Source organism: Neolamprologus multifasciatus, chromosome 12, assembly GCF_963576455.1.
Source record: "Neolamprologus multifasciatus chromosome 12, fNeoMul1.2, whole genome shotgun sequence".
In the NCBI taxonomy this organism is placed as follows: Eukaryota; Metazoa; Chordata; class Actinopteri; order Cichliformes; family Cichlidae; genus Neolamprologus; species Neolamprologus multifasciatus.
This window is the reverse complement of record NC_140450.1, coordinates 21,423,805-21,567,983: the sequence shown is the minus strand read 5'-3', so window position 1 is coordinate 21,567,983 and position 144,179 is coordinate 21,423,805. Positions and strand designations below refer to the sequence as shown.

Here is a 144,179-nt window from a genome sequence, read left to right as displayed (position 1 = left end):
GTCCCGAAGGATCAACAAACACAACCTGGAAAGCATCATGGAACTCTGAAATGGATGGCTACAGAGAAAAGATACGGGGGGGTTGGTTGAATCACAGTTCCAGAGTAAATGAAAGTGTGAATAAAGTACATGCACACAATTAGTGTTTTAAATTTGATTTGGATAACTCACAGCTGAAGAGTCAGGATCTTTGGCCAGGCTGATTCCATTCACTGTCAGATCTGTAGATGCTGGGGAAGAAGGTGCACGGCATTCAAAGCAGATAAGCAAGTTACCTTTCAATTACCAAAATTTTAAAAAAGGACACAGGAGGACATCCATTAAAACTAAAATTACCCAAGAAGTTCAAGGTGTTTCGAAGAAGCTGATATGCCGTCATGCTGTTACTGATTCTATGAGTGATCAGTAGATACGCCAACAGCATTGAAGCTAGGAAGCCATTAAAACAACCAGTGCCCTATAAGACATTGAGAACAATAAAGATATAAGGTAAGACAATACATACACCTTAAAGTAGAACATTTTTTAGCTTTAGCTTTAATTCAGAGTTTTCAGTGTTGTGAAAATAGCTGTCCCTCTACCTGGCTAGATTTTAATGGTGACTTGTGCTAAAACCATGATGTGGACCAGGCAAGGATCAGAATTTCAGATTAAAAGTATCTGGAAAGTTACAGCACTTCCAATAGTACGTGTTGCATTACTAGTGCAATATTTATTGATGATTATTAGTTGCAATATTAATCGATGATGCAGAATGTGTATAAATGTTTTCATGTTTGACTCTAATCTCCTTCCAAATCTTACGCTGCTGGAACCTCAGCTACTAGAATACAGATCTGAAAATTCATCAGATGTAGTTGTAGGCTATTGATCACAAAGAATAATTATTTAATCAATAATATATATTGATCTGGAGATAAACTAAAGTGATTTCCACATCTCCTTTATTAGGTTACGAGAACTTTTAATGTTTAAATAAATCAAAAGTTGCAGCACTTCAATATGATCCAGTCAAGAATAAAGTTGATTATAACCATTGTTGTAATCATTATCTCTGACTGGGGTTTTCAGTTTTGTCAAGCCATATAATGCAAATTGCTATGCTGAACCCCTCTGAACTCTATGCAACAAGTGTGAGAACCAATGAGAGCTTCCTACCTGATCAAGCTCTCTTTGACGAAGCCAGACTTTAAGTAAAGCCACACCATCAGTAAAAGCTGAGCACTGAGAGCTGACAGCAGAGAGGAACTGGAGGTGAGCCCTCGGCAATAAATCTCCCAGAACAGAGCTGTTATAATGTGGAGTCGGAGGTTCAGAGCTCTCTGTGACAAAATAAGTAAAAAAAAAAGATAATTTAATTAAGGAGCTGCTGACTAATAACATGGCTATGAATATACAATACAATGAAAACTGTCTGTTGAAAATCCAGACACAGTTTGTTCAAAGACTCAAGCTGCATCGGAAGGCCCAAAAAAAGGTAACAACTTTGAGATCTCCTTTGCATACTCCTTTGATGTTCCTGCTTTGCTTCTCATTCCATCAGAAATATCCAGGTCCTTTTTTAAGCCTGTTTAATGTTTTTCTAGTTCATGACAGGCTACTTCTACTTCTTTAGTTGGAGGGTTAGTATTTAACTAAATTTAACATACAACTGTAAAATCATTGTCTGAGACAGTTTACTGGAGGGGATTTAAATACTGGGATGAACAATAACAATCTTACCAGACTGGGAAGTCTGCAAACCAGTGTACCACTCTGTCCTGATGTTATTCCTCTGGGGATGAAAACGGCTGGGCTTGAAGAACCCGGGAGCTGGGCAGGCATGAACACGGAGGGTGAAGCTGGAAGAGTCTTTACCTGGAATACAGAACACTTTTTATCTTAAAGTCACAACCAGAAAAAAAAGCCTTTTAACATAGATGTTAAAATCCATATAATGTAAACGTAATGTCATTGAATAATGTTTAAAATGTATGCAATATGAAATTAATTAAAACTTGAATACCTGGAGGGGTCAGCAGCAGAACAGGTCGAAGTCGATTCCCATGGAGACAGGAATACTGCATGGTCCCGATGTCAGAAGAGGAAGTGAGATGCTGGGCCAGGCCTGCCAGGTAGAGAGCCCTTTTCCTCGGATACCTCTGGTTCAGGACATCTTTTGGATGGAGGACATCCTAACAACAGACAGAATAGCAGACTGAAGGCTACGGAAACACGGCATACCACTGATTTTTTTGTAAAATACAAAAGCAGTTAGGAGGACTTACATTTGGAATTGTGACAGCCAGGTCCACCATGACATTTGGTTTGGTGCAGGTACCCAAGGGGTAGCTCCCGATCAGATCAATGGAAGAAGGAGGCGCCATGTGGAATTTCCCCTTTGTTGTTTTAGGCACCAAGAGAAATGGGACCTTCACTGCACCAGACAGCCAGGACAGGTCACTTACCTGAGACAAAAATCATGTGTGAATTTGTGTGGAGTTGACCATCTATTGCCAATCACAAAGCTTTGGTTACAACTGAAGCACAACATACCTCAACTTCTGGTGAGTCTGGCACAGTCTGGATTAACTTGGTGACTGTCAGAATGAATGAATCTATTTGGCGTTTCCTGCGTTCACTCAATGCAACTTCTTTCAACAGCTCCTGCATCTATTATTGATGACAGATCACTATCAGTTTGTGTGGTCAGTGGTTACATACGACAACAGGGTTAAGAGATATGATCACACTTTTGTCATTATCTTTTATGGTTATGTCACTAAGTCTGGCGTCTCACCTGCATTTTGAGCAGACTGCAATGAAACAGGCTTTCTGCCTCTTTCAGTTGGTTGAGCTCCTCTGCTGTAGGAGGTCGATACAGATCATTTCGAGATAGCTTCACCGGGTGATAGACAACCTCCCCCCCTGCGTGATCAGCTTTGCTTCTTTTTGCTTTAACTGGAGCCTCATTTTCCTCGTCCTCTTCCTGACGAGAGGAATCTGAGGGATTCATCTGTAAACAACAAATTATACATGTTGCACTGTAATACGTGTTATCAATATTCCCCCAGCACAGAATGTATGAAACATGTAAGTTCGCTAAGCGATTCCAGTGCGACGTAAATAGCAAACTGTAGGCATGCGAGCAGCACTCGTGCATCACTGAGCAGGACTGCTCTTTTCTGAGCGATCGGGAAGCCAAACTTTACTAAATTTTCAAGTCTTACCTCTGCTGCTTCCTCTGGAACGGACTGCTTCTTCTTCATTTCTAAATTGTTTTCGACAAGATACAATTTCAGTTATTTAGGAACGTTTCAACAACAGCGCTTTCCCTTCATTCCGCTTTCACATGTGCCAAGGGTTAGTGAAACTTGCTACCCTACAAAATATTTCCCTGATTGGGTTAGAAAAGGTGAGGGAGCTCGATGATTGGCTCGCTTCTCTCTCTGGGCGGGTCCAATCGTCTTTCCCAAGATAGGTTGCATAAACAATCTTCTGATTGGTGCTCCGGAGCCGCTCATGCGCAGACACATGCCTATAATAATTTCGACACAGGTAAAATAAATAAATAAATAACATACCCACTTTTGATATGGTAATATTGATCTGCTTTAAATTTCTGTTAATATTTTTTGTCAAATCAATACAAATGTACAGAAAACGCAGATCCGCTATTTATAAGCAATTAATTGCTAAATATAGTAGATACAATTCTGTTATTTTGCCTCCAGGGAAGAACACAATTAAACAAACACCTATCAGCATAATGTACAATACATTCAACAGCCCCACAAACTACAGCCTCTAAAGAATTATGATGCTATTACATCTTCCAAATGGTGAAAAACGGAACATTATATCCTTTATAAGTGTATGTGAGAGTATAATAAACAGCTTTTCACTCATTTTAAGTCCAGTCTTTGTACCTGACCATTTTCATAGGAACATTTCTTTGCTTGGTTAGCTGCTTAATAATGGTCTATCATTCAAGCATAAAAATGCACCTAACTCAGAGGAGGAACCAGTGTTCTATCTACACAACGACAACATAGGAAAGAACTAATGTTGTTACAAGTGCTCTGTCACAAAAACACATACGCTGTTCTCATTTCTTTAGCAGAATTAATGAAAAATGCTATAGATCAGACAGTTTGAATAGCATAAAATAGTATTTTGCCCCAGCGAAGGGATTCCCAAAGAGTTATTAAACTTGGTACATTTCAATATGGTGTGCATGTAATCTTAAAAATTTGAGGAAAAAGGACAAATGATGAACAAAAGAAGAAGAGGCTTAAAAATCCATCTACAGCATATGAACGGTGTCTAAAAGTCTTGACTTTAGGAAATGAAAAAAAATCCAGCAAAGAAATGATACAGGAACAGAAAAACCCCCCTAGCTCTTCAACTGATCCTTCTACTGTATACTGCAGCTCCATCAGAAATGGTTTCAATTAAGGATGGCTGTCAAGAAGTCACGCTACTATCCACTACCATCCACCATACAGTACCATCTGGAAGGCGGGTGATTGGCATCAGCTTCATTTTTCAGCTTGGCAATGATCCTAAACACACTGCCAATGCAGTAAAAGCATACTTCTGCCTCCCCAGAGCCCAGACCTTAACATTATTGAATGTGTCGGATCATCTTGAAAGAACAAAAGGCAGCCAACATTCAAAGAAGAGCTCTGAGTGCCTTGCAATAAGCCTGGTGAAGTATTGCTAAAGACTACTTAAATAAATGACAAGAGTCTAACATTTGAGAGAGATCAGTTGATATGTAAAGTATATTTCACGAGATACGTAAATAATAAGGTCTCAGTGTTTATTTTTGCACACAGTATAAAAAGACTCTAATGCTTATAATGTATTACGAATAAAACGCTCAAGTGCAATGTCGTTCCTGGGACAACTCACCTTTATCATGTGTTATTTTATATAGCAACATTTTTTTAGATTAGAAATACTGTATTTCATTTCTGTATTTCAAATGCAGAGTAGCTAAAATCACATGGTGGGAAACTGGAGTTTTTAAAAAAAAGACAGACTTGTACAATTATAGTAGTTTTTTTCAAATTTATTGTGTTAATGTGTGGCTCAACCACAGACATTGTTACGTCTTCTAATCAGCTGTCACAGATCTTGGGCTGAAGCAGTGGGGTGACCTGTGGTGGACCTCGTGCAACCTGATCAACAGAAAACAGCACAGGCGCATCTGTCATGGTTTGAGGCAAACCACATGAAGTTAGAGGAGTGGACCGAAATGCAGACAATGGAGATGAATGTGGATGGTAACAGAAAACGAGCCTATATTTAGGGCTGAACAGATGTTAAAAATAAATGGCAAGGACAACTAGAAAAGAACAAACAAAACCTATACTGGCAAAGCTAACTTGAAACATAACTAGAAAACCTGAGACGGAAGCAATGACACACAGGAGAAAACGCAGGAGTAACGCAGACGATCCAACAAGGAGCTAAGGACAACACACAGGGAACGAGGAAACAAACGGGGGGAGACACAGCTAAACCTCATTAAACATGCCGAGGCAAGGGGAGCCAAACTAGACACACCGACATAGCACACGAGACTATCAGAGTAAAAGAGGAAATATGGCACGTACATACAGTCACAGACTCAGAGGCACAAGCTTAATGTTACGACATAACTGACACCTTACAGCGGGAACATAGAGACAGGGAGACTAGACATGAGATGTGGGACCAGGACAAGCAAAGAGAGAAAACATTGGGACAGAGACAGAACGGAGAACAGAGACTGTTGAAATAAAACAGGAAGCACACGACAGGTACAGAGACATAGACTGATACTGAACAGAGGGAACACGAAGTACAGGGACAAGAGTGACATGAGACACGACTGACTAGGGAACAAGAGAATAAACACGAGGACAGAACTAAACCTACACTAAACATGAGGGGCACAGGAACCAAAACCTAAGAACTCGAAATCACAAACCAAGAACAACTAGAGAGCAAGAAATACAAAACATAAACCAAAACATTGGTCGTCATAAACCATGATGAAATCAAAGATCAATAATTATAATACAAAAATCAAAACACTGAGTCTTCGACCCAGGAACATGATAGCATCGCTCTCTATCGGCTTTAAACTGGTAGACTGGGAAGGCTGGTTAATTTGGACTTGTTTCTTTTTTAACTCGCTTTGAGGAGCTTTTTATTTGGACCTCAACATTCATTGCTGGCTGACTCGTGCCTCTCTCTGTGCTGGAACCTGGTCAATGTCAGCCTTCTGTTACAAAGGAACATAGCAATATAGATATAGTGTAGATGTGAATACAAATAACTTAATGGTGGCATTTGAATAGAAAACAAATAGAAGAGACTGATAAGAGTACCTCCTGTGCAGCAAGATGTTGTTGATGGATAAGAACAGGCACACATCCTTGAGCCCAGGCATCGGAAATTGGTGGCACAGGTTCAGAATCTTCTGTTTTTGATCTTTCGCCTGGTCCTTCTCCCTCATCTAGGCACAAGATTTGATGCTCTACAATCTGTGTGAGGTACCTCTTGGCCCAAGATGCGGAGAAAGGTGGTAGCTTATTGCCAAAGACAGACAATATCACAGATGTGAAATGCAATATATATTATTTATGGATAAAATCAAGACAAAGTATTTGCTTAATGATTGTAGGTATTATAACATTAATGTCGAACTGATTGTAAAAGAAAAAAAAAACAAAAAGCTGATAAGCTTCTCAGTTTTACCTGGCTCTCAGTATACACATCAAGACATCCTTTCATGACCTTCCTCAGCAGTTCATCTAAGATTTCCCCCACTGCCTCATCTGCATCCTGAAGCAACATATTCGTCCACTGGGTCCGGGTCAAGTGACCTGGGATTATATCTTCCCCTTTCTGCTCTGCTGCAGGTGAGATCACCTGTACAGATGACCTACGTCTGTGCTTGTCAGTTTGAGGCTTGGGTGCAGAGCGTGGCATTTTTGCTCAGAGGCTGGTGTGAAATATAAATTGCAAAAAGTCAGATCATGGAAAACTAAAAAAAAACTGGCATCATCACAAACCCAAATTCTATTTAATGATGAAGATCTTGGTGAGCTCACTTGGTTAAAAAAATAATCAAGAAACAGTCCTGAAACCTTTTGATTGACCTTTTGACCTTATGATTTGGTGACACTGTAGACATTTAAAGGTTGCAATAAGGGAAAGTCACACTTTTAGGGTTTTATTAGGAGGAGAGTAAATGCATGGGCATTATTTTGTGTTTTTATCTATAGAGTAAAAGGCATGTTAGATAACAGCATGCCAGATAGCTATCATTTTTCAAGCAATTTATTTTCTTTGGTCAATGAAAAAGTTTATTTTATTTTTTATCTGTGTTATGGTCGTGTAAAGGTCAGTTGCAGACAGGGCATTCAAAAGCTCAGTTAGTGCATCAATCAGGAAGTTTGTGGCTTTAATTCCGTTAGATGATCAAATCGCAAAAGACGAGCCCAAAAGTCACAATTCTACGTTAACAGACACAATTTTTACGTGATCCCCACACTGGAGTTAAGAATACAAACAATGACCTGTATATTTAAAAAAACAAAACAAACACATTTTAATATGATTTTGTCCCGCTGCAAATGTCATTTCTACACAGGCAGCCAACTGGCTGCTCGTTCGGGGTGCAGAGAAGTTATCTTTTTTATTTTTACTCCTGTTATTATCTTAATAATTATGAGTAGTTTGCACATAGAGTAGGTGTTTTAAAACACTCTTCACAGTTTCAAATATCAACCCTAAAATCACTGTTATCAAAACGAATGCTCCGTTATCCGGATACACGTTACAGACATACACGAAGCACACAAACAGGGGAGATAGGCACCTTATCAGCGACGCCTTTACTTTAAGGTAGCTAATCACACTGCAACTAAAAGCGCTAAATTTATATATCGCAACACAATCGGCGTTAGGTTTCTTTTTAATAAACAATGTTGTCATGCCAAAACTGGAACATTTTACCTTTATCCTGAAATTCGTACTATTCACGGTTGCCCAGCAACCTAGCACGCATGGTTGACGTAGTACGTAGAGTTACGTCGTCTCTATGGCTGCAGAGGACGCATAGGTAATCCTGTTGCTAGCAAAAGCCAGAGAAGCCCTTCGTTTACATTAACTTAATTTGGAATAATCGATTGAGGCAACAGCTATGGGGGAGGGGAATTTTTTTTAAACTTTGTTTTACACATGTCCAATATATAAGGCTGTCCGGTTGTATTTATTATCTCGCTAAGATACTTAGCTTGCTGCTAATGTTAAGTGGTTAGCGTTTAATTTGCTATGAATTAACGGCAGCCTAGTGGTTAGGGCATGTTTTTGAAGAGATTACTTGCTATTTAATTATGGTATCTTTATTTTCTGTCTTCTTTCTTTTCTTTTTTTAGTCCGCCATCAGATTAGATTACACATTGTTCGATCAACTGTGCCCTACAAAGAAGACTCAATGTATCACAAGGAAAAGAGTATCCAGATAAAAAACAGCGCATCAGCGTTGTACAACAATCTCAGCGTGCTGCGCATCGCACCGAGGCGCCTCACCCACTTCACCGTGGTCCATGCTAACATGGTCAACATGGTCAGCGCGTCCTGGGACGGCCTAAACTACACCCACCGTCAGCTGCAGTCCAAGGAGCCAAATGTTGCTACAAGTACTTCGCTTATCATGCAGGTTAGGTCACGGTGCAACTTCTTCTGCTCCCTATTTTACCTTATCATACTCACTGAGAACAGCTAAAAGATTGACTTCAGCAAAACGTCAGTATTGACTTCAGTATTTTCAGTCGTATTCTTTCTAAATGTACACGAAATGAATGCACTTGGTATACGTTGGCGAGTCCAAGGCAAAAATAATCCCCCCCTCAACAAATGTCATTTATTTCCAGTATATTATAAATAATTTGAAACAACCAACTTAAAAGTCCTACAAAACGAATGTTAAAGCATTACTCTAGAAATGTTGGAAGCATCCTTAATTTGGTAACAATGCCCAAGACCAAGTTGGCTGGTTATGAAGTGTTAAGACTGTTAACTGTCAACTGATGGTTTCCTGACTATATATATATATATATATATAAATGGTGTGTGTGTGTGTGTGTGTGTGCGTGTGTGTGCGTGCCTGTGTCTTGCTTGTTTGCGTGCCATATTAAAGGCATTCTCTTGTATACCTAAGACAGCTCATTTTCAGACAGCTACTTTTTCCCTCAATGTGTGAAAATGGCTTAACACTTTCTTCAGTTACATTACATTACATACATTACAATGTGTAATGCATATATAAATATTACAATTAATCACATACTCATACAGTACATTTATAGTCCTGTGATGTGGAATGCAGAGCTACAAAAGTAACACAAAAAACAATTAAGCTTAAAAATAATACATGTTTTTTTGTAACAGGCTGCGTTTTGTGTGCTCCCCTCTCGTGATCTCCTTGTGGTGACGTCTCAAAAGGGCATCCAGGTAGATGTTGTTATTTTCTCAGTTTTGATGTCAATAGCAGGACATGTATGAGGATAGTAACACAGTGGTGAGGTGTGCAGCAGGACTGACAGATGGGTTCAAGGTGTGGGTGGGATCGTCACAGAGCCCTTTCTTGTTTGCAATGGTGATGGACAGGTTGACAGAAGAGATGAGGATGAGTTAAAGGGAAACTTTACAAGATGGTACTGAGACCTGCTAAAACGCATGATTTGAAGACAGAGGCACTGACAAAAAGACAGGAGGCAGAGCTGGCAGCTATATAATTGAAGACGATTACATTTTTGCTGGGTACGATCAGACGGAACAGTATTAGAAATGAGTACATCAGAGGGACAGCTCAGGTCAAGCAGTTTGGAGATGAAGTTAGAGAGACAAGGCTGATATGGTTTGGACATGTGCAGAGAGGTATAGTGGGTATACTGGACAAAGGATGTTAAACATGGAGCTGCCGGTGAAGAAGGACATGCATGTCCCTACTGATAATCCTCTGCATGTAGGGAGAAAGTAAGATGGAGGCAGATGATCTGCTGTGGTGATCACCAACAGAAAAGGAGGCACTGCTATGTCTTTTCATTTTATACTTATAGTGGCTATAATCACACATTATGAAACAGTAGTATTACATTAAGTTAAATTTAATCTGTCATAGAGTACCGCAAGCAATAAATATTGTTTTGTAGCTTTTTACTTCTCTTATAAGTCTTATTTACTTATAAGTGTGTTCCTTTAGATGTATGAATCTGATGGCTCCATCATGGTGTACTGGCATGCACTGGATACTCCAGAAACACCTACAGGTAAATGTGCAACATTTAGTTGTAACTATTCTACTACACATGTAGGGACTCACTAATAGAAGAACTTTTTTTACTTATTAATGTGAAACCATAGTGTGCAGTGTGTTGCGATATAATGAGTTACAGTGAATCACTTAATTGTTCCTGAAGAGGATTTAGATCAATTGATCCATCCCCATAACATCAACACCCGTGGGATGTCTTCATTATTTAGTGATTTTTTTTTTTCAAAGATTTACACCAGTATTATGACATCACTATGGCAATATAGACGTTTTCAGATTTTCTTATGCTTGCTGATAAATATTGTTATCTGTGACTGATGTATTCAGCTTCATAACTTTCATACTCATCACATATTTGCACGTGAGACAGAAAATTATTAACCCTGAGTTCTTTATTAGATTTGGTGCATTCACAGACCTAATTTCTGTCCCAGCACAGGCAGTGTTTGCCCGAGGGATAGCAGCAGTGTACGAGAATTATATATGTGTGGGTAAGTGCTGGGTGGAATTTTTGTCTTTTCAGTTTTTGCGTGGTCAAAAGAGCACAGGTCTACAGTCTACTTGTCTCTTTCTCATTCTATAGGAGTTTCATCTGGTGCAATTTTAGTATTTGATGTGCCCAGTAAAGGAAGTAATATTACCTTGTCTGAAGTCCTGGAGGAGCACAAAGAATCCATCACTGACATGGCCTCAGAGTGCTCTGGCAGCCAGGTAAGGCACATATGTGTGTTTTGCAATCTGTCACAGTCTTTGTTTGTACATGACAGTGTACGCCTCTTGCATGAATCATAGATTAAATGAATAAATACCTTATGTAATAATTATAACAACTATGATCGTTCTATGAACTACAATATCATTTTCTCTGTTCCTTTAGGAGTGCATAGCTAATCTTGTCACTGCAGATGATGGGGGAAACCTATGTGTGTGGAAGTCTGGGGAGGAGTTTCAGCTGCTCAACAAAATCCCTGGTTTTGAGTAAGTTCACTGAAGTAATTTTCTACAGTGTTGTCTTGAGCCACACCTTTCTTCATACTGCTTCCAAGGACCCATTGGTCTTGAACAGTAGTTCTCTGGGTTTTCTGAAGTTATTCAAAAGTTTTTGTTTGGACACTAGCTGCTTTTTCAGTCATTTTCAGTTCAGTCCTTATACCCGACCATTTTCAGAAGAATGTTTTTTGTTTGCTAAACCACTGAACACTGACCCATTAATTATTCAAGCATGAAATTCTACCTAACCATTGTTGTGTTTAATAATAAACAACTGAGCTTAGAAGAAATTTTTAAATGGTGTCTTTAGCCTCTTTGTTACCAGGAGCCTGTTACAAAAATATGTAGTGTGTTCTCATTTCTTTAGTTTTTCAATGAAAAATGCTTAAGATAACACAGTTTGACAGAAATAAAATAATATTTTTCAACAAGATGCTTCTCAAAGAGCTGATGCCAGAAAACCTGGGATATCTTGGCATGGTGTGCTGTGGATCCTTAAAAACTTTGAGGATACAGAACAAGCGGAAGAGAAAATAAGAAGTGGCATAAAAATAAATTTTACAACAGATTAATGCTATCTTAAAGGCATATCATTAAGAAATAAGGGGGAAAAATCCAGCAAAGACTTGACTCAGGACTTGAAAGATGCTGTCTGTTCTGACCGAAGGTATTTTTTACACTGACTTATTTATGTGTTTTATTTCCTGTCATTCTCTAATCTAATATAAAATATGGTTTCTGTTGGTTCCCTGATGGCATTGGTCCTCAATGTTCTCAGTATGAGCTGCTCATCTGTCAAGTTGTGGAAGGGCACAGCGGTGGCAGGTTACGGCACAGGCCAGATTCGACTCTACGAGGCAGTTACGGGAATTTTGCATGCTGAGATCAACGCTCACGCTCGCTGGATATACTCAGTAGACATTGCTCCTTTTTCTGGATTGGTGAGTTGTATCAAAAAGATGTATATTAATGCCTTTTTTATTTAGCTTTTTCACAGCTGAAAGTATCAGATTCATCTTTGTCAGTTAGACAATAATTAGTGAAAATTTGAAGTATATTTACATTTAAACATATTTTTAGTAGTAATATTAATAGTTTACCTCAAATCACCTGAAAGATGACCATCTCCTTCTCTACGCTAGCTTTTATCTGCTGCTGAGGACTCTCTTGTCAGAGTGTGGCACATGACTATCACCCCAGAGACCAACAGTGTGGAGGTAAGTGGTCCCAAGACAGACTACAAAGCACATTTCCTGAATACATTTAAAAAAGAGGGACAGTTCATCGCAGTCTCCCCCAGTCATCCTACACACCTGGATGACTGACACAAGATGACTTATGTCTTACTCTCAAACAGAACCTGACTGTGTGTTTTTCTCATTTCCTCTTAGGTTGCGCATTTGCATAACGAGTGTGTGACAGATACACAAATCTGTGGCGCCAAGTTCTGTGATGGCGATGGCTATGCCTTTGCAGTGACAGGTTATGATCTGAGTGAGATTATCTGCTACATCCAGTCATAGGACTCTAACGTCATTATGGCTAAGTGTATTCATTGGTTTGTTTGGTATATGGAACAGTCTTTTGGAGGTATTTTGGTATTTGTTTGTACACCTGCAGGCCTGTATCCACAAAAAGCTGGTAAACTGTGTAAAATGTATTTTTTAAAATCATTTCAGTAAGTAGTAGTTATTTGAAAAATAGCACAAAGACACAATATCAACTGTTGAAACTTTAAAAAATGATATATATTTTTTAGAAGCATATATGCTGATTTTAAATCTGGTGTACGCAGAACATTTCAGAAATGTTGTAACAGGGCAAATAAACGATTGCAAAAGCTGTGTAAAGACGAAAGTCATATTTAAAATAAATTCCAGAAATACCCGGGACCTTCTCTGAGTTTCAACTAATTTAAGATTAACTGAGGTGAAGCGTAAAGCTTATTTTGAGTCAAACCACTGCATCTGCCCAGCTAAGGAGGAAAAGAACCATCCTGCCTGTTATCAGCACAGAGTTCAAAAATCAGCATCTGTAATAGTGTCAGAGTGCTGTAGTGCACACAGCATTGCTCTTTACATTTTTTTTTTTTCACTTATTTTCAGTGCGATCCTTGTTGCTGACAATTTCCAGGGGAATGTTTTTTTTTTTTTGTTAAGCTGCTTAACACTGACCTGTAAATCATTCAAGCATGAAAAAGCCCTTAACTGGTGTTGTGTCAACAGACAACTTAGCAAACAAGCTGTTTTAAATAGTATTTTTAGCCCTGTTGGAGGTGGTGGAGTGGTGGTTAGCACTGTTGCCTCACAGCAAGGTTGAATTCCGCCATCTCCCTCGAGCCTTTTTGTATGGAGTTTGCTCTCTGTGTCAGTTTGGGTTCTCTGCAGGTCCTTCCACAATCCAAAGACATGCATCCAAATATTCACTTTCAAGCTCTTTAGAACTGTACAGACTTTGTGTTTGTCTTACATACTGTATTTGTACTTATATTTGTAGATGTTTCAGTGCATCATTTAACCTATTTCCTATTTTCTCAGCATAATATAAATAAATAATGAATAGTTAATTACTTACAATGCAGTAAAGTAAGTGCTGAATTGTTGAAAAGTTCCCCTGTTATGCAAGAGAAGGAAAATAATTTGCTTGAATACTGTGAAAAGAAAAAGGGATTCGTAACAGTGGTAAACACCTCTCCCAGTGTTTTATTATTAGCTTTGGGTTTTTGTTTTTCAATTCAGTGTTTCGTTTAAATCATTAGTAATACAATTCATATTTTAAGTATTTAACAAAACTTTTTGAAAGGTTTGGTACAGTGGTTTTAAAATTGTTGCACAGGAAACTATTGTGAATGTGTTTGAAGAAGAAATTTATGTGACTGTATCTTTAAAACATTATTCTTTTCATGCATAATGTGTAAAATAATGACACCAGTAAACACTTTATAAGGAAAGCTGTCCTTGACTTTTTATTTTGTAATTCCAAAATGCAACAGGAGATGGGGTTGTGGGCTAATATTTTTAGCAAGAGGCTGCAGGACATGTAGAGAGCAGTATGGAGTTGGGTTATTTTAGTTTAGTTTCTTCAGGGTTATTGACAGTCAGACTCTTTCAAAAAGGCCAAATTATGGTTGGATACTGTGTGCAGACTGCTGGACACGGGCATTTTATATTGCTAAGTATACACGCACATATTACAGATGGAGGTCAACCTTTTTATTAAAGTGGCTAATTGCTGAGATGGGTTCATTCATATCCCATGTCTAGTCTAACATCTGTCAGATTTCAGAATGTTAGTTGGTCAAAGTTTTTTTTTACAGTCAATTTTGCTATCAGTTTAGATGGCATATACAATGCATTTATTGCCTTTTTAATTATTATTATGATTTTTCCTCCACCAGTGCGGGACCTGAAGCTGAAGCTGTGGTAGTTTTCAGTCTAGCTGTTTGTTTGTCAGTTGGCAATATTGTGAAAAAAACACCAGGGCAAATTTCATGGAACCTGGAAAGCTGCAAGTTTCCTGGTTAAAACCAGTTGTCCTTGTTAGAGGAGTTAACACACGTTTATACTGGATAAAAGAATGTCTCAGTGTAGTTTACTGTTTGCACGAACTTTAATGAAAACACATACAATCTGCTTCTTTATTTTACCCAATGCTGTAGATTTGCTTTGCAAATAATGCAAGAGAATCATTACAAAGTACAACAGAGATAACGTTTTCTAGGATTTTCTTTTTTATTGAAATGACCTTAACTGAAAACTAAACTTGCCATTGTCTTGTCCTATACTACTCATTTTATGACAGGTCATATGATCCTCTTTGTTTTTCTGTTTTTTTTTATTAAGTTCATATCGGGCAAACAGGTATCATAATTCCACCTTATCATGACAAGATAAGAAGAATCAGGTCAGCGAGGAATCGTGTGCTATTTGTCAGGCTAGAGCTAAGCATGTATTAAATCCCAGGGTTCTAGTCTTTTCTGGTTTGCAGTCAACACCGGTCACGTAACATCAGCTGACAGGACTGTTTTGAACTCACACACGGCAACTTATGTAACTTAAATTTGGTTGGTGCCAACTTACAGCCATGTCAGTGATCTGGTTGCATCAAAATGTGAATCATATACGTGTGCGACAGTGTCATAAACACGCAGTCTTTATGGGATCAATAACTTTGGCTGTGTAATATTGTGTCATGCTCCCTAGCTGCCTGGAGTGAAGTGGATAACTAAACTGGCAGGAGAGGGATGGTGACGGACTAAACTGTCAATATGAGGTCCCAAATGACATAGATACTGAGATTACATAACTAACTGGAACAGTACACACAGAGAGATGCCAAGGTTGGTCAAAAGTGACACATGAAAGAAGCAACAAATTAACAGAAAACAAAAAGAACTGAAGGCCTGTAGGTAGAAAATGAGAATAAGACGTGAAACACGTGAAGACAAACAGCTGCAGTGATATATTCCTTGTTAACTGAGCCAATAGTGCTGCTCGGTTCTCCAGCCCTGTACACAGCCGCAGGGCCACTCATGCTGTGTACTGCCACAATACTTGTCAATAGTTGGCTTTTAGGTGTAACACACAGCTGAGCACACAATGTCGGGGAGATAAGACCTAAGCATGAACTATTCTATGATATAAATGTGGATGTATGTTAGTGCATGTGTGCCAAGTAATAACAGTATTGAAGCAATGTTCTCCTCCCTGGTAGACTGTCTGAAATCTTTTATTAATGAGAGTGACAAGACAAAAATAGATTCAACCAGACCCTCAATGAAAGGCCCTGATGTGTCACTTCAATAAAGTCACAGAGGAAATGCTGATGACAACACGAGTATGACTTTTCCCTTCTGAAAAGTAATTGTGGAACAATCACAGTACCGGCCTTTTGTCTAGTTATCTCAGCATTTAAGGCACGTTTGAGTGTCACATTTCTATTTCTACAACTGAAAAAACAAATAACCAACAAAACAAGTTCGTTTGGTGCTCTGCCCAAACTGCTGATGGGTTTCGACCGAGCCCGGATGGTTTAAAAACCATGCTGCAATACAAGTTCATCCATCAAGGCCGGTTGAGGCATTATGAATTAGCAGGTGTGGTAAATACCACACCATGTATAACAACATCAGTATCTTTGAATCTATTTGCTTTTTCTTCTTCATTATTGTTGTGGAGAAAGGCTATTTATTCCTTACCAATCCAACCTTGTGGAAGCTGCCTAGGACTTTGTCCCTAAGCCTGCTGGGATAGAGGCTCACCAGGGGGGATGAAGATCCTAAAGCCCCTCCAGCTTGCTGCCACAAACAGACCAGCTCTCTGACGAAGCAATCAGAAAACCAGCTCCTAAAGACAGGCTGCATAAATAGATCTTCCATTTTAAACACACTGAAATACGAAGGAGGGGCACACCACAAACTGACGGAGCTGAAAAGAACTGCCATTGCTGACTGATGGACGTGCAGATAGAGTGTGGCCTTAAAGCAGACAAGCAAAGACAAAGCAGAACTAGTTCAAAATATATATGTAAGTGATTAACAAATGCCAGTTTTTATGTTGTATCTCCATAGATGTCTTCAGGATGGTTAGGTTCTTATCCAGGGAATTGAATCAGTTTTCAAAGCCATAGTTATAAAGACCTATGTTCAGCTAGAAGAAGACCAAGGAGACACATACCAGATGACCCCTATAAAGTCTTGATCTTAACATTCAGGCAGTGTGGGCAGTGGCATTGAGACAAGCCTAAATCCACAAAAGAATTCATCCAAAATGGTGTTTTGGGATAGTGATTGTGGTATGGTGGACCTATATGGCTCTAATAAGAACAATCCACTGTTAAACTGATCATGTAGTTTATATCCCAACTTATAGCTGGGTGTCAAAGTACTCTCTGCGAAAAAGCACCAAAAGCAGACACTGAACGATATTAATATTCCAAATGATGCTTGTTTATTCTGTATGAGATATTTTTCATTTAAACATTCAAAAATGGATTGAAGACAGTTGGGAGGAGCACACATCATCACCTTTCAAATTGATATGGAAAGCTGTTAGCAAACAGCTCCTTATTACCAGCAGTTATGGGACAACATTAATATTAATTTAAAGTCTTGTTTCCATCTTTCTTTTTCCATTCAAGGCAACAGTACAAGACGTTGCTAGCTGCTACATCAGTTTTTTCTTTTTGCTTAAACAAACTGTGTGCAGTCACTAAATACACCACTCTGGTCAAAATGAGCCGTAAAGTGCAGATGCTATTCAGGTGTAAATACTCTGTAGCGTTTTGATTATGAGCCATTCATCTCCACACTCAGACTCACAAACATAATTCATGCAGGTGTATGTACTGATAAATGTATTAAGCATCATCTAAAACAGTCAAACCACTCCAGAACTGCAAAGTGATAAAAAAAAAAAAATTACTTACACTCTGAACTGTAAATTGCTGAAATAAGCTTTATTGCAGTCATCTTTTCATATTTGGAGCAATTATAGTTGTATATATTAAGTAATTTATTTCAAACGGACTTTACGTGCTTGATGTGTTCAAATTATTTGCCTAAACAGTTTGCAGAAAAAAATTCAAGTGCTTCAAAACAGGTGAAACAGGCTGAGTAGTAGAAAGGTAGTAGAAAGTAGGGTGTGTAAACTGTAGTAGATGATTATGATAATTGGAATGCAGACGGACTGGAGGCTCCATCCAGCCTGCAAACAAAAATATACCACTGACACAAATGGGTGGATATAAACTGCAGTAGGATAGATCTGTTCTATTGCAACAAACTAGATTATAGTTAAGCCGGGATAACCCATTCACCTCTGTAGCCACAGCTTCCGTGCATCACCAGACTGAGACTGAAAGCTACACCCACACATGTCCAAACCAAGGCAAGCCACCTTTCCTGTCTGTGTGGGCCTCTAATTTGGGGAAAATGACTAAACATCCAGTAAAAACTGACTCACTATATCCCAAATGTTCTCTAAAAATCACGAGAAGTTGAGGTTTCATGCGTAAAATAAAGACACGGGTACATTAAACTTTGTCATTTTTTTTTCTGTCATTATTTTTGATTGTAGGCTTCCAAAACGTTTTGTTATGTTAATAATATTCTTTGATCCAGTTTCTTTGAACTTAAACCCATATATGATAAAATCCAAGTGAAATTATTTACTTATGTTCTATCTTTCATAATTTAAATTAAAAGTCATAGAACATTTTAACAAGCTTAGCTCTGTAAAGAAACTTCTTATACATCTTTCAGTTATGTGGTAAAGATAATTACTACTCTTTTGCCACTCACAAGTGACTGTGTCGCATTCTAACTGTTTGGTTAATCATTAAACACTAAAATAAACTTTTAATTCTTTTCTATGATGCAACTCGGTACTGGCCCTGCCTTTCCACAACTTGCAAACTTGCCAGAATGATCTTCCTCATTTCACTATTTAGCTTATTGAAAAATAGAAATTGAACACATAGTCATGCAGACGCTGACCATTTAAGTATAGTCCATTATCTAATCACTATTAGTAGGATGGCCCTGACCTCAACACACAGACACTTTCTCTTTCAAACGCGCACACACAAACACACCACTTGCATATCCCCAGTAACGTCAGTTTGATTGCATGGGTAGGCAATGGGACTTAAAAGCATTAGATTAAAGTAAAATAAACATGATCAGACCCTGCCATCTGCACTGGGATGGCATGGTTGCCTAGCAGTGGGCATTGTTTGGCTTGTCTGACGCTGATGTGCTGACGCTGGTGTGTGAGTGCGCGTGTGTTTATGTGTATGTGTCCATATGTGCAGATGGCACCTTTCAAATGATGATGGATTTATTTTCTAAACAGTGTTTCAAATAAAATCAGTCTTGTCTCAAATTCGGCACGCAACCTTTGAGCATACTTTAAATGTGCTTAATACAAGGTTTCATTATGGCAAATAGTTTGTTCTCAGAATAAGACAGCTGGTGACAGCTGAATGTTTTTTTCGTTTTCTTACCTCTTTTAAATCACACAGTTCAAAACAGATTTTATCATAAAGATAACTCATTTGATTGTGAGACTAAGCTACGATGGTACTGCGATATGCCACACCTTCAAAGCTGGTATGATTTAGACCTTTGCTTTATGAAACAGATCAAAATTTGGTCATTTGTAATCCCTAAACACCTCTCACCCTCCTCTCATTACCAGCGTGTGGGTGAGAGAGTTATTGAGTCTCAAAATAGAGTCGCAGCAATAATAACAGCGATATCCTGGCAACCCTTATCATTGTGCTCTGTCAGTGAGACTGCTAATAGGGTTAATATGAGAGAGATGAATGGACATCTTCAGGGCACAAACTAAATTCAAAACACATCAACATTTCCATCAGCTGTCATCATACGTTTGTTCATTATCTCTCTGGATCTATAATAGCCATGTGTATATTTTATTTGGATTGCTCGTGTTGCAGGGACACAAATTTGGTTTCACAGTCACATTTTTTTGCAAAACAAAACACAAGTTGGGTTTAGGTTAGGTTTAGGGTGAAGGAAGTAACGGTTACATATACATAAGGAATTGAAAATAGATCAGTATCATGTTATCTGAAGTGGTACTGACACAAAACTGTTGGGTGGTATGTGCAAGCTAAGCCCCAAAAGTGAAAATGCACCATCCAATGGTTATGTAGTATGCTAACTGAAAACCTAACGTTAAACTAAATCAAATCAGTTCACCAAAGGGTTCAAAAAGGAGCATTATAGCAGGCCCTTCCTCTCAGCAGTGGTTAGACTTTATAACCATGTATAATGTGTAATTAATTCATGTGTAAACTAAAAAGATTTAAGTGTTAAAATTCAGATGTTGCTCTTGTGTATGCAAGTGCCAATGCTACCTCACATAGTGTAGTCTCGTAGGTTCTCCTGTTTCACAGCCCAAACCGGTCAAGGATCTTCTGTTCCGCTCTTGTGTGAATTTTCTGTGTATGCAAGTGTCAAATATATTTGGGCAGTTCTTTCCTGACAAGTTAAACAAAGCTCAGTCTATCTAGGGTGAGAACATTTAGCGAAACCAATATTGCAACTTTAAAAAATTCTTTAGACACTGTATCAGCTTCTTCCCCATGGTAAGCTACTTTCTACATCAGGGTTATAGTAAAGTTTCCAGCAATTTGCTGCCATTGGGGTCATCTTTACTGTTGCATACTGTTGGACTATCTAAACCATTTTCTTTCTTTTTGTCTTGGGTGTGTTGGCTATATGACGTACTGACCATATTTACCCTTCCTGTTCTGTATGTCAATATAAATGCTGCGGAGCAACAGCTGTATACACATTAAAATCTCACTAGATACAATATAGTGCATATCCACATCTTCAAAACCTTAAACAGCTTGTGTCAGGTTGATTTAAATTCTAACTGTCTGGTTTTATGTCAGCGTAATATCAGCCTTGCTTTTGGTTAACTCACTAGAAACTTGAGCCTCTGTGACTCTAATGTAAAAGACTACTCACTTAAGTAAGTCCCACAATATCATATATCAATCTGCTCACAGTATGTGGGGGAGAGCGAGTCTGAGAAACAGACGAATCTTTGGTTTAGAGAGAAATGCTGAGTTCTTGTACTCTGTTTTACCGGCAGCAATGGCTAAGAAAAAGAAGAAGAAATTAAACATTAAAAAAAACAGCTGTCATTGTTTATATATGAATTGACCCAGTGGCAGCTTTCAAAAAGTCTGAAAGCTGCCACTGGTTTCATAGATATTCTCTGCAGACTTAAAAAGAGCACTTACAGCAAAGGATACAACTTCCCAGTAACTCCTGTCTTCGGTGATAACCCAGTACCTGTCCCTACTACCAAGCCAGCCTTTTGTCCTTCTGGCCAGTACGCAGTAAATGATATGTGATTAAACACAAAGTGGCAAATGAAGCGGAAGTACAAACACTGCAATCTGCTCATTTCTCCTGAGAAAACAGTTGTCCCTCAGTGAAAAATGCAGTGACCCACACACCCTTTCATTAAGGTGGTCACCTTCACAGCGCATGCTAAAGAGGAAACAAGAGAGAGGATGACACCATACTTTCCTGTAATCCTACTATTAATTTAGAGCCACAAGGATAAAAATCACCCAGGTTTTAAAACTTGGTGACTATAACGCCCTCTGGTAGAATCTCAAACCTCCAGTTCCCTGTTGAGCGTCATAAGTAAACAAATAGATGGAGCGGGATATAGTTATTATTTTTTTAAGAGGAGGTGAGAAAACAAAGACAGGAAGAGAAAGAGAAAGAATAAGAAATTGCGGTTTGTCTGTAAAATGCAGCCAATGAATGTTAGGGCAGGGGTAGCTGTGCTCATCCCTGTTTCCATGGTGACCTGAATGTGCTGTCGGTGCAGTGACGCCAGTCTGGAGCATTGCGTTGCATGAGCCACACGTGCCAATGCCCAGCTGACAGCAGCGAGCATACGCCTGTATCTATTCATAGCACCCAAGTGATGCTCTGAAGGGACACGGGCAGCCTGGAGTTCTGGCCAAAGAGGCCAGGTGTCCAAACCTGGATGAATACAGACCCAGACCGAATGCTACCCTTCATCCTTGATGGAGGGGCTTGGAGAGAACGTGGGAAGAACAGATAGCGGGAGTTCTGTCATTGCCTCTTTGATCTTTGTCCTCACTAGCAAATTGACCCCTGACCCCTTTTTTTGAGGTTTCTAAACAGATGACACAGGTACAGCATGCATATGTGCATGTCCAAAAACACAAAATCAAAAAGAGGAAAAGAAAAATATTTACAAACTCGATGGGGTAATGAACATTTGTTTGAGGTACACTTATTCAGTTTTCAAAGTCACCTTTATTTTCTCTTAAACTGACTGTTCACATACTGGTAATATACAAACACACTGTGATTACCCACCATATAACAACTTGGTGAAAACAAACAAACAAACCCTCATCCCTGAAAAATGCGCAACAAGTCCAGTTGTGAATTTCCCTCACTGCCAAATATTCCACAGTCAACGGTTAGTGGTATTATAACAAAGTGGAACCGATTGGGAACAAAAGTAACTCAGCCATGAAATCAAAAGCAAGGTCACTGGATGCTGAGGTGCATAGTGCATAGTTCGCCAACTTTCTGCAGAGTCAGTTGCTACAGATGTCCAAACGTCATGTGGCTGAAAAATTGAATTATATATATTTTTGTAAATGTAGATATTGAAAATATGCTGCAAACTTGCTCTGCAACTCTGCATCCCCTCCACTGATGTTAAAGCAGACCGCTGCTGTCCATGTAAAACATTTGAGAAGTATTCTACTGAGAAGATATTAAAAAAATAATCCTATAATCATCTAGAATTTAAGCAGTAAGTCTCTTCTGAAATCCCCTGGATTTAAATATTTTACGAGTAGAAAACAATAACTGCAGCCCATAGTCAAACAGTTAGAATTTGCCATCACAACACATGGTCTAGAATGTGATATCTTTAGCAACAGTGCTTGAAACACCAAGTCAGTGCCCCTTTTGTGAGCAATTGTTCAGGCTCAATTGGTATTTCTCTAACACCACTTTGTCGCGAGATCAAGCAGAAAAAAAGCAGAGGCTCTGTGGCAACGAGAAGCCCATTGTGGTCCGTCAGCCTAAAGTTAGCTTTCAGTGTGATGTCTGGTGTCAAAGGCCATTGTGGTTCCTGACATACTACAGTGAAGGCACAGAGCTGCTGAGTGCAAATGATCTGTGCAGGACTTTTTTGTGAGTGTGTAGCTAGTTGTGTATTGTATTGTTAAGGCATATTTTTATGTATTGGAGGTGCAACACATAGGCAAAATGTTTTTGTTTGTTGTATATAGCTGACATAGGACTTTCAGACCTTTGGGGTCAGCAGTTTCCCCCCTTTAGGAAAGGGACAGAGTGAGAGATGAACCATGTGGATCCCCTATTATGCCCCTATTGTGCCCATGCAGCTGCATAAATAGTGCTATTGCAGAGGCCTCTGGCAATTCAAAAGTGCTGTACAAGACACTTTGAGATAAAGGTTTGGTAGACCCGTCTACACCATTAGGAAGAGAAAAGAAGTTTTGCCCAATTTAAGCAGAGATGTTGACAGATTCAATACACTTACAGTCTCATGACCTTCAGTGTGGCATGTATTTGTATCTATAGCCATCTTTATTTCTATCTGCAGTCTAGTAGAAAAAGAAAGTTTACCCTCTTTCAATTGTAAGGGTTTTTGTATCAGGACATTAACAAAAAACTATCTGGACTTTACCAGGTTTTAAAGGTGGGTAAACACAACTGCACATGACAAATTAGACTGTGTCTTTATTTATTTAATAAAAAGTAAGCTGAAAACTAAATACACCCTTACTGCTTAAGAATGTACACCAATTAGGCATAACATTACAACCACTGACAGATGAGGTGAATAACATTATCTCGTTGTACCTCTCACCTGACCTCCTCTGTACATATTAACAATGATTTTAAACCAGATATTTCAAATTTGGATTCATCTTTCCATAAAGCCTGTTGCCACTGATTTTCAGTCCAGTTCTTGTGTAATTGGGCCTATTCCCCCTTTCCCCTTTCTTAAGAATGGCTTCTTGGTAGCAAAACCCTTCTACTGACACTATTTCTGGTGAGGTTTCAGTGAACACTAGATGGATCAACTGACGTGTGTCAGGTCTTTGCTGGATTTTTTTTCCTGTTTCTTAAAGATATGACTTTCCAACATTGTTTATTTGCTGTAGTCGCTCAAGCCTGTCACTCTTTCCTTTGTTCTTCACCAGTCCAGTTTCTGCAAATTTCACGCCAAGCCAAAATGTGTCTAGTTTTTGGCTAATAGTTCTTTGGGAATCACCTTGTTGGTAAAATTATTATTTTATGCCTTGATAACTGTTTAACATTGGCAAACTATTGAAATGGGTACAAAGTCTGCGTTTTTGTGAAGGGCTGCTAGTAACAAGAGCTATAGATACAATTTAAAATAGATTCCCTGATAAGCGGTCTGTTATGTGTAGACACAACACTGATTCATCCCTTGGGTTAGATGTCTTTTTATGCTTGAATGGTTCATAGGTCAAACATTTCTTTGAAAATGGTCAGGTACAGGGGCTAGAGTGAAAATAAGTGACTTTGTGTACGCGTATTATAGTTCAGAGAAGTTGTAGCGTGTGTTTACAGATATGTGTTGTATGTATGTGCATGTGTTGTGTTTGTGTTATAATTCACAGTAGTGGTTCTTCCCAAGTGTACTAAGAGTGCGGCTACAGCATGATGTGACAACACCCGCCTGCACATATGTGAGCATCTGCTGGCCATAGCTTGAGGACGGTTGCTTAGGACTTGCATGCATGCTGAGGTAGGAGCAAGCCTGGGCAAGTTCCTTTCCCTTCACAAGACAATAGCAGCTCAGATGCCTGTCTGAGAAGGAGTTTTAGGGAATCTGTGAGAGACACGGGCCTCTCACACTCACTCAATTTCCTGACATTTATGCTTTTGCCAAAAAGAGAATATACAGAGAAAAGACCTCTATTTACAGAAATGCTGATGAAAGGTGGGGGTCAAATACTTCACTGACAATTCAAAAAAACAAGTTTATGGTGAAGAATAAATTGAAGTGATAATTTTTTCCTGTTGTGTTATATTGTACATTACCTTTCACACAAAGGTGTATTTTTCTAAACACATGTAATATTTTCCAATTTTATTTGATTTGTTTTGATGAAAGTGCAAGTACAAGTTGTAAGCTAGGACTGATACCATTTTATTTCATTTTATTTAACTTTTTGCAGCTATTCATATTATTATCATTGGAATTGTGTACCCTTTTGACTTTTATCCTTTTATGCAGTTTGTAATAAAAGCTCCCAATTTTAAGCATTTCACACAACTATGTTTAAACACAGTGGCAGTGAAAATACTGAATCTTAAATCCTGAAGGTTACACAAACTGACCCAAATGACGTGTTGCTTTGCTTATTTAGCCTCACATCTTCATGGTTGTTCAGAGAAGGTGAATTGTTCCTAGAAGACTGTTGGCTCACCTTGTTGCTAAAATAAAAAAAATACAACTAGGTGTGAAAAAAATAAATGAGTTGAGTAATGTTGGTAAAAAAAATGTAGACCATATATATATACAGTCTTTAATTTTTGCTTGTGCTAATGGTTAGATTTGTCAATACAAGAAGAATGAAGAGATATTTGGTGCATATGTTTACTGAGACTTGGGCGTTCATTGAGATTATGAGTCTGCTGCCTTAACAACAGGTTTGGTTTTGTATCGTAATACTTGTCCTTAACTTTTTAACTATTGCCCCCATAAATACACCATACAGTGGTGATAATACTAATAACACTATCCCAAACACTAGTAAAAAAACAAACAAACTACTGTACCTTGTGCTAAAATTAATTCTTAAAATAAAATGTCTATCTGACAGAACCAAGTGCTAAATGGGCAACTGAAGTGTCTGAATAACAAAGACGGAGTGCACTAATGGCAACTGATTGACTAGTGATGAATTGTTTCTACTTAGAAAAAACTTCACCCTGTATTTGTGGAACAATGGCTCTGTAGCCAACATCCTCTCCAAAGAGTGACTATACAAGACCTTACAATAGTGTTTTGTTACGCCAAAACATCCACCCAAATAGTTTTGAACTTGGGTGAGTAGTGGAAAGAATAAAAACAAAGGTGTAAACAGTTTCAGCCATATTATGAACTACATGAACTTCCACACACAGACTTGTTCAGGTGCATATGCTGAAGTCAGCTGTGTTACTATCTATCTATCTATCTATCTATCTATCTATCTATCTATCTATCTATCTATCTATCTATCTATCTATCTATCTATCTATCTATCTATCTATCTATCTATCTATCTATCTATCTATCTATCTATCAAAATATTTCAATAAGTGGCAAGAGGGGGTGGGATAAATCCAACTGCAACACCCATTATAGAAAATATTTTATAAAGCTGTCAAGGATAATCTATGAGGAGTTACAAATACATTAAAATGTTGAAAGACTGTGTGATACGGTGTAAAGTTGAAAGCAACCTTGAACTCTTTAGTGCCCTTCACTCTATGTTCACGAATCAAACAAAACACCCAACTTTGAACTTGACCTTCATTTTGATCCCGGATACATACTTGTTAAGTTCGTGACTCTGCATCTTACGTGTCAGATTATTAGTGTTTAAAATGATTTTTTATTTATTTATTTAGGTGTTACCATTTTAATTATACTAGAATACATAAACAGTACTAAGCAAAAGACGTAAACTCACACATCCTATAGTCACTATGAAGACCACGATGCTTGCGTAGTGCTGACGTTTTTCCCCAACCATCACGGTTTACTATGGTAAAACACTCATCACTTCATACTCACAAGGTGAAATCTATTTTATTTAAATGGCTACAAATTCATAATTCAGCACCTCAGACACAGAGATATAAGGCATGACTTTCTAATATTATAGCCATTTTCCCCTTAAGGTGCACTGTGGTTGTTTTACTACCTCCTCACACAGCGAGCAGTCTGGTCTGGAGGCTGGCACTCGCTTTGCTTTATGAATGGATGGGTGTGGCGCTTGTGACAAGCAGTGATGCAGTCATCACTGTGCTCGTTGATAAGCGCTGGCGTGCTGTCCATGCAGGATGGTTTGGAGTGAAGCACAACTGGGTTCTGCCACCGCCTGGGAAAGACAACGCGGGAAGGAAAGGGGAGGAGAAGAGAGAGAGAGCGATAGCGGCGACAGTCTACTCCCCAGCAAGGACCAAACTTCTGGCCAGGGATTCGGTGAGACGGGGGACTAAAAGATAAAAGTGCGGGTGAGATAGAACAAAGGGCAAATGCACTTTTATTTGGGGATATGCTGTTTAGTTATAGGCGGATTACAAATAAATAAAAATGGAACAAATATAAATCAACACAGAAAAGATTAAACGAAACGGGGCTGATGCCACGAGGATGAAATGTATGCCAGAGACGCTCGTACGTCTGCGACGTAAAGTGTAATATTTTAAGAAACAACCAAAAAAAAATAAAATAAAATAAAATAAAATAAAATAAAATAAAATAATAATAATAATAATAATAATTAAAAAAAAAGAAATAGAGTAGTTCAGCCTTGATTCTGCTGTGTGAAAACAGTCAGACAAAAGAAAGTAGGGGCAAGGTTCCCCTCCTCCGTGTGTTCCCTCCTTGTAGGTGTGACAGAAACAACAAAGGGACGTGGAAAAACTCGCATCAGGACCACAGGCTCACAACTACCCAGACAGATCCCGGAGCACAATAGCAGGGGTCTGCAAACAAGAGCATGTCTGCAGGTTTTGCAATATGCAGCAGTCTCCGTGTAATTGCATTTCTCCTGGCGTCTCTCGGCTACAACAGTCGGGAGTATTTTTCTTCTGTCAGCTCTGGCAGATCTTTACAAGAAACGAAAGCGATGATTTGAGGAATTTCAAGTGCTGAACCGGAGGAGCAAGTGTTAAAGCATGTGAGTTATGATTAGATGTTGTCATCCCGAGGAATGCTATTAAGTGATCGCAATTGTTTGTGCCTTGCAGTTTAATGGAGAGAAGCGAGAGACGAGCGCTGCCCAGAATAAAGCGAATGGAGTAGAGCAGCGGAGAGGTGTGAACTTAAAGTGGACGTCGAAAGGGGGAAATAAAAGAGCCCTGAACTGATTGCAGAAGCGTATGTGTTAAAAAAGGTAGGAGATTACGGGGATTGTTGCACATGCTACGTGTATTGTCATGCCATTTAATCTGTATGCTCGCTACAGAGCAGTTCACAGTGCAAGACCACATGTGGACAGACAGCAAAGGGTTGCATAACGGTTCAGTTAGTTTGGGCTGTTCAGTGTATTGCGTTTATCGACATATCGCAGGCTGAACTAGAATAGCCTTCGTTTTAAACTTCTCCGAAAGCTTTTTGGGAGGTTACATAAGTTATCTTAGAGGGGGTGTACTTAACAAACACTTGAAAACTAATTGAAATTTTACTTTATCTTTTTATTTGTAGATCTTCCTATAGAAAAAAAAACCATACATACACACAAAAACATTGATTTGCACAGCACTGATAAAACTTTGTGACCTACCTAAAAGGCCAGTTTGGGTTTTTGTTTTTGGCAAGTGGAAGTTCTACCTCATACTCTTCCCACTTTTCTTTTTGTGGTAAAAGGGAGGAAAAACGGCACAGATCCTCTTGTTTAGCTGTGTGACCTACCTAAAAGGCCAGTTTCTTCGGCCATATGGTGATGTTCCCTGCAACTGCTAGTTTGCCTAGCTTGGTTAAATACAGAATTAGATGTGCTCACCACCTGCAGAAGTCTGGATACATGAGTCAAGCTTAAAGGAATAGCTGCAGAATGGAGTCACTTAGTGTCTACAGAGCCAAACAGTGATTCGCTACAGTTACTGGCCAAAGCATGGAAAGAAAACTGGTTTCTCTGACAACAGTCGAAACACCCCCCCTTCATCAACCACAATAGAAGCATGGTGAAAATGTGGTGGGTGTAGGGATGGTGTGACAAAAGTTGACATCAGTTCCTCCACTTTTCCCTCGCTGTTCAGTGTTTTTTCTATCAGCTGTGGAATTTGAACCGTTCTTCCTTTTGGGGTGAGGCCCTTCCCTGCGTCTGCTCAGAGGAGTAGGATGTCTCAGTAGATGTGGTGCATATGTGTTTGTGAGTGTGTGTTTAAGTAAGTGTGTGTGGGTAACTGGGGCTTTCCAGTAGAGTTGCACACCAAACATTCTTGGCTGTCGAATGGCCGACTAGCGCGCCAAGTCCACACAGCTGGGAATCGTATAAGAAGAAGTGTCTTTGTGTGATCTGGGCAATACGACGCACATGCACAGTCACATGCGCGCACATGCTCATGCACAGAACTAAAACACACAAATAGTCTGCTTTAAGCCTGCACCTCGGCTCAAGAACAATTTGAATAGTTGGTGTCTGTGAGGTGCATGTGTGTGTGTGGTAGGTGTATTAGATGTAACTAGTAATAAACTTGACGCTCATGCACACACTGGTGGAATTCAACATAACTCTTCACACACACAGAATGGAGAAAATATAACAGAGACTCAGTCATCCTGCAACAGTGTCTTCTTTTTCCAGCACCACATGATGTTTGTCCTCTTTAGTAAGTTTTGGACAGAGAAAACATGGTGGTGGTGGTGGTGGGATGGAGAGGGAGGGTGGGATGGAGAGGGAGGGTGGGAGGGCAAAAGAGAATAAGAGAAGGGATTGTGCTGGCGATGCCAATTGTACAGTTTGTTTCTTATTGGCTGCTTCTCTGGTTGTTGTTGTTGTTGTTGTTTTAAACGGGGTGTCAGTGAGCAAAGAATGTGTATGCAAGAGCAGAATGCAGAGTGAGAAAGAACATAGGCCTTTGTCTGCTGGGAGAAGAGAAGAGAAGAGAAGAGAAGAGAAGAGAAGAGAAGAGAAGAGAAGAGAAGAGAAGAGAAGAGAAGCAGATTGTATCAAATTAATATAGGAGAAATTGAGCTGTAGAGGGAAGAAAAAGGAGAGGAGATCAAAGAAGAGGGACACGAAGAGGTTTCGGCTGTGGAGGAAAGAGTAAAGCAGGCTGAGGGAGTGAGAATGAGAAATTCTGACAGAGTCCTATTCCATATTATTGTAAACATGATCAATCAAAAGGCAGAACCCTTCTTTTTCTCAGATCTGGCCTGTTTTCTGTTTGAACCAAGAAGCTGATAAAGGAACGATTTCATTAGAAGAAATGAAAAGAAAAAAGAAAATAAAACAGATAAGTTAACAACTTATCTTCATCACAATCTGTTCAAAAAACAAACAAAACATCCCTTTAGAAATGATCTCTTTCCACATGTTGAACATTTGCCTTATGATAATCAGCTGCACCGTGTCCCTAGCACTCGCTGATTTCTTTGTACTTGCGAGTGTGGCTTGGTGCGATTACTTTACAGATTTAAACTGCTCATCTGGACAAAGTTCTTTTTGTACAAAAAACTGAATGTCTACATTATATGATGCATACGGGAAGCAAAACACACATTTGCAAGGCCAGAGAGTCGGTGCGTGAGGGAATATGTTTTAGTAGTGAGAGACTTGGATAAGAAGGTGTTGTATCATCAACAAGGATGGACCGGGGTGGGACAGGACCACACAATCAAACGAGAGGAGATAAGAGAGCTGGCTGAATTCAGAGAGAGTGTCTTTGTCCATTTGTGGTTCCTCAGATAGCTCCAGGCTGGATTGAGGCCAGGGGCTGACAGGGGTTGTTTCTAGAGATCTGAGATTGCTGCACTGATAGGAAGGCATATTACACAACTGAAAGAATACGATTAAGGTTTTCGGTTTCAAAGGTTTTATGCTGCAAAAGTCATTTTGTTTGTGGTATTTTAACTTTTAGATTTTGGCCTTTCCAGATGTGCCTTGGATTTAGTGCTCGTCATGCAGGAAACGCTGCCTGCCACTGCATTGTGTGGCTGCAAAATGACAGATTACCAGAGAGCTGAGGTAGGTTAGGGCCACCTAAAATTATAGCTGAAAAGAAACTTCCAAAAAAAAAAAAAAGACTAGTGGACTGATATTTGAAATGGCCTTGAGCTAACAGTGGCTCTGACAGTCTGGCATGCAGAGACACATATAGATTGTTCTGCTTTTACACTCCTCAACCCATGCTATAGTTTCTCCATTTCTCTATTTAATCCCTTCTCTTGCTCTTTGTAACCTGTTGTCCTGTTTCTATTTTGCTGTGTGGAAACTTGGGCGCGTGTGTGTCTGCATGTGCATCCAGGAAAGGATGGCAAGATATTCTCCAGAGACCAAGTGGCATCATTTGGTGGCTTGGCTGTACTGCGTCTCTATTTATGTTCATGCTTGTGTTGTGATTGTGTCCTGGTCGTACGGCTCTATCACTGTGACGACTACATCTTCCTGTGCAACTGTGCATGATTATGCATGCATAGTTCTGCATGTGTGCAAGGCTGTATGCAATTTGACCCCTGGAAATCTTTCTTTAGCATCTGCTCCTCTCATTTGTGGCAGAAAGCCGATCCCTTTTGGTGAACTGGCTCCAGCATCATATGACTGACCAAATGGCGATGATGTTTTGGAGTGCGCGTGTTCTGCAGTACAAAATGACATTGCATATCATAACAGGTTGCCTTTTGGCTATTGATGTATATGTGTGGAGTTGTGTGGGTGTGGCTGTCTCCTTGCATCGCCTACAGGACGCTCTAAGCACCTCCCAGGCCCGAATAGGCCCGCGCAGCTCTATAAATCTAGCTCGTGTCGCTCACACAGCAGTAATCTCTAGCGTCTTTTATTTTCGATGCCTGCAAGCCTGGAACTCTGTCTCCTTATCTTCCTGTTTGTTTTCACATCTTTCCTTTCCTGCCTGTCTATTCATTCATAACAGCAATTTGGCTTTCATTAACTAATGAAGCCCCCCCCCCACTAACTAATGGGGGGGGGGGGGGGGACCAAAACCAATTAGCTCTCCTTGGGTTACAGAAAGTGACATAAAGAAGAGGAGAGTTTCTCTGAAGTTTCGCACACATATTTGCTCATTCTAGCGTTGTCCTCCACTCATTTTCTGTCCCCGCTTGTTTTAAAGAGGACACTTGACTTTAAAGAGGACACTGCACTTTTTCAGTTATTTCTTTAGTCACTCTAGCAGCTTTCCCATCACAGGGATGCATCCAAAAAATCTTTTAACGCAGTCAAACACAAGACCCACAAACATAGAAACTATGACTCACACAGTGAAGCTTTTAAACTCCAAAAACCAACATTTCCAAACCACACTGTATAGACATAAACAGACTGACACATACATACAGTATCTGTCTCGTCTAGTAATAGCCAAAGGCAGATTTTCAGAGAGCAGAACACCCAAGGGTGCCGTTCCTGCTAATCCAGGTCAGACCAGCTTCAGTCTTGGCTGAACCACCCATGAAACCACAGGATTTTTAATCTGTAATTTTGCCTGTGCTTGTGCGGTTGGCTCTATTTAAGGTGTTTCCTTGCACGTCTGCTTTGACACGTACACATTGTTGCCCCGTGATCGCCCACCGCGTGGCATTTATTCGAGGGCTGCCCAATTTTTTTGCTGTTTCAGAATGATGCAGCATGTCTGACTGATGCTCTCTCGACTCTCTGTCTGTCTCGCTTTCTCACACAGTCAAGGACACACACACACTCCAGAATAAATTAATCAGATATGATAACTGATGGTAGCAAACTCGATGTATGCAGGACTGCAGTGTCTGTGGTTTGTTTCCTCATGAAAATTGGAAATTGACTCATCACATATTATGTGGTGTGGCTAGACATTTTAAGCCATGTTCTATTTTTAGTTATTGCAATACACGGATCTTTTCCTTCATTTAAATCTATTGAGGGGAAAGAACAATAAAACACTGAGTCATGTAGGTTGAGGTCAGACACAGCGGATCACAAAATATAATTTAAGGGTTAGACAGTAAAATGTGGTTTATCACCTGTGGTCTTCTTAAAGCAGACAGTTTGGAAATTGTTGCACTGACTGGCAATGAAATATTCTCGGTCTTTGTTTCTGTCTCTCTCTGTCCCACTGGAATACATCACCAGAGTTAGCATAAATATTTAATCATTTTATTATCTTCATTCCTGTTTAATGGCCCAACATACTTAATAGCAATGCACTCAACAACATCAGAGGCCAGGTTATACAAAAATATTGACTTCTTGAGTCTTGTTAAGCTCCATTATGGTTTTCTGGTCAGCTGTCTTTTAGTTTCATCTTTGAAAGAGAATATCTTTGTGCTTCATCTTAACATTTATTTGGTTGAAATGACCCGTGCCCACAAGTGGCTAGGATTAGCTGGTATCATTGATGGTGCAGCATCCAAAAGAGCCTAACCCCACGCCCTTAATCAAACGATTAAAACGTGTGTGGCCGTGCTATGGCTTAGCAAATTAATGACATGTGGTCACAGTGCGTGGTGATAATTGCACGCTGGTTCTATCATCAGGCCATGGCACAGCGGTGTGGAAATAAATAAAAAGGAACTGCTAGTATAGATTTTTCCATCACTATTTTGGGATGCCTCTGTACACGGGATATCAGCTTTGTTTCTGCGCGCACATTTGCTGTCTTGTGTAATGACATTCCTGCATTTGGAGATTGCATGATGACCTCCTTTGCGATACAGCCGAGCAGCGTGTGTAGAATACTCCAATTTAGTGCTTTTAGGTGAAAATCATATCTCTTCATTTGATGATATTTTTTTTCTTTTTTTGAGATTTCAGGCCAGCTGACGGATTACATGCCTCCTGCACTGCCTGAGAAAATGCTTTGACCACTCGGGATTATAAAACCCACTCAATGGGCTGAACTGAATAAAATTTAAAAAGCATTGCTATCGAGGTAAATGCTTTATCTGTGAGATGCAAGGGTTTTACCTAACAACTTGTTTGTTTTTGTTTTGTTTTCTCAATTCTAATACAATGTGAGGAACTCTGCAGAGCAGCGCAACTAGATAAATGATATGCAGGTTATTTGAAGTAAACACAACAAAGGGCCTTCCTGTTATGCCATGGTGCTCTGTAATGTGGCCATCTAACTATTTCTGAGTCTCCCTGTGATTTTTTTTTGTTGCTGTTTACACTTATGCTCTTCCCCTCCCCTCTATCTTCATATCTGTTTCTTTATGTAAGCAAGTGTCTTTTAAATAGAAGCAGATGGATACTGAATTAGGCTGATAGCAATATGGATATTGCAAGAAAAATGGAAGCGAGGATGAAAATGTGCATTATATCAAACATAGAAATGTTACATTAACACGCTCATTTACAATATTTGACAAGGATCTTTCAGTTTTCAAAAGAGAACACACAAAGTTATATGTTTTTACAATTTAACAAATTAAATGCCACACATAGCAGTTGCCATATTTTTGATTATTAAAAGAAAATAATGAAAACTCATAATCCAGCCGACATGTTTGACCTGTTGTATGGGCTTTCATAGGTAGAATTTCCTTAGCTGTGGTGTTTGCAAGCCAAATAGATTAGGAATCTCTGATACACAGTATTTTGCAGAGTGAGCAGGGTTGATGTACTGACTTTGTAGAGTGTGATCTCGGCGGGCCTACAGTTCTGCTTTTCTGTGCCAGACCGAAGTCCAGAGGTGTTTGTCTTGGCTTCGTTCTCTGTTTGATCAGGCTGTTTTGAGAATACTGACTGACCTGTGCTGAGGCCAAATACATCTCTCTCCTCACAACTTTAGCATTTCCTTTGCCTCTGTCCCTTCTCTGTCCTATTGTCTCACAAGTTTAGAACTTTGAAACATTAAATTTAATGTTCATTTTCAAAATATTCTTAAACCTAGCAGATTGAATTTGACCTTTTTTTCTTTTTGTACAAGATAAAGAACAAAATAAAAAAAAAATATTTTTTTTTTCTTTTTGTTCATGCAGTTTTCAGGAAGGCCCAGTTTCCTTCTTCTTCCCCTTTTCTTGTTAGTTGTCTGAGCTTAACCTCAGTCCAAAGTTTAGTCTTATATGTGGTTCAGAGAGGTCACTAATACTTCTAACCTCACCATGGGTAGTAGGGAAAATGTCAAGACCCACATATAGATTGCATGTATTGCGAAAGAGACTCCATCCTTTGATCTGCAGTAAAGTGCTGGTCAATAAAACTCTTAAATGCCCGGTGTAGTGCATAGCACTCTGCACAACATAAATATCTGCATTCACATGCATTTTGGCTGAGCGAGTTAAGGCTGAGAGAGCCTAAATATTTCCCATAAAACTATTACAAAGCACTAAATACTTTCACAGCAGATTCCTTTTTGCAATGCATCATTAATTTCTAGTGTTTGGTGGCATTTTCTCTCATTCCTGCCAATAGATTTCTCAAATAATGTTATTACTGCAGTGACTATCAACAAGGCAACCATGGTGAACCACAGTTACCTACGCAATAAATACAAATATTTAGTCCATTTGATAAAGGATAAAGAAAGGTTTCTCTTGGACTTGTAATCTCACACTAATGTTCAGCAGTTGTTGAGAAAGAAAAAAAAGAATCTCTTTAAGTAAATGTGCCAACGGATCACTGAGAAGTGCTACGCCTGCAGCACCATGCCTGTTTAATGGGTGGCGTTTCCTCTTTTATAAAGGATATAAAAATGTAATTCTAACAACCGATCTGCTTACTCTTCCCCTGCCATCACAATATTATTAAAATTAAGTAACACAGTATCCTATATAAGACACTTTCCAAGTAATTCCTGATAAGATCATCACTGATCCCTGCTGATGGATTTACTAAAGGGCATACTAAGAGAGTATATCAAAAGGATTATATCAATTTCAAGCTGACAATGAAAATTTTTTATGGATTATACACTAAACTTGTTCAAGGCAGGAAGGAGAATAAAAATCAGTCATATCAACCATGGTGTACTAAACCTGGGCCTGTTCTCTATTCTTAAGTGTATTTTTTAATTATATGACATGCTAAATATGTTGCTTTTCTTAAAGGAGTCAATCTCCTTCAAGGCTAAAGCCTCCTGACACTGGTTTCCTGTGCTAACCTAAATTCTGCCCTCAGCTTCTGAAGTTACTCCAGCTCTGGTCCTACTTCCTTCCCAGTCTCCATCCCCATTTCCATATCTGTCTCTGTGTCGTTCCTTAACCTGAATCTCACACCCCAGCTTCACATAATTTCCTGCTGCCCCCCTGACCTAAGTACCTAACTCATCTCCACTAGTGTAATACCCTGATACCTGCACAGCCTATGAATCCTTAGGGTCCTAATCGGCTTAGCCATCACCTGTCATGGTAACTAAAGTAATCAATTTTTTTACTGGAGCATAATATATGCTCCATTTATCACAAATTAGTAAAATGGACTCTTTATGTATCAACCTGTGCTCAGGTTTTCTGGGAGATGCCTTATATAAAAAGCTGCCAGCCCTGGTAAAATGAAAAAACACCCAGGTTGTAAAGATATGTTTAGGTTAGAAATAGAGCTAAGTTTCCACCAAACTGAACTATCACTTTAAGAGTTCAGACCAACGGCTGAAGAGAGCCTTAATAAGATTAGCCCTGGCACTTGACAGCTACAGCTTAAGAGGCACCTCCGTTGACCCGTGTGTCTCTGTCCAGCAGAGAGTGTACATGTGTATTTCCTTGCATTCATATATGATCTTAAGGTTGCCTTTTTAGAGCATCAGGGAGGCTGTTTGTCTGTCCGTGCACATACTCCTGTAAACCTGAATTGAACCAAAAGCCAACTTTTTTTTGTAAATCTTTATCTGTTACTGCATGCACTGGAGCTCAGCAAGCCATGCCTGTGCAACCTCAATCCCCCAAAGTCAGAATGCAGGAAGTGCATAACTTCAAAGGCAGATGCATAGTCTGTCGTTATCACAGAAGGTTTGTGCCACTCAAGAATTTACCTTTTCACTCTTCTGCATGTCAAAACCCCATATCCATCTTGGCTATCACTCACTGCTGTTTTGTCTCAGGCTGTGATTTTGGATAAAACAGGCTTACAAGCAAGGAATTTCAAACAAGAAAACGATTCAGCAAACACAAAGCCGATGGAATCACTGGAATTTGCCACTTAAGTGTTTTTACTTAGAACTGAGTACTGGGTACTTGAGGCTGTGCCAAAGACACTATATCCACAGAGAGACTTGAGTAACTTGACTTGAATATGATCTGCTGGTGGTTGCGATGGGATATGGGGTTGTGGTTGGGTGCGCTAGATGCCGCATTGCTCTAACTGGGTCGTTTTGGCACTCTAGGGCTGCTAGTTGAGGACAGGGAGGAATATACAGCCCCGTGTTCTTTTTCACTCCAGGCACTTCATTGCGAAAGCCAGGCACCACACTGTGAAACATTTAAGTTGGCATTAATATCATAATCAGAGGTCTGTTTATTCTCAGACAGACAGCAGGCAGTTAAACAAAGAGACCTTCCCCTCTCTCCCCACAATAAACCCTCAGTGGTGCTGCCCTCCTCCTCTTTCCTTTTCCCAGCCTCTCGCCCTGTCCTAAAGACACTTCACATTCCCAACATATTCAACCATCATGGCCCACCAGCATCAACAGCACAAACTTGACCTGGAAATATATCTGTATTAAAGTCGTTGAACATTTATCTGCAGCCAAGCAGTCAGACTCAACAAGCTGCCGGCCCACATGTTATGACACTGGGGGAATAATAGCTGCAGACAAGTATGTCAACAGAAAGTTTTACCTCTTATATTGGGTCTGCTGCAGAACTTGAACTTTAGCAATTTAGCAGCTCAAACACATTAGTCTATATTTATTCCTTCCAGAGACTGAGGGGGTGGTCTAGTGTGCATGTAAAAGAAAAAAAAAAAAAAAAAACGGTCTCAAAAATGCAAACGTGTCTGAATCAAGCAACATGGTGTGTGTTTGTGTGTGTGTGTGTGTGTGTGTTTAAATATAGCTGTTATTTTTTAGTTTTTGTTTTACAAGGCATAAAAGATAACTAAGTATGTCTCCCTAACACAAAACACCATTTAAGCATTTTAATAGTCTATAATATATTCTGACCAATCAATTGTCGCTTTCTTTAAAGGTTTCACTCGTTCGGTCACAAGCAGTGCAGTGACTTGTCTTCATTAGCGTGTAATAAAGCAATGACCACTGGTCCCACACATGTAGTTTTCCAGCTGGCTCATGATAAGGCATATTACTGATAACTTCGCAAGTAAACAATTCCTTCAGCCTCTCTCCCTCACTTCCTCTTTTGCGCCCTTGCCTGTCTGCCTCATTTTATACTTTGTCTCAGGCCTTATCTAGCGTTAAATGTTTTTCACGTAAACTCACACTGTGCCATCGCCCATCGCCAAATAGGCCGGCTGTTACAAAACACACTCTATTTCATGCCAGGGTGCCAGCTCTGGCAACACTCAGCCACTTCTCCATGCCACTCTGTGTATGTGTGTGTATGTGTGAGGGAGAGAGAGAAAAAAAAGAGACAGAGCTTAACAGTGGGGATAAAAAAAACTGACATATTTGAATTTATGAGCTTTTTTTTTCAATATTTTCCCACCATCAATCATGTACTGTAGAAATGCCAGTTTCCCACAAGCTCGTTTCACTAACGTTCACTTACTCCAGGTTCACCTTTGACCTTTCATATCTGAATTTTCTTCCCAGAGAAGCAAATGCCACATTTTTCTTGTCCCTCACCTCTAAAACAAAACTGTATGACAAAATCATCCCGCTAGACACACAAGTGAATGCTCTCATCCTGTAGATCCACATCATATGGAGTGTAATGTTTGCTGGTGTGTGTGCTTTGATATGTGTGTGTGAGTCAGTGCTGAAGGTAGAATTTAATCTTTGATATCGTTATCAGTTCCAGGGTGATGGTGGACTGTTTGCAAGACCCACTGGAGCTCTGACCTACTTGTGTCAGTGAATAGGTTGCATAGGCTGTTTTTTTTGTTAAGAGTGTGTGTGTTTGTTAGAGTTTTGGGAGGGTGTGCACTTAAAGCGAACTCTGTGTGGACACAGGGAGTGTGAGAAGCTGGGTGTTTTGACAGCTTTAGAACAGTTCCAGCACAGTGTTGGGGCAGGGGGTGAGCCGGCCTGTTGGATATATGAGTGTGCGGCGAGGGTGAGAATAGGGTCAGCGGAGGAGTGGATAGGAGGGGATGAGATAAACGCAAGAAAACACTACCAAAAAATGCTCGTTTTGAATATCTTTATAATGAGTAAACATCTGAAATGAATTGATTTGAAAATGTATTGTTTGTTATCCTTTAGCAATACATCTGAAGAGCAAACCTTACCTCTTACTTGCAGTTAAAATAAAACAGATATTAGTCTTGAACTTTACTAAGCTTAAACAAAATGAATTATATCTAAATAAATGCATTTCAACATGCCATTCCTTCCTTTGGTTAAACCAGAGGAGCACTAAATATACTGCAGACAAAACTGAGCATTTGTCCAAGCAGCAAGACGCCTCTTTGCCGAAGCATTCCTGCCAAAAGAGTGATCTCAACCCATTCTCCCAACTTTAATCTCACCAAAGTGTAAAAGCTACGGGACTAAACTTCCCACACAGTTAATAAAAGACCCATGAAGCTTGTTTAACAAAACACAGTCCTTTTTGTTTTACTGTAGCTGAATGGGGCCAGACATCACCTCAGAATTGTGCTGCTTAAGAGTTCTCTCACAAGTACACCTCTCCCCCCCAAAAAAACAGGGGGGGGGGGTGTCTCTCCACATTTTCTAAGCCCTCTCTGTGCCAGTGGTGTTGAACCCCTGCTTTCTCCAATGGCATTCCAGCCCATCTTTCATGCTGTTTCATTGTGGCCATGCCAGCCAGGTCAGGGGGCAGTATTTTCTCAGGGCTTGAAGACAGCATTGGAAAAATAGATATAAGACGTACAGTTTGACTATTTGTGCACTGAATTCCTGTATGATTCCTGCTTGTTGTTGTTGTGTCTGCATGTGTGCGTGATGTGCAAGAATCTACATGAACACAAACATTTTAAGTATGTTTTCTGCACTTAGGTCAAATAACACACTGACCTTCTCTTTAAAATGCTTAATATAGCTCAGTATGTTGCGACACCCATGGCTAACCTGCGATATAGAATCTGTCTCAAAGATGTAAGCTGCCTCTTTTGGGGTGGCTCCGAGTGACAGCACTGACTTGATGTCGCCTAAGAGCCTGCGCCGCCTTTGTTTTAGAGATTACAGTACCAAACTCTGCCAGTAGATGTCCGTCTTCAGTCTTGCACAGCCTCCAAACAAAGTTGGCAGACTGGCTTTCAAAGATGTTCACATGATTAAATTGGTGACTGTATCAGTATCCTAAGTGTGTGAAATAAGCGAAAGATAAAATGATGCTGAATGTTAAAGAAATCCCACATTTTATCTTGAGCTATACCCATGACTATAGTGAGTGGCAGATGGACTCGTAAAAGCTCCTGCCTTGAAAGCAAACCTGCTAAAGTTTAAATTAAACAGTTTTGCTTGAAGAAAACTGGAGGTATTTTGCTGACATGGCAAAGCTCAGCATTCCAGCAGTAAATTCTTAGACACTGAGATCTTGGAAAATATGATAGCAAACGCTATGTATTCTCCTTGGTCCAGTCTAAAGCCTCTTTTACTGGCTTTAGTAGCAGTAGGCTACAGTTGCAACGTGGTAGTTGCTATGCCTGAAAACCCGGAGTAACCTTAGGAGAAAATTTCTCTCCATTGCCCATGAGTAATAATAACAGTCTTGCATTATTTACCTGGATAGAGCGTGTTTGCAAGGGTTAAAGGGGAAACGTAGTTAAATTCCACTGACATGCAGACAGTTGCGTGGATAACATAAAAAAACAAACAAAACAAAAAATACCCCGTGCTTACCTATGATTGATTATTAGGTAGTGATTAAAGGCAGTGCAAAGTAGATGCAAGCGCTCTATCTAGGCAGCACGCTTTGTGGGCCGTTCTGAGTTAATAGGATGAAAAGAGCATAGTTTCTGGGCGGGGATACGATCATATATACAGGACATGATTGGCCCGCGTGTTCTAATCGCTGAGGAGGCCTTAAGTGTTCCTCTTAAGCCTCGAGATTTAGGCTATTAAAGTATTACAGTAATAAAGTTAGTGCGTTTAAATTGTGTTTTAAATTCCTCAGCCACTGTTGCATGGTAATGGTCATCCCGGAGCTGTTTGACAGTTGTTCTTATTCACAGAAATCACACAGCGCAGTAAATAAACAACGCTAATTGCAGAATTTCATATTTTAATCAATAGACAGCTCAAAAGTTCGACTTTTAGTCATCAGTGACGTCTTCCGTATTCTCAAGTCTTCTTCCAAAAATGTCAGTTTGCGGGATATCGAGCTGTGTGTCTAAATCCTCAGAAAGATGGAGTGCAAACGTCTAATTTTCCAACGGATATTGAACGCAGCACAGGAGAAGTTGGAAGACTTGTGTCGTGACGCGCAGTCGTGGAGGCGTGCCTCTGATGAAATCAGCCGGGGAAACAACAACAGAAAGGGGGTGGCTCAGACCAGAAGACTCTTTCAGCCAGTTATGATTGCATTTCATCCTCCAAAGTGTCAGTTTGAAGATAACACAGCATTATATTAAGTCTGCCGCAGCGAGCTGGTTCTTGTTGAGTTCTGTGAGGCGCTGGATTAAGGAGGCAGCGACGGGAAGTAGACTAAAGAGGAGGATGTGATAGGGCAAAGGTCCTGTCTGCAGTTATTTGTGCTCTTTGGCAAACAACGGGATCGCAGCGATCGCATCTTCCCTCTCCGTGCGTCTTTGTCCGGTTTCAGTGACCGGCTAAACCACCAGCAGAGTGGCATGTGGGTCAATTCCGGAACCGTCGGAAGGTAGGGACCCCTCCTGCAGGAATACTCGGTCACATGCTCTTCTTGCGATTCTGGCTGTGCACAAAGCAATCCGCACAAAGCCCCCAACATCTTTTTTTTCTCCTCCCTTTTACACTCCAGAGATTCATTAACAGCTGTTTTCTGTTCATAATGTTTCAATCACCTCTTCCATCTCTGTAACATCATCGTAATTATAACGGAGCCTGTTTTATTTCAACGTGTTATAGTAATATTTCAGACAGAGATGTTACAATATCACAAGGCGGGGTTATTTAAAAAACACCTGCAGACTTATGTTACTTTTACTTTTTCCTTTTTTTTTCTTCCTTTGACATTATGATTCTGTGTTGTAGTGAAGCGGTTGGGCTTGGCACATTACGCCAGACTTATCAGTGCATCATTTGGCATGTAGGATTGTACCTGCCCTTTTTTATAACATCGTTATGTGAGAGACAGCAGCACAGTGAATATTGACTCATGCCTTTTATCTTTATAGACTCTGATGACAAAACACAAGACTGACTGATTTGTTGAATCGGTCTCTATGAGAAACTATGAATGAGCCAGGTGGTTATGAATGGCTGCGGGGAGATGGAACACACGAGGTTTTTTCATTGATGACTGTAGGGATCCTACACCGCAGTATTTACAGGGACAGCGTGCAGATCGAAGCAGGGACAAAAGATAACGTGCAGCATGAGAAGATGAATGTGACCTTGTAGGACCGTAGACCCACATGCACGCACGCACACACACACACACACACACACACACACACACACACACACACACACACACACACACACACACACACACACACACATATATATATGTATGTGTGTGTGTGTGTGTGTGTGTGTGTGTGTGTGTGTGTGTGTGTGTGTGTATAAGAGCGTGTGGGCCATGACGTCATCTGAGGGACAGTGCTTCGCAGGTAGCTACGTGTCTGATGAAGAACCTTCTCACTCCTACTTCGAAATAAATAAATGATATTCTGGGAGTTTCTTTTTTATCTCACTTCGTTTTCATTTCCAGTCATTAGCAATTAATCATATCTAGTTGCATAAACATTTTGGCATGCACATGATATTGTGCAATCCTTGTCTTTTGGCCAGCATCATTTTTTTCCCTCCTCAAGTGATGTCTAATAATGCTCACTGTGTGACTGTGGCTGAGCCATTTGTGGAAACACCAACTGTATCGGATCTTCTGTTCTGTGCGTCTCTCTACCAGCGTCCTACCAGTCATCCGCCCTTAACACACTGGCGATGAGATGTGTTTTTGTAGGCCATTAAGAATTTTGTTCTAAAATCTTATGGCAGTACTGTAGGTAATGAATCAAAGATCAAGGCTGTCGTTATGTATACTCAAATGGCTTAACCTATTGTCCTGATTAGGCACTGTGCCCAAACATTCGACTGTGTCAACAGCTTTCAGATAACATTCTGCAGCGCTGATAAACCCACATGGAAGAATGAGCCAGCATTATATGGCAGGCTTGAATGTCCTGATCCCTGTAACAAGCTGTAGTGGGAGATATACAGAGGTAAATAGTGCTTAGAATTGCTCAGATGCTTTATGGTTTGCTTTTATATGTAACATAGTGCTTTGGTGCGGAAAAGATAAAGTATGTTGCATTTTTAAACAAGATTAGTACTGCTGGACTACTTTCCTCCCACCCTAATTATCTTTGGATCAATAGAAACTCTTAATATGATTGTGACACGTCAAATGACACGCACCATAAGTATTAAGTTGAAAAGTTTTAGAATTCAAAGATGGCAAAGAGTCCTAAGCATATGATTCATGAGAGCTGGGGTTGGGTCACTAGCCACAAAAAAGTTTGAGAGCCCCTGCTTTACATCATGCTTTAAACCACAGTTGCATTCCCACAGGAATGGCCTGGACTATTTTCTCCCAGACAAACCTAATCCATCTCTACATCAGTAAAGTTGTAGTAATATCTAGGTCACCAAGTCCTTTGTTTTAAAGTTACAGTACTTGCTTTGTCTCAGGTACATAGAAAAATCACAATCACATTGTGAGTTTTTTTTCCAGAAAAACAAACCATGTACAAAAAAGACAACGTATCATGTTTCAATTTATTTGAAATATCAGTCTCAAATGAGCTGGCTAAAGATAAGCAGTATGCAGTTGTATGCAATGATAAGGTAATAGATTTATGCTAATAACAAGTGTATTTTGTATGTAGTGTTTGGATTCTTTATGCAATTAAAAGTCATCAGATGGCACTTTGAAGATCAGTGGAAAATGACAATTAAATCGCCAGCTTACCTGTTTGTTCAATCAGAATAGTCTTAAAAAGAAAATTGTGAGAATGGGTGACGAAGCATGAGAGATGAGAGAGACGTGAATGACAGACATGCTTGGAGAGACTGTATGTAAAAGTGTCCTGTATATGGAGTGGATACTGAAAGGTACAAGGGTGTGAACTAGAAATTGGAAGAAAACGAGCAAGAAGGACAGCAAGATAGATGAGAGAGGAAAGAAGTGGTGGGAAGTATAGATGAAGAAGAGTAGAAGGAAGACTGGCAGGGATGAATAGGAGAACTCAGAGACACAAGGGTTGGCCTGTCTGTGTTTAAAAAGCTTTACTGCAGCAGAGAGAGAGAGAGGAGCAAAGGCTTTTTCAACTAAGCTGGCGTGCGGCTGGCTCCCAAACAGCCTTTAAATCATTAGGCTAGATGCATACATAGCATCGCCTGCCGTGGGTCGTGCATTAATACCAGTACCATCTGCAAAGGGTAAGACAGTACGTGCAGGCATGCATGTATGTATGCATGACTCTGCGAGTTTGTGAGTGAGTCTGAGGTCTACTGTCAGCCATCCTGGGAGCCTAGCAGAGGCTACAGACCAGGTTATGTAACCAGTCTATGGCAGCTGTGCCTGTGGCTGTCAGTGTCTCAAACACCCACAAAACACACAAATGTAACTCACACACACACAGATGCACAAGTGCACAAACCTAAAACGCATACACAAGAATGAACGAGTAAGCATTTTTTTTTCTTGCAATAGAGCAAACTTTTGACAAAAAAAAACTGTTATTAAAAGGAAGCTTACATGGTTGCACATGTTTGAATAGTTTCTGCAGACGATTACACACGAGCACTTTGTGTATGCAGCCAAGCCTGTGATAGTGTAAGCCCCATAGCTCTGTGTGAGTGGCCAAGTGTTGACCCATGCATTAAATGGGTGGTTTTTGGGGTCACTCTTTTTTCACTTCTTTTTTTTTTTTGCATGAGTGGTTGAAGAGAGCACAGTGGCAGCCGGCTTCAATGCTGGCATCAGGGTGAATTCTAGCCCCAAGGAAGAAGAGGCAGATGGGGGGTGGGGTGTTAAGGTTTTGGGATAACTGGTTGCTGCCAGTGGATCACTATAGGTGTTACATAACAGAGAAACTGGGGAGGGGGGGGGCGGGGTGTATATTTGATTAATACTGCTCCTTGACTTACATCCAAAAAGGTCATAGAATGATAGATCACTGCTGAAAAAAACAGGTGGAGGAAAGTGTGCTGTTGGGAGAAAAAGTGGGAGGAGACAAGGGAGATGGAGAAAGGTTACTAGAAGACAATGAGTGAACTGAAGGATGGAAGAACTGTGAACTGGAGCATTATATACTCTGGAATAAATGCAGAGTGGAAATAAAGTGAGGGAGTTTGTCAGCTGGTCCAAAAGTATGCTAGAGAGGGTACAGCTGGAATAAAACAAATAACCCACACAGACAGAAGGATAAATAGAAGGATTTGGAAAAGAGCCAGTGAGTTTGTGTACAGATAAACTAAACAGGAAGATGACAAGATGTGTTTATCTTCTTTCATTTCTTCTTTAAGGGCTGTGTGGCCTTAAAGAAAAGCTATACAAAGACACACATTATGCATGAGTTTCCTTGTCTCTTTGGGCATGCATGCAGGCTTGCACACATGCACGCGCTGACTAAATCCATGACATTCCAGAATTAACTAGAAGGGTCATGTTTGTGTGTTGAGTGGGCATTTGAGTCCCTGTCACAGTGTTTCTATCAGTCTGCTGATGCCTACGCAATATCAATATGTCCTTAAAAGTGTCAGAAAAACATGCACATGTAGCGAAAAAATAAAACAGTGACTCATTGTCTCATTGTTTTACATTGCAAACTGTCTTTGTCCTTTTAGACACCTTTGCTAGCTAACATGGAAAAATCACACTGGCCAGCAGATGAAGTCTAGACATCTGTGTACAGTTCACTATAGTTCACTGGCTAAAAATGAAACCTGAGCTCTACAGCTACACTTTCCGCTCCTCTGAGCTGCACAAGTCTCCTGCTTCCATAGTCTTTGGCTTCCGTTCATCCTCCAGTCATGCAATTAAAAATAATTGTTGGAGTCTAGGAACGCTTAGGAGGTCTAAATATAAACCTGTGAGCAGGTGTGTATCTGCCAAGCGCAGTGGTGTATGAGTAGACAGTTGTGTTACACTTGTTAACCAACACATGACCGAACTCGCTTGGGGCCTCGGTGAAGATCCTCAGATGGAGGATGATATCTGGGAGTCAGGTACTGTTGATCCCCCTGAGAAACTGTCCACGCCACCACCAACGCTGCCTTCTGGTTATATCAGTGCTTGCATGCACATGCACGCACTCTCTCATGCACACACACACACTGACTTACATAGTCCTGCAGGCCAGTAGTAAAGGATTTAACACCGTACTCTGATATCTCCCTTGTATTTAACTTTCTTTCCTTTTTTACGGAATCACACATATTCACACATATCAAAGCATCAGCAGGAAAATTTGTGATTTGTTCTCCCGAAAAGCCTTGGTTATTGCCGGTCCCATCCTTTTGATCCCTGTAGCATTAATTTCTGGTTCTAATGCTGGGCTGACAGTGCCTCTCGTTCTCTCTAATACTAATAATCCCCTCCCTGGCTTTTTCTATCTTGCCATTCTTTTCTGGCTATCCACTGTTTCATTGGAAACAGAGAGGATTTAACAGTACTGTACATCACGTCTGGATCCCCCGTTTGTCACCGCCATTTTTGGTACACTCAATTCAAATGTCCTTTGGCACATATCGCTCACAACCACTTGTAATAAGTCAGGATTCACAGTTGGCCCTTTATCCTTGTTTAGTTTTCTAAAAACAGCACTAAGAAGTCTCCTGCCATCACCATTAGCCACAAAGCTGTTAGGTAACTGCCAGGTTGTGCTATCTTTTTATTGCTTTCTCTATCTCTCTCCTCTGTCCCTGTTGTACGTGCGTCTGAAGGTGTGACAGTTAAGGTGGCAAGGGAAAAGGATATTTTTAACTCTGAAAGTCATAAATCCACATGGAGCGTTCAGGAAGCTGCTTCTTTGACAGCTCAGGTAAACAAAAGAATCTCTGTTCTGTACTTCCTGGCTGACATAAATGGGACCCCCTTCTGACAGGAAATTGGAAAACGTCAAGCCTTTTTTGTTGTTGTTGACAAAGAAAATCGATGTCTTAGGTCTCGAGGGAAATAAAGCAACGGTGATATAGATGAAGTGAAGGTGTATGGCTACACTGAGAGCAGTTCATGGTCGAATAGCAGGGCACACACGTGGCTCATGTGTCTGATGAATAGATGCCATTTTTAGCTGCTGGTGTCTGTCACTGCTGGACTGAAGTGTTGCACTGGCATCCACGTCATTGGAATAACAAACCAGAGCCTTTATAAATGTTTCAGATGCTCTATTTAAGGGGGCCTTGGTTTGGGTTTTGAATAAGTCGCAACCCCGAATGGACTGATTAGCTGGCTACAGACTGAACTGAGTCTGTGGTGTGGGGTGGCAGTGGTGTCGGTTTTGTAATAGCACAGATTTCTCCAGGAAAGTTTTAAAATGGGTATTAACATGTGTGTTGACATGTCAGAAATGTTTGTAAGCAGTTTATGGAAAGGGGATTTTGGTAAGCTTTTCAGCTTTTCATGTTTGGTTTTAAAAGAAGAAGTCAGCTGACCTGTGCAGTACTTCCGTTTTGCACCAAGGTTAAGTACAGAGGTGACAGGTGGCCATACATGGCTGCCACGTTGTGGTTGTTTTTTTCTTTAACCCTTTTATCTAATTTATACTGAATATCTTTGATGCCAAGAGAAGACGAATGATGATGCATGAAAGACCAAAAATGCTTTCATCATCTCGCATTAGGTTTCCTCTAAAATGAAAATGCTCTGAGTGATTCAAAAGAGGTGCAGAAAGGGGGAGAAAAGAACAGTAAACTCCAGGGAAGTCTCGTTCTCCTTCCTCTGTCCATCCACCTCCTCCCCCTTCTCTCTGTTTCTCTCTCTGTGCTGTTACAGAAATAGCTCTGTGGTCCTTCTTTTGCTCAGCCTGTGAACCATGTGTTCTGTTGAGGGGTTTGGCAGAAGCCTGAATACACTGGGCAGCACAGCTATGGGGGCTTAGATCCTTAACAAAGCTCCCCTAGGCTGGGCGACAGTTAGCGGCTACTTTGCCTGATGCCTGTTGTTGTCAGTGTCAAAATGCAGTGTCATTCTTCCTGTGGTTCTTTATCAAATGCTGTTTTATTTTTGTTTTTTATGACTGTTGAATTAACCACTTCTCATTTTGATTCTCTCTTCTCTCGTGTTTTCCAGGGCCCTCTCCATGGATATAGACACAGACTATGAGCGGCCCAATGTGGAAACCATTAAATGTGTGGTGGTAGGGGATAATGCAGTAGGCAAGACCAGGCTAATCTGTGCCCGGGCCTGCAATGCCACCCTCACACAGTATCAGCTGCTTGCCACCCACGTGCCAACCGTCTGGGCCATCGACCAGTACCGTGTATGCCAGGAGGTGGGTACATGCACACAGAGTCAAACACAGTTCAGAAAGAGCTGCATAGACAGATTTGGGTACAGTTCTGGGCATTGTACAGAGGCCCGAAACACAGGCTATAGTAGTTACACATATGTATAAAAAGTAAGTAATGCATTATCAACACTGAAAATGTTGTGCAGGCCACTTGACATTGTTGTGCTTAGTTTTGAATTAGCAGAGTGCTTAAACAATCCTTCGAAACATCTCAGAATAAAGTTAAGAGCTTTTGACCTGATTTGTCTGTGTTGCAGGTGTTAGAGAGATCTCGTGATGTAGTGGATGAAGTCAGTGTGTCCCTGAGGTTATGGGACACATTCGGAGATCATCACAAAGACAGACGTTTTGCCTATGGCAGGTGAGCAGATACACTCAGTGAAAAAAAAAACCCCACACACACGCACACACATACACACAAACACAGTTTGAAGCTATCTGCTTTCCCCAACTTCGTTACTGACCCAGTAACACCATTTGTTGGCTGACCACAAGGTTAACTATCTTAAAGCGTGTTGTTCTAGTTTCCCATTTTAATTGGCGCTGCCAAGAAATTGCTTTGTGTTGGCTGTGTAGTTTGTAAGGCATTAACACAATTTACGTGGGCTAACATATCACCAAATTCATTGTTGGCTTCTTCAGCAGAATGCAACCAATCTTACACCCACAGAAACATGTCAGTGTAACTTTCCCTCACCCAAAAGTTGCTTTTCGTGTAATCCAGCTGCCATGCTTTTTTAGTTGAACTCTGCTCTCAAGCTGTTACATCCCTCCTCCCTCAGACGTGATTGGATCATCGCTATATCCTCTTATTCCCCGTGCCTCTATCAAAGCTGCTTCATTGGCATGAAATGCAAAAGCACTTATTGCCAAAGCAAAATTCAGCAGATAGAAATTCGATTCACACCGAGCAAAAGTTGGCCAGCGACATCAAACTGAACAATAAAAAAAAAAGAAAGGATACATTTTAACCATGCTTAAAAAGGCTACTGTGCTCTATATTGCACTCTGCTGTATGTTTTACCAACAATGGGTGGATCCTTAAACAAGATCCTTAAGAAAAGCAAACAAACCCAGATCCCTCCCTCAGTCATACGTAAGGTAAGTTAAACAGAAGTGCCGAGTCACTGCGGTCATTAGCCTTCGTTTTGTTAAAATAAAGTTTCCTTAAGATATTCTTTGGCGAGTTGTCTTATTTTAGAATGTCTCAGGCCAGATTCAGATGGTTTACGCTTTAAAACCTGAACCATTAAATAAGAAAAAGCCAGAAAATATGAATTTGTTTTAGATCTGTTTTGCAATTTAGTGTAATTTAATTAAAAAAACACTGGGATCACACTGATTAGGCTGGTGTATGCACTTTGTGTATCAGGTCACCTTGTCCCTGTGTCAGGTGTGTTTGAGTGAGAGGTTACATGTGTGTTTATTGTCAAGTAGCATGTAGTTCATTTGTTCATTTTGTTCTTGTTTTGCTGCTATGATACAAATTAGGCCAAAGTGTCTGTACATGTGCACATTGATATGCCTCTATTTGTATATGTTTTGGTGTGTGCGTGCGTGTGTGCATGTGTCTGTCTGCATGCCCTGTATGCTTTGTCAGCCTGCAGTCAGCTGATAAAAACACAACGCCAGCTCAGCTGTTTTTTCCGTGCCCGGTGTCACTGGCTCCCCTCCCACTCATCCTCCTTCCCTCCATTCCATTCATCTGAGCCGCACTTTATTCTCCATCCTGTCCTCAGGCTCCTCTGATTCACCCCCCCCCCCCCCCCCCTCTCTCATTACCTTAACTGAATTTACATCATAAGGCTCCGTGGTGCCCTTGACACTTTGGTACCTCCTAACCCAACCTTTTGTTGATATCAAAACTCAAAACGTCACATTGTCAAATGATACCCAGATTGTCACATGGCTTGTTAGAAGAGGAACACTCAGTTTGGGAAAATAAACACAGAGTGAAAATAGGTCAAGTTAAAAAGTTTTTCATTCAGCAGAGATTCAGAAATTTAAAAAAACAAAAAGTTAGAGATTGAAGCATTTCCAGCATGATTTGCCAGTGTGATACAAATCCACTTTGTTTGTATATTTAGAGGCAGACTGGGGCAGGTCTTCACAAAATGCAGATAGGAGAAAAATATACTCCATATAAAGGATGACCTGTTGGTCCATATATCACGTGTCCAAAAAGAAAACACATTTTTATGCATTTATATTTGAATGTATCATAAGCCATTATGCACTGACAATTTTTATATTCTAGATTAGTTACATAATCTACATTATGTTTGTAGTGTTAATAGGATTGCCTGTCAGTCCAGCAACAGCATTAACGAAGACACTACAACTTCTTATCAACGACTTTGCAGTTTGCATTTATATGGTGACACTTGCTTTAGTAAAGTTGACCACGCAGCAAGACCTAGATCTTAAATGGAAAAACATACAAACAAACCACGAGATCCGATGCATGTACACATAACATGACCTCAAATAGCCTAAGCCGTGGCAATGATCCTTGTGCAAAGTGCAAATGGGAGTTCCTGTGTGTGTGTATGAGAGAGAGAGAGAGAGAGACAGTGATGTAATACTTCAGTATTGTATATTACATCCTTGCCAGTAGAAGCTTTTCAGAGATTATGTAGTGAAAGTAAAGAGGACTATGGAACCCATGTCTGCACTGCCGAAAATGTCACAGTTGGTTTAGTGCAGTTCGGTTTCATTTCCTTTAAAGAAGAGGGGACGTCAGGTTAGCTGCCTTTGTGTGTTACTTGCAAATCAAGCTGTTTGTCCCTCTTCTTCAAGGATGCTTCCTGTTAAAAGATTTTCACGTTTTAGTCAAGTAGTCAGAGTATATTTTTGATTTCTTACAGTGCTGCCTTTGTGTGCTCATTAAAGTGGGTCATATTTTCTGGAGCAAAGGTATTTTGCCAAAGGAAATAGACACGTTTAAGTGGCATTTAATGATCCTCTCAGGTTCATTAATGGGCTTTTCTCCCACTGTCTGATGAACAATGTGTGCCTGACAAAAACTGGAACATATGTATATTTAATTATCTTCAAGTTATCAGCGATGCTTAATCTAGTGCACAAATTACATAAGTCTTTAGTAGTCTTGTGCTGCTGGGATCAGAAGTCCTGTGTTGTTGCGCTGTTGTGAGGAGCAGATCATTTAGCAATTGAGCATTTTTGCCTCGTCAGCATTGCACAGGCACTAAATGATCCATCCCGCTGGCACGAAGCTCAGTCAAACATTACCTCGAAAGAGAAATGCTTGCACCAACATGTCACAGAAATTTCAACTCTGGAGAACAGCTGTAAGTGCTGCCGTCTGCCTGCTCAAACACATCAGAAAATGAGAAAATGAAATTCCATGTATGCATGTGTGTGTGTGTGTGTGTATTCTGATCTATTCTTAGCTTTCTCTTTGTTGTCCATGTAGCCTTGAAGGGCTTATGGAGATTTACGTAAGAGAGAGCGGGAGAGAGGGAGAGAGAGAGAGGGGCAGGCCAGACAAATCACCAGCCCAGAGGCCCAGAATCACAGACACACAGACCCACCCGCGCACACACGTCTTCTGACCCCAGCTTTCTCACTGGCACCGTCCATGTTCCTGCAGTGCCTTGAAGCAGCTCAAAAAAGCTTCATCCACACATGTATGTTTTAAGCATAAACTTGACAAGACGTCCGTTGAATCAGCACCGATCCTTTTCATTTCCCTTTTTTTTTTATCTCTGTCCCCTTGATGCCATCAAAGACCACGTGTCTTCTGATGACTGGCATCTTCTGCTCATGACTTAACAAATCAGCCCTCCTCTCTTTCTGCCTTTTGAGAGATCACTGATATTCTTTTCACCCCTGCTCTCTCCACCCTTTTAGGTCTGATGTAGTGGTGCTTTGCTTCTCTCTGGCTAATCCCAATTCCCTGCGCCACGTCCGCACCATGTGGTTCCCGGAGATCAAGCACTTCTGTCCCCGGACGCCCATCATCCTGGTTGGTTGCCAGCTGGATCTGCGCTACGCCGACCTGGATGCTGTTAACCGTGCGCGCCGACCGCTAGCCAAGTGAGTTGCATTTTACATTAGGCATTAACAGACGGGTTTAGAGGGAACCTTGACCCTGTGGCTTCAGTGAGATGTGCATGTGATGTGCATGCCTGGTTAATCAGCAGCAGGAACTAAATCACCATAAATGAGGAAATTTTAATGCGTTTTTGCTTTGTGTTGTGAAGAAAAGTTAAAATGGCTAAAACGGTCAATTTTCTGCTCTTTTGAAAAAGATTGGCTTGCACTGATGTCATCAGTGACATCATGTAAGCTGTTCTTAAAACTAGCGCTGAGATGAATACAGCTTTCTTATAGCATTGTTTTGTGCACCTAATTATATTGCTTGCAGTTCTTTTTATCTGACTGCTGTCATCATTATGATTGTTATGTCTTTCTCACTCACAGACCCATTAAACCTACAGATATCCTTCCTCCAGAGAGAGGCCACGAGGTGGCAAAAGAACTTGGTATTCCTTACTATGAGACCAGCATCGTTGCCCAGTTCGGTGTCAAAGATGTTTTTGACAATGCAATCCGTGCTGCCCTTATCTCCCGTCGACATCTGCAGTTCTGGAAGTCGCACCTGAAGAAGGTCCAGAGGCCCCTCCTCCAGGCGCCATTCCTGCCTCCTCGGCCACCACGCCCCATAGTGGGCATCCCAGACCCGCCTCTAACAGACGGCGAGGGCCCCGACTCCCTTTTCTGTCAGCCACTGTGTGCGGATGTTCTTTTCCTTCTGCAAGGTGGCACTACTCGAGTTTTTGCACACAAAGTCTATCTGGCTACATCCTGCTCCAAGTTCTATGACCTCTTCACCCTTGATCTCGGTGGATCGTGTACCGGGCCATGGGGGGAGGAACAGGAGAGCAAGGAAAAATCGGAGAGCGGGGAGGAAGATGAGCAGAGCCGGAGAGGAGCCAAGGAGCAAGCTGGACGTACTAAGAGCCTAGATATTGATAAAGATGGGGTTGACGGAGGAGTGAGAGGCCTGAATCAACCCCAGCTGCGCCAGCAGGGCTCTTTGAGGACTTCCCAGAGTGATAATGCACTTCCTTCTCGAGCCCAGTACTCCCTGGGAGCACTAGGGACCGGGCGAGCACTTTCAGGATGGGGAAGGGGTTTCTTGAGTGTTTGTTTGGAGCACATAGATGATCCCGTGACTGGACACCCACGACTCATGACTGTGGTAGCCATGGATGCACTTATACAGGAGGAGCCATTCAAGGTGATGAAGTTAAAACACTGTTACCGAGAAAATAATTTTATTGATCGGAATATGTGAGATATTCTGCACCATTATTTTGGTCTAAAGCCTTAGTATGTCAAAAGAAGCAAACAAACAAACAAAGATTTCATCTTTCCAAAGCTTTGTATATTTGACCTCTCTGTTTGGTTTTTGTTCTAGGCCGTGCTTCAGTACCTATACACCGGCAGTTTGGATGAGGGTCGAGGAGATCTGATGCAGGTCGCCACCATCGCGGAGCTACTTGAGGTGTTTGACCTGCGAATGATGGTGGCCAATGTTTTGAACAGAGAAAGCTTCATGAACCAGGAGATCACCAAGGCCTTCCACGTCCGCAGAGCCAACCGCATCAAGGAGTGTCTGAATAAGGGGACATTTGCTGGTAAACCACAATGCCATCCGCTCACTGGCTTGATGCTTTCAGTAACACTGGTCTTTTTGTACTGTATATGCTTTCCATATATGCATCAGTATGTGTTTTTGTGTCTGTCTGTGCTTGGGTATATGTGTGTCTGTGTGGGGAAGAGAAGCGAATGAGGGTTACGAGAGGTTGTTGAGGAGACCATGTGACGAAGACAGGAAACAGCACTCTCTTTCACTCTCCGAAAATGTACACCCTGTGTTACATTTGGTCATTCCCTTTCCATGTAGTACTTGCTATGCAAAATGCATTCATATGTTTTTCAAAGTCACAGTCAAAACATTTTGATGACTGACTGTTGCTTCACATTCTCTTGTGTTCGGTGTTATGTGTATCCTGTATTTGTGTTGTGTTGTCGTCATCCCTCCCTCCTGAGCTGTTGTGTATGCATGTTGCCACAGTGTTTCCAGCTAATGGTGAACATCTGACATTTCTGACAAAAAAAACCCCTTGCTCAATTTCATTACTTTCTATACTGTTTGTGTTGTGTTCGTTATTAACATTAGTGGATCTAAGTTTTCAATAATCTAAAAATTGCAGAAATGGTCCCATGACTTATTAAATGTTCAATTAAAGACTGGTGTAGTTTAACATGTTGCATGTTAAGAACCGCAGTGGAGAAGCTAGTGTATTTTCATGTCACTTAAACATTTCCTCTATCAAAGCTCTTGTTTGCACATGATGTTTCTCTGTGATCCTTGCATCTACTCTCCTTCCCTTACTCTATGTCAAAAGCTGTTCTGTCCCCCTGTCAATTTATCTCTCTGTCTGTCTACCTGTGTCTTTGTGTGTGTCTGTCTGGCCTCCTGTCTGTCTGCGTGTGTGTTTGTGTGTGTCTGGGCGTCTACCTTGTCCGTCTTTCCCCCTCTGTAGCTTGGGCTTCTGTGGCATACCACGAGATGAACGCTCTTTTCCGCCCCGGTTTTAGATGTGGTGTTCCGACTGGATGATGGTTGTCTCCCAGGCCACAAGCCCCTGCTTATCTCCAGCTGCGACTGGATGGCGGCCATGTTCCGTGGCTCTTTCATGGAAAGTTACATTGAGGAGGTGAGCTCAGACAAAGTGGGAAAAAGTCGAGGATGGAGTTACCTTTAAGTTTTGAGAAGGGATCGAGTGTCCGTGTCCTAAATCCTGCTAAATTCCCAGTAGTAACTCACAACTAGCAAGACACTTTTTTAAGGCCACTTTGAAATGTTCCAAAACCTTTTAGATGAATTTGATTAGAAATGTTGTAAATGCCAGTTTATGGCTAATAGCATGACTAATATTAAATAATTTATGTTTATAATAACAGGGTATTTACGTGTGTACCAAAGCCCATTTGTAGCAGGTATGATAGGCTCCAACAACCTTTAATAGGATAAGCTCTCTAGAAAAGAGATGCAAAGAACACTTGAGCTATATTAGATATTTCTCTTTCTTTTATTATTTAAAAACTTTTGAAAACCAGCTTTATTATGCTATCTTAGCCATGCTATCAGATTGCCCCACAAACCTTTTACTTACTTGTAGATGTGGTTGAAACTCTGTACGGCTCATGAGAATTGACCTACATACTAATTCACACGTCCGCACCTCTGTATACACAAATTTCCTGCACATGAGTACTGCTTGGCTTATCCTAACTCATATACAAGCATTATTATTTGCCATAAAATGTAATGATTTGCACTGATTATATTAGAGTGGGCTATTTATGTCTATATACATAAAAACAAATATGCAGTCATACAAAGACACAGACGTGAACTTTTTGAGTCTGACTTCCTGTTTTTTGTGGTTTGACGCAAACCACAGCGTATCAGTGTTGTGTCAATAGGTTGAAGGCTCACATTTTGCACTAACTCTTCTCATCTTCTATCAACTCAATGTCAGCCTTTAACTTCCTCTCTGGTTATGTGAGCCCCAGGGAAATTCTCATAAAATTTTTCTGGGTAGTAAAATTTAGTCAGACTTCTTATGCAATCACCCGAGGTTTAGCTTCAGGAGGTTACTGGGTCCAGGATGTGTCTGACATAACCAGAGAGGAAGTTAAAGGCTGTCATTGAGTTGATACTCCTCGGACAGTGTTGCTGAACTAGATCCCACTGGGTATGGTTACTCTCAAGGTCAGCAGGTTTAGGTTACCCAGTCCCCTGGAAGTTCTGGAAGTTTTCTGGAACTGAAGCAATTGGTAAAAATAAAGCTGTGGTCGAGAAAAGCATTGCTTTTTTTGTTGTTTGCACATGCCGATGGATGGGATTTCTTTCTGGAACACACCACATGAGTCTGTGTGCAAAAACAACCATTGCAGCTATTGTTGTCACTAGTAAAAACAGGACATCGGGATCAGTGAGGGGACGCAGTGTTTGCTGCTGGTGGTGGGCTGCTGGTGTCTATGGTTACACTAAACAGTTCATGTTAATGGCATGAGGCTGGCAGCACGTAGAGGACAGGTGGTCTGGACACAAAGATTCAAAGACTGACCGGACAATGATGCTGTCAGCAATTTTGTTTATGAACTGCTGTTTTGTTTTGTTTTATTTTATTTGCTTGCTGATTTGCTTTATCCTAAATACATGTTTTTTTTTACTCCTAATTTGTAAGCTGTTGTTTATCTCACCAGGATGCTGCACTTCCTGCTTTGCTTGCTGACTTTTAAAGTTGCTTCTTTCAAATTTGCTACATGACCATAAGTTACCATGCTCTAATGTGTCTTACTTCCTGTGAGCTGCGCATATGAAGTGAATGCTAAACCACACTATTAAAAACCCCAAACACTGGTCTTTAAATAGAAGCAGAACTTTAATGCATGACACAATACAACTGCTCAACCCTGAAACAGCAGATGATCTAGCTTTAGTCACATCGTCCTGAATATTGTGCACATTTGACATACGTATTAACACGATGTGATATTTTTCTAAAAATTAATTTAAAAATCTGAATATGACAAGAAAGAATCTGATTAATCTGGTGATAATACATTATCGTTATCCAAAAGCTACTTTTGATTTCAAACTTAGGTAATGTACAATGTACATTTATTAGCATCAACTAGATACATTTTATGCAGGCAATACATAATAAACAGCCTTATCATGTTACCATCACATTAGTTTGAAGTAAGTATTTTATATATTTGTGAAATATATATAAATTAATAATCCCTAACGCTAAGTGGGAGAGCATCGTGTGATTAGAGATGTGTTTCTCTATTTTTATGCCCATGGCACACTTCCCTCTCTGTATTTTTGTGCTCACACATTTCGGTGTTCATGCTGCACTGCGATTGCACAGCTATTCTTGACTTGTGCAGAGCAGCATTAAGTTGAGTCTCACAAAAAAATGTGCTTAAAATCTGCATCACTTTTTGTGGCGTTGGTTTTAGTATAACATTGGTACAATGATTTCATACATTAAGGATTTTCTTTTCTTTGTGAATTTAAAGGTGATCTGGGTGTAATTTTCTCTGTTGTGTACTGTTCAAAAGGCACAAGTCAAAAGACACCTCTTGTGGTTTGCTGTGTCTGTGGATAGACCGCTGATTGTGTCATGGTACACCCATGGATTACTTACTAGGTGTGTGTCTGTGGTTTTGTGTTCACCCTGGGAGTGTGTATCCTGGTGGAGTATTACATATTGAGAAAAGACTAGTCTATCAAGTGTGAGAGCCTCTGCAGCTCTGTCATACTCATTTAAAAAGAGAAAATGCCAGCATTTTCCACCTTTTTTTTTAACTGTGAGAAAAAAAATTCTCCCTTTTAACCCTTTTCTGTCACATTTATGGTGATGGTTATGCTGCACGCTGTTTTTTCTTGACTACCTTTTTGTATATAACAGGAAGAGTAGGGTTGAAATTATGCCTGAATGTCTCATTTGCACTTTTATTTTTAGTCATTGCAGCTTTGCAAGTAATTGCAAATTTCACTAAACTTACAAATGAACAGTTATGATGGCAAGAGTAGAGCCGACAGATCGTACTCATACATTTTCGGAACCTGTGACTTTGTCCATCTATTAATTCTTCCTGATCCAGCTGGGAGGCCACCCATAGCTCTACGTTGTGTCTTTTTTTATCATAACGACAGGTCACACTAAGCTGACATTCTCCTAATTGGCTATAGGAGTGAAGGGTGGTGAGTGCCTCAGTGGGTACACTGAGGCAGAGTGCTCCTGAAGAGGTCAGGTTATCACTCTCATAATCCTTCCTCATGTCCTTCCCAGGCTTAGACGGTCATCTAGTTTGTGGATTTGGTTATAGCCTTGCAATAATTAAGATGTTTTGCTTTTATGTGTTTGTTTACCACCCAAAAGTGGTGGAGAAGGAGCATGGTCAGGTCTAAGTGATGTTATGGCAGCGTCAGTGCCAATATGGCTGAACATTTTACTTAAGAATTAGCTTAAGAAAAAGACTCCATATCCCAACTATAAACATTAGCCTAAAGTATCTTGTTTTTTAGGCTGCTTTTTAGGTGTGAGAATCTGGAGTGCTATTTTTTCTCATTATTAGCTTAACTTGTTGATAACAGTTAGTAGATAAAATGTCATAGATTATTTTATCATTAGAACAGAGTGTGGCTAAATGAGATGAACTACATAGTATATCTCTTTGACGAACGCTGCCACAGTCTGTCTCATCTGTGTCAGTGTCTTAGTCTGCACATTGAGGCTAGGTTTGTGTTGTCCCTGTGCACCACATTGCACGGTTGCATGTATGTGGGGTTTATCTGGATTTAGCCCTATTGCTTACATCACGAGCCAGATAGAGCCCTCATCTGAGCCAAGATCAAAGGGAATTCGAACAGTATGTCCTCTGCCCTTTACTCCCAGATACCTACAGCGCTGCTTTCATTGGTATTACTGAAACCTTACCCTTTACTAAACATTACAATCCACATGTCAGAATTTGCCAACATGTTTTTTTGTCGTAACACAAAAAATGTAAGTGCAGAAGACACATACAAATATGCAGTGTTTTTTGACATAAGGATTACTCATGTGAGCATATATCTAATGAAAATGAATGTCTGCAATGCATTTTTTATATCTCGTGTCTTGTTTTTGATATGTTTACCCTTTATATGATAAATTTCCAGGTCTCCATCCCTAACACCAGTACAGCCTGTATGCGAGGGGTGCTGGAGTTCCTGTACTGTGGCCTCCTGACGCCTTGTCCTGGTCTGGAGCCCATGGAACTAATCGTCCTGGCCAACCGTCTCTGTTTGCCACGTCTCGTCGCCCTCACCGGTAGGGATCCTTTCTGTCATATTGAGAGCACAGGAAGGAACGTCCTCTCATTTAAATATCATGTTCTCACTTCATGTGGCAGAACGTGCGTTCGATAGTGTTTTATCACTTGCACTTTGCTCCTTTTATCAGTGACTCTGTAACATTTTTACGTATAGCCAATGTCTGTTTGCATCTTAAAGACTAAGAATTTAGGACTGGGAGAAAAGATATCCATGTGCAAGTGCTGCATGCAAATGGGAAATACTGACGTGATTGTTTCCATTTTTATGCATTTTCAGAGCAGCACGCTGTGGATGAGCTTCTCCGACTGGCAGTGAAAGGAATTGACATTGATGGGCAGGTGTTGGCTTACCTTGAACTTGCACAGGTCTGTCCTTTAAATAACAAATTATTTATAATTCATTAATGATGCTGAATTACTTTCATTTTCGCTAAAGGAGGAATCCATATTTTTATAGTGATGCTATTTTTTTCAGCTCTGTAACTCCTCATTTCTTCTCCGCTTCTCTTTTTGCAGTTCCACAACGCAAAGCAGCTATCAGCTTGGTGTCTCCATCACATCTGTACTAATTATAACAGCATCTGCCGCAAGTTTCCCAAAGATATGAAGGCCATGTCTCCAGGTAAAGAATAAACTGCCTCCCTCAAATCCCTTTTAGACACGTAGCTTTTCTCTCAGTGAAAAAAGTAGGGACCTTATTTTGCTTTGCAGTGCTGCAAGAATGTACATTTTCTGGGTTAAACACACTGCTAATGGACTGCAACACAGTGTGACTTGATCATCACAAACATTTGGTTGGAGTGGGAGGGCTGAAATATTTTTTTGTCTGGATAAGCGCTGAGGCTGCATACCTACTGTTTTTTTGATGAAAAAAAAAAACATTTTCAGTCAGTTATATCACAATTAAAATAATTTCTTTTTAAAAGGATTTGAATGCCAAACCAAAGTTTTGTGTTATTTCCGTACTGAATAAATGAACCAATTAAATGAAACACTGTCCGTTTATTCAGAAAAGGTGATCTCGTCCACTCTTTAATTCCATCAGCACACATCTTGAAATGACACAGAGAGTTTTCATGTTGCTTTTTTTCTGCAGTGACTTTTCCTTTCATGCCTTTTTTTTGCTCTGCTCTCTGCAGAAAACCAGAGGCACTTTGAGAAGCAGCGCTGGCCACCCGTGTGGTTCCTGAAGGAAGAGGATCGCTACCTGCGCTCCCAGAAGGAACGTGAACGTGAAGAAGAGATCTTGCGCAAGCAACACACCAAAAGGGGCTGGTGTTTCTGGAGGCATCCATCCTCCTCTCCACATGTCTCTTAAAGCGCCCCAACCTGGAAAGTTACACCTCCCCATCCACCTCCACACATATAGAGGAGAATTACCCCGAACCCCTCTATTAGTGGATAAATGACCCTCAGAGCTAATATGCCTGGATGTCAGCATGTTTGGGGGAATGTATGTGCCTCTTTATAAGTGTGGGTGACCACACAAATGCATTTTGCTATCCTGTGTGACACGTGTGGATTCAACTCATGGGTATGTGCATGGAGGTGTGATTGTATGTGTGCGGTATATTGTGATTGAGTGATGCTTCCAAGTTGAGTGCTTCCCAAACGCCCTGTTTGATAATGGCCTGAGGTTGCAGTGCAGCCCCTTTTGTCCCTCCAGAAGAGCTCGGTCCCTCCACCAGCACTCACAGTGTCTAAGCCGCGTGAGTGATTGGACTGGGAGCAAGGGCTCTCTATTTCTCTCAGTCTCCATCCTTCACATTGACCTTAATGACTATAACACATTGACCACTGCGGCTTCTCTTGGGGGAGCTTACCTCTGCCTTCACTTCTATACAGACTGTTAGCGTGCACACACAGACCTATGCCCATTTTCCACCCCCTTAAAAAAACCAGCACTGTATTCCCAGGAATTGACACTGACAATGTAATTATTATTCCAACATTGTTTTTTTTTTTTGTTGTTTTTTTTTATGTTTGGCGCCTTCTAGGAAACTTTTATCAGGTGAAATGGCGCATACTACTTCCAGGAAGCTGATGATTGCCGTCACAACCACGCGAGATGTGATTGTAAATCTAGAGCCGAGGTTTGCTGGCAAGGGGGAACTCTAAAACAATTAGTACGTTAAAATGCTCCTGTCAAGAGGATTGATCATAGCCTTCGGTGATCCCGAAATGGTGGTTCTTGGTGTTTATCACCCACCCGTGCACTTCCCAATCCTTTGCTGCGCACACCGAGCCACGAAAAAACAACAAAAACTAAACAAAAAGCTCGAAACCCTCAAATGACCACAGCAATGATAGGGGCAAAGAGGGCCAGCCTTACTTGATACCTCCACCATGGAGGAATGATGGATTCAGTATTAAACAACTGCGCTTGTAACGTCCACGACCACTATGTTACACTGAAGCACCTCAGCCAGCCTGCCTTTATACCCCTACACCACTAGGGGCAGCACTGCTCAGGGCCCTGACACTATCTTTCACACTAATGGATTTTAGGCCTGTGTCTTCTGCACTATACTTTCGTTTGATAAGATTGCCAGTATAACTTCAATCCTTGCAGTGTTAAAAAAAAAACAAAAAAACTTCAGCACCTGCAGTGTTATTAGTGCATTTATAACAAAATAACAACTATATATCACCTGATTTATTAATACCAAAGCTGTGATTCTTCTTCTTCAATTTATTTCTGCCTCCTTCCTGCCTTTCTTTCTTTTTTATTTTTATTTTTCCGGTAGAAGGGATGTAAGAGAGAAGCGAAAGTGATTGTAGGAGAAGAAGAAGGCAGAAAAATATTTGAATCCTTTGGATGGGTGGTGTTTCTAATCTGTGGTGTCAGGAGAAAAACCGTCACTTCTGAACATTGCCTTCCGTTTCTGTTGCTCAATTTGAAAATGGTGCTGAAGACACAGAAAGACAGTGTTCGGAAGAACACACTCAAGAATCTGTGTATTTGTTTGTGTTTACCTGCAAAGAGAATGGAGAAATTTAAGGAGGGGTTTTAAATTTTGACATAGGAGCATTTTAACCCTTATTGTTTCTTTTTCCTTTACTAACAGTCTGTAAGAGGTCATAATAGGTCATTGATATTTAGATTATGTGGTTTGTCTGATTTAACCCACAGCATTTACAAACCTTTTTTTTTTTTGCTGCTTTCTGATTTAAAAACAACGTGATCTACGTTGCTTCGTTAATCAAGATTGAATTGGGAGGCGTGATTGTTGTTTCAAGAAACTTTTCAGTATATTGCTACGTATGAGAGCAAATCTGATTTTCCTGTTGAGGGTGCTAATTTTGTCAGGCTTTCGTACTGATTGTGGAGAGAAAAAAGAAAAAAGATGTGTTGATGAATTTCTATTAGCACGTTGTTCTATTTGTGGGTTTGCGCCCCTCAGCTTTACCCAGGCACTAGATAAATAGATTGTGTGAGACATCTGGTCTGTTCTACCATGCAAAGTCATTGTCATGAGTCTCATGAGACTCAAGTGCAAACTGAGCTGTTTCATCTCCAGAAAGAGTGAAAGTGAGCATATTTCAGTCAGGATTACGCATATCCTGAATAAATTCATAGATAGTTAAAAATATCCCAATGCATGGCTTTGAGAATTTAGAAAAGATACCTGAAGAAGAGGAAAGAGTGTTTTTGATTAACTTACAAGATCTCTTTTAAGTTTCTCATAGAATCTTTTTGTCTTAATGGTGTTAATGATTAGTATGTCCCCATTAAGCCTATCTTGGTCCAGGTGCCTTATAGATGGACAAAACTGGAAACTAAAGTGGGATTTTAGCAGCTTCTTAGTTTAAAGCTGCAGACTGGTTCTGCAGTCAGCGACATGAAGGACACTGTAGACAATGGCCATGATCGTAACTGTAAAATTTTCTGTGGTGATCCTTCATGCATCTTCAGCTATTATTCTTATTGAAGGATTTTTAAGACGATTGCCTGTGCAAAATCCTTTGGCCTTCTGTTTACTTCATGCAGACAAATGGCCTTTTAAATGTTTTTTTTAGTATAGTACAATATGCTGGCCTTAGAGTAAGGTGTTTTCTCTGAATCGGGACTCACGTCATGGTTAAGTTTTTTTCCACTGACCAGATGACTGAGTGGTAGCAACAACACCAATTGCATTATAACTTCCAAACCACTGTTTTTGAGAAAGCAAAGCTTTTTATTAATTAGCGCTGGCTGGCCTGTGCGCTGGGAGGGCTCAACCACTTTTGGAGTGAAGTTAATTTCTGGCCTACCCTTGTCATTACAATGACATTTGAGTTGGAATGCACTTTTTCGTGTGTCTATACTATACCTCTTTTTTCTGCACTTAGCATGGATTGATCCTTGTGTAAGATTGTTTGTAAACCTGAAGATTGTAGCATGACTTTTCCACTCAAGTCTTTCAAATCCTCCACATCTCGGTGACGAGATGGACGACACAACTTCTTCAGCTTCTTTAAGGTCTTGTACGCATTGAACTCCACAGTAGCTCTTTTCCTCGCTATGTGGCTTTATGCACATGCCCTTTTGGCTAAATTAGCTCTGCACAGCTGAAGGTAGCATCCAGCTCTAAATGATACACTACACAGGTTAGCGTGATAAAATAATGCAGAGGATCTGTTCCTGTGGTGCAGTGTTACAGCTCTCCATGTGTGCTGTTACTGTAGTTACTAAACGTAATGAAGCTTGTTTCTGTCATTTTTTTTCTTTAATCTTAAAAAAAAGAAAGAGAGCAGTTGAAATCAAGGATTTCTAATCCAGTGTAAGAATATGATGCTAAACGGCTGAAAGCCAAGAATAATGTTTGGATTTAGTTTGCATGTAATGACAGAGGAATTGTATAAGGCATGATGCATGTTTCAGCAGTTAGATATATGTTACATATACAGCAGTTTCTTAATTTTTGTTGTTGTCACTCTGGGGATCACAACCCTGAAGGTTGACAGGGTTGTGGGAAATGAATAAAATAGAAATCATAAAAAAACACTAATATTGATAACAGTAATTATATTTGAAAGCTAATTTGGGGTGACAGGGCATCAAGAAAGGGAGTATCAGGCCAGAGGCAGTTGAGAAACTCTGATTTTCAGAGAGGGAGTGATGGAGAGCCAAAACTCTAAGCTTTGTTCATTTTATTTAGCTCAACATTTGCCCAACACTGACTCCTACAGGCAAAAGTTATGTGTTGTCACACTGGCGGTAGAGTTCCTTTGTATTGTCGTGATCTCTCTATCTATCTTGATCACAGTGTATTTACTGTCACATTTTCTTCTGTTATTTGAGATGGAGCAGTTCTTCCCTCCTTGCAGACCTGATCTCCCTATTTTAATGTAACACCTGGTGACTTTTGGGGGGGGGGGGGGATTAGGGTTTTGTTGTTGTTGTTGTTGTTGTTGTTGTTGTTGTTGTTGTTGTTTTTGGTGTCTGGTGTCTCTTTCCTCCTGTGCCTTTAGTGAATTTTCACTCTTTTAGCTCTGTTCAGGCTGACGGCACAGCACTTACAGCCTCCCGGGCACAAATTAAAGTCAGTTAAGCCAAGAAGTAACACACATGTGAACGCAGAAATAAATGTAGGTTGATATACAGCATCCTAGAGCTTATGTGGAGTGGCCTATGTTTCTTTAATGTTATTATTCAGGCAAAAAGTAGTTACTGTCTATTGGAGTCAATTCTTCCAGTGATTACATACAGAGCTTTTCAAGTTCTCTAAGTGACGTCATCAAAAGCTACACAGCGGATGGCATAAATAAACCAAGAAACCCAGCAAACCAGCAATTTAGAGTAACGTTTCCTTTTCAGGTGCCTGCACATTGTATTATGTAGCTGACTATTACGTGTCTGATGAGTATGCTGTCCATATATATACACACCAGTTTTTATTGATCCAAATCGAAATATCATTTAATTTTCCATTTCTCTACTTAATCTTTGTCTTTAAGACAAATTCTGTAGTGCACTCTATTGCTTCCACTATTTCAGTATCCTTTTATTTGGGGAACTGCATCTGTGAATGATTGATTGGATTGAAGGCAGATATTAGCTGTGACATCTATATTATTCTGCATTATGCTTTAATGAAAGTAGGTACTCTCCAAAGTACAATAAAGTGTTGTAAATTTAATACACGTCCCAGCTGGACATAACCTGTCATCTTCTAACTACTCATCACACTGTATCTCTTCATTAGATTCATGTATAAGAAAAGAGAGGTGTTCATATAGAGAGACATGGTGTGATTAACCCCCTGGTCTATACTGTAACTTGTGGATCATATATACTGTATAGTATTGTTATGCACTTTTGTTTCCATCGACTCAAACGACTTAATAACATGTACTGCGTACGTTATTGTGTTTCTTACAATAAAAGTCAAAAGAAAGAGCACACCACACTCACAAACTATTAAGGGCTTTCAAATTTTTTTTACAACAATCAGAATGTTTTGCTGCTTTTGCAAAAAATGTTTTGAAATGAAAATTTTGTAATATTTTTGAACCACTGTGATTTGTATAAAAAAATAAATTCAAAAAGAAATGTAGAGAAAAGTTTTTTTTTTCTTTTTTGCCATTTCAGTATTTTAATGTTTGACATGAATTTTATTAAAACTATTAATCTTTTGCTGTTTCCTGGAATCGACGTCATTGTGGGTCTTTCTTTTTTTAGTTTGTTTGTTCTCATGATAAAGCTCCTCGGTGGATTTCCAACATAAAGAGGATTTCTTTTCTATTAAGAGTCTGTAATAACAAGACTGACAGAGAGATAGTGTATTGGGATTTTCCCAAAAACCATATCTTCAGAGAATTGTCCCGGAAAGAGAAAATGTCCAGTTAGTGGCAGTTCTCTAGGTAAAAATAAATTTGTCACCCATAACTCTTTATGTCAGAAGTCAGAGGACAATGGACAGGCTGCTTTGAACTGATAGGAAGGAAAGTGTAATTTTTTAAATTACCACTAATTATAACCAAGTTACACTGAAGAGCATCTCTGACCACAAAACATATGATGGGCTATGGCAGCAGAAGCCCACACCCAGTGCCAATCCTTTCAGCTAAGAGCTGCTACAGTTTGCACCTGCTCACTAAAACTGGACAATAGCATTTTATTAAAATGTTGCCTGGTGTGAGTTTCAATTTCTGCAATGACATTCAGGACAGCAGCTCGACCTTCAGCTAGCAGACACACAGCGCGACAAGCTGCACACAAACCGTTTGCGTGTTTCCAACACTTTTTGAATATATGCCGCAAATGGAGGTTCAGCTCCGAACCAACAAGGTAAAAATAAACTGGCTGGTACCACTATAACTGAAGCCTTTATTTAAACAGTGAGAGTTGTCCTCAAATGAGAATGAGTGATAAAAAAAAAAATCCATATCATTCGAAAACAAACTGATGACCATTTTAAATTAAAGTTTTTTAAATTGATTATTTTTTGATTACCATTTTTTTTATTATTATTACAATCATCGGTTTCAAGGAGGAATACGTCATAGTGCTCATAGTATTAACTAATCTGATGCCCAGTGTATTATTAAATACATAAATAGTGCTGGGGCTGGAGTAACACGGTTATCCACTTTTCTGTGATGTGATGTTCCCATTGTAAAGCTTTATTTTGAGGAAGCAGAGTTCCAGTATTCTGTTTCCAAGTGTTCAGAACTTTCCTGCCTGTATTTTAAAAACCAATGCGCTATAATATAGATATATGACCACTAGAATAAATTCTAGGAATTTTGCATTATTAAATTTGAAAAAGCAAAACAAAACAAACCTTAAATCGTTCTCTCACCTTTTCTATATTATTTTTGGCTTTGTTTGAACGTCAGTTTGGTGCACATGTGCCACCTAGTGGAAAGAAATAAATGCACAGGAGAAGAAGACACAATACCTCGAAAAGAAACAGGTATGTGTTAAAAAGAAGTCAACCGAAAAGCAATAAAATTGTTTTGTGTCTCGAACGAGCCGTAAACTTTATAGTCAAGAAAAAAAGATGTGGCTGCTGTCTGGAGTTTCTGGCACAATCTTCCATGTGTCGGCTGATCCCAGCTCTTTCTGAATCAAGGCCTCTATGATAAAACAGCTAAATTTAGTCCAATAAATATCCTAAATTCTGTCCAACATCCAATCATTATCTTAAGTCTTTTTGTGTCTTTAAAGTGTTCAATGAAAGAAAGACTGAATCAGCAGTTGTCATTAAGCGGACCCCTGAACAAGCATCGTCAAGATCAAGATGATGCGAGCTGAGGTTTTTAATAACGTCTGGTTAGGGATCACAGTAAGCCACAGAAACTTGAGGCTGCCACAGAAACGCGTTTAGCGATGTGGGTGATGATCTTTAACTTTCGTGACAAGAGGACGCGGTGATTGCAGGGAGCGAAATTTCCACGTCCATTTGCAATCCTGATCTGTGCCTGCGTGAGTGCGTGCAAGTCACAATCACAGCCTTTTAAAACTCACCAGTCAAGCTGTCTACCAACAAATTTTAACAGCCAATGACGTGTATCAGTTCTCCTTTCATCTTCTTATAAAACGAAGGAACTTATGAGCTTTTTGTAGCAGCAACCTCAACCTCCACGGTCACCAGCATCACTCTGAACACTGATTACAGACCTTTATGCCGTGTCAGCTGTGGGCTGTGTTCATATTTCCCACAAACTTTGCCCCTGCTTTTGCACCACAGCATCACTGAGCACTACTTTAGAGTCACAGACGTGTGCTGACATCACCACATCTGGCTCTCATTTCCTTGGCTTCTCTTGCAGCAGATAAGATGAGATGTATTTAAAGCACAATGCCTTGTTGTGCAGCGGAGAAGAGCACAAACTGATTGACTTGGGTCTTCACCTCAACTGCTAGTGGACCAAAGGTTAAAATCTTCACTTTTATAATGCATATGCATATGCAAACTGTGTCTAAAGTTTGCAGCCAAGTGACTTCACTTTTTCAGTCTTTTGTTGACCGCTTGTCAACTTCTTTGAGACATGTTGCTGCTAATATGTTTCACAAAAAAGTAAAATGCGTCAGTGGAAACATTTGATATGTTTTTATGTTCTATTGTAAATCAAATGTGGGTGTTGGGGCTTTTAAGCTTTTAAATATTCAATGACACACTTACATTATTATCTCACTTACATTATATTACGATTTTATTTTTTTTAATGCAGAAAACCTTTACTATCAAATGTACTTAATTTACTTACAATGATTGAGTGATGGCACATTCCTTATTTTGCCCTCCTCAGAGTATGTTTCATTTATATTTATATGTCTAGTTCTCCCCAAGGTCTGCTTCTTAGACAAAACTCCCACCCCCTCCCAAATTCCTAAACACATCTTCAAATCAGGGCCTCTCAAAGCGAATTTCATGAAACCCATATCATTCTCACACTGTCAATGAACTTAAGAGCTATTTTATTTCGGCAAGCAGTCATGGAAATCAATTTTAAACACAAATGTATGGTCTCTATATAGTCCTGCAAAGCCCTGTCATTTGTTTAGGCTTGACATACAGCACTGTCCAAAAGTCATAAGCCACTATTGATTCTTTAGATTTTGGTCCCAAAATGTTTGTTTTGATGATCTATTCATCATCCAAAGAGAGAAAAGACACCTGACTCAAGGGATGAACCAGTTCTGTGTCCAGATAGCAGACAACTTGGCAAACAACCACTGTGAAATTGTATCTTTGGGCATTTTGTTAGTAGCAACTTGACACAAAGACACCTCAGCTTCAGAGAAATAAGATTGCATTTTTGCACTAACAGGGTGATTCACAAAGACCTATTAGCCAGAAATTTGGGCTATCTTGGTAAATGAGGACAACAGAAGAAGTAGCAGCCCTAATAAATATATATATGTACAGCAGATGAACAGTTTCCACAGTAGACATCTTGCATCTAACCCTTCAGTTCAATCATCTGCTGTTCACTGAAGTATGGTCAGTGAAATGGTCTCACTGGAAGGACGTGTGTCAAGAAGCCATTCTTGGGGATTTTTGAGGAAGCTATTCTTCATTAACATCAGCCTGGAGAACTATTCCCAAACACTTCTCAAAGAAACTACACGAGAGCTCAGAGTTCAAGTGAAAAATAAAAGTGGTCATATCAAACATTGACTTTCAAGCTTGTTAGAATTGTATCAATTCTGTTTTTCTTCATATATACCATATTTTCATGTATGCATAGACGTGTTTTATTAAATTGCTGCATTGCAAAATTAAAAGAAATAAGCTGTGGTACATGATTTTTGCACAGTGCTGTATTTCAGTTAAGTAAGGTAATGTTGAACCGATGAAGAAGTCTGAATCTTATTCCTAGTGAAACAAAGTAAAGAGAAAATAGCAGGTCAATATGGAAAATCGCTTGTTTTAAGCCTTTGCAAAAGTGACAATGTGATTTAGAACCGAACGAAACACGTGCATGGATATTTAGATTCATGCACACATTTGTGTTCACACTGAAGCCCAGGGGAAAGATATCTCAAGGTTGTTGTGAAGGCGCATAGTTGAGTAGTGACCTCAGCTTGAAGCCCAAAGAAAAGACATCCAGATTCACAGAACACGTGCCGAGCTCTGGCTCTACTATTCTCACTTTTTCTCAGACAAACAACAAGTGCATTTGCTGAAAACACTCCATCTTTTCTTTTGTTTCCAACTTCTACCTGGCTCAGTCATTTACTTAGCTTGTAAAACTTGCCAGGCACCTGAATCAACCTCACTTATCTTTTCATGTTACACCATGTTGGAGTTCAGCTTTTAGATATATGCATGTGCCTCACTGACATATCACTTAGTATGACCTGTGTAACTTTTACTCAGTTCCACTCATCACTACAATTCGTGAGCCTCACCTATGTTCACCTCAGTATCAAAAATGAGCAAAACTGAAATGAAATACTGAAATGATCATTGCTACTGCAAGAAGAGGTGAGACAGAGATTCTAAACTGTTGTGGATCCGCTGTAATAATAAAAATAATAAGTGCCTGATGAACACTTATCAGACAACCTTTGAAGATGTGAAACATTTGTCAGAGAAGAAGACAAACTTCTTGGACGACTTTGCATGAACAAGCTTAATACACTTAATGATTTGCATAGAAAATAGGATCATATTCAGCAAGGTCTGACTTGTATGAAATATAGTGCAAAGGGAAGTTAAAAGGTTGGAGACATGCCTGCAGCTCTTATTGTATAAAAGTACATTTACAACACAAGGCTGTATTTATGACATGAACAGACGATTTAAAATCATTGCAAGTGTACAGACACTAATAATCTGGCAGCACGCTATCGCACATGAGTGGGCATGCAGGTCCTTACCTCTAAAAGTCTTCCGTCACCGCTAATGCGAAACATGTTACTCCTGAAGTGTAGAAAAAACGGGTGGAAAAAAGCTCAAGCTGTGACCCCTTAACTCCAAATGCATCTCTGACCTTTTCACACCGTCCATCGGGTCGAAGGACACATAAACCTGCCACGCAAGCCTTGATGCACTCCAGGAGAGATTTGAAGCTATCCATGGCTACGTGTAATGAACTCTTCCACTTATAATTGCATAACACAGAAAGCAAAACAAATTTGCTTTCTGTGTTATGCAGACAACACAGAAATCAGTGATTTCTGTGTTTTTTTTTGAAATGATCTACCTACAAACCCTGCGTCTGGTAAGCCCACAGCAAGCAGCACACTCAAACTCAGCTTTTTTGGCTAGAATTTGCATGACACAAGAACAGGGGCCGTGACATCCCAATACCACTATTATTGTTACAACTTCCTGCTATTAGAGGCTCTCCTGCCCGTCCAGCCTTTCAACTCTTCAGTGTGGATGTGAACTGCAATGCTGTTATGCTCCAGTTCAGAAAACCTTGGCATTTCCTCTGCTCGGGTGCGGAGGCAGCTGTTGTTGGAGATGATTCTATGTCCAGTGGGGATTTGCATGTGTATGTGTGTGTGTGTGTGTGTGTGTGTGTGTGTGTGTGTGTGTGTGTGTGTGTGTGTGTGTGTGTGTGTGCAAAATCACTGATTTCGCAAAAGAAAGAGACACATCCATGAGTGGATTCTGAATTAAAGAATAATGTAAGAAACTCATAGAGGATGTTTTTGTGACTGGGCCACTCAGCACTTTGTCACTCACACTTAAACTATTAGTTTAAGGAAACCAGTGGGTTTAAACTTTGTCAGGAAAGCAGGAAACTGAACAAAAGGTCTGTCACAACTGGATAAGAAGTTTCAGTAAAAGAAGAGAAAATCCCCATTAGCTGTTGCGCGCACACACACACACACACACACACACACACACACACACACACACACACACACACACATACACATGCAAATCCCCACTGGACATAGAATCATCTCCAACAACAGCTGCCTCCGCACCCGAGCAGAGGAAATGCCAAGGTTTTCTGAACTGGAGCATAACAGCATTGCAGTTCACATCCACACTGAAGAGTTGAAAGGCTGGACGGGCAGGAGAGCCTCTAATAGCAGGAAGTTGTAACAATAATAGTGGTATTGGGATGTCACGGCCCCTGTTCTTGTGTCATGCAAATTCTAGCCAAAAAAGCTGAGTTTGAGTGTGCTGCTTGCTGTGGGCTTACCAGACGCAGGGTTTGTAGGTAGATCATTTCAAAAAAAGTGACAGAGTGACATTTCACAGTTAAAAAGTATCATATCTAATGTGTATCAGTACTTCAGTGTTTATTCAAATGATGGCAACATCACAAAGCTATTCTCTATCAAACACGTGTGCAGTCATCTCTCATCTATATGCTTAAAGTTATAGACCTATTATCTGCTTCTCTGACTGTAAAGCAAAGTTTATACCCCAAGAGGAGATGAAAATGGAAACATTTTGCCTTACAAGGAAGTTTTTTCAGCAGTGATAGCAGTGACTGTGTCAGTTCATATTCTCAAAAGGATTACTCAGCCATTCCAGCTCTAACCTTAGCAGTGAATAACACTGCAAAGCATATTAAATGTTAGGGGGGGGGGGATGACACAAAGTTGAAATTTATGTGGTCATACCTAACCTGAGCCTGACACATCAGAACATAAAAACCTGTGACTTTTATCCTCTGCATCTGTCCTGGATTACTTAAGAATGACTGCTAAGTAAATTAAAGAGCTCAGGAACATTCCCATAATCCAAGATCTTAAACTCCTGTGCAACTGACCCAAAGGCAAATACCACTGTGTGAGTGTGTGTGCGTGCACATCCATTTGTGTGTTTGCATGTTAAGAGGGAGTGCCTTAGAGTTCACAGCCTGTGTAAGTGTGCATGTGGGAGCCTGTGCATGAATGCATGGCAGTGTGTGTATTTATGAGCTCGTGGACAGTTTATGTGTGTATGTGAGTGTGTGCGTCCCTGCTTGAGCCGCAGCTGAACAGGCCCCCAGCAGCTAAATACTGAAACAGTCTCCTCTCCCTTTGTGTGTGTGTGTAATGCACAGACTGCTTCACACTTGGCTCCCATGAAATTGCTCCTTCTTTGGCTTATTGAGAGTTTGCCTTCACTGTAAAATGCTTCTGCGGAGTTTGCCAAGGACCAGAGGTGTCCGATTCACAAGAATCAGAGACAAAGAGAGAGTGACAGATCCAAGGCTAGAACAAAGTAATTATATTTATTGAATTGCCCCAAGTTGTGGTCCATCAGTTAAGTAATAAATTTCGTCAAGTTGCCCAGTTATTAACTTGGGAAATGAAAACGTGTCTTTGTTTCGCGAACAGTGCAGCTCAGTGGCCGTGTTCCTCTGCTGCACACTTTTTCTTCCAAGTGACCAGCTAGTGAAGTCATTAGGCTTTCCACTCTCTTAACAGGAGGTGGGGCGCTCCCCATAAAAACGTATTCTTAACCAGCTGCACAAAGACCGTGTGCAGTCCCAGTCTCCTCCACGCTGTGAGTGCGCAGCGGCTGCACGGATCGCTCCTTTTGGACCTAAAAGGGCCACATTGAATGAACCTGGACGCATTTGCTGCAGTTTTCTCTCGGCCGAACCCCAGTTTTCTGCTGCGACTGTTCTCCAGAAAATACTCTAATCCCCACCCCGAGACGCATCGGGACCCGTGAACAGAGAAGCTGCGGGAGTGGTCTGGAAACTTTTGCCACAATGAGCAAGCGAACGGTCAACCTTGATACCTACAGCCTGTCGCTGTTCACGGCCAAAGAGGACATCCTCAACCCCCGTTCTTCCACGAGCTGGTAACACATATTGCTTTTAAACAAATCTGCATCTGCCAGCCACACCTGAGTTTATCCTTTTTCATAAGAGCAAACCGAGCTCCGACTTTGTTGTTCTGTTAGCGTTTATATTTTTTATAACGCGATCAGAAATTCAAGTAAAGTTCGCAACTTTAATCAAACTTTCATGCTCTCCATCTTGTTTTCCATGCGCGTAAGATGGAAAACAGCCTCTTGCGTAAGAAGAGGGCAGATTTAAGCTAATCCAGTGACGGATATGGAGGTGGCCAACACAGAGATAGCTCACAGCCTGCTATGTATTTGCAAGTCCTGTGCACACAGGGTGGTTTATTGCCAAAGGGATGCACTCACTTTTAATTGCCGTTCATTACGCACGCCAGGCTGCTGGTGTGGCTCGGTGCGCGGCACCTGGATCTCCGTGACTTTGCTATTCTCCCCCAGGAATTGTGAGGCTTTGCCGGATCGTCTTTCTGCAGATGTGCTGATCCCTGACATGGGCTGTCTTTCAGGCAGAGGCCTCTTAATTTGAAAGGCAGCACTGCATGCATGAGTAACTCCATATGAGCAACGAGACTTATTAATGTAGAGCAATAGCGAAGATGACTAACAAAGTTTTAGGAGAAATCTTACTGGCCGGGGGGTGTAGCTAGATGAAGAACCAATATTCAACCTAAATTCACAGTTTAGGAAAGTTTCATTTAATCAGTTGTTTTTAATGTCAGATCTAGTTTTTAGATTATTTAACAGACTAATGAACAAAGAAAGAAATACATTTATTAGGTTCTAAGAATGCTGGACTGAGATCATGCCCATGTAACCTGAGCATCTGACACTTGACTCATTCCGTGTTTTTGCCATAGGGTTTGGCTGATCTGTCACTATGGTGATCTACCCTTCTTTTACAAACAGTGTCAGTCTTATTGTGTACTCCCCTTCCCCTTCCTCTTTTTTCTTTTTTTTTTATTTCATGCACATTGTGTGTGTGCTTGTGCGTTTTGTAATCCTCTGATATGAGCATGTTGTTGCAGGCTATACTCAGTAAAGTTAAAAATTAAATACATGCAAATTTACCCCTCTGTTGCTTTACATCCACTCACTTTGATGAAGAAAAAAAAATCCAAGGCCCCAGCTCGAGCATGTGCCCAAGTGGAAGTAGAGGACAGACTTGGTCCATCCCTGCTTCATCTCCCCATGCCTCAAACATCTCTCCCCCGCCCACTTTCTTCCTACATTCTTCCTGGCTTCAATTTGGAACTAACAACGCCACTCAGGAAATGAGTTTCAGAGTGCTTTGAGTTAACCATGACAAGCTGAAATCTGACAGCTTCACGAATGGAGTGGAAACACTTTTCCCCATCCAGAGCATAACTTGCTCAGTTTCCACTCTTTCTTAATTTTGGCAAACCTCTCAAAGTTTCCATGTTCAGAATAACTTTTTGTCCCATGGTAACTGCTACATGCTGACACTTCACTGAACCAGCAGTTCCTCATTTGAGGGCATTTTCCCCACAGCTTCGCTGAATAACAAAATCTTGATTGGGTCTCTGCCAACCAGGTGCCTAAAACTATTCTACAAACATGTACGGATGCATATGCCTGTGATTACAACAGAGGAAAAATAGAAAAAGGAAAGAAAGAAAAGGGCATTCCTAAGCATTCATTTAACCCACTTTCAAAGGATAAATAATTCTGCTGTGACTGAATAGCAAGGTGGGAGGGGAACATGATGATGTCATGATTCCCACTGTCAAACTATTGAGCCCATCCTTGTGCATGTGTAACCATCTGTGAAATTTCAATGTGTATGTGAGCTTTCACGTCAGTATATTTGTTTCTGGATGGGCATATACTTCCTGCAGAGACTACTTGAGTTAAGGCGTCAAGAAGTTTTTGCGGAGGCTTGTTGTGCTGAATGATCCCGCCCCACTGTGTGGCCTTGCGATCCTCGTGTGTATTATCTAATGACCTTGTGTCCTGAATGGGAAACAGACCCTTTGTGGGCGAGACTCTGAAGAAAAGACGGGCAATTTCAATGCATCCATCATTCAGACTTTTCTGTTCAACAGACAGCCTTGGAGGTCTGTGCTTAGTCTCCTGGACCACTCAAGACTACCAATTGTGTTACTTAGAAGCTGTGTTTGCATGTGTTTTAAAAGGAAGAAATAAAAGAAAATAGTTCAGATCTATTTTTACAATACAACAGTGCAATCTTATGAATTGTAAGAAGTCCTAATTTACATAACTAACCTTTGCTTTTCATGTTGTACAACACAGAGTTGTTGTTCTAGCACCTCGGAATGCAAGCAGGAGGTAAAATAATGTTTATGCTTTTGTTTCAGCCACGCAAATCATGTAAGATAGGAATTCATATGAAGTTGTGGAGGGTTTTCATCAGAAAAAGTGTGGGCTATATCTAGACATCTGTGGCCCTGGGCAAGATTAACACGTTGTTGTTGTTGTTTTTTTATCAACATTATTCTTGCAGATCACACTTAATTCTCTTGCAGGGGATGACTGCAGCTAGGTAGTGACACATAAAGTAAACACCTGAGTTCATTGTAGTAGTTGTTTTTATGTTTTTATCTGTTATGGAAAATACATTGAATTTTCATGTAATTAAACGTGCTGCATAAATAGCATTGAGAGTGACATAGTAACTGAGTCATTGTGCTTAGAGCATTCAGCAGTCAGTCTTGGCTGATTCTTGATTGTTTTTCTAGTTATAGATAATCCAATATTTACATTCATTAAAGAGATATTTGTCATTAAGGTGGTATGGAATTGTTCCTAAGTTGCTAAAAAAAATTCCCTCTTTGGTTTGAAATGACTTATTGTTGAGTGATGTAATACCTTCATTTGTGATCTGTTTTTTGGCAGAAGTGTAACAGCCAGGCGATCTGTCATCAAATGTTAATGGTCACAGAATTACAGGTGTTAGGTTTCAGCATTGTTGCTTTGAAATACAAATTCGCCACAAGTGACGTTTATTATTTAAAGGCATCCAGTTTCATCAGGAAAACTTCCCAAATTGTAATTGGTGTGCTGTTTTTGCTGCTTGTAAATTGTTAAATGAATATTACTTATTGTTAATCATTTTCGTTGTATTGCTACTTTGGGGCAGTATGTAGTAGTAGGATAGTACTCTAATAATGCCTAGCTCCTCTAGCCTGTGATTACATGTCAAGCTATCCTCAGGCAAGATACTGAACCCTGAGTTGCCCCCGATGCATCATCTGGAGTATGATTATGTGGATGTCAGGTTAAAAGCTCGTAAGAATAGAAAAAGTGTGAATAAGTGAATGAGCATTGTAGCAAGAAAGCGCTTTGAGCATTCAAATGGATTAGAAAAAAAAACTGCTGTATAAGTAGCAGTCCATTTACCATTTCTTTAATAAGATTTCAAAAGTCAGTGGGAAATGTAGGAAATCAGCATCAGCCATTTACATTTAGCAACACATTATCCCTCCTCTCCAGGCCTCTAATCGCCTGTGAAGGGATTCTCCTATTGATGATAACTTGGACTACCTTAATTGCAACATAGGCTTTTTGCGTTGCTTCAAAAGTTCCACAGGCTCATGCATGATTAACTGACACCTAAACAGTCCCTGAGTCTAAAGTTACTTTCTAGATGAAGTACACCTGTGTTGCAGGGCTGCATGTGTGTGAACGTGAACACTTCGGTTCTTCTGCCTGTAAATAGTAATAAAGTACAGTTAACACTGTTATCAGGAAGCTAATCCCTGCTTAAACTTCCTTGTACACGTTCTGCTTTTTGTTCAGTTCCTGAATTATCCACAGTGACCCACCTGTCAAAACCCCCCTAAAACACAGCAGTTCAAGCTTTTCATACACACATGCCATTGTGCAACGTTACCTCACGCCCTTCTATGTTGAAACAATACCTGCTGGTCACCTTACTGTAAAATCCTACAGAAGGAACCGAAGCAGTCTGATTGGTTCCCTTTCCTTTCACTGTTCAGGATGAGGCTCCAAAGGTTGCACAGTTACTTCCAGGCTCACTGACACAAGGCACATTGATCTAAAATATAAATAGCAGCATACTATATATTGGATATCAGAGGTGAGTACCCTGGACCGTGACCAGTATAATCTTTGTCACAGCGACCTGTACCGTACCTTGGATTAGCTTTATTTGTGACATAGAGGCATGAATCTTATCAAAAGAAACCCGCATCCTGTCACTTATTTTTCCTTTAACACTAAGACTACAACTTGGCCCAGTCCAGTGGGTTCATTGGGGGCGACACTTGAACACTAACATAAGCTGATCAGAGCACAACTGGAGCCGGTGAAGTGCTTTTTGTGTGACATTAGGACAAACATCATACACACAAGTGATCTGTTGGGGCACATACTTATCAGCTTTTTGTTTAAAGTTATTCCAACAGAATTTCCTGTCTTGTTAGAAAAACAAACAATTCCACTGCACTGTGTAGGCTGAAGCTTCTGCAGAGCAGTACCCTCAGTTTGTGTCGCTTGCTTGTGTGAGCAAGTTTGTGGGTGGCATGTTTGAAGATGATGACAATGATAGCTATAATGGCTGTTGTATGTATCCCTGTTTAGATGAACTTAGGGGATGATTTGAGCAGTTATCACTAAACAACTGCTTTCTTCTCCCTTAAATGTTGTTTAGAGTCATCTAGGGTCTGAGACAAAGCTGCAGGGTAATGGTAGGGTTTAGCCATGGTGAGACATGACTACACACCATGACACTGGATGTGTGTATTCTGCCTGTTTGGCCTCACATGTTTGGGTCTCTGAGTGTGCGAACTGTCGTTTGTTTGGAAGTGCGACTCGTAGCTGCCCCACAGAAAATGGAAAATGTTGGTAATTAATGTTTCACAACTTCAAGGTACTGTCGTGCCATTCATTTTGGTTTCAGGTGTCAGTTGTGAACAATGTAAAGAGCTCTCACCTTAATAAAAGAAATTGTATCCCACAGATTTTCTTTCCATTGCAGCAAAGGTTTGGTATTAAGATCATGGTAAACAAAGCTCTCAAAGTATTTTGTCAATCCTACTTTACAACTGACCTTTCTTTCAAATTCATCTTTTGTTCATTCAAGTGTCTCACATCATTTCACCCATTGTTTCCAGTGGAGCTCTGTCCTTTTCTGTGCCTACAGCAGTGGGGGCAACAAATGACTTATTGTTTTATATAAGTCTTCAGGACTCTGCTGAAAATCTTTGTGGAAGTATGTTTTTTTTCATGCACATGTTATGATAAATGGAAGCAACATCAGGGAGGACTGCCTGTTCAGCTAATGGGCCTCGCACATAGCTAGGGTATTATTTTCAAGGGCGTGTCAGATAGCTGTCTTAAGACATCTGTATTTTAGTGTTTCTTCAAACATTGGGACGAGAATGAATACAGAGTGTGGCGTGTGTGTCCTAAGCCAACCAATGGACTTTCAGGGGTATGTGTAAGCAATGATGTGATATACCACAACTCACAAGTATAATCACAGTCATATAGTAGAATTAAAGATATGTGAGTAACCTAACTATTATAATGTTGCAATGCTTATATTGAGAAGTGCTGAAAGAATTGATGGGCTTCCACATGGTTTTCCTCAACTACTAAGGATGGTCTAAGCAGCAAGGCAAAGAAAAATTCACCCCTACAGAGCCTTATTGGAGAAATAAAAAGCAAAAACAAATTATCCTGCTTGTATGATCTGAAGTAAAAAGAACTGTTCTTCTTTAAAAAGAAAGAATGTGTTTTAAAGTTCATTGCTTTGGTCTAGGATCTTGCATGTTCCTGTGGCTCATTGACTTGAGTGTGCCAAGCACAACACGACAAGCAGTGTCAGACGGTTACAAAGTCCCTATTGTAATTTTTCCTCTTAAAAGAAATGGAATTATTTAAAACAGTAACCTTGGTGCCTCTCTTCCCATAATTTTGGGTCTAAATTATTGCAAAAACAATTGTAGAAGGGCAACCGTCCACATGGTTTTGTTACTGACAGGCTCTTATTATCTGTGATTGTTTTTGATGTTATCCTGCCTTGCTTTTAAGTATGCCATCTATCTATCCATCCATCCATCCATCCATCCATTTTCACTTCAGGTTTGCAGAGTGGCTGTCCCAGAAAGTAGCTACCAAGTACACACACACACACACACAAACAGAATTTCGAAATAGACAGCCCTCCTCTGGCAGCGTTCCTCTTTGTCCTTTCTGTTCTAAGCACCACCTACCAAATAAGCACAGGTATAATCATGTTCTTCGTACAAGCTAAAAATGAGTCAGTATTGACTTTTGGCTTTACACAATATACAGATGTCCTCTTCTTAACCCATTCCACCCCTGAGTCTTAACTTCTTACAAGGAATATCCTCTCTGCGCTTAAATTACTCACCTCACCAGGTCGGAAGAGAACTGTGAAGTTTCCCAGTGTGGCCTAGACTTTCTAAAGCCATAAAAGTCTAGGTCCATATTGATTCTAATGCGTTACATATTATTACTTATTATACCTTGTAATTTTTAAAATTAAACTATGCCTGCTATAATACATGATTTTGTATTCAAATATTCTTTATTAAGGAAGAGAAAGGAAATAATAGCGATTAATTGTGCAGGTTATTAGTTAAAGGTTGGTTACCACACAAATCTTTAATCGGTTAGAAACAAACCAGTAAGGATCTAATCTGGAAAAGGTGTTCATTAGTACCTTGATTCAGGACTTTATAGTAGATGATTAAAATAACCACATAGGAGATACTATATTATCGAGTAATTAGGTAGTAATTAGTTCATGATTATCTCTAAACTGAACTTCTTTATGAACTGTTTTATAACTTTACACACAACACTGAGAGGCACAGAACTGTAACTCCAACAGTAGCTACGCTTTTTATGCCACATCAAGGAGTAAAGCATCATTCTTTATTTCCTTCAGGATTACTTCTCTGACACATGCAAATGCATATACACACAGAACAACATTAAACAGGTTTAATGAAGACACACTGGGCTCTCATTCCTACAGTCACACTGTCAGGTTTCATGAGCCGTGCTTGCCAACTTGTTCAAGCAACTGCTCCTACTTTACCACAGTTACAAAAGCGCCCCCTGTTTATAGTGATGGCATTGTGTGGGTTAAATGTTAGCATTTCGCAGCAACACAGAATGCAAGACTTTGACTGGGAACTCTATTTTCCTTTCTCCTGCCCTGTTTGTTCACTTGCTGGCGGTGAGATTGAGCTGTGCGTCTTTGTGGAAAGTTGGGGGGGGCTCTGTTGTCCTGACGACCCTGGTGGGAAAGCTAGGTTGTTTGCTGAGAGTGAATGAATTGAGGGAGGTGAGTGAAGAGGGACTAAGTAGGATGGGAAGGGACTGCAAATGAATGAGGTAAAGTTAAAAGAAAATAAAGGACAGTATGTGAGAGGAAGGAGCAAGAGTTGCAGCAGATGGAAGATCAGGTGGTCCGGATGAGAGTCTTTTGAAAAGCAGAGCCATCAAATTATAAAACTTAAAGAGGCAATAGAGTGGAGAAAAGATAAGAGGACAGGTGGAGGGGTGAAGAACAATGAGAACAAGATCAAAGCATTAAGAGAAGATACAGAGAGGACAGGCTAAATGAGCTCCAAGTGGGTATTTAATACTTGAGAGTTTGCTTTGTTTAACTGAAGGAAATGCTTGAAGATGAGATGCCATCATGTTTTCAATGAGCCTGTAATAACTGTAATGTAGAGAAGGGAGGATGCTTACATGTGTGTGTGTGTGTTGTGTACGTGTGTGCCTGTGTGGTGCTGTTGGACAGTTTTGGCAGGAAATGCCAGAGTGATCCCAGTGGACCGTGATTTTAGAAGATTTTTTGCTCTCCTCTCTTCTCCTCTCCGAATAAACTATATACCTTCCAGAGTCATAACGATTTACCCCATATAGACTCGCAACAACTCGCAGTATTACTTTCATCAAAACTCTTCCCTCCATTAACCACATACTCCAACTGCCCCCTTGGAAACCTCCAATACACTTTGACTGCTTCCCATTGTGTGCCATTGTTGAAGGCGCCCTTCTTAACCTACCCATTTACACTTTTGTGTATCCCCTAGTGCTTTTCATCGTTTTCTCCAGTGTGAACCCATCTCTGAGTGTCTCTTCTCCAACCAGAATATAACTCTCCACCGTGTGGCCCCGTCCCTCTTTAAGCTCCCACCGTCACGACACTGAGCTTCTTGTATCCATCTTCTATTGTTTTTAGCTTAAGTACTGCTGTGTTGTTGAGTAAAAATAAAAGTATAGAGGAGGTTATATTAAGTTTTATTCAAACGGTAATATAACTTAAAATATTTTTTGTTTGTTTTCACTCGAGACAGTTTCCTCCCTGCTGAATCAATGCATGCTATTTGGCTTTGGGAAAAGCTACCGTGTTTCTGTGAATCTCTTTCAAACCTGAGCTGCTCCAGGTTGCGTTCTTTGCTAGTGCGACGTGCACTATCGCGTGATGGTAGTAAATGTGTGCAGCCTCTGCTTGCAACATAACTGGCTAATGCTATCTGTAGATTAACTGAAGGCTGTAACGTGAAACCAGGTGTTGATCGCTTGATCTTATAGTGCGCGCTGCTGGCCGCCTGTGTCATTTTGTAGTGTTAGCGTTAATCTTGTGTTTTGTCTGCATTTGTTGCAAGATTGCTGTCTCAGGACCTTGATTGACACTTACTACACGGCAGCATAATATTTGTCTATCTTGGTCTCTTTGTCTGTCCCCCCCGATATTTTCCATTTACGACAGGGAGGGGTGCTTTTTCTTTTTTTTTCTCACTGGTCCTTGGCAGTGATTTAATTACTTGTTTGTTTAGTTTGTCGTTTTCTAAACTTCTCTGGCTCCGTGTTTTGCTGAGAGCAGATTTTTTTAAACCCCCTCCCCTCCTCCTTGCAGCATTCCATTCAGTCTCTCCCTCACCCCCTCTGCCTGATATTCTATGCAATCTGTTGTTTGTTCGCCAAAGATTTCACATTATGTTTAGCTACACTTGCAGTCCTTTCTTATAATTTTGCCATCCGTCGCCTCTGTCATTTCTCTTGGATTTACCATATTCTCTAGGCCAAATAGCTTTAGTGGTCTGTAATAGTCTCCAGGGGAGTCTGATATTTTCTCCACCCTGTCAAGCATTATACAGATCAGTCAGCGTTACTCACAGGGTGGATCTGAGAAACTCTTATGGGTCATACAGGCGAGTGTTTACGCTTCAAAATTGTACAGCTGTCCTTGAAAGGGGAGGAAACACGAGGCATCTTTAGTGTGAGCATTACCCTACCAGAAATGCAAAACAATGTAAGTGATATTTGCTTATGGTGGAAAAACGACAGGCTTCTTTTTGCTGCCTAAGCAGTGCCTGCATGAAGAAATCACAATATTTAAGAAAAGAAGATGCAAGCATGAAAATGTGACCTTGTCCTCTACGTAGCCAAACTGATAAGGTTTTTTAAGTATTTCAACCACTCTAAGTAAGCAGTGGTCTTTGCAGCAATTAGCTCTGGAGTGGTACAGGTTTATTGGTAGCTTTCAGTGAGACCTTTAAAATATTTTCAACAAGCAGAAAATTAAAAAAAACATTGGCAGTTTAATGATCATCAAACATTTACTGACTCTTTGACTCATTTTAATTTGGGGCGCTGCGTATCCCAGAAGAGAGCAATCATTACAGGATAAAGATTCATAATCACTGAGAAAGAAAACTTGCATTGATTTGCAGTCACCCATTCCATGCTAATAAAATGCACCACATGACACAACAAAACCACTGGATGTGCTCATTGCAGAGGTCAAGATTTTCCACTTATTTTTCATATTTGCTCTTGACCTCATGCTTTGAAGGAATGCTTCCCGTGGGACAGTTGTTTAATTTCATAAATTCAGCATTAATGATGGTTTATGATACAGTATATTTCACAGCTTCACATTAGACAGAATTGGTAGAGCAAAAGGCAACATTTGCTTCTATTTACTGTCAACATGGAAGGATTATTGCAGGCAGCTGAATTCGTTTTTTGTTTGCAGTTTATCACTAATTAGTTCATTATCATTAATTTTGTTCTTTGTTTCAGTAGCTTGTATAGTTTTCATTGTTAAACTGGAAAATGCCAGTGAAAAAGGGTTTTATGCTAAAACATTAAAGACTTTTTGCTTCACAGGACATCCTAGAAGGGTATTTTTTTTTACTGTATGTGAAGTGTTGTCTGACTGTATATCCACTATGGCATCTGGTCTGCTTGACTAGGATAAAAACATGCTGCTGATTGGGACTTGGGCATGGTTTTATTATAAGGTCAAAAGTCTTGGCAAGACATCACCATCACGTCATAGCTGGGCCTCTTCAGAGCCAGCTTTATGTCTGACACAGTAGTATACTGGTAATAGACCATTATATGCTGGTCTAAAGTCTGGCAACATATGTTTTATGATGACAGTATGGTTTCAGTTACTCTCACACATAGCTATACACTTCTCTTTGTATTTGGCAGTACTTCAGTCTGATCTCATTTGGAAAGGTATAGTTAAGTATTAACTTCATCAGAAATGACAGCAGCAGGATATTACACCCTACTTATTAAACCACAGAACTGCTAGAGGGTACCTGGCTTGTTGAAATAAGATTTCACCCCCATCATTGCAAAAACCTTTTTTTGTGGTTATTTTCAGCTTTTTTGCCTCTTGGCTTCATCAACGTATCAACATTATGTTGCAATGAACAATAGATGGCTGTGCAAAATTCATGAGCCACCCTTGATTTCTTTGTATGTCTCTTCCAAGGAACCAGACTTCCTTGTAATTTTTAAAGTGGCCTTGAGCAACAGTTCTCCAGGTTGTCTGAAGGTCTTTCAGAGTTTTTCTTTGGACATTTTGTTTGGCTGCTTTTCCACTCATTTTCAGCAAAGCATTGTACCTGACAGTTTTCACAAGAGTGTTTTGTTTGTTAAATCACCGACCTACAGGGAAAAAGAGGCAGTGGTTTGTCTTTTCTCTTAGTTGAAGCTATGAAAATGCCAAAGATAACACAGTTTGACAAACATAAAATAATAATTTTGCACCACTAAGGTGATTTCCAAAGAGCTATTAGCTGAAAACCTGGCATATTCTGGTATGATGTGTATGGTCTCATTCAAAAAATTAGGAAACTGACAAAAAAGGAGATGAACAATATCTGAAAATCATATCCTTAAAAAAAATATCTGTAAATACCTGGTACAGCAACTGAGAAATACATCCAGTGTTTCAGTTGATCCATATACAGTTCACTGAAGCCTCATCAGAAATGTTCTTTGTCAAAGGCTGGTTGAGGTGTGCCAAATTACACAAGAAAAGATGGAATATTAGTAGCAGCAGATCGTATAGAGTGATGAAATTTGAAGTTTTTGGTTTTTGGCTTCATTTCAGTCGTTAGCGTTGGGCATCTTGTTACAATTGATTAAATTATGAATGTAGAAAAGTACCATCAGATTTGGATCCACCATAAAATATCATCTGGAAAACATCTGGCTTAATTTTTCAGAATGACAGCGAAGCAGTTAAAGCATACCTGGCGAAAAAAAACCCAGAATAGCTCACAACAACAATATTAGACATGAACTGGCCTCTCCGGAGCCCGGACCACAACACTGTTGAAGCAGTGCGGGATCAGTTTGACAGAGAAGAGTACAAAAAGCAGCCAACATCCAAGGAAGAGCTTTGAATGTCCTTCGAGAAGCCTGGAGGTCTATTCCTGAAGACTACTTAAAGCTCATTAGACTTGTACAAATGTTTTTGATTTATAAACTATGTTGTATGTTTGAACATGTCAATAAATTGCTCCTATTTCCTTTTTTTTTTTTTTAGCAAACTATAAAAAGAAGTGTGACTCAAGACTTCTACAAAGTACTGCACATTCAAATATCTGTATTAAATTTGTCTTATCATGATCATTACTCCAGTTTAATTGTAACTTTTTTTTACAGAGTAGGTAAGGAGGGCAGGACGTTAGGCACGGGAACAGCAAAGAGAATCCGGTCAACATTTAAAATAAAAGACCTCATCCAGACTACACGCTTTTATCTGAAATGCTCATTTAAACTGTATGAAGGACAAAATAGCATTGGAGACATCAGATCACACAGACACAAAGCGGGTGTATTTTAGGGGGTTAGTCTTTAGTGACATGTTTCAGTCCTCTACTGTTAAACAGCTCCAATTAAAGGACCTTGCTGCTTGCTTTGAAAGGATTACAGTAATTCTCTGTAGGCTGCCTGAATCCATAAATATGAGGACCAGACTTTTCCTGACTCATTTCCTTTGCAACATTCATTTTTATCTTACCTCTTTTTCAAAATGCACTAAATTTTCATCTCGTTCGCCTTCATTTTTTTCTGAATGAATCTGGGTCATCTGGAGATTTAAGTGCTTAGAAGAGTTCATATAAACACCATGACTCAGCAACATTGTTTTATGCATTATATTAATAAGGGACTGCTGCGAAACTAGGTACTCTAGACTGTACGTAAAGTAGTGGAGCTTCTGATGAAGTTGTTTTCATTGACATATGCACACACTTGTACAACTTAATTGAAAGTATGTGTGCTCGCTGTGTCTCTTTGGGTTAACATGCAACATTTTTCACTCAGGATACATCACTTAGGTCACACCATACCAGTCTGTAGGACTCTTACAAGCCAGACAAATACTTGGCTCTATTCATTTACTTCCTCCTTAGTCAGATTTCCTGAAACCCTTCCCATAAACCTCCATGTGTCTCTGCAGTGCAGACGGAAGAATGTGTGCACCACTGGGGTCGCTGTGTGGTCACTATATGAGTGTCACGTCTGACTAGACTTATTATGCCCATGTTTGGAGAGAGGAAATGAGTGCCGTGTGCTGCGGGGACGTCTCCAAGCTCCCCAGTCTAGTGCAAACGTAGTGGTAGATTGGGAGACAAGCTAAAAATAGAACTGGAAGGCCAGGTCATCTTTGAGCCAAAAGTAAGGAATTGTGAAGCTGAGAGGAGCAGAAGGAGAAGTATATCTCATGTGAAATAAAAAGACATTATCCATAAAGTAGGCATTTAAATCCTAGGTACAGTAGACAGGCAATTACAAGACTTGACTTAAGTAGTTATAAATTTGTTGATAAGCTTTACCTGGGAGTTGCTGGTGTATGTGTGCCATACATTGGGGAGAGAAAGGGGCACAAAGTAAAGGTTGATGGAGAGCTTAATCCTTGTGAATCCTCCCAGCATTTCATCTGTTTTTTTTATATCTTATTCTTCATACCCAGTTTATCAGCAGTGTGCAAAATATAAAAAAAAAAAAACCTCATATCTCAGCCACTGGCAAAGATGGAAGGAATAAATGACCTATGAGCTCACAAGAACCCGCTGTCAGAGAGACACAGAGGGAGAAAAATGAGGATGAGATATTGCTTCAGTTTGTGAACAAGGCGTGTTTTACTACAAGATTTAAAATAGGAGGAATAAAGCACAGTTGCTAGAGGTGAAGGTCAGAATAATGAATTTAAAGTGGTAAAGATTGTTACACATCAACTGAATATATAGAGTGAGGACGGATGGCAAAGTTAATAAAAAATATGAAAAATGATCGGTGATTCTGGGGCCCATAAATATATTCTCATAGGTTTACTTCTGCACTTCTTTATTTTATAATATAAAGGACTAGCACAATAATATGCATTCACTTAAAAAAATTAAATAAAAAATAAATAGAAGCAAAAACAATCAAAGAATATCTCTTCAGAATCTACAGCACAGGAGAAACGTGTATGCTGTGTTCAAGTGTTTCCTGTGTAATACAGCGCTCTGCTGTTGCAGAGTTTAGCCAGGTGAGGGGAGAGCATGGATAGGCAATCATCTGCTTCTGTGATGTTGATCTTGAAATGGTAGAGCTTAGCATGTTTGGAGGTATTACAGGGGCGCTGGCAGGCCAAGACAAACCTTCTCTATTGTTACTGGCTCAGGCTTACAGTACATTGTGTGCATGTGCCTGTGTTTCCAGACTGCCATTTCTTTAAATACTTTGAAAACAGATGTTTATTTGTTGAGTTACTGGCTGTGGCTACGATGCTGAGATTTCATTTCCCACTGTTAATTACTTTAAAGAGTTGATGTTTCAGATTATGACATCATTGCTCTAGGCTTTTCTTTTCTTGTTCTCACTCTCTCCCACTTTGCGCCCCATTGCCCTTCATGATGGCCCCTTTCCCGCCCTTTCACGTGTCTCTTCTCTTCTCTTCTCTTCTCTTCTCTTCTCTTCTCTTCTCTTCTCTTCTCTTCTCTTCTCTTCTCTTCTCTTCTCTTCTCTTCCTCTGAGATCATAGCTGGCTTGGTTTGGAAGTGGGCTGGAGTACAGACATAAGAGTGTCTGTTTTTCTCATCAGTCAGTCAGTGCGTGTGTGCTGAGTTGGTGAGGGGGTAGGGGTGTGCTTTATTAATTAGGGGAACAACTTTACCGCTTTTGAAACTTCTATTACTACATTAAAATACCCAATCAAGTGATGCAGACAAAAATGGGCATATAGAGGGAATCTTAATTTCATATGATGTAATATTGCACAGCTTAGCTCAGGTGTGAAGCAAGACTCCAAAGCGATTTTGGCCTTATTGTCGAGGACACCTTTTCAGGATAGACGGGATAAAAGACTTCAGCTTGTGTTTGGGAAAAAGCATGCTCACTACATAAAACTACTGATATGTCCATGCAGTCATTTAGTGGTTTAATGTGTAAGGTTTGGACATGACAGGTAGGCCTCACCGAGGTTTTCCTTTGATGCTAAATCATTTGTTTTGAGTCAGTAGAACATTTGCTGTCTCCTTGCTCAGATTAGGTAAAGATTTGGGGAGAAAGCTGCTGAAAAATAGGATCTTTGCAAAGTCCATCTTAGTGAAAGCTGTGGCAGAACAAAGAGTGTTCCTCAGCTCAGCGTACCTCGTGAGCAAGCTTGTTCCCTGTGGGTGGAAAATTTGCACATGCAATTAAGACTCCTTCACAGTCACATTGACTTTTGACCTTGACAGCTTGGGAATGGCAACCTTTAGGAATGTTAGAAGACCACGGATGTGGTTTGGTGACTTGTTAAAGCTAATAAAAGAGAGCAGCATTGTTGTTGCTGCAGTTTTTGTGGCTAATCTAATCCCAAAACACGTAAGTAAGTGCTTGAGGTGATGGAGAGCTCGTGCCGGGGAGCTGGGGGAGAATGTTCCCATAAGTTGCATTATATTCTTATGCAATCTGATTTCAAATACTTGCAGGGTGATATCATAGATATTAAACAAACATTTGCCAACATTACAAAAACAATAAAAAACAAAACAAAAATGAAAGCGCAGCAGCAACATGTCTCCTCACACGCTCGGCCAGCTTGCAACTTGCTCAGTAGGTTGCACAGTATGATTATTGTCTCCTCAGTGCACACACATAATGACTGACTTTTGACTGAAGCTTTTTGTTCTTCTGGGAGAAAGAACAAAGGCTGACTTGTTGTATCAGGAAAAATAACAGTGAATGAGAAATGCTAACTGAGTTATTTGGCACCATTGTCAACCCATATACCAAACAGCTGTTTTGTACTCTTTTGTACAGTCAACCAAAACATTTTAAACAGATACTGATGCTTTTAGAATAGAATAGAATAGAATAATCCTTTAATTGTCCCACAAGGGGAAATTTGGTTGTAACAGCAGCCAGAAAGACACATATACAAACAAACAGTACACAGGACACAGAACAGAAACATACACAATATTTCTTACATATTTACATATGGACAATGGTTACTATAAACAGAGTACTTTTCTGACTCCTGTCACATACGCACACACACACACACACACACACACACACACACAGGCCATTCACCTTTGGTCCTTTGTAATCGTTGCTTGTGCCCTTTTGCAATCCAGCTCCAGATGTTATTCTCTGGACTCCAGGAGTCCTACAGTGAAACCTTTACACAGGCCCACAGTCAGACACATACTTGTGCACACAGACGGGCACATGCGGCCCTTTAAAGATTTGACAGTTTCTCTCTCTGCAGGCCGCCTTGTTAAGCAACTGACTCTAACGTACGCATTTACACAGATGTGCTTCAAACATGCAAAAGGATCGAGATTATTTAGGAAACACATCTCAAATAGCATAATGGTGTCATTTGGGGTTCAGATCCAGTACAGACAAAATGAACTTGCCTTAAGGTTTATTTCTTTGTTTTGGTTCTTATGAAGTCACACATTTTCCTCTTGCAGCAAACCACATATAAGCACTTGTATTGTGTGTATTAATCTTAAATCAGTCACCAAGCTCTTAATTGAGTCGTTGTTTTTCAGTGGTCTCATGAAAACACATCATCAGTTGTCGAGTTGCCACAGCAACAGTCTTCTCACTGAAGGGTGCGGTGGGGCAGGTTTTCACCTGCAAAATACTTAACAAAAAATAAAAGCCCCATAGGTGTGCACACTGTTTATTTCACAATCAGGAGTTGTCCATCGATGAGGAAAATGCTGTGAATGCAGCTTATTGTGTTACAATGTGCCGCGCTGTTTTATCTCTGTGCTGTAAGGGTCTTTGGTGAACAAGAGCAGGAAGGGAGACAGAACAAAGTGAGCGAGCACGTGTGTCACAGTTGAAAAGAATTTATTTTTGTCGGTGTAATAGTGCTTCTGCACAGCAAGGAAGCTAGTTGTTTTTCAGACAAAGCACTGGTATGCGCAGGAAAACATTTGGCTTTGGGCTTGCATACACAGAAATCATGCTATTGTTTGCATCTTGACCTGTGTGTGTTTGTATGTTCACAGGGCATTATTTGCATATGATGGAGTCACAAACAACCTCAAACTGGCTGACTCAGGAGGTAAAGTGGACTCTTATTTTTATCATTTACCTTCATAAGACCACAAAAAAAGCTTGTTTGCTCCCCTGCTTGGGCTTGAAAGAAGTTGATATATAAAAAGAAAGTGCAGCATATTTGCACATCAATATCCCTTTGTTCCTTCACCCTGCATCTGTCTCTTTCCTAACAGCGGGTGGTGTGGCAGAGCTGGCAGCTAAGTTTCACATCTCAAAGCCTCAATATGGACTGTGCAAAGTCGGAAGTGTAGAGACAGGAGCCCCCCGGATCGTGCTGATCAGCTGGGTGAGTAGCAGACGGGCTCATGGGGCTTAACTTGTGTAAGCATTCGCCTATCATAACACAAATACCAGCTCGAATTACTCAAACACACATGCATTCTTTGCCATGAAAACAGCAGGTACGCTTCAAACACAAGGACTTACAGACTTAAATTAATTTGGAGGCAGCTGGGTCATTTTGTAGCTCTGAGATAAGGGGTTTCACATGTTGTTGTGGTCAGATACAGAAGCGTACGCCCTTATTAACTTATAAAGTATTCTGGAGAAACCTGAAATATTCCTGGCTTATTCACATTCAGCACTCTGTTTTCAGAGGCTTACATGAAATTTGGAAGAAAAGCTTTGAAAATGTCTCAGTGCAGTGGAAAAATGAGTGAATTACAAGGCGAGCAAAGGACCTAAGTGTCAAAGACGCAACCCGAAACCATAATATTTTCACCACCGTTGTATCTGGTGCTTGAAGTGGTATGGTGGTATATAGCTCTTCCCTAAAGAAACGCTGCCTTTGTTCTGCTCCAAACATGTCCACTTTTACTGTCTTTGATTTGTCTTTCCAGCTGTCAGGAGCACTTCATTCCAAAAGGCCTGCTCTTTGATTGAATGTTCATCTGCTAACTTTTGTTTATTCTGGTACACTTGCCATGCGGATCAAATTTGTGCAATTTCTTTCTGACTGTAAACACATGCAGCTCAGGCTACCTGGAGAGCCTGGGTTCAAATTTTGTTTTTTGTAGAGACCGTTGTTTTAAATTTAGACTTTGCTTAGATTTCTAGTTCTACACAAATACACAAATTCTAAATACACAAATATACACAATTGTTGATAGTTTTCCTCACAATGGAATAATTCAATTCAAATAATTTGGAGAATTCCTGTTCTTTCAGACACGCATTTATTGACAAGTTGGGTTTTTTTAAATCCTTTTGAGAACTTATTAGATATTGGCATGACGACACTAAACACTTCTTAAGATGATCAGTCTTCAGATGCTAGCCTCATGACATCGTTTGAATCCTGTTGTTTCCCAGCCTGTTTCCCTCATGTCTTTTTTTAGTCTTCTAAGAAAGATCTGTGATATCAGTCTAAGTGTCTACATCCTGTTTGTATGCAGGTTGGCCAAAATGTCGATGACTACAGGAGAACAGAATGTGCCACCCACATTCCAGCCCTCAAGAACTTCTTTAAGGTGCAGTACATAAGAATGTGAACTTGACAATGGCCTTCGGGTTTGCTAAAGTAAATCCAGTCATTTGTGTTTTTGTTTGGCTTCATTTAAGAGGAAATAATTCAATCTGTGCAAAGACCGTTTAGACCTGGAGGTAGTGCTGTGCAAAAAACACTTGCAGTTTCTGTTACTCTTTCTGTTCATTTAGATTGTTTAATTTCCTGTGAAATTCCAAAATAATAGTGAAAAATGTGCTTTATACTTTCCTATAATCTTTGTCCCTGAATTCTAGACCGTGTACCCTCAAACTCTATATTTACACTTTGTAGTTTGCTTGGTATTGTTTTGAGAGTTTCCTGTCCTCAGACCCCTTCCTGCCCTACTGGTTTGTTGGTTCAGGGTGAGATTGCTAAGTTTTGTTTAAAATTCTGTTGTTGGTGGTACCACCCACAAGTCCCATGCCAAAGTCAAGTAGTGGTAAGATAGACAGGAAGCAGATGGACCAGAGAAAAGAGAACTGTATATTTCTATGATTCAGCTGCATGTGCATATTTTTAGGATTCAGGTGTGTTTACAGCATATGACAAAAACTGTCCATCACTGCTGACGATTCCCCTGTCTGTGCCCCTCAAACAGTATTCATTTTGTGTGTCAGTGAGTAGAAAGGATTGAACCGACCCCTAGGTTTACCACTTTCCATATAAAGGCATCACCCAGTCGACTGTAGGAGCATCTGTGGAATGTTTGTTGTGTTTTCTTTGTCTCTTTTTTTAAAACAATGAATGTGGGGTCTGGGATTTTATAAAAAACCAGTTGAAAGCCCACTATCCCCTCTCTGAGTCTTGTGTGAGGCTTCTTTGATCAGAATTTCTTGTGGGATTTCATAATCATAGAAACATGATTTCATGGTGGACGTTAAGGAGAATGAAGAAAATCACTTCTCCTTATGTGAGCTGTGGGACAAATGAGGCTTCTAAACTTAGCCAACACACACAAACACGCTCGTTAACCCTTTAAAACCGATCGGAGCGGGCACGCTCTGTTTTGCGTAACTATTTTTAAATCCCGGTAGCACTGCAACCACGTAAGCTAGCGCAATAATTTTTTTGCATATGAAACCGAAGGAGTTGTACTTACATCTTATGCCATCAGCTTGTCCTAGGTCACGGTTTCCTTCCACATATAGCTTTACAAAAACTGCATAAAAAGCACTTGCAGCAACAAAAACATAATATTCCAGAAACACGCTTTGCCGATCTGATCAGCTGTTTGTAACACTTCCTATGTTGGAATAGACATTTTTGCGGAAATGTTGTTTTTTACCATCAGGGCCTTATGAGCCTATACTGGTGTTTTTAAAAGTTATCTTTGACTTTATGACTTTCTGTGTTGTTTCTGGGATGCTTAGGACTCAAATTGCACTGCTTTAAATAATTTATTTTGATGCATATGCTGCTTTTTTGCAAATTTGCACTATAATATTTATTTTCGTTTTTCCTGCAGTATATAAAAATTGGTGTATTTCAAAAATATATGAAGACACTCAAAATAAATTTCCTGTGGTTTGAAACTATTTTGTGCAACTTTTTTGTATTTACAGTTTTGAGGGATAAGCCTCTTAAATTTCTCTAACTAGAAATATATGTTAAAAAAACAAAAATGATTTTCAATTTTTTTTGTAGTTTATTGCACTTTTTTTTTTGCAATTTATGTAATTACTATGCACTTAACGCATACATATTATTAGAATTTGGGCTATAATGGTTGTATTGATGTAGCAACTTGAAATGCTCCCAAAAATGGCACTACAGCAAGTAAAAATATAATATAAGCTCTGGCGGACTTGGTTCTATGGTAGGTCTTAAAGGGTTAATAAGCAGGACTGTGTAAGTACCCTGTGGTCACTACTGCTAATGTAAAATGCAAAAAGGAAGGAGAAACAATTTATTCTAATTTGACCTCATACAATAGACATACGGATGTCATTTGTAGAAGTACGCGGTGATCATACATGACTATGCAAAACTGTCTTTTGTTCATGCAAACATCTTTAATCAGTTTTCCCACAGATACTAAAATGCTCACTTATGGCATAATTTACAGTACAGGTGATGAATTAAAAATACCTACTACAATCTCACTAGTATCAAGACAGCTTACGAAAAAACGTCAAACACACTGGTGTGTTTCCGGCTTGTGTTGTATTGGAGTTGGTGTGTAGTGAACCTTAAAAATTATTTGTCAAAGTATTTATATTCAGACTTAAGCTGTCTTTATTTGTAGAATTGCATAGCCAATGTACAGTACAGTCGATGATTTAATATTATTAACAGCTCATATGTTTGTGGAGACAAATCTTTTAAGGATCACAAATGACCCCAGTATCTATCACAGGCGCTGTTCTGTTCCATGTCCAATAAAACTGATTCGATGCGTAATTATGATTATGCAATATACTGAAGACTCAAAGGCTACCTGATATTGGTCTTTGAGAATTGTTTTATTTTAACAAATCAGTAGCTGAAATATTGATACACAAAAAGTCACTCCCTCGCCTGCTAAATGCCTACATTAACCAGATGCTATAGTCTAAACAGCTCTCTTATTTCTGAGCCGTACTTGACCTTGCAGTGACATGGAAAACAAAACCATGGAAATGATCTATAAATATATACAGATTGGATGGGTGATAACATCTGGAGATGCAATAGCTTGTTCTTTTTTAAAATCATGGCTACCTTTAGCACTTTAGTTGTTGTCATCATTTTTTACTTATCTTTCTTTTTTTTTTTCTCTTTTCCCTCCACTTTGTTTCTGTTTTTTCTGGCTCGCTATGCTGCATGTCCCAGCTGGCAGTGAGGGGGTTTTGTCGAGGCGAGTCTGATTTGGGTGTGTTATAAACTGAAGTTAATGTGGCATTAAGTTATGAAAACTAAATTATGAATAGTGTGCAGGTGTTTCCATTGTTAGTTTCTACCAAAAAACAAATAACTGAATTAAGTTTTGACAGAAGAGCATTGTGTGTGTGTGTGTGTGTGTGTGTGTGTGTGTGTGTCCAAGTGCATAAGATTAGAAACAGTAGTGTCAAATTCTAAACAAAGAAGTTAGTTTGACTTAAGACATTTTGAATTAAGACACGAAATTGGAGCATTGTAGAGAGCAGAGAACCTGGATGCTCTGATGCATACTCAACTGAGTCGGGACATCTCACAAAGGCACATCTTTTCCAATCCTGATATTTATAAAATGTGCATTTGGTTCATCAAACATACAATAAGTATCTGCTGGTTAAATGATAATGTATCAGTCCTGTTTCTGGGTCTCCTTTCTACTGTAGGTCTACTGCTACAAATGACACTGTCACCTTTTTAACACGTTGTAATGCTTTTGTTATATTTAATAGAAACAAGCCCCCCAAAAGTCATTAGGGATCATGGTCACTATACATATCTTTAAGTTTTTAAAAACTGCAGTCCATGGGCTCGAATATCAAATATTTGAATCTCTCTAGCTGAATAAAAGTTCAGTGTTGACATTTTAGGAATTAGTCAAAGCCAGGCACTAATGTATTATGACTAACCTTGTGTTGTGAATGGGCCCATTTTCCCCTCTTTTTTTTCGGTCCGTTTTCAGGATCTTCTTCCTCCGGTATGCTAGCTACCAGGCAATTTACGATATGTCAGCTAGCCCAACTTCACTGACCCTCCAACCACCATTGCTATTTAGTCTTCTTTCAAAGGTACAGCAGAGCACTGTGTTTTAGTTTTTTAGAAGTACTTCAGTCAAAACATGGTATCTGATCTTTAGGTGAAAACTGGATTCCTAACTTCCCAGCAACTTCTAACTCTGCTAAACTTTGTGAACCTCTTGATATCCGAATGTTAAACTTTATTGTAACAGCTGGGGAAGCTGAAAGAGTTTGTCCTGTTTTTCTTTCTCTCAGTGGTCCTGAGTTCGATTTTTAGACTTTGGATCTCGGGATGGCTAGCGATGCCATACTTAACAAGTAGATACATGTATTCGGTCACATTATGCCTTTGTTATTTAAGGCCAAATGTTTTTTTTAAGGTGGAACAGGAGATTAGGTCTCAAAAAACCATTAGGCTTGTAAATAAGGAATAATTGAAGATGTTTGGGTCAAGGTATCTTGAAGCACTTCGAATCACACATGTTGTCTGTCATAATAACTGACAACCCAAATATTATAGCAATCTTGTCAATTCACAATTTTATTGGTGTTATTCTTCGTGAACAACTTGCATTTTTTTAAGAAGAATAAATGTTTGCAAAACTAATAATTCGGCCACAAGCGCTGGCCAACACTAACTTCTATTATAAGTAACCCATCAGTCAAGTGGGACAAACTTTAACTGGGGAAACTTGAGTAGCCCCGAATCCACCTACTGCCTATTACTCTGAGCAACTCCTTAGTTGGAAAGAGACTATGAAGCACTCTGGTTCTAGAGCAGAGAGACAGTTTGTGTGGAGTTTGAGCCCAATTACAGCTAAAAAGTCTCTCAACCTGTCACATCACCTTGGGCTACTTTCCCTCCCTGGCAGGTTATATCGTTATACCTACAGTAAGTTTTCAATGCCAAGGTCATCAGTGTCACAAGTCCCAAAAAGACTGTTTCAACATCCCACTTTATGAAATTTTCCCATGGAAATAACTAGGCCAAGACACGTTATTCTGAATAGAGAGGTTGACTATTAAGGCAGTACTATGAGCTCATATAGAACGTTTTGGAGTTTTAAAAGCTTTGCATTTATATTGTTTTGTTAGAGTATGTTATTATCTGAATCTGGGTACATATTTAAAGCTTTCTGATAACCAATGAAAGTCATTGCATTGTTAGCAAGTCAAATGCCATGTGGTTGAAACACTGTGGGATGGATGTTAGATTGGAACATAACACAGTATGGTATGGGCTTCAAGAGCTTACAGTTACAAAGATTAAAAAGGAAGGTTTTGTCCTAACATATGACCATTATGAAATCCGAATGATGTAAAATGACATGAACATGCTCACATATGAGTTATAGAAATGGTCTGAATAGAATTAGAGGTGATTTCTATACATTTTAATAAGATACAGATAGTTTTATTTTTCCTAAAACTGTTATTTCAGTTTAATTGAATTCAATCTTATTTAAATAGCACCAGATGTCACCTCAAGATCCTGCAATAATAGAGAGACAACCAAAACAATCACAGGGCATCCTGTTAGCAAGCACTTGGCGACACTGGGAAGGAAAAACCTTTTCATTTTCCCAGTGCATTTTTAACACTTTTAAGTCTCTTAAAATTACAAGCATGGTAATACCTATTTTGCTTTATATTATTCAGTACTACAAGGGCATTTCCTTTGAGTGCGAGTTGTTTTGATGAACACTTTTGTCCTGTACTTGATTAAATGCAGACTTGTCTGTAATGTTTTGCACTTGCACATTCATAAGAGAATACTGGGCTGTGCTACTGAGAAGTGTTCCCGTAGACCTTGATTTGTTTCCATGATTTTCCCAGTGCGGCTGGCAGCACTGTGGACTACTTCTCTGGTCTCTGTGCCAACTCTGTGTGTAGTTGGCAGTAACAGCCAGAGTGATATGGATTATGGACTGTACTGACATGTATTACAGGGCGCACTGAATTCTCTGCTCAGTATCAGTGTCAGTGTTGTCACTTGGATAAATCTGTGGTTTCCTGTTGGAGGCTGACAGACCTAGCCCTCCATCAACAAGCCTAGATTTGCTCTCCATGGAAATTATACCGAGGTCTTGGCCACATACAAATGCTTGTATGCACACACAGACATGAGTTAAGTCCATGTTTAACAAAGTAAAATATAGACTTTTTTTGGTTTTGTTTTGTTTTGTTTTTTGGCCATTCTCCAGTAAACATGAAATGCAGGCACATTTTTTTCTTTCTCTTGAAACGAAAGGCTTTAATTCATTTTACTGTTTTGAAGATAATGCGCAACACACAGTGATACAGTGTATGTCTTGTAAGTTTTCCTGTCAATATACAACTGTTGCAAAATCACGAACTAGTGTTACTTTGGAAATTAATATCTCAAAAGATTTACAACAGCTGAATCTTACCAAAGAAAATTTAGACTGATTCATTCAGGATATACTCTCAGTGAGTGTTAGTTGAGGGTCTTACTTTTTTCTGCCTTTTTGTAACACATGCAGTCACACGCTTTGATCACCTTAGCTATACTCCCTACTTCCCATTTCTCCTGTCCTCCCATAACACTCCCATGTAAATTTGTTTTCCTCACAATAAAGTCTTTGCTGTTTTTGTTCCCTCTCAATCCTTACAACAGAAGCAGTTTCACAACTGTTTGGCTCCAAGTTTGCATAATTCCAAGTGAAACCAAGAGAAACCACCAGAGGAATTGTATGCACTTGTGTATGGATTTCTTTCTCTCTCTCTCTCTCTTTCTTTCTGTGTGTGTGTGTGTGTGTGTGTGTGTGTGTGTGTGTATGTGTGTGTGTGTGTGTGTGTGTGTGTGTGTGTGTGACAGAGAGAGAGAGAGAGAGAGTAAGAGAGGCTAAAGGACAGCATGCCGAGGAGTGGATTAAACTCTCATCTATCTTACTCGATACCATCTCACCATGCCTTTTTCCTTCCCTGTCCTCCATGTTTCAGGAAGCGCATGCTTTCATTAGTGCAGAGAAAGTGGAGGATGTGACAGAAGAAAAGATAAGAGCTGAGCTCAGCAAGGCCCCAGCTCATACTCCCACACATTTTGTGCGAAGGAGCTCTAAGTCTGCAGAAAAGGAGGAATTAGTGGTAAGTTTCCTGTAATGCTTCTGCTATCCATCAGAGGGAGACAAAGTCTATAACATATATATAATGACCCTCGAATACAAAACCCCAGTGACTTCTGTGTTTTAGGAGTTATTTTAGCCTTCTTTGTGTTTTGTAACCAATAATATGAAAAGATTAAAACACACAGTGTTTTTTAATATAAAAATTGAGTAGGACTTAACATTGCAAAAAAATAAAAATAAATAAATTTAAAAATAAAAAATATATATATACATGTAGTGGAAAATTAATTGAATTGCATTTACTCAAAACCTTTTATTTTATTTTTTTATTAGGGTACCAACTACAGAAAAACTAATGCTGCAATGGAGATGAGACTGATAAATAGAGACTCCTTCTGGGCACGAGCAGAGGTACCCTTTATACTTTTTGGTGTGGCTAAATGTATTTCAGGGGCTCTTTTAAAGGGAGTTACATCTTGAGTTAAAACTGAAGTGAAAATACAGAATAGTTTTTGTACTGTGACCTTTACTTTTTTGGTGTGTATATCAGCGTGAAGAAGAACAAAGGAAAGAAGAAGACAGGAAAAGAGGAGCTGAGGAGAGACGGCGTCTCGAAAGGGAAAGGATTCTGAAAGAACGAAGGGATGAAGAGGAGAGAGACCGAAAAATGAACGAGAAACTACAAATGATTGAGGAGCAGAGGTTGAAATAATGTCGTTTTCCTGTCAGTAGTGCCTTTTAGTCCATGTTTTTCACAGATAAAAAAACCCCCAAAAAACAATGTGGTAAAGTAGATTAGATGATAATTGTATTGTATTTGACGATCTTTACTTGATGACATTAATATGGTGCTGATTTCCTTTTGTTTTTTTAATGTCTTGCAGAAGGAAACAGGCAGAGCAAGAAGAAGAGCTGCGCAGAGAGGAGAAATTAAAATGGGTGCGTGAAAAAGTCTTGCCAAAACTCGCTTGAAACAGCAAGACAAGATAGACTTGTGGCTCCTCTGAATATGAAGTTTTCAAATTGCTACTGCTAATGCTACTGTAAATGAAAATGGCCCTGTGTAATACTGAAAGAGAGTACAGAGTCTCCCTTTGGTCTTTACTTGAGGATGTGCGAGTGTAGGCTGCTTACAAAATTTTTAAGATTAGGCTTAAACGTTTCCCTTTTGACAAAGCACATAATTAGTGCTGGATCAGGAACTGGACCCTGAACCCTCCCTTAGTTGCACTGCAATAGGCCTCGGCTGCTGGGGGCTTCCCATGATGGGCTATTTGTTTCTTCTTCACTCACTCTGTTTATACACAGCTCTGCATTTAATCATGAGTTATAATTCATATCTGGCTCTCTTCCACAGTGTTTATTTTAAACTATCTAGCTCCCCTCATGCCCAGCTATTCGGAGAAGATGGCTGCTCCGCTTTGAGGCTGGTTCTGCAGGTTTCTTCCTGTTAAAAGGGAGTTTTTCCTTTCCACTGTCACTCATAGGCAGGTCATCCAATTTTTGGGGCTGTCTCTATTATTGTATGGTTGTTATCTCACAATATAAAGCACAAGATAAAGTAAGAGGAGAGAGTAGTGATGATTTCTGACTGGGCGTTAATGATAGCTCACAATCTGAGTTTCACATTGTCTGACACAACAACAGTGTTCCGCCTTCCTGTTATTCTTTTTTTTTTTATTAGTCGTATCTTCATAAAGAGATAAAAGCTTTGAAATGCTTATTTGATGTTTTGCCTCTCTGCAACCCCTACTGGCCTTGAAGTCGAAGTGCTTGATTGTCTTTCAGTTGTACGCAACTGAGAAGGTGTGGATAAAAAGGCATGCCTGCAGAGGCTTGCACACCTTCCACTCTTTTGCTGCTGGAGCTCATACTCACTGTCACTTAGTTATTTACATGAAATTCTCACTTTTGCAAACTCAAGCGCCTCCAGCTGGATTTTATGCTGCAGCCCATAAGCTGGCCCTTACACCGAGCATGTAAACATGATTGCATATGTGTTTTTGCACTGACAGGAGCAGCAGCAGAGGGAGCACGAGGAAGACATGAGGGCTCGTCTAAGACGGAGTGAATCTATAGAGAAAGCAGCAGTAAGTGATTCTTATACTAATATAAAGATGCACGTAGCTCCACTAAATGTTGCGCTGAAGTAGCACTAACCCAACTAAGTGGACACATGTGTACATGTGGGCACTACACCACCGGATTGGAAAAAGTCAAAGGAAATGGTTAAGATATTGAAAATGCTTACTGTATTTTACTTGAATGGCAGGAGGCAGCAGCGCTAGTATCCCAACGCTCCATGAACCCCAGGGAGTTCTTTCGGCAGCTGTCATCATCATCGTCACAAAGTCCCACCAGCCCTGGATCCTCCCGCACTGGTAAGAGCTTCAAAAGAAAGCGATTCTATCACGTATTCGCCCGAAGTAGCAGACATGGTTATACAAACACAAGAATAAGTCCTAGATTTCAGTGCATCCACTTTCAAGTTTTGTTTGTTATAAAACGTGTTTTTCATGTTTTACCTTCTAACACCAGTTTTTTTTTTTTCTTTCTACCCAGGCAGACCGTTCAGACGATACCAGCGGAGCCTGACAGACACAGCCTTCATCTTCTCTAAAGCAGAAGAGAGTGCAGCATCCTCCCCTCGCAGTTCTCCCCTGGTCTCCCCCTTTTACCGGGCTCCTCCTTCCCCCATTTACCGTGCCGTCTCCCCCCCCATAAGCCCTAATTTCTGCCTCGCTGCAGCTCCGCAGAAGCCCAGAGCGCCCACGTCACCCCCCTTGTCTCCTCTTCGTCCTGTCCCTCCAGTTTCACCTCTTCCTAGCATTCCACAAACTAATAACCAGGCTGCAGATGAACCCAAAACTACATCTCCAACAGAACCTTCTGCACCTCCAGCATCACCTAGTCTCTTGACTTATTTGCCCCCCACTTTAGCAAACGTCAACCCCTGTGAGGCACAGCCAGACACCCAGCCTGACGAATCAGCTTTGCACTCCAAGCCTCTTCTGCCTTCAGAGGCTCCAGGAGCTCCTCTTAATGAGACTCCACAGCCAAACAGTGGTAGGGTGAAACATGATGCAGTCAGATATATTTCACTTTATTTGTACCGTACCTTTTCTGGAGGAAAATACTGACAAGCAAGAAGAATATTTAGGAAGATGCAAAATTAAGAAGAAACATATTTATCTGTTTAAAATGTGTCCTTCAAAGTCATTAATGGTTTAGCGTGCAGGAAACTTTCATTGGTACTTATTGCAAAAGCTACTCCACATACTGCTGTAAATCAGCCCAGGGACTGTTAACCAATGGCTTGTGAAACAGAAATGATGATTACACATACCCTCAATGTGCACTTTAAAAACATGCATGCTTATTAATTCACTGATGTTGTTTTGTTTTTTTGTGTGCATTTATAGCTTTATAATTTTCTAATCCACAGACCTCAACACAGCCAGTCATGTGCACACTGAGCTGGTCTCAGACACTGGCTACAAAGTACAGGCTGTGCTGGTGGAGGAGGATGAGGAAGAGGATATGGAGGAGCAGGAGGAAGATAATCCTGAAACAAAACCAGAGCCTTTTGCTGTCACCACAGAACCAGCCCTGATAGAAATAGAGGAGGAAGAAGAAGAAGGAGGAGAAGAAAAAGAAAAAGAGGAGGAAGAACAGGAGGACCATGAGAAGGAGGACAAGGAGGAGGAGGTGATGGAAGAATTAAAAGAGGAAACTGAGCCAGCATCAATCGAGGAACCAGCTGAGATAGAAACGGATGAAGAGGAGACAAAGGAAAATGGAGAGAAGAATAATCAGTCAGAAGACAGTCAGCCCACTGCTGAGCTTTCAGAGAAACAGGAAGACTCAGCAGTTGCAGGTAGCCCTCAGCTTCTTACAGAAACTTTTTTTAAAAGTGGATTGTTACGGTGTCATTATTTCTAAATGCAATGCTGCAGTTTTCTGAAAATGATACTTTAACATTATCAAACCAATCTTTTAGATGCCGAACCAGTTTGTCAAGGAATCGAACATGAGACCGTAACACTGTCGAGCAACGGGATCGGACTGGGAGATGACACAGCGGAGCATAATGGCATAGGTCGGGCAACCAGTAACGGTTCAAACAATGCTTTTGTTTTTTGATATCACATGAGCGCACCAGTTGAAATAACGAGCGATTTTCACACTGATCTTCCTCAGTGCAATGTGTGAATCCATCTGAAACTGAATTCAGCACTTCAGAGGTGACTACGTGCTACAGTCTCCACGGCACTGCAGAGGAGGACGACATCAATGAAGATGAGAAGCAAGAGATCTCAGAAAATGGAAAAGAGGTGTTTTGTCCACAGACACGCAGACAATAATATTGCTAATGCAAAGCCCACAAAACCTGTTTAATGTAATAAATTTTTTTTTTAAAAATTGAAACTATATTGTATGATGTCATCTCTACCAAGTGATGAGGACTGTTTTAATTGTGTCAGTGAATGCCACAAAAGAACAAGTCTGCTGTGTAAATTGTATGGAACGCCATATGGGTGGTACAGTTTAGAACAGGCGTTACTTCAACAGGAGGACGTTTGTGCATTTTTTGGGAAATAATAATAATAACAATAATAAAAATAAGAAAGGGAAAATCAAAGGAAAATAAAATGGAAGCTGTTCAGTCATGTTTTTTTATAGTTTTTGAAGTTGAGGTATGTTATTTATCATCAAATACTTGCTAGTAGCGCAGACCCACAGATGATTTTGACCTTTTCATTTGAATTGTTAAAAACAAGTAAAAAAAGAAAAAAAACATATAAAATGAAAGTTCATATGAGAAAGTTTTCATGAAAGTTCATGATTTTCTTTTTTTTTTTTTGCTTTATTCAATCTTCTGAATTGTAGTTAAACATGAAATATATTTTCTGATTATAGTCTTTCTCTGCTCCGTTTTCCTTTCCACTTCAGGTTTTAGCCGAGCAACAGATATGCGTCCGAGCTCTTTACGACTACCAGGCAGGTAAGCTGCCATTCAGAGGATAATCGGCATGCATGGGAACATAAAGTGCCTCCATTCACAATAATTACACTGTGATTATTGGATCTTCACCGTGTTATTTTGTTGTTCTTCACAGAGGACGAATCTGAGATCTCCTTTGAACCGGGTGACATCATCACGGACGTGGAGACGGTGGACAAAGCCTGGTGGAGGGGATGGAGCAAAGATGGACGTCAGGGCTTATTTCCTGCCAATTATGTGGAGACCATATAGTCAGGCAGACACACGCTAGGACAAAGATACAGACACACATAGACACACACTCAGGGACGCCATCTTCCCTCACGTTAATGCGTGTTTTTTTTTAACTTAATCCTCCCACTGAAACTTTGTACTCTCTATTTTGTTGGAAGAATAAAGAATCACGAGGATCCCTGTTTTGTGGGGAGCAAAAAAGAAAAGTGTAACTCACGATTTTGATGTTTTTGAGGAAAACAAAAATTCTCACAAGTGTGCAGAAATTACCCAGCCTCATTTTCTCGGATAAAATAGAGAAGACCTTCTCTTACACCAAAATAACTTATTTCCTTTTGAGATGCAGGAGAAATGTTGGTGGGAGAGATCAGATCACAATGACAAATGATCACAAACCTTTTTTTTTTTTTGTCAAAGAAACACAAACAGATTTTTATAGTGTATAGTCTCCTTTCTGATCCACGCATATAACAAGCATTTCACTCTGCTCGCCATTTGTATACATGTATCAGACATCGTCTTATAATCATCCTCCTGTATTCCCTGAGTTATTTTGTAGCACGGCGTTTGTTTCTGAAAGTCTCAGCGCACAGTTAAATTACCCAAACCAGAACTGAGGTATAGCAAACGATAAAAAAATAATAACTATATTTTAAATTGGGCTATATTTTGTTCATATGGTGATCTCCTCCCATGCTTTTTGTGATTATAGCTTATCTTTTATTTGCCTAGATATTAACAAATTATTGTGTTATACCAACACAAAGATGATCTGAAACATCTTCCAGGTTTAATCCTCTTTAATATCATTATACTCTACACTGTATATAATAATGTAAAAAAAAGTCATTTTTCTATCCTTGTTTATATGTTTGTATGTTGTATGCTTGTTTAATGCTCTTTTATTTTGTATTTACTCCAAACTTACATAGCATCTACAAACAAAACTATCTTTAAAAGTTTGTCTCCTGCTTATTTCTTCACTTTTACTGTTTCAAACAATCAAAATACAGTAGTTACTCTCTTTATTGTTAACTGTCTCTTTCTTTAAATAATATTAATATGCAGCATTGATAATATTTTACAGCTAAAGCCTTAGCCATGTGCTTTTTTAAGTATCGGGAAAATGTAGTTATTCTTTTTCAGAATTCAAGGACTTTTCTTAAAAAAGGATTTTTAAAAAATGACTCGACATTGTATAAACACAACAATAACGCACAGTTTACTGGCCGTCATACGGTATACTTGCAGCCAAAACAACTTGAAACCAACATTAGTCTTGCAAAAATCACATTCATTCTCATGTAAGAACATATTACTATCTAAATAGCAAATTGTAACAGCAGAACTTCATGAAAATTGCAAATTTTTAAAAAGTTTTTATTTCTTTAAGCATTTAGTGTTGGGGATATTTTAATATGCAGGTATTTCCATCACACATACTGTGCCCTGATTATTAAAGAACAACAACAAAAAAAATATGGTTGTAGCAGTGCTATATTTGCACCTATAGGTGGAGACATTGCCTTTTCCAATTTGTCAGTGACAGCATTTTTGAAAGAGAGCTCAGTGAAATGAACAGATTCCTCAGGACAAAAGGCAAAATATTTTGACAGGCAGAGAGGGGGCTCATTGTTACACACAGTTTAGAAGTGGGATATCCTGATGTTTCCAAAGCTAAAAATTGCTAATGCTTCTACACCTTAAACAGGATTTTCCCCTAGGGTAATAATGATTGATTGAATTTGACATTAATATTTTTTAACCATACACCTTTAATATTTATGGGGGGCTAGGTTACGGTCTTGTAGTGCCAGTTCAATAACAGCGTTTGGCAGATGTGCCTCTGTTCTGAAATAGAGAGGTAATGTTTGACATGGGTCTCATGCTGCTTGAACTGATGCCTGTTGACAGACTGACTAAATCTATCCAGGAGACTATTCTGCTGAAGTTATCCCAGAAGGCTAATCATCAGTGATATGTGTGAAAGGGTGATGAGCCTCTTATGAAATACTAATTGGTTTACAAGGACAAAACCATGAAAACCTGAAATGAGCAAAACCGTGAGACAGAAAAAGTTTTAAAGCCGCAGTAAAATGAGTAAAAATGGATACATAGTGTAATGCCAATGTATATAATTTTACAGTCATATGCATGAGAGAGATAAACTCAGAGCGAGAGGGCATCTGTGCGCAGAGAATGTAAGAGCAAATCAATTGAGACAGTTGCGCCCCCAATTCTCTCGTGTTGCCAGATCCCTGTTCTCATGGTCATCCCCACAACTCAAGATATCCCTTGTCTCTTAAGATTAAGGAGATTGATAGGGAGACACCGGCTAATGTGCCAGTCAAACTTTCCCTTCCCCTTTGTCTTTAGGCTGTTCCTTCCTTCTGTGACCCTCATCACTAACAAAACCCCTTTGAGTAAGGTGCTAAAGCACCCCCCCTCCAATCCCCGCCACCCCTGCATTCCCTTTCCTTTATCTGTTATTTAACTGACAGACCCTATCTGACCGGTCGAGGACTGACGAGTGTGGGACGGCTGAGGTGAAATGGCGGTAGGGAAGTGCCACTCACTGTAGCGTTATCAGCACATTGCCAACGACAGAAACCTAATCTGACCTGGCTGCTGATGGCTCGTGGCCTGTTGGTTGTGTTTCTGTTCCGAAGCTGATTCTGGCGACCCCTGAGATACTTGTAAGGGGAGGATAGCGAGCACACACGCACAGCGATGGATGCGCATAAGCGTGGCTACGCACGTGCATTTACAAAAAATATGCGCGTTCACTGCTCGTAGTCCAGATTTCGGAGGCGAGCCCGTAGCCCTCGCCACCGTTATCTTCAACTCTTTGTAATTAATTATGTTTGAAAGTGGTGTCAGTTAACATGAGACAAAAAAACCCCTCCATCCTACCTTCTTCATCCTAACTGTAAACACCTGGGTGACTTTCTTTTTCTTTTTGGCTGAGTTTTCTGCAGTAGGAAGCGTAAAGGATGGGGTCACCCCCTCTCTCCTCGAGGCTTCAAGTTACCTTAACAGTCTTTGGGTAAGAAAAATGCATGTTCAGATCTTCCCTTCTCCAAAGTGCTGTAAAGCAAACAGTCCCTATTGTCCTCTGCTTTGGTAAAGGTTTTAGCGGAGCTCAGGCATGCAGTTTTATTCTTAAAATACTTAAGAAGCTCCTGGTTTTCCTCGTCCCTTGCTGAAATAAAGATCAGTATTTGTAGGTGCAAGCATGCATGAGCCCTCGCTGAGAAAATGGGTTTCACTTTCTTTGTGGCTCTTTTGTTCTTTAGGGCAAACAATCAGTGTAAGCAACATTTTATACGAGTGGATCAAACATTACACACTGGCAATAGATAGCTAGCATGGTGGTGTATCAAAAAAAGAGAAGAAGACGTGAATCCAACTGATGCAGTTTGCTTTTGAGACAATTTCAAGGCTACAGCAGTTATCTAGGAAGAATTTCTCCAAACTGTTATCCAACATAAATCAGCTTTAGCTTGGTGATAATTCCATCTGGCTTAAGTCTTGATTAAACCTTTGCTTTTAAACTCGTCTCTTGTTCTTGACATTGTCACTTTCTGTTTTCCCTTTAAAGATAATCTTCAAAACCGCTGAAGTAGATAACGCCTCGGAAGCTAATGATGGCTCCAGCCAAGATTTTACTGTCAGCATAGAAACCGGCCCATTAACTTCTGAAGCCCTCTTTGGCAAAGCTCCGTATCCCTTCCATTGCCATCAAAAGCTATTTTCCTCGGCCAGTCCCACACAACCCTAACAATGAACAGAGGATTAGAACATCTCTCAGTCTTGAAGCAAAAAAATTGCAGAAATGGATTTAAAGAAAAACAAAATCTCTTTTTAACAATCATTGGTGAAAACTAGTTGGCAGCATTTCCACGTCAGGATTTTTCCTGACGTGATTCCCGAGAGGCGGTTTTTGCTTTTACGATACAATTCCTGCGCTTGCAATCAGCCAACATGTGGCATTGTGATCCAATCACAGAGATTTTTTCCCCCTCTTCAGTTTATAAATGGTTAAATCTCTCAGTCTATTGTGAAGGAATCTTCAAAGTGGATGGAAACCACAGGGGAACATTGGTAGTTGTTAATTAATGCAACAGAATCTACAAATGCTTTATTTTACTGATTCAAAAGAGGAAAAACATGCTTTGAATTTAGCAACAGGCACGTCTAAATCTCTTACCTCATCTTCAAGCTGTTACCCTGGACAATGAGAAGCTGTTGTTTCTCTGAAAACCATAAGTATTTTTTTAATAACTGTGCTTTGGTTCCAGAAGAAATCTTTCTTTCTCTGGTCTAGATTTATTGGGTCTTTATTCTTCCTGATCATTTATGTTTCCATTCAATAAACTGACATAAAATGTGTTTTGCTAAAATGATCTTTTGAGGTCTTTATGGCTATCACTGTTTTTAAAGGGAAAGGGGAACCACTACACATGAAAGGCAACTAAAGTGAAACTGGCAAAGATAAGTGATAACTTCAGATTTTCTAAATCGCTTTAAATCCATGGAATGAGTGGTTTAACGATAATTTGTGATTGTGCACACAGTCATATCCAGAGTAGTGTTGGCAGTTGGTTGAAGAATAAAGAATTGTTATCAATAAGAATTATGACCTTAAACTGGGGACTAAATTGTAATCGGAAGACATAAAAGTGCGGGCAAGATCCTGGAGGTCAATTACGGGGTGAGCTGTCTCTTACCCTAAAGACTAACGGGGTGAAAATCCCTGTCCCTTTGGTGGCTGACACGCACACACACATATCCACTCTGGGTTTCAGACACATTGCCTTTGGCACCACAATCGCTGCCAGATGCTGTGACTTTCTTTCAGACAATTCATTTCACAAGTATCTCTGAAAGAGCGATGCCGATGGTAGGTTTTGAAAGAGACAAATGTACATACGCGCACGCGCGTGTGTGTGTTTTAACAAGTGATGGAGTTATGCCGGTGGCAGTGAGCGAAAAGGACACATATGAGATCAGATAGAGAATAATTCACAAACCTGGCCTAAGGACACCAGGCAGGATAATGTGAGACATCTTTTCTCACACCATTTAGGCTAGTCCCAAAGGGACGCAGTGTTTATTTCTTGGCTGAACTGCATGATTCAACCAAGAAAAGTACCAGTGACAAAGGACTACAAAAACATAATGTTTGATTAACTTTTAAGCAATATTAATCCATCCACTTCCAATTATTTCACTCTGCATAATGTCTATACAACGTATATAGAACACTTTGCTGTTCCACTGACTGTGATGTTAACCGTGCAGATTTATAGTGGAAGAGACATCCAGTGCCAGCCCTTGGCAGCCCAGGCACGGTGCCCGCCCCAAGGGAGGTAGATGATGGAGAGCAAACAGCTAATAATTAATACCATGATTACACAGGCTGCAACAACACTGGGAGACAAACCTTCACACACCCGGGCAGGGTCCTGACGAAGACTGATAGCACCGGAGCATGCAAGTACATGCACAGATGCACAAATAGACATGCACTGCATCTGTCACGTGCATACTAACTCCAACCAGAACTCACACAATCATTGCCATAACATCTAACATCTCTTTGTTCACAGACAGATCAATTAAGGCCACACTAAAGGATCGCCAAGATAAAAAAAAACAAAAAAACAGTATTCTCATCACGCTGTTTTGATTTTACTAGACCTCTGCAACATGAAAATGAAAGCCCGTCTCCTATTCTATTCTATTACGCATTCCTCAGATGAACCACTGCTGTTTGCTCCTCACTGTAAACACCAGCCACTTTATATTAATTCAGCTCCTCCTGCAAGTCTTTTAAAGTAAGAAAATCCAACTTGCTAACCAACCACAAAAAGCCTACCTGTCAAATGTAGAGGTGATACTGTTATTCCAAGGCTAAAATGACTAAAAAATTGTGTTTAGGCTGTAGCAAAAATGCCTAGACCCCCCATGCAAGTGTGGATGAAACATCCCATCCATATAGCCATTACTTTAGCCACACAGAAGGATAACAACATAAAAACATCACAGTCACCCTCATTAGCAGCTGGGATGGGGTTCTTTTCATTTGTATGTGCATGCACGAGGTCCGTGATGGCTTCCATATGGAACCCCCTTCATTTTTTAATATAACCAGCATCACGTTACTTTGGGAATGAAGTGATTCCAATTTCTCCCAAACCACAAGCATTTTTCTAAATGTGCTCGGCATGTCCAGGATTTCCTACCATTTGAAAGGATGCAGAGGTGGGTACGGCGTGTGTTTTCACTATGGTGTGGCTTGACTATCTCCCTCATATATGAGTGTGTCAAATCCCAGGAAGGCTGGAAATGTGGTGTGAAAAATGTGTGCAGTAATGTGTATGTGAAAATGTGTGGGTGAGTGTGTGTGTGTGTGTGTGTGTATATATAGAGAGAGATGCCAACCATGAAGGGGCCATGCAAGGCCCGGGGCCCACGTCCTCTGGCCACCACTTCCTACTGCTTCGTGCCACATTGACTTGGTTTCCATTACCACAGTGGAAGGAACAATAAAGGGCTGATGTGGATGTGTGGTCTACCGACACAGCAGAGACCTGGACGGCCTAGGACAGACTGGACTGAGCTAGTGAAACCATGTGTGTGTGTGTGTGTGTATGTGCTTGTCAAATATTAACAACTCAGTCTGCCCACTCTGCATATTTATTGAGCTTATTTTCTAATTAAATATGTGGTGTTTTCACTGATTTCATTTCTTTTTAATACTGCAACTTAAATTATTGTTACATAACTCTGCGCCTTGTCCAAAACAGTGCTTGTTTGACATTTCTTTGTTACTGGAAAGTGTGCCCTCCCTCTGCCTGACCCCAGAGAAGAAAAAGAACTTAAATCTTCGGCATAGATGAAAGAATTAAACTAGATAAAAAAAAAACAAGAGCTGGCTGTGATATTACTGACAAAAATAAGCTTATGTTGCAGAAAAGAGTTTCTCATCTCTTTGGGGTTTTTTTTGTTTTTTTTGCTTGTTTTTTTCTGTTTGAGGAGATGATGACACATTTGATCCTGTCTCACGGCGTCACATGTCAGACTCCTCATGCCCTGTCACTCTGACAGCTCACAACCCGCGAGGCAAAGGATCATGGGTGCTGTGTCAGGCACAGCGGGGAGGTCGGAGGAAGGCAAGCTAAATGCACGACGTGCGTTTCCGCATGTCACTGTGCGCGTACGTGCCTGTGTGTGATTTTATGTGTGATTCGGGGTTGTGTGTGCATGTGTGTCAGTCTGAAGGGATGGATGCATGCCAAAGGCGAGAGCAACACCATGTCAGACTGCTAGTAGACGATCCCCGTTTCAGATACACTAATACAAACAGTCAGCTCAGCCATGAAACCATTTCCTCCCGTGACTCCTCTACTCCCTTCCTCTCTGCTCTATGTGCGTCAGCAAGGTATGGCAAGGTGCATTAGTCATATGTTAGTCTCGAGCTTAGACACACACACACACACACACTGTGGAATCAGGGTGCGAGGGACAGTTAATATCAAACAACAGTCATCGAAAATCGATTTAATGAATCGTGACAGTACATGAAGCTTACATTAATGTCTGCATAACGTTTGGTGACCCATGCCAATTAATGTGTTGCATAACCAAATAACAATATCTTGCCAGTCAAAAATGACTGTGACACATTTGCTCTCATAAAATTAGTCATCATGGGTGAATTTCAGACTTTTAAGTGTGATTAACATTAATAGATGTGAGTTTTTGTGGGGCTTATTAGCTCTCTCTCTCACACACTCTGTAGCTGAAGGGAATTGAAGAATTATCAGTGATGTGAGAGACTGCTCAGTGGGTCAGTGGATAACGTATCAAAGTTAACATCAATGACTCTTCAAAGCTGACAGGTTGAATGTGTAAGCCTTGGATGCAATATATCCCCAAAAATTAATCTGACGAATGCATGTATTTAACAACTTCCTGCAACACACAGACAGTGAAATGTACATATGTGGCTATTAAATATGTCCATATTTTATATTCTTTCAAAAAACCACTTTCCTAGTTACGTTCCTTTGTAAAGCTCCACAACCTGCTGATACACTTTACTGCAACTGTCATACAGATACTGCTTTCTTATAATATTTTTATTTTCTTTGGTTAGTTCTGTAAGATGACAGTTTTACTGTGGCTATTTTGAGGCTATTTTGAGTTACCTTACATGTGCTTTGACACTTTCATTTTTAGTTTGACTTAACTCCGGATTACGTCACGAAATGACCTGTGGACCTTATCCACAGTTGACCTCACTTGGGTATTGCCCTGTTGGGCAATGTCTGGAAAAGTTCTGGGCCAGAAGTTATTATATGTGATTTTATAAGGAATACAGCAATTATTTTGCAGTATAATCCATTATAATTAGAATTTCTTTTTCTTCTTTGGGTGAACAAAAACATGCTCGAAAAACGATATTTGAATTCGCTTTGTAGGTGATGTCTTCCTATGACAAAAACTAAAGTAATTTTTCTCTGCAATTCTGGGGATTTTGGAAGTGAACGTAAATTGTCAATGAAAGTGCGCTCGCATGAATGGGGCAAACATTATCGCCATGGCAACGATAGTATTAAATAAATAAATGACCAGGCCTACAGTGTAATTGCCCATTAGAGGCTGGAATATTGCACGGTTAGGAGATCTCTCCAACAAAGACCATTCTGTAGTTTAAACCAGAGAGCAATCATAGTACATATGAAGCTAGCATGGAAATTGTGATGGCCTCATACAAAGATATGAATAGTAGGCCCATAATAGTTGTGGTTTTGCCTGAATGATTGCTTTTGAATGAACAGTTGGTTATAGCATTGGCTTGAAATAGTTCTAGCTGTCTGCCACTGTCAAGCAAAAAGAGTACTGCATACTTTCAGTGTTTTGGTCAAGATGTAATGTTTTTTACAGGTGTATGAATCTTGGAGTAATTGGTAATGGGCAGCAGCAACTGGGGCCTCTGTGTGCCACCTGGAGAATAACATCAACCCTGCCAACCACCACCCATTTACACCCCCTAGCACACACACAGTCTCTCTCTCTCTCTCTCTCTCTGACACACACACACACACACGGTGTGAAGACACTGTAGTCACAGAAAGGATGTTCCTTGGAAGCAGAAAGAGCGAAAACTGGCTCTAAATGTAGATGTATAAATAGTCCCCACACTGCACAACATGTTCTGTTTTGATGTAATTATGGTGCAGGAAGAGTCTGGTTTAGCAGAGAGCGCTCTTGGGCAACCGTTGTGGGGTCTTTAACAAGGCATTTGGTGAGAAAAACGGTTGCACCTGGCTGAGCTCGGTGTGTTTTCAGAGTATGAAGGAAAAGAAAGGAAAAGACAGAGGTGTAAGCAGGTAGAGAAACTGAAATGAAAAATATGAAGAGGCAAGCACACAAACACATGTGCACACTTACACACATTCACACGGTTACAGGAACACCTGGATTTGATGAGAGACAGATGTTCAGGACAGTTAAGCCTTCTGTAAAATGGAAAACAAAGCAGATTGAAAGATAACAGAAGCTGGGGCCTGTATCTGCACAGTCACTGAAACACATCATTTAGAACACATGCCGGCATATTGGATTGATTTAATTTGCACACATGCCTTGAGAATGATAAGCTTGTTAACGAAACTTTGTGCCGGTATGACTGAGTGCAAACTCTATATTTTTTACCAATGGGACTGGGAGTGTTGCACTGTCCCACAGAGTAAAAGTAGAAATATATGTGCTGAACACAAGGGGGAGCACTTATTCTTTCCCCATCTTTTCCAGGCCACACAGCCTGCCCTCACTTCAGCACAAGCAATCTTTTCCAGTCCATTGTTCCCTGCTATAAATCAGGAACTACTGAGTGTTTGTGTGTGTCTGTGTGTGTGTGTGAAAAGACCAGTCAGTCTAATCAACCAAATCACACCCACCCACACATGCCATATAAATATGGAATATTTACAAAAAGCAGCATTGCTCCTTAACAAACTTAAACTTTTCCGAAATGTTAGTGCCCAACCTAAATAAAAAAAAAAAAAAAATTTAAATCGTCAGGCGCAGGCCAAACACTGAAATGAAATCTGTAACCTTTTCAGGACATGCGAGGAACTGTAGTAATTTCAAAACACAATGGAGCTCAACACATTCCCTCTTAACACTTGTACAGGCCCGTGGCATTGAGTGATTTGAATTCTTACTCTGGTGATTTTCCCCCCTCCGTGAATTAATTAGTCTTTGCCAAAGCGGGCCACATTTGTCATTTGAATTTATGCTAATGAGCGCCGAGGTCTCGTGGAAGAGCTGATAGGCCGGAGCAGCTGCTCTGTCCTTGCGGGGCCTAACTGTCTCCCCCTTTTTAACTGCTCCATCTCTCTGTCTACTCCTCTGTCTGGCTCCTCATCTCATTTCTCTCTTTCAGGTTTTGTCTGCTTCTCTACCCCCCACACCTTCCTCTGCCCTGTTCTCACTCTCCCTTTTGCTCCTTCCCTCTCTTGCGCGCTCTCTCTCTCTTTCTCTGTCTCTCTCCCCTCCTTGTCTCTCCTCCTGTGGCCTTATCATCCCACCTTCTCCTTTTCTCCAGCCTCCTTCAGGTGCTGGGCTCCATGACCTGTCATTGGTGAAGAGACTGCCCATGTCCCAGGCTGATAAGCCAGCTAATTATCCAACACTTCACACAGGGAATCAGCAAACAGACAGCTACACACAGGCTGCAAACACTGTATGCACACACCAAAAGGACATAAAAAAAAGTTATAGATAGATAGATAGATAGATAGATAGAGAGAGAGAGAGAGAGAGAGAGAGAGAGAGAAATAAGTAAATAAATAATATAAGGGGAAGGTAGAGTTTGAACCACAATATTTTGGTCATAAAATAGCCCCTCCTTTCCAGTCCTGCATTATGCTGTTATAAGTGAAAGCCGGTTGAAAAGTCAGTGGCGTATCTTGGCAGCAATTTTTGGAGCTGAGCACTCCAATCCAGCCTTCCAGGCTCCCAAGTTGATGGAGCAGAAATAAGCACTTTGGTGCTCTTTCTGCAATGTTCAAAATGCAGCATTGGTGCAGGGAGAGGTCCATATTCTGTAATGTTCCATTTTGAAGTTCGCTTCAAGTCGTGTCAAAGGGCTTAAGATAGTGTGCGAGGACAATCCAGCCAGACAATCACATGTTTTCCTTTTTTCAGCCGGTAATATTTTGATTTGTGATCTGCTGTGGCTGGTAGTGGGGAGGTGTGTGTGTGTGTGCGGGGGGGGGGGGGGGGGGGGGGGGGGGGGGGGGGGGGCAGCCTATAGAACGCAACAAAGAACAGGAACAGCACTTTGATAAATTCTTCATTTAGTGTGATCAAAGACTTTACCTTTGGCAGTTTTTTTCCCCTGTGTAATAATGACAACCTTTCTTTTTCTGCTGGAGATTTTCCTATAAAAATAGAGCGACCAGCAGTGGATAATGAAAAGTTTAGGAAATCTTAACTATTTGATAGGATACGTTTTTACTTCAAGTCAAGTCAGCTATCATGTGGACTAAATTTTATTTACTGTAGAGCTTCTAATAGGCTTAGCATGGAAATGTTGAGCAGATACCATATTTATACTTTTTAGACTTAATCAAATTACATTGGGAACTTTATATGTTTATCACATCGTTCCCAACACCCTAGAGTGTCTTCAGTAATTTGGCTCAGATACATTCCACCTACTCAAAGAGGAGAGTGAGGACTAATGTCATTTCGAGGGGATTATTGTGATCTTTCAACACATCTTTGGGGAGTTAAGCATGTTGTTAAAGAGAGGAAGGGAAAAGCAAGGAAAGTGATAAAAACCCCATCACAGAGCCTCTGTTTTAACTTCCACATTTTCTCCCCTCTCTCTCCTCCGTTCTCTGCCGTCTTCTTCCTCACAGCACCAAAAGCCATATTATGTGCTTGTCAAGATGGATAAACCCCTCAGCCAAATGTTCAGATGAAAACAAATAAGTAGGAGACGTTCATGTAATCGCTTCTGCCAGAGAAAGGCTGTAAGAAGAACATAAACACTTTCTGGAAATGTGCCTCGCAAATACTAATTCCCTCACGCTTTTGTTTGAGTCTTATTCAACTTCAGGACCATTTCATACTGTGCCATGATGAGATGTCACCATTGGAGACACGGTTAAAACTACTTTGCAACACGGTTAGCACCACTAAACAAAAATATGAGATCATATTACCTTGCCGCTTGTAAAACTGTCATGATTATATTCTGGGGAATTAAGGAAAGAATTCTTTAATTATCTTGGCTACAATTACGAATGGAGGCATGCACAAAAAAGGGGGCGGGTTGGGGGCAGGAAGGTGTATATAGACTACTTTTAAACGATCTACTTCTGATTGCCTTATTATCAGGCCATGGATGCTCTTTGTTTGTAGTGGTGTGTTTTTCTATGAAATGGCTGGGCTCATTTCACACGAGAAAAGTCCCCCAACTGTCACTACACTCCCACAATCTTTCCAGCCAACCCCACCCCCCATCAGTAAAGTTCCCATGGTGGTCCTTGGACAGCTCACAGACTTCTGTGCCAAATGCCTCAGTCAGATAAGGAGTTTGCTTAGGTTGTTTCACCACAGTGTGACTTCAAATTCAGTGAAAGTATCACAGACAACGAGAATTACCGTAAAATACTGTCCAGGATCAAATTAATTCACTCTGTTAAAAAATATATGTATATATAAATCACATCCTCATGACCAGGCAGTGCCACATGGACAAACCTTTCTCTTTTGGCCTTTTTACCCCAGGTCTGATGCAAAGAATACCTTCTGCTGCCTGTAAATGCAACACAGAAATAGCAAAGAAAGAATGTAAGAGAGTGAGGGAGAGGCAGAAACAGTTATCTGGTGAGATGAGAAAAATACACAGCGAACCAAAGGATCCTGAAAAGTTTCAGAGTAAAAGCTCTCCGCTTTTTAAATATTAAGGTGAGAGGACATGCAATATTCCTAACAACTTCCCAGAGTTTCTTAAACTCACTTAGTGCGCTTGCAGTACATAGAATCCATTTCTCCTCCGAGTCCTCTGGAATCTAAAAGCTCTGTGTCTTTGCCTCACTTCAGCGCTCACAATTAAAGCTTAAAGCTTTGTTTGTTTCAGCTTAATGTCACAAATCAAGTAAACTGCACATGATGTTTGCAGTAAGTCTACAGTCGTTTTCTGTTTAGTGAGTACTGTTCAGCAGTTTGAGAAGAGATTCCTCCGAAGCAGTCAGACATCTAAAAAGAAATAACACCACATTATGTGGCTGGAACTTTGAGGACAACTGTAACTGCGGGTAGATCCCAAAAAATAACGCTCACAGTCTGTTAAAAAAGGAGCACTGAGAGCTCTGTGCTAGCCCAATTTCAAAGTGATGTAATACACACACACAGCACAAATAGCAACTAGATGAAGGGCTGTGGCCATGACCTATGTGTCTAGGGAGCTCATTTTCATAGTAACTAAACACCAATGTAATGTCTTCCCTGGAGTGAATAAATCCAGAGTACCAGCCATCTAATAAAAGGGATAAGGATAGGCAAATATGCAGGACAGGAAATAATATTAGGTTTGTAAAATGAAAAAAAAAAAAAAAAACCCAAAAAAACAACCCCCCCCCCACCCCCCACCCCACACACACACACACATACACACAGAGACCTGTACTCCTGACCTCTTTAATTCACTCTGAACTCAATTTCATCTGCCTTTAATAAACGTATCAAGGATGTTCTGGGAGATGCATTTGTCGAAATATAAACGACAGTGTGCCTTGTGAATCAGTCTTTTTTTATAGAGCTGATAAAAGCTTCTCTTTGAGCATTAATCTGTTAGTGCACTGCATTGCTTCTAATAAATGAAACTGCATTTAACCTCCTGAGCCACCGATCTTCCGACATCAAATGAAATACCATTTCCAACAAAATGTCATTATCATGGATTGAAAACATATCGCGGTATGAACATTTACTATGATTCATTTCAGTTCAATTACCCCTCAATAGGACAGCCAGAAGAATTGAGCTGTAGACGCCCATGTAAGCCTGGTTTTAGGCCTGTGGTGTGTTAACTGATAAGCAGGCAGAGCATGTCCAGCCTGTGGGCCAGCTGGCAGGGCTCTAGTGTTTGTGTTGTGCTAGTTGGGATGTCAGGGCTATTGTGGGATGAAGGGGGCTGAAGAGGCTACAGGAGCACCAGGCCTCCCCCAGATTTGGCTGCTCTGACTAAATGGACCAGATCAATCACATTGGACGGCCTTGTGACAGTGAGTTAAGGTTCTATGGCACGGCGCAGCGTTTTTGGACACAACAGCCCTCGGCAAGGCTAGCTGGCTGGCTGGCAAACACACGCAAGCGTTCCTCTCACTTTCCTTGGGCTCACCAAGCAGATGGCGGTGGCAAGGACGGAGGCGGCTAGCCTGCCGTCAATCCCAAGCCCCCATTCATCCAGAGACAAGTGATGAGATCAGGGTGTGGTAGATGTGGAGAAGGATAAAGTGCTTGGTGTGGATAGAGGATGGACTTGTGTTAGCCAGGTCCGTGCTGAATCACACACAGCTGGGCAGGGCCGGCCTGGCCTAAGGCTGAATGTATGAGGTATGGCGCAGGATAGTGGTTTGGGGATACAGTGGCAATGGAAGTCCCAGACAGCGGTGCAGTATGGTAACATGTCTGAGCTCTGCCTGGCATCACATCTGTCAGAATGTGCGTGTGTGTGTGTGGGAGGGTGTTTGTGTGGCCTTGAATATGTGTGTGTGTGTCCCGTGAGTTTATGCCAACCCTGTGTTTGGTGGCATCCAGAGATGGAGCAGGGCTAGCCTCATGCTGAGGCACACAGGAGGCCGAGTTGGAGGAAAATATGACCTACATTGCCATAAGGGAGAAGAGAATTCTTAGCTTTCACAATGCACACAGAAGCACCCTGCATACTGATGTGTACAGTATACAAATGCACAACATGTTCAGATTTTGCTCAGATATTATCTCATAAATACCTCGCTTATTTATTTTAACATATACAGTTGAGCCCTATAGAAAATATTTTTTTCTGCACAGTTGTTGCTTTAACCTGTTTGATAAGTACTATCAACTTGTTGGATTGGTAATCCATTATAATGACCTGATATCTTGAGGAAGAGCCACCAAGCAATAGCCATTACATATTGCCCACAATACAGTCTAAAAGAATATAGGTATACCAAATGGTGCCCTCTAGCACGTAGGCTAGCAAAACTTGTAATCCATACAGTTTTAGGGCGTGTATGAAGTGTCACAAGTATCTCATTCTTAATCTGCATTTGATCTGATTCTTTATTGTGTTTCAGAAACAGAGGGGAGGGGTACTGGCATGTCACACCGCTTTGTTTACTTGCTGACAATGAATCCTCCCACCTGCTTCTATGCAACTGAGTGTGAATTTTTTTTGTTGTTGTTGTTTTTTACTTCAGAAACCAAGTTTCTCCCACATTTGTGGTTTCTGTGCTAAAAAGAATGCTGTGTTGATTGGATTTTCTATAATAATGTTGTCAGAATTGATTTTTAATTACGATTCAATCCATGTGTATCAGGAGAATCCCGCTATTGAATATCTGTAATTCCTTTCAGTGTGTAGTGCATCTCTTTTAAACCATTATACAGACTGAAATGAATGCCATTGCCAAATGATTTTAAGCCATGAATAGTAGTAATGGCACTGAATCCTGGTAGTAGTATTGTTCTGTAACATAAAAATTTCAATCTGTTTCTATTTTGAAGAAGAAGTAGCCTGAAAAAAGGCAGAGAAAAAGAAATAACATAATTGCGCTTACATAGTTTGTTCCCCTATTGTAGCTGCAATATACATTCATGCTTTTAGATCTAATCCCTGCTGTTTTTGCAGTTTCCTTACCGTAATTTAAAATTAAGCTGAGATTTTACAGAGAAGTATTCCAACTCATCTCCTTCAATAACTTTGGATGATTCCCAGTACAAACCAAAGGACTCTATGACTTATTACAAATATTTATCAGAGCATTCACCGCTGCCAGCGTCTCGCCATGCTCTGGACACTGTAACTAATTGGAGATCCTTTTTTGTTATCACTCCTCTCTTGGTGGTTGAAATGTAAACAGGGTGTTATGAAAGTGCCCTTATGGCGTGGGGGAAGCGAGCGAGGCCACTGTGGCACTTACACGCCATGCCTTATAAATAAGTAATGGTACTGGACGTGTAGTGGTTAGTCATAGAGGAGGAAGGTCCGCGCATCAGCCCCACCTCTGTTTGCCTTGTACATATTTCATAAGATGCTGGGTTGGAGAGAAGTTGGAGGTTGTGGGGTATTTGGGAGGGTGGCTGAAATAAAAGGCAGCTCGCACAGACTACTCTCTGTTCACTGTCATGGGTCTGTTACTATTAATAATACCAAGTGTCCTCTCTCCCCACTGATACAAGTTCATGGTGTTTTTCTCCTCCCTGCCTTCCTGTATTTGACAACAAAATAGAGCCAGCTGCCGCTGTGCCCACAGAGACCTCAGGAGAACACAGTACAGGTTGCGCAGTGTTAGTTTTAACAATTAACACAAACTTTCCCTTACAGTGTCCAGATGACTGTTTCCTTCAGGGCTCTGATCAAAGTTGGCATGGAAAGACGCACACACGCAGGCTTTTACATTAAACCACCATACATCTGTTCTGTGATGTCTGCTAAGTGTCACGTGCACTTAGGATGTCCAGTCAGTGTTTTCGTATTAACTAATTTTATTTGTCTTTTTCATTTGTGGTAACTGATCTTTGGTGGCAGTGGCCTGCATTGATTAACTGAAACTGTAGATGCTAATCTCTATTCAGTATCCCTTCATTGCCTAATATGGGGTTGCAGAGGAACCAGCTTGTGGCAGTAACTAACGATTCCCCACCAATCAATGACCTTTATGTCTTCGCGATCATGTAATGGAGGTCATGTTATCTAAATAGCTCAGGATCCATCTACTGTTTGCTCACTGCTCAAGCAACACCTTGAATTATTGATTGGAAGCATGGAAGAAGCCCTTCAGAACAATATTACCCAAGCAGTGCCTTACAGTCGGGCGCGGGCAAAACTCGAACTGCAACACTTAAGTGCCCTCGCTGTGAAAGCAGTTTTTAAAAGCTTGTGCCATCAATTCACACAGCTTCAGATCTAATTAGTCATCTGTGGAATATTGATCGCTGTAAAAATGAAAAAAAAATACACCTTTTTATAAAACTGTTAATTAATAAATAATAGAAAAATAAACAAAATGTCCAGTTTCATGTGTGAGATTTGGAAAAAGGAGCTCATGCTTAGGCTCTATACTTATAGCAGATACATTTCAGATTGTATCATCAAAACAGATATAAAAACTGAGCTATACAGGGGTATATATTAACAAATACTTGCTTCTTCATACTCCTTTTCAAAAGGGAAATGGTCAACATTTTCTTAATATTAGGGATGCAACGATACCATTTTTTTCAAACTGATAAGATACCAATACTTGGATCTGAGTACTTGCCGATACCGAGTACAAAAATCGATACTTCTACTACACACACACACACACACAAATACAATGAATTGGAAGACAGGTTTTATTTTATTCTCTGCCGATAAAAAATAAAATCTTAATAAAAATGACCACAAAAAAATTTCAAGTGAAAAATAAGCACTTCTGTTAAATTATTGCAGAGTCTCCACATTGTAATTTAACAAAATATCACTGAACTATTGGCACTGTCTCGAGCTTTCGGAATAATAAATAAACACTTCTGTTTGGAATAAAATAAATACAAATTAGGTTTGAGAATAAAATAAACTTTTAAATTATTGCAGAGTGTCCATACTGTAAACAAACAAACAAACAAAATAACTTAAGTATTTGGCATTGACAAACAAACTCCTCATCTGCCCGTGGATCATCAGTCCACTTTGCCGTTAAACCAAGAACTGACATCGCACAAACACTGCTTGTCTTTACCTCTTCAGAAAGTTTTGGCACCATTATCTCCCTGATTTTCCACGACCGGCATTGGCTGGTCATCCAGAGTGATAAAATGAGTCAGAGCCTCTGTTATTTTAACTGCCCGTGGATTTTCTCTTGACATTTTTCATCGCTTTTCCAAAACCTGAGTTAAAGTTGGCTGTTCCGGTCCACACTGCTGACATTTTGTTTAGCCTAGCTACAACAGCCTCCAGTTTCTCTTTTTTTTTTTTTATCTGGAGCTGCCAGTCTCACTCGCCTAACCCTGTGCCTGTTTAGCACGGGATGTCCCCCTAGTGGCCAATCTAAAAAACTACAACGGAAATGACAAGCCACCCTCTGATTAATGAAATAAGTTAGTATCGGTTCATGGTATCGGTTAACTTTTACGAGTATGAGTACACACACAGTATCGTACAGTACACGTATCGGCCCCGATACGCGATACCAGTATCGGTATCGGTGCATCCCTACTTAATATGTTTCCATGTGAATATGGGAATATGGCTTTCAATGATTTTGTGTTTATGTTTTTTATTTGTATTAACATTAGTTTGCAATAAAGATTTGATTGAATGAACCATTGCGCTGCTATAAAAAAAGACAAAAACATGCTCGTTTACAAGCTTGAATGATGTTGAAATAATATTTATTTCCATCAACCAGATAAAGCGAATATGACCATCCAACATATTTGAAAAAAAGAAAAAAAACCGGAATAAAACATGTGACGTGCTCATCTAGGCCAAATTTTTAAAACAACATGAAACATTTGATGTGTGAAAACCCATTTTTCTGATCTTTAATGAGCATTAGAAAGCAATGAAGAAAGAAAAGCACTAACAAAAAGACTAGGATTTTTAAAAAAATATTTCTTTGCCTGGTCTGATGATCAACAGGAATTCTGAATGAAAGTAATCTGTTACCAGATCTTTGTGGTAAAGTGGCACTGAATAAAATTATTATAATATCTGTAACTATACTGTTTTGGCTTAATTTTTGACTCCACTTGACAACATTTCATGTCTCATATTAAAGCACAATCACATATTTTTAAAAAACAAAAACTGGATCCAAAGGATTTCCAAAAATCGGTGTTGGGCAGGTCTTGGGAATGCTGGAGATGAGTGCACTTTAGGCATAGATGTAGTAAAGGTTAAACCAGAGTGAAGAGTGAATGAGCTCACCTAACTTTCTCAACTGTGTTATACAGTCAAATAAAAACAAAATATATATATATATATATATATATATGTGTGTGTGTGTGTGTGTGTGTGTGTGTGTGTGTGTGTGTGTGTGTGTTTAAAAAAGCACACAATAAGTGAAGACTACCTAACCTGTTGCCAGGTTACTGCTAGCCAGCAATCTCTTCCTCTCAAGGTGGAACAAAGACAGAACAGATATGTAGCAGTCTCAGCAGCACAGCTCTAAATATAAAGTCTTGAGGTCTTGTCTTTTTGCAGTGCTCTCCCTTCTCTTTGGAGAAGGTTAATGGGAAGTGATGGTCATGCGGTCTGTTGCTGCAGGCAAGTAAGCCTCGGGCCATCGCACTTTTGACTACCCTTTGTGTTTGTGTGTGTGTGTGTGTGTGTGTTCCTGGGTATGTGTAATTGACCAGTATATTGCCAATGTGGAATTTAAATCTCCTTTAGGGACAAAATAGCTCACTAAAATGAGGAAAGCTGCTGTATATTTCACAAATTACAAAGTAGCTGCATAAACAAAGAGACCTCGCAAGTTCACTGGCCATGTAAGGACAAGCTATTTATTCACTAGCTGCTTCAGAAGCACGTGTTTGTGCAATATTTAACTACAGCCGAATACAAGTGTATCAAAGCTATCATGTTAGGACATGATGTTACCAGAAGTGCTGGTAAAGTAAAGTTCTATGAAATGTAATGTATGCTGATACTGTGTGGTACCTAGTGTTGAGTTATATGGGTCAGACATCGTGCTCCTGGGGGCCAATTCCAGCCTGCAGCTGAGGGATTTGGCTGAGTCAGCATCTGTAGTTTACTCTCTGGGACCAGGATGCAGCACAGTGTTCCGCTGTGACTAGGCAACCAGCCTCAATGTTATGTGCACACATGCAACTGCTGTACTTCTCTCTAATTTAAGTCCGGCTGTGTCCCACTTTTACCTCATGCGGTCAGGACATTGCAACTATACTTCATTGAGGAAGTTGCACTAAGAAAACAAAACATCCTCCTCCCTTCTTCACTTGCTGCACTGTTATAAGGCTACCCAGTATTCTTTTTTTCTATTAATCCTGGTATTTGTGTTATTGGGATTTATATGAAGGTTTGAAGCTATTCTCACTGTCACACCTCACTGAGTTTGAACATCATCAAACTAGATAAATGAGTAAAATCTATTTAAATTTAAATATTAGGAGGTATTTAAATCATCTTTCAATTTTGTGTCCAACTTTAAACTCAGGTTCAAAGAAATCCCTAAATATGTACAAATACTAATATGCAAATAGAACATTAAAAGGCTAAACATTATACAGCGGATCAAATGAAGGTCATTGTCCTGTGGAAGCAAAGGCTTGAAAGGTGTTGACCAAGGCTCATATATAGAGCTCAATTCTTAATGCTGCAGATGACAGGGGACTGAGTTGTTAGGGTGATGCAAATGGATATATTGTGTTCAGTAGTTTGCCGTGCCCACCATGTGATGAATAATAAAGTTTTATTCATTTTCTCCATCTCTCGTTCCATGCAATGAAACCTCAGACTGACTTCCCTTCATTTCTTCTTTATGATAGTATACATGCAGGTGTCAGAGAAGTCCAGAATATGGGGACTGTTCAAAGCAGCGGCGATAGCTATTTCCTGGATATCAACAACATTGCTGTAAGCGCAGCCTGCATTTAAATCATCTTTTCTATATGAAGGCCTTCCATAAAGCAAGGTTAGAGGCTCAAGTCAAAAACCAAATTAAAACTGACTGAACAGACATACAGGCTCCCTGGAAACAGCGCAATGCATCATTATTCTAAACACAAATTAACAGCTTGACTGTATTAAAAATAAATATTGACCTAAGTGGTGCAAAAATAACCTTGTGATGTGTTACTGGTCACAACAATGGTGGAATCTTCTCTTCTCTGTATGCTTCTGATCAGATGGGGTCATAATACGGATATTATTTCCTTTAAAAGGTTACTGTGGATACAAAGCCATTACTTAATTGCTCAGCTTGTGGCATTTGGAGTCACTGCTGGCTACCTCTATAATTACTCAATTCCAGCACTTCCAACCATTGCTCTTGTTCAGCTGTGATTTGAATAATTGTACAACGAACCATTTCTGGACTCAGTGGAGTGCTTTGGATATTGTTAGGGGTCAATGTGATTATGAGGTAGTGAGTAATTGTGGGAGCTTTTGGAGTCAATTGGGGTTGATAGCAATTGCTGTCATTGGATATCTGTCTATATTGCTGAATCAACACATTGGTTATAAAATGTAAGATGGAATTACTGGTTTATATTTCATGGCTACTCTTACACTTGTATACTTTTCTAATAAATCCACAAACAGCCTTAAAAACTCTAAACCTGAAAATGGATGATTATTTATTATTGAGTGCAAAGCAAAGGAAAAACATATGCTACATTATTAATATGTATACATTTATAGAATGATAATAATAATCTAAACAGCTTCAAAACTTAAAAAATAGCCATAGCTGTATAGACATATAGACGTATTTTTCAATTAAATCAATATGCGCAGTATTGTGAGTTTTATATTTTCCCTTTCAGTTGGAGGTTATCCAGTTAACCTATCAAAAAATACAAATAGCCCTTCCACTTGGTGGTATTTGTCCAGCTGTGTCAATAAATGTGTGAAAAAGAATCTTCTCTGTAATGTGTTTTACAGCATTGCAAGTTCTGTCTTGTTCTAGCTTGGCTATGGCCGAGCATTTCAAACAGGAGTGTGGTTGCCTCCCTCTGAGCCATCACAACAGCTTCACCATCAGCTGCAAAGCTAACAAAATGTGTGCTTAATATTTCTTGAGAGAGCCTTGATAGCGTAGGTTTCTAACTGTGGGATGTGCATCCCCAGTGAATAGATGTATTTCAACAAGTTGAAATAAGAAGCTCCACAACTTTTGGCTTTTGTAGGAAATTCTGATGTAGATGATCAGGCGTGTTGAGTGTGTTTGGAATTCATTAGGAATATTTCTAGGATTTTTTTTTTTTTTTGAGTCTCCAGTAAAATCTGACCCTCTTAATACTTTTCATTTCTCTTTTATTTAGATAGCAATAGTTTTTGACACTGAAACTTGGGTGACTGATAGCTTAAAGAAAAGTTGGAAAGGAAGAGGATTGTATCTTACTCCCTGAGTAGTGTCGTCTTTATTGTTGTTTGATCATGAGAGCTGAAAGTCCATTCCTGAATTGAATACTTATGTATTGACTGGTGTTGAAGATGCAGCACTAAAATGAACAAGCAGGGACATGTAGATCAGAGGAAGGGAAATCACAGCCTAAACCGACTCCGCTCATAATGGGTCAAAAACTTGAGAGTGAACCACTGAACATTGTGCATCCTGAATGGTTGCTATCTTGGGAAAGGGAGGAACCATATTTATAGCCAGGAGGAGACATATACATTGATGCAGATGATGATGATAGTGCTAGTACTAGATAACTACAGCAGATTTATTTTATGAGGGTTTAAGCATGCTGTTGTGTATTTTGGCATTTACCTATGTTAATTTGTCTTCCCCTCACTGTGGGATTCACTAAGAGGTGAAGCTGAAAATGGTTATCGAAAGTAGCAGCCAGTGAAACATTTTAATTCAATTGTTGCTACTGTATTCCAAATGGACTTATCCTATTGAACTTCTCTCACTGTACAAGTAAATACTTCTAGTGTAGGACACTAAAGGAAGAAACTGAACTGAAACACTGGAAAACTCAGTCCCTCTCAGTCCTGTATACATACTCAGTGAAAGGAGACCCCCTCCCCGCCCCCACTGTATATCTCTTCCAGTCGAGGAGTGTGCCTTATATCACAAAGTGATGAAGTGCTTTAAGACAACACCAAGCAGTAGCATTTCATTACATTTCATTTGCAACTGCTGCTCCATCAACGTGCCTTTATGGGCCCCATAACTCCTTTTTTTGTGGCTTTACTATTGCATACTTTTGTTCATGTGTGTGTGCCAACAGCTCACATTTCAGAGGCTGTCCGCTTTTACAGTAACTCCTGATGACAATACTGTGGTGCACACATTACATATGTATTTTTTTTCCAGCCCTCCCCACAGGAATAACAATTTGTTTCACCAAACATAAACACGATGCCATAATAAGTGCTCATTACCAGGCGACCAGATTCATTTTGACTGTAACAGGAGAAAATTCTTGAGAGATTTAACATGACAGCTCCTTTACAAGAATAAACATTTTACCCTGGCGCATTGCTGATTTTTTTTTATTTGTAACTTCTGCTAGTTCTGTTTCATTTAACTACTGAATGGAAAAATTCACTTAAATTATATGCCTCACCCATAAGGAGAAATGATAGTCTGTAAGCACTTTGGTTCATTTACTATGGCTAAAATTTGGACTAGTCTGACATCAGGTGATGTAGTGGCTCCATTAAAAGGTGACATCTATTTCCATAGTGGACACAGTATATACTGCACACAGTATGCATAAAATGATACAAGTAATGTGAAAAACTGAACACAAGTAGGCCGGATATAGTCAGTGTTAAATGGTCTCAACAGACTTGGATGTACTTAGTAGATGTGAAATCAAAGAAAACTGCTCTTTCCTTTTGCACCCCCCTGTGTCTTTCTCTTCCTCCAAGCCCTTGGTAGTGCTCATCAGACAAGAGCAAGACACCACTGACTGTTAATGCTCTTCAATGGAGAATTTATTTTAGCTAGGATACAGTACATCATGCCAAAGAGAAGACTTCCTGACTCACAATCCGCTTTAGCCCAGACCAAGGGCACAGTGAGTTACGGCTCCCCACAGCATGGTGTCACAGAGAAAAGCATGGGGTAGGAGAGGTCTGGGGAACAGCGAGGCACGTGGCAATTGATTTCTCCTTGGGGGAATCCAACACAGACACTGTCGCCACCTTATGATTCCTCTCTTCCACCTCTCTCTGCCCTCTATCGCTCTCTCTTTGTCCTCACTCTCAATCTATTTATTTATACACACTTTCTTTTTTGTCTCACTTCACTAAAGCCCACCTGCACGTCTCAGATCTGGAGGGGTCACTTCACAATACATTCTTCCATGAATCCACAGGACTGAGCTTTGTGACTCTGGCCTGACCTAGCCCTAATTAAACACAATTAGATAAATCCCATGGAGTCTGGTCTAATCCTCTGGACTGTAGTGGGAGCAAGAGGGAGCACGAGCAAAAGAGATAGTTGAGGGAAAGAGGGAGACTTGGCAGGAGGAGGGACAACCCATCCCTGCAGAACAAAGCCAAGCCGAGAGTCTAATATATCAAACACATGGATTAGTGGTTAGCTGGGGGAACTGGGGCTGAGAGAGCCTGAGGTTTCCAGCTTCTTTGGAGGGTCTGCCTTGGCCTAGTGAAAAAACGGGAGCCCTGGTTAGTCTTATGGGAAGCCAAAATCCTTTTCTAAATGTCTAAATTAACAACTGTATGAGGATGAGAATGTGCCACAATTCCTTTCTTCAGGTTTAATTAAAAAAAGAAAAGAGGGGAAAGTTTTTTTTTTGGGGGGGGGGGGGGGGGGGCAATAGCCAATAAAAAGCAAGAGTAAATAGTAGAAATACTGATACAGTTCTTCTTTCTTTGTAGGTATGCAACACACGTAGCCTTTTTATTATTGTCTCTTTAACTCGTATCCAAACACAGATGCCTTTTGTGCAAGCCTTTCAATTCTGATACGGCTCAGTTATCCAGTACAACGTGTTATCAAAATTTTCACATGGAAAGTAACAGTTGTCCTGCTTCATACGATCATCTTCCCACCTCTGGTATTGTTTTACGAAGGCTGCAATATTTTCATAACCGTGGAAAGATAATCTTGCACTTGACTCCCAGTATTGAGTCATTTCAACAGACCCACTTTTTGGCCATGTATTATTCACGGGTATTCAAGCCCCACTCTGGCCCAGAGAGGAAGTGCTCTCTCCCAGTCTCCGTCACAGGATATCAGCCTCTAATTCATTATTCAACAAGCTGGAGCAGGGCCACTCAGTCTAACTCAGTGAGCTGCTGCTGCTTGGACAGGAGAGGATAATGTGGGAGCACATAGGCTGCTCGGAGGCCTCCAGTGAGTCCTTCCCTCTGCTCTCTTTTCTTTGCCTTTTCTTTTCTACAGGCTGGTTGGATGGATGGAGTTGTCTTCTATGTCTCTGATCTAGACACAGAATTTACACTGGGCGATGCCAAGCAATCAGAGCTGTTTACTGACCTGATCACGAGAACTGACTCTGATGATAATGACGATGCAGCTGTGGCAGCTCCTGCTTAAAATGAGAACAATGATGGGATTGATGATGATAATACTAATGACAGTGATGTTAAGTAGCGAAAAAAAAAGATATACAATTTATATATAAGCAGTAAAACATTTTATTTTTACTGCTAAGTGTTGCTTCTTCTGCACCTGCAGTACTCATTTATCAGTGTACGATTAGCAACAAATCTTTTTTGACAGGCATTTGCACCTGATGAACCGTATATGTACCTGAGGAAGAGGGAACTCCAAATACTTGTGCAAGGATAATGTAATACTGTACTCAGATATCATTATTTAACTAGAGCCTGTGCAAGAAGAGAGAAAATATAATAAGTTAATTTCGGACTTTGAGTTTTTTCATCAAACCTTGAAGTGAAACTACCAGGCAAATTCTGTCCATGTTATGGCACGAATTCAAGCTATAACAGCAATTCCAGACACAAAGTCCCTCTTGTGAGAATATTAACCTTGTTAAACAGTAACGCTACCCAATCTTACAGAGAGTTTTCTAAACACCGCTGTTCTCCTTTTTGTCCTCGTCTTTCAATATTAAACTACTTTCTCACTGTCATAAAAGTTCTCAGTGGAAAAGCAACATTGCAACGAATAGACAGTAGTCTGATAGATGTGTAAACAGATAAAGTCACCAATTAAAAACATCAACATAAAAAAGAGTTTCCAAATATATAACTCTATAGTAGAGAAACGTGGCTAAGGGGTCACATTTGATCACTTGGAAGATGATGAATCAGTCTAAATCAGGTCAGTGCAATGGAGGACTTGGGAGGAAGACAGCAGGGAGTTTCTGGTTTTGGGTCAGCTAGCTGTGGACCAGTGGGGAAACAACTGACCGTCATCGATGTCCACCCTTCTATCCTGAGATTTTCCTGCCTTGGTTTGCTCCAGTGCTCCCCCCCCCCCCCCCCCACACACACACACACACCATCATCACCTCAACTGCTATAGTGTAACCGCTATTAGCTAAAGCCTTTAAACCCATTTTCAAGAGTTATGTTGGATGTAGAAGTAGCACATGTTTTTCTGAGCTGCAGTGCTATGAAGTATTTGCCCCCTTTCTTGATCCCTTATTTTTTGGGGATATTTGGCATAATTACGTTTCAGCTCATCAACCAATTTTAATTGGGACAGATATAAGCAAGCAGATACAAAACTCAATGTATACATTTTTAAATGATGATTTCATTTATTAAGGAAAAAGGGGTATCAAAACATATCTGTAAGTAATCCAAAAACATCTTGATGATCCTCAAGACTTTTAGGGATGTATCATATTCTGCCTTGCTCCATCAGGACCTGGATGATTTGCCGGAAACATGAATTCTGCTCTCTATGAGAAAATCCATAGGGCCAGTCTCCAGCCATCAGTTTGTGCCTCGAAGCTCAAGCACACACATGGACAATGTTTCAAAGCACACCCGTGTACCCTCAGGTGAACCCTCAAAGTACACCTCTGAATTGCTCAAAAAAAGAAGGCTTTGGAGGGCCCTAGTCAAAATCTGGACTTAAATCTGATTTAGATGCTTTGGCATGAACGTAAACAGGCCATTCATGCTCAAAAACCCTGCAATGTGGCAAAAAGGAGTGGGCCAAAATTTCTCCAGAGCAGTGTGAAAGACTCATTGCCAGTTACAGCAAACGCTTGTGTGACAAATATGCAGAAAATAATAAATCAGGAAGGGGCAAAAAAAGTGTATTTTTCTATATCACTGTAGCCTGCAAACATTGATGCAAAACCTTACCTGTGCCTTAGCAAGCCCACATATAAAGAAAACCCACTATACCCCCTATGTTTTGTCAGATATAGAGCAAATTGCTTATGCTGGTAACTAAAAAACAGTTTAGTTCAATTAAAATGAGTTCAGTTCAATTCAAACACCAATTCACAGCAATATTAATCTCAGGGCATGTTACACGGTAAGGTAGAAAACCATGGGCTATTCTCTCTTTGAGTAAGCATGGCAACGCTGGGGGGGGGGTTAGCCCTACTTGCAAATTTTTCATGAATTCACACTCTACGCTATCGTTTTGGATGTTATATTATCACCTGAAGACTCATTAGCAATTTCTCCACTTAGTGTTCTGCCATATTTATGAAAACAGGTGTGTGCAAAGTTTGCTACCAGTGTCGCTCTTATAAACTTGGCAGTCTGATCAGTGATAATTCAGAAGTGATTGTGACAGATTTCTTGCTGCAGGTGTGTTGTTTACTTCATGCACTTTACTTATTATTTACCTTTACCACTGCTAACACTTCACATGAATTGGTGAAGGTGCGTTTTGCAAAAAGACAGAAAACCAGCGAGGAAACAAAGTGTTAGTTAAGGCCAAGCACTCAGGTCTCACATATCACTGTTAGAAACATGAAATCTATGACAAACTATCCAAAACCCTCCTGAAATAAAGCATCTTATCTTAGCCATGGTTAAAAATTTACTGGCACCTATTGTAGGCACAACTCAAAAGCCTATTCGCAGATGCCAGCGAAGGAGGAGACAGGTATTGGCACACATGGTGGTTGTCAAAAAGAAAAGGACTTTCACCTGGTCCCAAAGAAATTTTAGCATTTTGTTTCTAAGTCACAGCAAAGGTCAGTTCCAGCCTCCAAATGCCAATGGAGTTTGGATAGTGACAAAAAAAGAAAGAAATACAAATAGGGCTGGGACATATCATACCGTTCACGGTAATACCGGTATAATGTTGGGCAACAATAAGAAAATGAAATATCGCGATAGAATATGTGTAAAACACGCATGCGCAGTGCCTTTGTTTTCATACGCACATGGCGGAAAAAGCATGGCGGCGACGGAGAATAAGAAGGGCGAAAGCGGATCGTTGAATGAAACAGATGAACCATAATTGGTTTGCAAAAATGCTGCAACTTCAGTGGTGTGGAACTGGTTTGGCTTTTCAGATAAACACCAAAGCACATTTTGGTAGAGCATGCAAGCGGGCCATTGTTATTACCGTGTTTTTCGGAAAATAAGGCATACTTAATTGACAGCGCCCCTTATAATCCCGCGTGCCTTATGTATGAATTCTGGTTGTGCTTACTGACCTCGAAACAATTTTATGTCATACACGGCGCTCGAAAATCTGTCAAAAAATGTTCTAGTACGACTTTGCTAAGCTACGAAGCCGCACCGCTTGATGGATTGTCGGAGCATTACGGCTACCATAGTCTGGAGCCTGGAGTTTCCACTGGAAATGCCTTTTGGTTAAACTGTCAGCAAGGAATTTGCATTTGCACTGTTAATTTTTTATATAGTTTTAATGCACATAAAAAACAGCTGCTTGTTCAAGTGAAAATAAATTGATGGAGATTTTTTTTTGCACTGATAATGTTGTGGAGTTGTAAAGTATTTTGTTTCACATCAGTTATATCATCCGTTATATCATCAGTTATATCATTATCGCAAATTTTCAAATGTATATCGTGATAAATATTTTTGGCCATATTGCCCCGCCCTAAATTCAAATATATAGAGAAAACAAACGTTGAGTTCCTATAGAGAAGGAGTGCAAAGGTTGCTTGGGTAGCTCACTGTGCTTACCTGTATAGGTTTCTTGGGTTTTAAGGCCTTTCCACACCAGACGCGTAAAATATTTAGCACATAAAAAACGAACTTTTTTGTACTCGCTAATTTTTAAAGCAGTAGTTCAAACTGGCCTAGAAATAAATTTGTGTGTATTTTTTCAGATCATGCGAAATCTTTCAGATTTTTCTCATGCAAATAAACAGTGAAAATATAATGATATAGAAATAGTAAAATTATATTTTACCTCAGGCACAAAATTGCTCCAGGTCAGTCTTCTCAAAATAATTTCTCTACCTCCTCAGATGTTGTCCCAACTTTGCCAACAAGTGCTCACATGATCACGCTTCATTATGGTTTAACCTGTCAAGGACAAAAAAGTAAAAAAAAAAAAAAATCTGTATCAAGCATTGTAGTCATAGATTTCCTACTTTTTCAGAGTGCCGCGTGACAGCTCAGTGGTGCAGTGGTTAGCGCTGTTGTCCTCGCAGAAAGAAGGTCCTGAGTTTGAATCCACCAACTGGCCGGGGCCTTTCAGCATGGAGTTTTCATGCTTGTGTTTGTGGGTTCTCTCCAGGTACTCATGCTTCCTCCCACGGTCCAAAGTTATGCAGTTAGATTCATTGACGCCTCTAAATTGCCCAGGTGAATACAAGTGCATATGGTTGTCTGTGTTATGCCTGCGATAGACTGGTGAACTGGCCAGAGAGGGTGTACCCCGCCTCTCACCCTATGACAGCTGGGATATGCTACGAATCAGAGCAAACTGTTGGCGTCTCAGCTCAAGTCATTGTTAACAGCAGACAGACAGACCATAAAATGGAGACAGCTACAATTTCATTGGAGCACGAAACAAGTAAGCTTTTAACAACAATAGCCAACGGATAACACAGTTATGTTTGACTGAAACGTTGTATGTTCCTCTTAAAGCTCCATATCGAGAAAAGTCTAAAATCAAGTTGCCAAACTGCCTACCTTACCAGCTTTATTTGATCAGCAACAAAAGCATGTTTTGTTTGGTTTGGTTTTTCTTTTTTCACTACCTGAGAGAATCTTAAAAGATTTGTCACATATATCTTATAGTTTGGGTACTTTTTCCTTTTTTCATGTATTCATTTATTTACAGTGTGATTTTATTGTTTGTATTGTTAAAACCTTTAATAAACAATGTCTTATCATTTAATTTTAATTTTTGTCATTTTTAGTATTTAGTATTTTAACATTGAAAGTAAAAAGTAAAAGATGTGTGTAATATCATCTGGAGGGTGATATAGGAGAAATAATCACCTCTTTACTCTAGCCTAATACAGTTGTTTCATCCAACTCAAACAAAAGGCTTCAGCAATCTTTTAAACTTTTTATTTTGAAATAAAAAAGACAGCATATTAACACAACCAACTCAGTTTTGTTCTGTATTGCAACAGGCAAATGGTAGATGGGTACCAGTAGAAAGGTTGACATTATAATTGTAGTTCTTTCACAAGTGTCCCTGAGTATCTAAAACACAGGTGCAGTTGGGGGGGGCAGGTACCAGATGTGTCCCAACCACAGCCCATGGCTGCACAGATAGGGAGAGACACCTCCACTTGCCTCTCATTCATGGCTCATTAACTCTCACTGTACACCGGACATCTGCTTTGATTTGCGTGTGAGCATGTTTTGTAATTAGCTCTCTCATGTTGCACTTATTTGCCGAGTATTTCATGCATTTCTTCTGCAAGCCATCAATAAACATAAGTAAATGATACGGAATTGACTAAATAACTAGTTGGGGTGATTAAATATATAGACAAATGAAATGTAATGATCCAAGAAAATGGTTCTTCTAATAACAGTAGGGCAGAGATTCAGCTGTATGAATCATGTCATGTGTAAATTATGTTATGTTGCAATATGTTTTTCACTCCACAAAAGATACATTATGGTTCAAATCCGACAGCCTCAACCTAACCTAACCTCAACATAAGCCTAACAAGTTCTATAATGCTTTTGCCAAAAGTGACAGTGCAGACTTTGTAGATCTCTGCACTGTTATAATGTCAACATTTCTACTAGTACCCATCTACTCTGCACAAAGACTTTGTAGATATGTTTATTTTGCATTTTTGCAATATGCAACATATGTATGACATGCATCATGCAATGACTTACTAATAAAAGTGATTGTCAGTTTGCTTAATGGTGTATAAATTGCATTGTTCAATTAAATTAAGAAGTAGTCATTTTATGAGAAAGTTATAGCAGCTTGTCTATTTTTTCCTATTCTATCCTATTTTTATATCATCCTGATGTTTAAGTTAATCAGCGTTTTCAGATAATATGATGAGTCCTTTTATAATCCTGGTTATCTCATCAAGACAGACGGATTATTCGTAGCTGATTTGAAAACTCAGAACAAGACAGGGTCTAGTGATTTTTTTTTAGTGATTTTATAACTATTCACATTACTGAGAATTACTGTTGTTGTCATCGTTACACCAAACCAAGAGCCACTGAGACACTTATTTAGTTTGTAACAAGAATCTTCACTTTTCAGTTGCTCCCTTCACAGGTTACCACAACAGATCATCAGCCTTTATGTCATCCTGCATATTCACAGGTCCAAGCTGTCTCTACCATTGACTGTAGAAAGTCAATGGTCTCTACCTTGCCTCTCTAACTTTGTTTCCAAACTGCTCAAGCTGAGCTGTGCTTCTGATATACTCATTTCTAATTCTGTCCTTCCTGGTCACTCCCAATGAAAATCTGAGCATCTTCAACTCTACCACCTCCAGCTCCTCAACATCCTCTATTTTTGTCAAGACTACTGTCTCCAAACCATGCATCATAGCAGGTATTTGTAACAGGACTCTTGTATTAGCACAAGCTACTTTCTATGATATGTTCACAACACTTTTTACCATTCACACATCCAGGTTGTATGTATAAAAATAGGAGGAAAGAAAGCTACATTTGCAATAATCTTGCTCAATGACGTAGGCAAAAAAAAAACAAAAAACAAAAAATCATTACAGCCCAGTTAAAATCAACTTTTACAGTTTATTTCAGTAACAATAACAATCCTACACTCAAATGAAAAACCACATTTGAACTAACATTAAACTAAATTAGACTTACCCCCCCAAAAAAATGTAAGCCAAAAGAGAATTAGTATATACATATACATATATATGTATATATATTTATATATATTTATATATACTTGAGCACTGAATAACCCCTTTCAGCTGAATTCTAGTTAATTTATTATTATTTTATTTATTTTGTTTGGCATGGGTCTATACATTTTTGTTAGGTGTACAGAGCACATGACCATGATGCATTACCTTACATTGCTGTCTCAATACCTTAATTTTGTACAATATACAAGCCGTACAGTTTCTTTAATTCTCTCCTGTTTATTTCTTTGAAAGCTTACCACCAAGAAGTACTGCTCAAACATATAAAAAATTCAATGATGTCATGTCACCACCAAAAAGCTTTGGTGCAGATTTGCTGTAAACTTTGTAAATCTTCCTTGTACGCATTAAATAATCAATGCTCTGATATTCCTACAAACAGCATGTTCAATTATGTGAAAATAGACTGTGAAATCATAAGTATTTGGTCTTTTTCAAACACACGATAATTAGATACTTCAGCCATACATTAATAAATTGTTTACTTGCCTTAGCAGGTTCCTTATTGCGCTAATAGGGCATGACAGATTTTGCTTGTTAATAATTCTGCCTGTTGCCTGCTAGAGATGATGGATGGGGTGCAAACAGCTGTGGTATCAACATGCATTTCATGTAAAACAGGGACATGAAGACATGTGGTGTGTGCAAGTGTGTGTGTGTGTGTGTGTGTGTGTGTGTGTGTGTGTGTGTGTGTGTGTGTGTGTATGCGCGCGTGTGTTTGTGTTTGCACTATGCGTTGTTTGGCACATTTTCACGGAGGGGTGTGTGTTATCCTTGTCTTTTGGAGTCAGACCCGAGGCTATGTCTAATTGGAGTCTTCACACTTTCAGGCTTGACTCACACTGACACGCTCGACCTTGGCTCTCCTCCCTTTGCCATGAAAAGGGAAAACAGTGACACAGAAACATGCCTTCTTCTTTGCTTAGAAGAGAAAGTTTGCTGCTACTTATTTCGTTTTTGTTTTATTCCTTTCTTCTGCTCTTGTTGCTTGCTTTAAGAGAATGCTAGAGTCTTTCTTCCATCTGAGGAGTTGAACTTTTCAACCACAGAAACATGATCTCAGGGACACGTCGGAAGGTCATAACTGTCTCACAGCACCGTACTGCTACCGGACAGATTATCTTTACTGCATATATGCACATTGCCTGTGAATATATTTCTGCGGCACAAAAAACATACATCCAAAGCTTTACAAGGTGTGGATTTTACAATATTGCAAGGCCTTATAGGGTCAAACACTTCGATTTCTCGGAACTCAGCCATCAATATACCTCTCACCATACGTTTCAATGCTCGGTCCCTCAGGTCTTACTCCACTTTTAGCATCCAAGGGCCCATTTATGGGCTTGATTTTCCCTTCCCATCAGGCAGCATTGATCAAACAGCACACTTAGGGTTTTTCAAGGTGGACATTACTACTGATGGCAACCAGTATTTGCAACTACAGTGTAAAAACTATGGCCATTATTCACCTGATTGGCCTCTCCTCCATCTCTCAGTGGTAGGCATTTCATGATTCGGAAAGGTATTTATATCCCCGCAGGACCAAATCCCCCTCACAGTGTCAGCAGTGAAGTGCATGCTTTCTGGTGGTATCAATTTAGTTATTTAGTCATGAGGAAGGACAGGGGGGTGGGTAGATGATTGTAATGATGTGTTAAAGCTTCGGCTTGGAAATACACTTTACGGACTGAGTTGTCTGTCCACCTGCCAAGTGTTTCTTTCCATTTCAATTGTTACCTTTTAAATTTGATTATAATTAAACAATGTTTTGACAAAGAGATAGATAATACACATTAAAAAAAATCATACTGTAACATTTTCTTGGGACCACCAGCCATAGTAATGAGATAATGTAACAATGCAATGAAAAAAATGCAAAAGAGATTTCTGTTAGTAGTGACACAGGTCTCCTATTTTTATGCATTTCACTTAAATGGCCACAATACTATTAGTGAGAAAATCAAGCTATTGTTATTAACTGAAGCCTGCTAATAGCTCAATACTACCAAACACTTGGTTCATGTGTCATACGCAAATGTGGCTTTGTAATGTTCATCAGTGCTAATTATCTACCAACACAACATCTCCAATTTCAGCAGGAAGAAATGCTGAACTGCGCATTGATGTTTTTGCACTGATGATGTAATTGTGTTGGTAATTTCACTGATTGGAGTGATCAAATAGCTGATATTGGCCTTTTCGGAAAGTATGTTGTTACCAAGGACACAGTGATTTTTAAATCCCTCTTCTCAGCAGTGGCAGCGAGTCTGGTTTGGAGGAAGAAAACACATTCCCTTGCGCCCCATGCCACACTCTTACAGTTGTCCCATTGGGCATACACACACTTTGTCTGCGTGGGCTCATGCTGTAAATAAAGGAGCAACATGCACATGTATAAATCTTGAGATTTTAAACATAGAAGCAGTAGTGAAAGTAATAACAGGAAAAAACAATGGTGTGTTTCTCTTGTGGCCCCCAGGCCGGCAGCTTAACATCACACTGGAAGGATTCATGTGTGAAAGAGATTGACAGGCGAGCATCTTCAAACCAGCAGTTGCCTCCTCGAGCAATTCACATGCATACAGCATGTGATGTGCACCTCGTATAATCTACAGCACACTTGTAGAGAAAGATGAAAGGTTTACATTGTGTACATGCAGAAAATCCTCCCTTCTATCTCCTCCATGCTTTCTTCCTTTGGTAGTTATTTTACTCCGTGTGTGTGTTTTAAAGAAGCAGGCTGTAGTGGATGAGAGGGCCACATTATAGCTAGTGGGTGTTGCTGTCCGCTGCAAAGGGTCACACTTACCCCTTGTGTGCACTAGTGAGTGAGACACTCATTAGCGCCAAATGTAGAAGTTGTGTTAGCCGATGGACATGCGTTCAGTTGGAAGTGGGATAAAAGGATGACAGAGGGGTACAACTCAGACCATTGCTCTCTCATATTTTCTGCCAGCCATACATGGGGTATAATTCATTTCAAACAGACAGCCCCAGTGTCTCCCTAAACATATCCATGTAACCAGGATTTGGCATAATAGACCTACCTCATTTGTTTCCTGGGCTTACAGTGACACAGTTCACCGTGACCTCAGCCTTGACAACACGTGTCGGTACAAAGAACTGTCCTTTTTAGTGGGGGTGCTTTTGAAGGGTGCCCAATCTTTCCAGAGGACGGCGTGACACACATTAACACTGTATTTCTCCTTAATTGGTAATGAATTTGTCTGCGTTCACAGAAAGCTGTTTAGATTTCAGGGCATGTGTAGAATGACCAGTGTTTGTAGTAAGCATGCCTTTACCTCCCAGAAGACAGCGATAACCAGGGTGTAGGGTTAATTATCTGTCTTACTGACCTACACACACACACACACACACACACACACACACACACACACACACAGAGAGAGAGAGAGAGAGAGAGAGAGAAATACATGCACAGACACAAACACAGAACAAGATATAAGAAATGTAAAGTATTTGGATAACAAGAACACACACATTTGTATTGAGCCGTCGTGTGCTGCCAGAAGAGCTTCAGTGCACCTTGACACTTATTTTCCAAGCTGCTGTTGTAACGAGTTTTAATTATTTTATTTTCACATTTCTCCGTGTATATTGATTAATACATGCAAGTGGATGTGTGCAGCACGTACGTGTTCACAGGGCAGAGCCTTTTCCAGGTATGCAGCAGGGTCCGTAGACCACACCTGTGAAGCTCACAATTATTATGGCTTGTGCATACCAAACAGGTGCCAGTAAAGAGTGTTGAGCCAAGATCGCTTCTTGTTCCATCATTTCATCTCTAACACACGACACAGAGAAACACACACGTGCACCGGTTACACTAGAACTCTTGAAACGCTTTCACCTGAAAGATATTCCCTCTGTGGTGCTTTGATGAGAGTGGCAGCGAGAAATAATTTGTCAAAATCTTCCAAAAGTGCACTATCGAGTTGAGAGCTGGTGACAGGGAAGACCATAGTATGAGTCACATATATTTTTCACGTAATTCATCCTATGGCCAAGATAATGCCATTCCAAAAGCGATCAATCTCATCAGCACAGAAATGTATGCCACAACATAAATCACTGAGCGCAACATTGTATTGAGCATAAACGAGCCACCGGATCCCCTCACTGTAGGGGTCAAGGGTTCAAGTATAAACATAAACACAGTTATGTATAATAGTGCGCATTATAATATTAGAGGAAGAATGCTACTTTGCTACAAGGCCATTACCACATCTAGTTATGAATGTGACATTTTAAGTGTCAAAGCCACATTTGTTCACCCACATCAGGCTCCACACAAGGGAATTAAAGGGTAGTGATGTTCCGCAGTCCCACAGAAAAGCCTTTTTTCATTTCCTCTGAAAATTGTGAAAATTGAGTTAACAATGTCTCATTACATTTCCGACTAAAGCAAGGGACCTTTGGGGTCTGATCCACAGATGAGGATGAGTACTCTTGTTCTGTCGTGTCTTACAGAGATGAACAGAGAAAAGGTCCTTAAGAATATCTTTCTCGCACTTGGACAGGAGGCGCAATTATGCCTGCCATGATTTCAGCAGAGACGCACAGATAACCGTCATGTTGAGTGGGTTTGCAGGCTGTGGGCGGCGTGCCAAGGGAAGGTCAGAGTGCCCATCTTGTATCCAGATTTGTCGGCTCTGCTCCTACATGTGTTTTGTCAGTGCTGTACAGTCTGGACAAATCCTGAAATAAGAGTGCTGATTGCCATGATTGCTGCACAGACATACACATAGTATATATTTCTCAGGAGATAAGAGGGGATATTTTCTTTTGTTTTTGAATTAGGTTCAATTTTTTTTTTTTTTTTTTGCATCAAGGAAATCTAAATAAGTTTGAGTGAGAAAAATATATGCAGTTTAAGTAATACTTAATTTAAAACAACAGCATTACAGGCCGCCTTTCTTTAGTAAAACATGCCAACAGAGAAATGTTAACTACTCTATCGCTATGCTAACAAATAGCACATAACACACTTTGTATTCAAAGCTTTACACAATCAGTCTGTGGGTCTGTTCATTATTCATATAGAGTAGGGCACTAAACACACCGTGAAAGTGGGTGCCAGAATGAGGAGGATGCTCTCAAGGGGATTCCCATTCCGCATTTGTACCTTATCCATACCTTTTCACAGCTCCCATCTGTTTGCCTGCTCAAATCCCCCTGGCCTGTGCTAAACACAGTGCCATGCACTTCTCCACGATTGGAGAGGGAAAAATGAATGGGCAATATTTGGTATTTAAATGTGGTCTCTGTGATGCATGGCATTGCTCTTATGAAGCTATATCCCCAGAGTAACATTTAGCTACTGCTGAGCAGGTTACACATGCGGGCTGGATGAGTTAGCGGCACCCACACACTATAGGTTGAACAGACTGGAAAATGAATAGCAGGGGAAGTTGAGAGGGAATAAGTAATGCCTCACCAGCAGAATCTAGTTGTTGTGTATATGAGTTACTTTGTAAGACAGATTTTTCTCTGAGGATGCTCATTTCCTCATGACTCAGTTCACTTTGTGAGGCAATTACACTTCCAAACCCAAAGCACACCAATCTCTTCAGCTTCAACACAGCACAACATACAGGCATAAACACAGTGCTTCTGTCAGTTTGAACGACTGATTATAGATCTGAAACCGAAACCACGATGATTACTGTACAGGAACACCTCAGGAGAAAGGCGTTTACTTGTGTTAGTGTGAGACCGTCAAACCAACCTCCCCGCGGTGCCTGACAGGTGCAGGAAGTTAGGGCTTTCTGGATCCTCAGCAGGGGCACTGGACAGGATATCACGCCCTCTGATCCTGAACGCTGTCCCCTGCGGACTGGGAAGATGCCTGCCTTTTGTCTATAACCTGCTGCTGACAAGTACCTTACTGCCACATGGTCTCCTGGGGGCAGCTGTCGTGGTGAGCAGAGTCCCCATCCCAGAATACACTGTGTTATTACATACAACTCGTTTTACACCCATTAATAACTCAAGAAATCTGTTCCCAGAGGATGCGTTCGTTGTTGGGGCAGCCAAGATCAATTTGAAAATGACAAATAAATTCAAAAGGAAGATCATTATCCGGCCGGGGCATTTTTCAGCTGGTTTTGCTGAATTAAAAGCTTGTTTTTTTGGCTGAAATGAAAAGATATGGGGAAAAAGGAAGATCTGAGCCCAGGCATTTCGATTTAAATGTGCAGTTATATGTTAATTTTTAGCTCGTGCCACTAGTAAGACATATGACAGAAAATCAATATATGCGTGTAATTTTTTGTAGCCATTCAAACAGGAGCATCTGAATAAATTTCACAATCGCTGCAACCCATCAGGACTGGCATGTATCATGGCCTTTCAGGGGAACTATTAATCTAGTAACTTTCTTTTAGCTCATTTCCAATGATGCATTTATGTGGGCTGTTCCCAGTTATTGGAGGCTAATGAGGAGAAGAACTGTGGTTTCTGCCCATCTCTCCTATCTGCCTGCCTGTCTCCGCTGCTCTGGGTTGTCACGGTGCTCTGAGCTCCTGATGTGGCATATTAGGCAGGACAATCGTTATTAAGCACATTTCAAGCTCAATTACCACTCAAATGCACAGCCATCAAGGCTCCACCACAGGCTCCCAACAGATGGTTGCGGGTGTCAGATAGACAGGGCTGGTGATATCTTCGTCAGACTAGGTGCTGTTTTGTAAAAGAGGAACATATTGTCGCCGAAACAAGCTGATAAAAATGCTGTCACTTAGTTGAACAGCGGGAATCTTTCACTTTTATCCTTTATTTTATTATCGCATCATTCAAAAGCAGTTGTAAGAAAGTGGTCTTCAAAACAATTATCTGTGCAGCCCATCTAGCGTATCATGTGCTTGACCTGTGTGAGAATCCGCCGCCTCCACATTTCATCAGATGTGGAGTTTGCCCGATGCGGTCTCATTTTATTTCCACATTAAGTCTCTAGATCTATTCTTTTAGAATGTTATTTTGTTATTTCTACACTGTTTATGGGTTTCTTATGTATGCATGCTGGATAACATAACAAGTAAGGAAATTGGCTGAGAGAAAAAAGTCTTTCCGAGGGTGAGTATTAAAATATTTGCATTCACAAAGTTCTCTTTGCTGATCGTTATTCTCTTTATGAGTCTCCTTTGTATTCACGAGGAACGAAGGACTAACAATGACAAATCGAAAGCATGAAATCATAAACAGTGTGATATATCACAGCCTCACAGTTAATGATGGCTTGAACTTGATAAAATAATGCTTTCACAGTAGTGGGTTTGTGAACAAGGAGACAGAAAAGAGATGATGACAAGGGTTCGGGAAAATGACATATTTTATTATGACAAAGAATGAATTGTCATTTTTCACTTGGATACCCGACCATCTTTTATTTAACCAGTGAGCTGTGGTAACGTAACAATTTTTGACATGCCTTCATTTTTACTGGTTGCAGTGTAAAAAAGTTGCTTCCCATTTAAAACTAAACTCACTTTCATATTTATTAGGTACCCTATTCAACTGCTCATTAATGCAAAAACCTTATATGGGACCTTAAACAGCATGTCTCATTCACCAAAGCACTTTTTTTCCTGTGTCTAAATATTTTCTATCAAACATTTAGACTCCGATGAATCCATTGGAGAGCAACCTGGGGTTCTAGTATTTTCCACAATATCCCAGTATTCAGTATCTGGCATGTGGATTGGAGCAACCAGTGACTGAACCACCAACTATTTAGCTTGTAGATATATTGCTTTGCCTCCTGAAAAACACAAATATCTGGTCAAATATCTGCATTTAGGCATGTAGACATGTTCAAAACAACCTGCTGTAGTTCAAGCTGAACATCAGGACGGGGAAGAAAGATGAGAAAGATGAGCTGGTCTGAGTTTTTAAGAAACTGCTGATCTACTAGTATTTTCTTCACAACCATCTCCAAGGTT

At 40.1% G+C, this 144,179-nt stretch overlaps 5 protein-coding genes across 10 annotated transcripts in view; 3 read left to right on the top strand and 2 right to left on the bottom strand.

The window, feature by feature from the left end:
• Positions 1-3,363, bottom strand: part of nol6 (nucleolar protein 6 (RNA-associated)) — a 15,908-nt gene extending 12,545 nt beyond the window's left edge. The window contains exons 1-10 of the mRNA XM_085178976.1: positions 3,210-3,363; positions 2,780-2,995; positions 2,536-2,652; positions 2,268-2,447; positions 2,006-2,174; positions 1,723-1,857; positions 1,159-1,322; positions 337-457; positions 172-230; positions 1-58 (exon numbers count right to left, since the gene is read on the bottom strand). The exon at positions 1-58 is cut by the window's left edge and continues 44 nt beyond it. Coding sequence (XP_085035102.1) covers positions 1-58; positions 172-230; positions 337-457; positions 1,159-1,322; positions 1,723-1,857; positions 2,006-2,174; positions 2,268-2,447; positions 2,536-2,652; positions 2,780-2,995; positions 3,210-3,248 — 1,258 coding nt within the window. The 5' untranslated portion in view covers positions 3,249-3,363. The remainder of the gene's footprint in view (positions 59-171; positions 231-336; positions 458-1,158; positions 1,323-1,722; positions 1,858-2,005; positions 2,175-2,267; positions 2,448-2,535; positions 2,653-2,779; positions 2,996-3,209) is intronic.
• A 163-nt stretch (positions 3,364-3,526) lies between these two features.
• Positions 3,527-8,113, bottom strand: LOC146506942 (uncharacterized protein C2orf81 homolog). 2 transcript variants are annotated; one of them, XM_085178987.1, is made up of 4 exons: positions 7,996-8,113; positions 6,733-6,979; positions 6,363-6,563; positions 3,527-5,165 (listed from the first exon to the last, which is right to left on the bottom strand). In XM_085178987.1, exons 2-4 carry the CDS (start codon positions 6,964-6,966, stop codon positions 5,106-5,108), a joined length of 495 nt encoding a protein of 164 aa, XP_085035113.1. In that variant the 5' UTR covers positions 6,967-6,979; positions 7,996-8,113; the 3' UTR covers positions 3,527-5,105. The 2 variants fall into 2 exon arrangements, with proteins under 2 accessions (XP_085035113.1, XP_085035114.1); XM_085178988.1 differs by lacking the exons at positions 3,527-5,165; positions 7,996-8,113 and adding an exon at positions 5,192-6,256 and having other exon boundaries at positions 6,733-7,989.
• A 191-nt stretch (positions 8,114-8,304) lies between these two features.
• On the top strand, positions 8,305-26,207 carry wdr54 (WD repeat domain 54). The gene is made up of 9 exons (XM_085178985.1): positions 8,305-8,701; positions 9,433-9,495; positions 10,247-10,313; positions 10,753-10,809; positions 10,902-11,029; positions 11,196-11,296; positions 12,087-12,249; positions 12,451-12,525; positions 12,700-26,207. Exons 1-9 carry the CDS (start codon positions 8,477-8,479, stop codon positions 12,829-12,831), a joined length of 1,011 nt encoding a protein of 336 aa, XP_085035111.1. The 5' UTR covers positions 8,305-8,476; the 3' UTR covers positions 12,832-26,207.
• A 735-nt stretch (positions 26,208-26,942) lies between these two features.
• rhobtb4 (Rho related BTB domain containing 4) lies at positions 26,943-66,079 on the top strand. 5 transcript variants are annotated; one of them, XM_085178980.1, is made up of 12 exons: positions 26,943-27,105; positions 27,876-28,021; positions 48,304-48,505; positions 48,781-48,884; positions 52,397-52,582; positions 52,970-53,789; positions 53,970-54,189; positions 55,157-55,275; positions 59,307-59,457; positions 59,739-59,827; positions 59,978-60,083; positions 60,601-66,079. In XM_085178980.1, exons 3-12 carry the CDS (start codon positions 48,314-48,316, stop codon positions 60,777-60,779), a joined length of 2,166 nt encoding a protein of 721 aa, XP_085035106.1. In that variant the 5' UTR covers positions 26,943-27,105; positions 27,876-28,021; positions 48,304-48,313; the 3' UTR covers positions 60,780-66,079. The 5 variants fall into 5 exon arrangements, with proteins under 5 accessions (XP_085035106.1, XP_085035107.1, XP_085035109.1 ...); XM_085178981.1 differs by having other exon boundaries at positions 26,943-27,137; XM_085178979.1 differs by lacking the exon at positions 26,943-27,105 and adding an exon at positions 27,422-27,805.
• Positions 66,080-73,261: 7,182 nt separating this feature from the next.
• LOC146506939 (uncharacterized) lies at positions 73,262-105,009 on the top strand. The gene is made up of 16 exons (XM_085178977.1): positions 73,262-73,662; positions 90,468-90,523; positions 90,693-90,805; positions 91,914-91,988; positions 98,620-98,763; positions 99,078-99,155; positions 99,295-99,446; positions 99,629-99,683; positions 100,760-100,834; positions 101,017-101,125; positions 101,307-101,810; positions 102,190-102,621; positions 102,745-102,843; positions 102,945-103,078; positions 103,698-103,749; positions 103,865-105,009. Exons 1-16 carry the CDS (start codon positions 73,571-73,573, stop codon positions 103,999-104,001), a joined length of 2,307 nt encoding a protein of 768 aa, XP_085035103.1. The 5' UTR covers positions 73,262-73,570; the 3' UTR covers positions 104,002-105,009.
• Positions 105,010-144,179: the final 39,170 nt, after the last annotated feature.

Coding starts and splice junctions, on each gene's coding strand:
- wdr54 (XM_085178985.1), top strand. CDS start 8,477: ATGTATCACAAGGAAAAGAGTATCCAGATAAAAAACAGCGCATCAGCG. Junction 9,496..10,246: donor CGTCTCAAAAGGGCATCCAG/GTAGATGTTGTT, acceptor GTGTTCCTTTAG/ATGTATGAATCTGATGGCTC. Junction 11,030..11,195: donor CAGAGTGCTCTGGCAGCCAG/GTAAGGCACATA, acceptor CTGTTCCTTTAG/GAGTGCATAGCTAATCTTGT.
- rhobtb4 (XM_085178978.1), top strand. CDS start 41,654: ATGTGGGTCAATTCCGGAACCGTCGGAAG. Junction 53,790..53,969: donor TACAGGAGGAGCCATTCAAG/GTGATGAAGTTA, acceptor TTTTTGTTCTAG/GCCGTGCTTCAGTACCTATA. Junction 59,828..59,977: donor CTTACCTTGAACTTGCACAG/GTCTGTCCTTTA, acceptor CTCTTTTTGCAG/TTCCACAACGCAAAGCAGCT.
- LOC146506939 (XM_085178977.1), top strand. CDS start 73,571: ATGAGCAAGCGAACGGTCAACCTTGATACCTACAGCCTGTCGCTGTTC. Junction 102,844..102,944: donor AGCGGAGCATAATGGCATAG/GTCGGGCAACCA, acceptor GATCTTCCTCAG/TGCAATGTGTGAATCCATCT. Junction 103,079..103,697: donor TCTCAGAAAATGGAAAAGAG/GTGTTTTGTCCA, acceptor TTTCCACTTCAG/GTTTTAGCCGAGCAACAGAT.
- LOC146506942 (XM_085178987.1), bottom strand. CDS start 6,966: ATGCCACGCTCTGCACCCAAGCCTCAAACTGACAAGCACAGACGTAGG. Junction 6,564..6,732: donor ATGTGTATACTGAGAGCCAG/GTAAAACTGAGA, acceptor TTTGGCAATAAG/CTACCACCTTTCTCCGCATC. Junction 5,166..6,362: donor AACATCTTGCTGCACAGGAG/GTACTCTTATCA, acceptor TCTGTTGATCAG/GTTGCACGAGGTCCACCACA.